Below are 144,179 nucleotides of genomic sequence, written 5' to 3'. Positions count from 1 at the left end.
GCAACCCCCCACCGGAACCCCTGTGAAACCCGCCCTCCCGTGATTCGCGGCACCCAACCCCGCGACCCCCCCTCCCGCAATTCGCGGCACCCCCCGTGATTCGCGGCAGCTCCAGAATTAAATTGCACATGGAAAACACTGACATGGCTATGGTCGACAATAAAAAAGGTTGACATGAGTTTTTGAAGTTTTTTTTTTTCATTTTTTGAATGTTTTCATATTCATTCTCATGTGTCGACATAGACACCAATGAAGTGCCACACTTATGTCAACATTTACATGTGTTGACCTTTCTGTGTTGATTTTTTCTTGTGGCGATTCGCGTCACACCCCCCCACCCCCCCGCAACCCCCACTCCCGCGATTCACGGCACACACACACCCCCCCGCGATTCTCGGCACCCCACCCCGTGACCCCCCCTCCCGTGATTCACAGCACATCCCCCGCGACCCCCCCTACCATGATTCGCCGCAACCCCCGCCCCCCCCCTCCCGCGATTTGCGGCAACCCACCCCGCGACCCCCCTCCCGCGATTCTCTGCAATCCCTCCCCTCCCGCGATTCGCAGCATCCACCCCCCCACAACCCCCCCCCCTCCTGCAATTCGCGGCACCCCCCGCGACCCCCCCTCCTGCAATTCGCGGCACCCTCCGCGACCCCCCCTCCCGCGATTCGCGGACACCTAAGTTGCAATACAGGGCATCTTTCATACAATTCTAACCATATTTCTCATATACAAACGTTCACAAATTAAGGGGGCGCAGCCCCTTACGACGGTGTGAAGAGCGCCCGTAGGGCGCGATGAATCACCTAGTGCTCTTATACACATGATACCACACAGTAATTCCCCTTAAACATTATGCCAGACATAATTCCCATCCCCTCTGCACCCCCTACACAGCACTCACCCAGCCTGGACTCTGCAGATATTGAAGCATTGGCTGGCTGTAGGAAGTTTATCAGTGCAAGCTCATTCTGACAGACTCCGCAAAGGCCCATGGAAGGAGGAGCTGCTGCGGCTGGGCATACACAGCAGGGAAGGTGGCCTTTTTTGTTACTGCCCATCGCTGCCTCCAGTGTCCCTGCTCCCCACACTGGCTCAGTTGTATGAGCTGCATGACCCTAAGCATTCTAAATGCACTAGGCATTTGCCATAGGCAAACTATGTCTAGGGCCGGCTCTGTGTAATTACCTATGACCCATGTCAGCAGTAAGTTGACTCACTGGCACCATGTGGTTATGCCCAAGGGTTAAAGTGTGTGTGTGGGGGACAGGGTAGAACTGCAGTGGTAGGGGGAACTCAGTTCCACCTCCACCACAGCTCTGCACAGTAATTCCAACAGAAATTTCTGTCCCAGCAGTTTCTAGCATTTCGTAAGTGATGTCTTGCCATCACCACCGCCGAAGTGAAGAAGAGAGCAGAGGAATCTGCTAGAGGCACAGAGACAAATATGTGTATAAAGGGCACTTACTGTGGAAATATTGTTGTTTACTACTGCTGTGGGCATTATGTGTATAAGCAAAACTACTGTGGGCATTATGTTTAAGCGACACTACTGTGCGGCATACATGTATAAGGGGCACTACAGTGTAGCCTAACTTGAATCGAGATGCTATTATGTGTCATGATGTGAATAAGGGCCACTACTTCGTGCTGTAATATGAATCAGGGTCACTACATGCCGGGTAATGTGAAAATAATGATTGTGGTACTGTGAGGAATAATTTTAATTGAGAGTACTATGGTGAGACCAATGTCCGTTTATAAAGTATGGGAGATAGGGCAATTTTTTTTTAGTTTGAATGGGGTGCCAAAAACCTTGCAGTTGCCTGGGCTCTTCCATACATATGTCCAGCTACCGCCCAACTGACTCATTGCAAAATCCAATTCATATAAATAGGAAAACTGTCAAGATCCACACAACTAAGACATACAGATGGAGCGCCTCTCAGAGAGAGCTGGGAATCGCCGGCAGAAAGGCGCCCCATCTGACGGGGATGCGCAAGCCTTTCCCACGCACGTGCGTCCCAGTCAACACGGCTTCAGGGAGATCCGTCTGAACGGGGCGCGCAAGCGTCTCATGCACATGCGCCCCCATCCGGCAGATGGCGGCAGGTGATGGTTGACAGCCAGTGCGGGATCTGTGTAGCATGCATGATGAAGCCATGTGCCAGTAAATACTGGGTGTGGCCTCAAGGGTTGGGGCGTAGTCTCATGGGTAGTGGGTGTGACCTCTTGGCCCGAACCCATATTTCATCACAGCGAGGGCCATGGAGATGCCAGCTGCCCCCGGAGACCAGTGTCCATTCCTTACACAGTGACAGGAGTCAGGTGCTGCCTATATTGTTAGAGTACTTCAGCAGGTGACACCTGGGTGCGACCCACCCCACCCTTGTGACGTCACTCTACCAAATCAGCAATGGATAATCTATACTAGGTTGAACTAGATGGACGCATGGTCTTTTTTCAGCCTTACCTACTATGTAACTATGTAACTCTACACATCCCAACACACCAAGCTGCAGTTTTGCTATTAGGAAATGCTAAAACGGTGGCAGGGCATGCTGGGATGTGTAGTTTCACAACAGCTGGATGGCAGCACAAACAATACCCCTGGTATATTAGAAGGGTAAGCAGGAGAACACAAGATAGGATGGGGAGGGAAAACCATTACAATATGTCATAGAGCTGGTACTGGTGTAATTGTTGCCATAGCCCCCATGGCCATCTGCCCCTGTGTATCACCACTGCTACAGAACCCACTGCCATCTGCCCCTGTGTATCACCACTGCTACAGAACCCACTGCCATCTGCCCCCGTGTATCACCAGTGCTACAGAACCCACTGCCATCTGCCCCTGTGTATCACCAGTGCTACAGAACCCACTGCCATCTGCCCCTGTGTATCATCAGCGCTACAGAACCCACTGCCATCTGCCCCCGTGTATCACCACTGCTACAGAACCCACTGCCATCTGCCCCTGTGTATCACCACTGCTACAGAACCCACTGCCATCTGCCCCTGTGTATCACCACTGCTACAGAACCCACTGCCATCTGCCCCTGTGTATCACCACTGCTACAGAACCCACTGTCATCTGCCCCTGTGTGTCATTGCTTTTACAGTGCTCCCGTTACAGCGGCCATGGACACTGTTACTTGTTGGCAGCACATACACAAAATCTAACATAACTTACAAAGAGCTCACCAAGCGCTTGGGATTAAAGGAGGTTCCCCCAAAGCCATATCACTGGCAAATGTTCTCTAATTAACAAGGAGACATTCATCTTCATTTGTCATCAAAAGGAAATTGCTACATCCTTGGTCCTTTTATCTGCTGATAATTGTTCTGTGAAGCCTTCCACACTGCGGAGGACAGTGATAAATGGATGGAACTTAAACTTTTTTCCTTTTTAAGTTTTATTTTATTAACCAGAGACGCTGTATATGGCACATGTCTGTCATTAGAAGTGCAGTACAGTTTCACATTTTATTCTTTACATATCCTATTGTGCTCAAGTCAGTTCTATGTCTGCTACTGGGATTTAATAAATATATCCTATATATCTTATATATTTATCTTAGCATAGAGAATATTTAATATGCCAAAATATACTAGTGTTGTAGTTGGTTAATCTGTAGCCATTGCAAACCCCATTCAAGTACATACATAAAGCCAAACAATATTTTAGCTGGGAGCGATGTCACTATTTTTGGCCCCAAATGAAAATCAGGTCCCCCTCTCGGCCCCTGAAACAGTGGGCAAGCCTTCCTTATGCCCCTGGACTAGAGATGGGTCGTTCGCGAACGAACCGGATCTTTTGAACGGATCACATTCAAGAACGAGTGAGCCGCCGATCCCAAAAAGGTGATCCGCTTCAGTTTCGTTTTCCATTACAATGCATTTTCCTGATCTCAGTGCTGCCACCTGTGGCAGCTGAGATGTACTACCTCTGGAGACAGGGGGCGAAATGTAATAGGGTGCGATTTTTTAGACTAAAAAAAAATCGCACCAAATCGCACCTTTAAAAATCGCGTTTTTTGCCGCGAATTCGCATATGTAATGAGATGCGAATTCGCTGCAAAAAATGCGATTTGCGGCGGTTTTTAGTCATGTTAAAAAGCGCTTTTCAGCGCATGTGCGATTTTTAGTCATGTTAAAAAGCGCTTTTCAGCGCATATGCGCTGTTAGAGTGAGGTTATTGTGTCTGCCTTCATTAAAGTTAGGCAAATTCTAAATCAGACACATGCTTACAGCAACCAACCGGAATGACAGTTATCTACAAAGTGCATGCTGCATTATCTGTCACAGGCTCTGATTGGTAGACATTAGTCCCCTACATTATGCATCACACACCCTGGGCGAAATGTAATAGGGTGCGATTTTTTAGACATGTGCGATTTTTGGTCAAAAACGGCCGAAATCGCACATTTTCCGAAAATCGCACATTTAATAGGTTGAAAATCGCGGTAAAAAATCGCACTTTTTACCGCGAAATCGCACTTTTAGAAGTGCGATTTTTAGTCACATTTCAATTCGCATCCAGATGTTTTCCCATTATAAAGTATACAACTCGCAAATGTAATAGGGTGCGATTTTTGGTCAATGTTACCAAAAATCGCAAAAAAAATAGACCAGGTTCTGACAGGCGAATTTGACAGAACCATGCACAGATCATTGAGATCTGTGCATGGTTCTGTTAATAAAAATGTGTAAAAGTGTTTTTATAAAAAAAAAAACGGCGTGGGGTCCCCCCTCCTAAGCATAACCAGCCCCGGGCTCATTGAGCCGGACCTGGTTCCAAAAATACGGGGGAACAAAAAGCATAGGGGTCCCCCGTATTTCTGAAACCAGCCCCGGACTCTTGGACCGGTCCTGGTTCCAAAAATATGGGGGACAAAAAATCTGGGGGTCCCCCGTATTTTGAAACCAGCACCGGGCTCCAACAGCCCGCGGTGTCATGCCACAGCCGGGGGACACTTTTTATACAAGGTCCCCCGGCCAAAACATGAGCACCGTGGCTGGTCAGCCTTGGACGGGGTACCTGGAGGAGTGGGGACCCCCCCAATAAAGGGGTCCCCCCCCCCAGGCTTCACCCGTCCAGGGCTGAAGCCCGGGGCTGTCACCGGCGTCCGTGGCCAGTGGACGCCGGCCTGATAGGGTTAAATCCATCATACATATCATTACATTGCTTTTTACCGGCGAACTACAAGTGCCAGCAGACCTCCCCCGCATGCTGGGACTTGGAGAACCACAAGTCCCAGCATGCAGGGCATTAATGGGCCCGCTGGGACTTGTAGTCCACCTGTAAAAAGAATGTTTATAAAAAACACACACACAGAGAAGTACAAGTTTATTACACACACACACCTCAATTTTACACCAGCGTTACTTACCATTCCTGGATCCAGCGCTGGTCTGGCTGCTTCACAGCCGGCTCCCCCCGAACTGACAGGCAGCGGGGAGAATCGGCTTTCTCCGTTGCCTGTCACCGGCTTTCTCCGTAGCTTCTGTAGCTCTGTCCCAGTGCTACAGAGGCTGAGAGCGTGATTGGCTGAGCTACAGTATGCGTCTCCATGGAGACGCATAGCTCAGCCAATCAGGACTGAGCTATGCGTCTCCATGGAGACGCATACTGTAGCTCAGCCAATCACGCTCTCAGCCTCTGTAGCACTGGGACAGAGCTACAGAAGCTACGGAGAAAGCCGGTGACAGGCAACGGAGAAAGCCGATTCTCCCCGCTGCCTGTCAGTTCGGGGGGAGCCGGCTGTGAAGCAGCCAGACCAGCGCTGGATCCAGGAATGGTAAGTAACGCTGGTGTAAAATTGAGGTGTGTGTGTGTAATAAACTTGTACTTCTCTGTGTGTGTGTTTTTTATAAACATTCTTTTTACAGGTGGACTACAAGTCCCAGCGGGCCCATTAATGCCCTGCATGCTGGGACTTGTGGTTCTCCAAGTCCCAGCATGCGGGGGAGGTCTGCTGGCACTTGTAGTTCGCCGGTAAAAAGCAATGTAATGATATGTATGATGGATTTAACCCTATCAGGCCGGCGTCCACTGGCCACGGACGCCGGTGACAGCCCCGGGCTTCAGCCCTGGACGGGTGAAGCCTGGGGGGGGGGGACCCCTTTATTGGGGGGGTCCCCACTCCTCCAGGTACCCCGTCCAAGGCTGACCAGCCACGGTGCTCATGTTTTGGCCGGGGGACCTTGTATAAAAAGTGTCCCCCGGCTGTGGCATGACACCGCGGGCTGTTGGAGCCCGGTGCTGGTTTCAAAATACGGGGGACCCCCAGATTTTTTGTCCCCCATATTTTTGGAACCAGGACCGGTCCAAGAGTCCGGGGCTGGTTTCAGAAATACGGGGGACCCCTATGCTTTTTGTTCCCCCGTATTTTTGGAACCAGGTCCGGCTCAATGAGCCCGGGGCTGGTTATGCTTAGGAGGGGGGACCCCACGCCGTTTTTTTTTTTTATAAAAACACTTTTACACATTTTTATTAACAGAACCATGCACAGATCTCAATGATCTGTGCATGGTTCTGTCAAATTCGCCTGTCAGAACCTGGTCTATTTTTTTTGCGATTTTTGGTAACATTGACCAAAAATCGCACCCTATTACATTTGCGAGTTGTATACTTTATAATGGGAAAACATCTGGATGCGAATTTAAATGTGACTAAAAATCGCACTTCTAAAAGTGCGATTTCGCGGTAAAAAGTGCGATTTTTTACCGCGATTTTCAACCTATTAAATGTGCGATTTTCGGAAAATGTGCGATTTCGGCCGTTTTTGACCAAAAATCGCACATGTCTAAAAAATCGCACCCTATTACATTTCGCCCCCTATATAAAGCCCACACCCACCATTTTGTCCTTTGAGAGGGTGTAAGCACATGAGAGTGAGAAGTACAGTGCATAAGGAGAGAATGTCAAGGAGAACACTGCCTGTGCGGAGAGAGGAGGAGGAGGAATTAGATAGTCACACTGACAGTAGTACTGTGGAGGAGGCTGCTGAAATTGTTGAAACTTCGGATCCAGAGCTGGAAGTGCAGGGAGATGGACTGGACTGGACTGACTGGAATGACCCAGTAGCAAAGAAGTACAGGGCACACATTAATTTATGCAGTCCAGGCACCGCATAATTACTACTAGCCAAAGGCTCCAAATCATCCCTCACCTGCTCATATAGGTTCAGGAGGTTTGTGCGAGTCAGCCTAAACATTTGCACAACCTCTTGATCTGAGAGAGAGGCCAGGTAGACCCTTGTACGGTAAGTACGTACAGCACGAAGTGGAATGGGTACCTGGTTCTGGGCATGCTGCCTCCTCCTATGCAGCTCCTAAATCCGCATATAGTCCAACAGCAGTAGCTCAAAACCACACTGCATAATCTCCATTGCTAACTCCCTCACATGTGAAAATGATTAGGGTGTTATTTATAATGGTGGTGTGAGCAATTATAACGTTCACCTGTGTTTGAAAGGTTCAGGTGTATTTTTTTATGGTTTGACACTTTTTTTGCTTAAAACACATTTTGAAACATATGCTGGGAGTGAAATCGCCTGCCTTAAGGTAGTCTATTTTTTTGGCGTTTTTTTGGTAAGGTGACACTTGCGATTTTTAAATTCGCACCCTATTACATATGCGATTTGGGTACTTTCTAATAGGAAAACATCTGGATGCGATTTGAAGTGAGAACAGAAATCGTTCTTTGTAAAAGTGCGAGTTTGCGGTAAAAAGTGCGATTTATACCGCGATTTTCAACCTATTAAATGTGCGATTTACGGAAAATGTGCGATTTCGGCCGTTTTTGACCAAAAATCGCACATGTCTAAAAAATCGCACTCTATTACATTTCGCCCAGTACAGTGCTGTGACTACTAGTGATAGAAAGATTAGCTGCTGCTGCCAGGGATGGCCATCGTTGCAGACGCCATCGATGGTTGCCATCGATGGCGATTCTGCACCCAGCCATCGATCAGTGTTTTGACTCGGTCATGTATATTCCCTGTTTTTTTTTAGAAGTGAGCCGAGGATCTGTCTAAAAGATCCGTATCTTTTCACAGAGACACCCCGGCGGATCCCGACTCAGCTTAATGATCCGTTTTGCCCATCTCTACCCTGGATCCCTCATCCCCTAATTTTAGCCCCTCCTCCTCAATATACACCCACAAATCGCAACATTTCTAAGGATGGGGGCAGGGCTTGATTACATAAGGCTCTGGTCCCGCCCCCAGAACCACTGCTAAAAGTCTCCTCTTCAGGCTTCTTCCGCAGAGGAGAAACAAAGAGTCGGCAAGAATGACCTTTGCTCCTGACATGAAATAGATCAAAGATAAACTGGTGGATTTCAAACACAGGGCCCCGGGGTTCAATATTAGGATAATGCAGATTTCTCCGTACATAGAAAACCACTGCAGTGCCAATCTACCCAAAAGCCATGCCCCATCTGCTCCTGGGAGTCTAGAAATATGCTTTGCTCCTTGACTAAGCCCATGGCGCCCTCTGACCTCGAGGCACAGCCATTACATCCCACGTGACAAAACTAAATTATTTACTCATTTATATATGAATCCGCCACGTCCATCCGAGATGAAAGCCTGGCCTGCCACACAGGACCGAGGTGGATATTGACTAAAGCTTCTAAAAATGAAGAGTTGATTCGTTGACCATAGTAGCCAATCAGATTCAAGCTATAATATCTCAATTGCATTGTAGAAATTGATAGACCGTATCTGATTGGTCACTAGGGGTAACACCTGTAATTGACAGTTCTAGAAGCTTCAGTAAATCATATGGATCAATGGGTCAACCTAATTAGGTAGACCTCATAGGGTTAAAATGGAAATGGTTGACTGGGTCAAAAGGTTGACTGTGTCAAAGGCTGACAGGGTCATTAGATGCACAGGTAAAAGGTAGACATTTAGAAAGGTCGACAGGTGCAAAAGGTTGTGACATAAAAACTCACAAAAAGTTGAGTTGAACCTATGTTTGTCAGCTAGTGTCACGTGAACCCCTAACATGTCGATCAATTGACAGAGTAGACCTTTTGGCCATGTTGCATGTCGACCATATGGGGTGGAACTATTGATTGTTGGCCTAATTAGGGTCGACCTATCACCGAAATATTTTTCCTGTTGACTTTCATGTAATAGAGCAACATTTACCCTTTGAGTGCCAAGTGAATCTGTCAAAATAGGTGCGAAAATTGGCAAGCAAACATTTGTATTCATCATGATGACCTGTCATGTGACCTTATATAGGACATATAACTTTTGTGCACAAAACATTTTGTTATTTGAATTTATATAACAAATGTGAGCGGCGCCGGCACTTCCAGCAGATGTTTTGAACACCACTCACAGATATTTTTGCACCCAAAGGGTTAAGCCGGCTGTGTGTGCCTTCAGTTCATTGGTCTCTCCATAACGTAGGCGGGACATGGGCGCTAGGTCGACAGTATGAAGGTCGACATACATTAGGACGACCACTAAAAGTCAACAGGGCTTAAGTTAAGAGCCATGTGAGGGGACGTGGTCCACTGATACGGTGTCCATGTCGACTTATGTCGACATAGACACACAATTTTTTGAAAAAACCATGTCGACCTTCCCATTGTCCAATTTCATGTGTCGATCCTAAGCCCTGTCAACCTATTGTATGTTGATCTTCATGTTGTTGACCCTATGACACATACCCACGTAGACTGTGCGGGTCTCTCACTCATGTCCCAACATCTCCTCTCCGTCTGTCAGTGGTGGTGGACGTTACGGTGTTATTCTTTGCTTAGCATGTACTGTTTATTAAGAGGCTCGAGGACTAATATTAAACACATGTGGCTGCACTGGATTGTTCTAGTACACAATGGGGGATATTCTGGTTCATTTGCTCGGATGCAAATTCGCATCCTTGCCAGTGACCCAGATCCTACCTTGCGAATGGTGGTACGCCGGCACGCCATTCACAAGGTGCGTACGTTCGCACTGGATGTGAGTGGGTGTTTTACATATACCCGCCCACATCTTTTGATGGTCGGTGACCATTGAAAGATGTGGAACTTGCACGCATAGAGCAACCATCTGAGAAACCTTACATATGCGTGTGCACTCGGGGGGGGGGGGGGAGATGGCAAGCAGCTGACATCCGGGGATGTCAGCTGCCCGCCCCCCGCATGTCCATCATGGTTCCATTACCGGGAGAACGTTCAGCGTTCTCATGGGAGCACCCAAGAAACGCTGGGCGCAGTGGTGTAACTATTAATTATGCGCCCCCCTGCCAAAAATTTTGCCAGCACCCCCCCCAGTAGGGTTAACAACCCACCACAGGGTTAACAACCCCCCCAGTACTGTTTACAACCCCCCCCCATAGGGTTAACACCCCCCCCCCCCCCCCCGCAGACCATTTTTAAGGTTGCTAGAGGAGGCCGCCACCTAAACTAGCATCCTCAAAAACTGTCTTTCGTATGGGGGCAGCCATTTTCCGAATGTCACTTTTTTTATAAGCAGCAGGAGTCGGGAGAGCCGGGACCCACATGTCAGAATCGCCGGGCAGATGGCAGCGGCTAACTGTAGCCCCGCAGCCCACACCTTCTCAGCTCCTCCCTGCCACCGTGGGGGCTGCGTGGCTATAGTTACGCCACTGGCTGGGCGTTCCCATATGCTAATGGGACTGCCTGCCACCCCCCGCCATCCATTCGCAAGCATGGAAGCATGCACCAAGCGCTGAAATGCACATGCGCAACGCAAAAACATCGGCCCCATGCAAATGTACGTGGGCTTGCAAACAAACCAGAATAAGGTCCAATTTCTGGTTCTGAAAACATGATACCAAAACACTGCGCTTAAACAGAACAATCTGCGCCGAGCCTCAGTCAGGAACAGTTCTTGCTACGGCATTTATAGAGTGACCGGGGTCTAGCAGTCCGTGAGCAGCAGGGCTGGGGTGCAGCATATTTCCCATTAATCCTCGGTGTCATACTTTTCTACAGTAACAATATGTCACTTTGAAACCACCTGGAATGTACTCGCTAGGAATGCAAGAACTCCAGCGTTCCCTCTATCATGTTTGATCTCCTTATATGAAACATACTACGGTATGGAGGAGACAGAGACATCCCTCCAGAGGTGACAGGCATATGTACGAGCCACCACTATTTCACCTTTTAATGACAGCAATAGATGCATCTTAATTTTTAGTGCCTGCATTTCAAAGGGAGAACCAATCTTTGAACAGCAACGTGCTATCGGCTGCAAATAACAAGTGTTCAGATCTTCAAGCTTTGCCATTAATCACTGCGAGGCTGGAGCACGATGACAGAATTGATTTAAATATTCTATTTTGGGGCATTCCATATTCTGGGGATGCGATTTGATGTGCAAATGGAAATAATTCACCCCATACAAATCAATGGGTGCAGGATATTGCAAATGCTTTTGATAGAAAGGAGGCCACTGGGACTCATTCAGAGAAATATGCAAATTAAATTTTTGCGCAGTTGAGCAATTATTGCTAGAACGCAAAATCTCCGCAATGGATTTATAGAAAAGTGATTGACAGTCAGGTACCATTTGGGGGAGGTAACGGGGAATCTTACTTCCTGCGGTCATACTGTGTGGCCATAGGGATACTCTGCACTTTGACAGCTGACTGATCTGCTATGGATGCTGTATCTTAGTACACAGTCATTGGGATTTGCAAAGCCACTGGTGGGTGTCTCATTACACATTGAGGTGGCTGCGATATTTGCATATTTAATTACAGCTGCGGCATACACATTCACAGCTGAGAAGCATTTGCATACAGCTCTGAATGAGATTAACATTTCTAAACAGAACCGCTACATCCGTCTGGTATGCCATCAGACCCCACATTCCCCTTGTTTGTCGCTAGATTACCCCACATGACCCTTGTATGCCATCAGACCCCACATTCCCCTTGTTTGTCACTAGATTACCCCACATGCCCCTTGTATGCCATCAGACCCCCACATTCCCCTTGTTTGTCACTAGATTACCCCACATGCCCCTTGTATGCCATCAGACCCCCACATTCCCCTTGTTTGTCACTAGATTACCCCACATGCCCCTTGTATGCCATCAGACCCCAACATTCCTCTTGTTTGTTGCTAGATCACCCCACATGCCCCTTGTATGCCATCAGACCCCCACATTCCCCTTGTTTGTCGCTAGATCACCCCACATGCCCCTTGTATGCCAACAGAGCACCTTAATTAATGGTAGGGCATGAAATACCGCCTGTCAGCACATGTCGGCTAAAACAACGTGAAAAACCCCATGTCGACCTTTTGACTGTTGACCTAATGACCCTGTCGACCTACGCCCATGTTGACCTTTCTGGTGTCGACCAAAGCCCATGTCTACCTTCATTGGTTGACCCAATGTATGTCAACCTTAGGTGTGTCGACCTAACGACTGTATACCGTCCTGCAGCTGCTGCACCCTGGTCACTTCAATGCCTTGCTAAGTATATGTGGTATAATCCAGGATTTGCATAATCATCCAATCGCAGCCTTGGGTCTGGGTGAGAAATCATCGAATGATTTTTCCAGTGCGCACAGATCACAGACACCTCTATGGCAGCTGGCAGCAGATGTGGGAACGCCCATGAATCGCTGGCATAGGCAAACGCAGGGGGGTTTCTGGTTGCCAGGAAACCCCCCTCCTCTTGGCAAGTCTCTTCAATTATGACAACAATAGCACTGGTATATAATATGATCAATATAGCTGCCACCACATCATGCAGTGTAAGGGACAGAGCAGAGCTGCTGCACATGCCCAGTGTACCAGCTTCTTCTACCACATTTACTGTATGTGTGGATCTGAGCCCTCAAACATCACAGTGGACCAGAGAGCAGCTGCCTGGAGGAAGAGACAGGAGCCTTACCATGCAGTGGGAGATTGTGAGCATAAAAAGTGCAGTACTGGTTCTATTATGTTTGTGTATTTATTTATTATATGTTTAACCTTTTCCTGACCATTTATCTTATTTAAATGTTTGAAACAGCCTGTATTATAGACCATCTGTAATGTTAAATATCAATACTGTACTCCATACAGTAACCAGTGTATAAAAAGACCAATTTTCAGGGCTGTTACCGCTCCCCCAAACTCCCGTTCTTGCTCCAATACGCTGCATAGTGGTAGATTTAGGATTACATTTGGAAACCCCCATCTAAAAATCCTGCGTTTGCCACTGGCTGGGCGTTCCCATAGGCTATGCCCCCTGCCGCTGACCCACGCCCCTCACTGGCACTGCCAGGTACAAGCAGGATGGCGAAATGTAGTTCGCCATGCCCGCTCGCACCCTGCATCTAGAATATAACTAGAATAACCCACAATGTGTGCGTATTTCAGAGCATAGTCGCACCCCCAGGAGTTGTATGTATATCTTATAAAATGGTCCTGCTGTAACAACACAGTTCTATGTGGTTTTAAATTTCCCCCATATAGTCAGGTAGTGTATCTCCTGTTTGCTCCCCCTCCCCTCTCTCTATCCCTGTCACTCTCTCTCTCTCTCTCTTTCTCCTCTATTACCCCTTTCACATTGCAAATAAGGGATCGCACCCAGGATTTTGACATGGGTCCATCCCAGGAGTGACCCGGCATTTGCGATGACTATCCCTCAAAATGCCCCGACAATAAACCGGGTCGCTGACATCAGAAAGGGGGCAAGGCGGACAATGGCACATCATCGGGTGGGGGAAGAGGCAGCACTTGGAGCTGATGCTGCCTCCTCCGTATATTGTGAACGGGACCCGGGTTGCTTGACCCAGATTACCTGTTTACACTGCCCAGCAACCTGGGTCCGACCCAGGATTAAACCTTCTTTTAACCTGGGTCAGAATGTCGGGTTGCTGTTCCTGGATTTTTTACAAATGTCCCTTTTACGTAGCACAGTGACCCAGGTCAACCCAGCAACAACCGGGGATGGACCTGAATTATTTTTGCAGTGTAAAAGGGGTATAAGGTGCATTGTAGTGACAAGAAGAGTGGGGTGGGGTGGGGTGTGTGTGTGTGGGGGGGTGGTATGGTTCTAAGGGCCCCATTTATCAAGTAATATTTGTGGGTAAATCCCAGAAAATGGGCCCCATTTATCAAGCATCATATCTCTCTGCACGGTAATTGCAGAGCCTGGATCTTGCACGGTGCATCATTAGAGTGCTAGCTTCCTGGGCCAGCCACAGTCAGGACTCGTCCCATCTATTGCATCAAATGCAGGAGCCACGTCAACATCTAGGAGAACATTAATATGACTGCAGCGAGCTCTCGGCTAATGCAGGTTATGAATAATGCTGCGGACATTGGAATGAAGCTTTAGTAAAGCTGCAGATGCTGCAACAAGTTGCTCTGGTCAAACATTAGAGTCAGATCTGGGCTCCCAGGACAGACTGCCAGACGCCAGGTCCAGGACTGTCTATTGCACTAATTAGCCTCTTACCCCCAGATCCCAGAGTCCTGCAGATAGTCTGAGTGTTTGCAACAACAGAAAATAGAAACTTCATCTAGGGTCGATAATGCAGCATTTATTACAGCAGCAGCTGGGCATCAATGCGATACTATCCTGGCATGTAAAGGGTGCTTCCAGCGCAGAACACACATCCCCATCAGTCCTAACAGTGGCGATCTTGCCCCCTAAAGGTTCCTGCTGGGACAATATTATGTTATTGTGTTACTCTTATTTAAATATAAACAATTAACTTATTTATTTCAACCATTTATTTCACTCACTCTCTCCCTATTCCAGGGAGGATGTGTGCAGCATATATATATATATATATATATATATATATATATATATATATATATATATATATATATATATATATATATATATATATATATATATATATATATATATATATATATCAAACCAAAGCTATGAGTGTTGTGGATACTCCCCCTGGAATGTGAGCGGTGACCACTTGTGATAGAGTTGCCGGCAGCCCTTGGGGTGTGAGGCCAGCACCATATCTCACTTCAAAGCCTCACTGACCCAATCAGCACTTATCGAGATTACAGGCTGGAATAATACGGGCAGACAGGCAGGAAAACTATAGGTTACATTATGGTGTTTGTATGTATATATATATACACACACACATTATACGCGTGGTTATTAGTAACATATAAGGGAAGCCATTAAGCATATAAACGACGCAGAAATACTATTAATAATAGTAACAACAATTCCAATAATAATAATAATAATAATAATAATAATAATAATAATAATAATATATAATAATAATAATAATATATAATAATAATAATGATACAAATATAATGTAACACACACAGCACTAAAGCGCATTTGTTACTATTACATGTTAGATTTGAACGTGTTATTGGCGATTTGTATTTCCCACAGACTCCAATCCAACTCCTAGATCCATAATACCACTGTCTCCCATCTGCTGCCCCTGTGTAACGTGTATTATTCTCGGAATCGATAGAAAGGTAGATTGTGGTGCTTTCTATCAGTTCTATCACTCCCCGTATCTGTCAGTTCCAGGTAATGCTGGCGATAGCGGCTGCCCTGCCCTCGCTTTCCTACTTCTGGAAAATGTGCATCAATACTTCATAGAAATGTAGAATAAATCTGATTGTTTTATTGTGAATTACCTGCAGTTATGTTCGTTCCCCAATCTATATCCCAGCAGTGAGAGCACAAGAACAGTCTATTCCCATTAACTAAACTTCCAGTCTGCACAGTCACAGACTAAAGTACATTGATTGTACAAGAAAGAAATAAGTGTCTATCTCAAATTATTGTTATTGTCAAACATTACTACTATTATTATTACTATTATTATTATTATTATTATTATTATTATTATTATTTTATAACAATAATAATATGAATAATAATAATAATAATAACAACAATAATAATATGAATAATAATAACAATAATACAAATAATAATAATACAAAGTGTACACACACGTCTAGTGCTACATAAAAGTTTTCATACAAATTTAGTATTTTCATCTATAATTCAAAAATAAAGCCACGCGATTGTCCAACAGTAAAAAATGTTTTTTTTTTTTGTTGTTTGTTTTTTTGGAAATCAATTTTAAATGTTTTTGTTTAAAATTTTAAATCAGAAATAAGTTGAAACCAGTAATAAGCTAATAAATAATGCATTTTATTATAAAAAAATATATAAAAAACCCTAGACCTATAGCATACATGTAAAGACAAATAGGCTATCGCGACTTGTATTGGAATAAGGTTGTATTTACTAGAGACTACACGACATATAAATGGCTGCTGAATGTTGATTCTTTTAGTTTTTAGTTTTGTTTTATCGTGATTATCACCGTAATCACTTTCATCGTATTTTATAGATCTTATCTGGGTATAATATAGATGTTATCTAGGTAGAATGGAGTCCTGCATCGGCGTATGCAGCAAATCCCACACCTTAAAATCATGAGGGTAACAATAATTTTTTTCTGTATTTTGTTATAGGTATAAAATTTGATTTAAATACCGTCCTATAATTGGGGTAAGCACTGCGAATTAATGAGGCTATTATAATGAAGTGTAATCACTTACTTCTTACTTGACCTGGTATGACTGCTCACCTTACTGGACCCTACCACACTCCTCCTCCTCCTCCCCCCCCCCCCCCCCCCCCCCACCCAAAACCACGAAACAAAACAAGCAATGAAGACAGAAAGAAAATAAATAATAGAAAACAAACAAGAAGAATAAGAAGACGAAGACCAGCCCATCTCTACTCATTACAGGACTGGGAGCCCAATGTAACCCTAACATCAGCAGATAGGACTGACTGGGATGGGTGGGCTGAGCTGGGGCACTGATCACGTGTAGAGAACCTCTTTATTTTTAGGACTATTGTCGTGCTGGTGAATTTCTCATGTGAATGGACACCTGACAAGATGAGGGCAGACAAGATTAGGGACGCTGAGTTTAACTTCAGCCTGGAAAGAATGTACAGACCTGAGTGATACCACAGCCCATCTGGAGCATGCACAGGAAAGCGCCCAAATACCTACCTCACATATTCTCTCTGCTCTTCAGTCCTCCAAGAGCTAGAGACCAGAGATAGGAGGAAAGTAAAGGCAGAATGTTCTAAAAATGGCAAATAACAAGATTATTGCCCTAGTCTGTTCATAAGGATTCTGTCATTTTATTAATGTATGTATTTGGGGGCAAGCTGTGTGCAAGTTCTAACATCTCATAGCAACACATTGCAGAAGCTATATGATCTATCTATTTATTTATTTATTAACAGTTTCTTATATAGCGCACACATATTCCGCAGCACTTTACAGAGTATAGTTGAACATTCACATCAGTCCCTGCCCCAGTGGAGCTTACAATCTATTTTCCCTACCACATGTACACGCACACAGACATTCTAGGGTTAATTTTGTTGGGAGCCAATTAGCCTATCAGTATATTTTTGAATTGTGTGAGGAAACCGGAGTACCCGGAGGAAACCCACGCAAGTACGGGGAGACTATACAAACTCCACACAGTTAGAGCCATGGTGGGAATCGAACCCATGACCTCAGCGCTGTGAGGCAGTAATGCTAACCATTATCTATCTATCTATCTATCTATCTATCTATCTATCTATCTATCTTTCTATCTCTCAGAAGCTAATTATTCTACAGAAACAGTATGTTTGAAGGTGGAAACCAGAGAACCAGGTATATGTATCTAAATGTATTTAGAATGTAAGCTCTGTTCTACTCTTAGAACATATATATATATATATATATATATATATATATATATATATATATATATATACCCTAGAAGAATTTGTGATTTTCTGTCCATTTGTCAGAGAAAATGAATGATAACTCACAAACTTTTCTTTCACTCATGGTTAGTGGTTGGGTGAAGCCATTTATTGTCAAACAACTGTGTTTACTCTTTTTAAATCATAATGACAACAGAAACGACCCAAATGACCATGAAGTTTACATACCCCAGTTCTTAATACCGTGTATTGCCCCCTTTAACATCAATGACAGCTTGAAGTCTTTTGTGGTAGTTGTGGATGAGGCTCTTTATTTTCTCAGATGGTAAAGCTGCCCATTCTTCTTGGCAAAAAGCCTCCAGTTCCTGTAAATTCTTGGGCTGTCTTGCACGATCTGCACGTTTGAGATCTCCCCAGAGTGGCTCAATGATATTAAGGTCACGAGACTGAGATGGCCACTCCAGAACCTTCACTTTATTCTGCTGTAGCCAATGACAGGTTGACTTGGCCTTGTGTTTTGGATCATTGTCCTTTTGGAACGTCCAAGTACGTCCCATGCGCAGCTTCCGGGCTGATTAGTGCAAAGTTTCCTCCAGTATTTTATATATAGACACACAATTCCGCATGGAAGAATGGCACTCAGCAGACAATTATTAAATGATTAATACTGTATTGGGTAACGTTTCGGGGTATTAGCCCTGTTCTCTGTACCACACTTACAGCAAACCAACACCCACTATACTTATACCTAAGTGGGTGTTGAGGTGTTTGATTGCTGTAGGTGTGGTCCGAGGATAGGGCTAACACCCCGAAACATTACCCAATACAGTATTTATCATTTAATGATGGTCACCTGAGTGCTGTTCTTCTACGTGGAATATCTTTATAGATATAGACTGTAAAGCGCAATGGAATCTGCTGCACTATATAAGAAACTGGAAATAAATCTATTATCTATCTATCTATCCATGGGTTAATACTTAACATTTGCTGGCATCCCCTAAAAACAAGAGATTTCAGGGAAAATGCCACAAATATTTAATGAGAAATAGACCCCAAGTCCTGTAGTAAGAGCCATTACAGAGACACTTCTTAGCCAATGAGGGTGGCCCAGGGTCACTGCACACAATTAGACAGTGGGAGATCACGGAAACAGCCCTCAATTATTCATTGCAGTTGTTCTATACATTATTCTCTGAGTCTCGGGGAAGGGCTCCCAGCACGGGTTTGTTCATCATGCAGAGAATGGTAAAGCTGCAGTGTCCTCTGCTAGAAAGTAAAGGTCCGTTTGTTTAACCTTTGTTAACGGCAGCTTGACCCTGTCAAAAAGCACAAATCACTGGGAAACAATGCACTAGTGAGGAATTAGGGCTGGAGGGTGCAGTCAGTGTGCAGGAGGGGAACGGATCATTTTTATTTGAAAACAGAGTGCAGTAAACTTGCCGTGTGACAGGACACTGACACTGTGTGACAGGCTTTATAACATGCTCCCTTTATTGTCACACAACCTTATATATTGGGGACGGACCACTGAGCTTCACATACCCTCCAACATGACCCATTCCATTAGGTACAAAATGCTCTGTTCCTGGACTTCCCTGCCAGTGGCAGTTACAGAGGTGGGGCTCGAGCACAGTCCAATATTCAAAGATGGGGGGTCACATCAACTGCCAGTGAGTCCAGGACAGTGATGTTTGGGGTGGCAGTAGGTGTGGCTGTGCTGCAGCCTCACCTCTGCAACTGCCACTGGTAAGAAAGTGCAGGAACAGAGCATTTTGTACCTTATGGAATGGGTCATTAACCATCCAATGATTCCTTCCCCCGCTCGCAGCAGAAGTCTAGACTCACTCGGCGCTGCAAAGGCCACAGGGGAGAAGGAGGCCACCGATGACGCCAGTGGCCCTCCCTCGCAATGCCCAGGAACACCGGCAGCACCCCCCAAATGCCCGCACTCATTGCCTTCGGGTACATGGCTCGTGGTTGCGCGGTCGCTCATGCTGCAAATATGCAGGCCAGACAGCAGTTGTGAATCACGCCCATAAACCCAATATTCTAAGCCATTGTTATTGACTAAGTAAAGTACAATATGCAGTCACTGTACATTTGTGTGACTTTGCAATCGTAGACTTTTGAAGCCAAGCTTCAAACAATGCGGTCTCACGAGATCGCCACTTATAAGCATCTACCGGCCACTGTTGTAAAATGTGAAATAATAATGATGACCGAAATGGACATTTGAAATCTGATGCTGGGACGGAGGTGCGACATGTGTACTGCAGAGGGCAAATGGCATCCCAGGCTTCCAAGCCACTAAACATCGAAATATTTATCTTATACCATCTAGGGCAAACTCAATTGTTTAATGAACTGATAATGGGAAAAATCCACGAACTCTAACATTCTAGCAGTCCTTGTGGACTGAGCCGTGAGCTTTGAGCTAGAAGGAAATGTATCGAGAGGTGTAAAGGTTAGAGTAACAGAAAGGGAGAAAATGTGTTTCTCGCTTCGTTACTTTAACCTCTCTATATTTTGGGTGGGTCATATTTCAATTGGATATTTAGATAGTCATTAATACTTCAAAACTTGAGAACTGAATGAAAGGCCTACACAAAGTTTGACTCTGACTATAGCTGACGGTGCAGTCACAGGAGTGAAGGTGTGACGGTTTTCAGCTGAAACAAAAACCGAGTAAGTCAGATTGGGAGAACATTTCAATATACCAATAGTTTCTATTAGCTCTGACTAGTGGCATAGTTTAATTCAGAACTATCATAGCTGCATGGAGTGCGGCTGCTATGGGGCCCAGGGCTGAGAGGGGCCCTCGATCCCTGTTGCAGTTACATGTGTTATATACATTTTTCACCATTGTGTAGTACATAGGGGCCCTTTAAACTTTTGCCGTGATGCCTACAGTTTATCTAGTTAAACCCCTGAACCTGCTCTTTGGAACATGGGGTAACATGAACTGAGGCATTATAATGGTGCATAATATGAACTGAGGCCCTGTAATGTTGCACATTATCCACTGGGGACACTGTATGTCATAATGTGAATCAGGGGGTACTGTGCTGCATAATGTGTACTAGCAACTCTACAAGGAGACATCATTTGAACTGAGCGCCAATAGGATTAATAAAATAAACTACGGCATGACTCAGAGAGGTGTCCCTAGAAGCACTTGGACAGGGGCCCCTTCAAAATGTTGTTATGGGGCCCACAATATGATGGCTACACCCCTGCAGCACTAGCTGTCAGGGCCCGAGTAAAGGCTCCAGGTGCCCAAGGCTTTTACACATGTAGCTGCCCTTGTAATTCTGCTAAATACACGTGTATGGGCGCTCAGGGACTCGCCCGTCATACTGCCCATGTGCGTGTAATGAATGTTATACAACCAGCATGTAGGGTCTAAGGCTTGTGACGCGTGGAGGAAACAGAAACTTTGGCTTTAGGCGGCCCGGCTGGTGCTGTAGAACTATGTACACACAGTAATGGTTCCATCAGTAAGTTACATTTGCACAGCCACCTCGCAGGCACCTTAGCAACTTTAACTCCCCCACCACAGTACATCGGGACGGGAGATAGCTAACAAGCACGGAATAAAATAGGCCTTATGGTGTGTACACACGGTGAGATGTGCCTTGAGATGCGATCCCCGATATGATCAGATCGGATCGCAAGGCACATCCGATTTGCATACAATCTTGATTATATAGTGCAGATCTGCACTATATAGTGAGGGCAGACAAGACTTTCTGCCTTGCGATACCTGAACGCGCATCGGGATCGGATCTGGATCGCAAGGGTTAAAACCATTGCGATCTGCATCCGATTCTGATCTGATGCCGATCCGATGTTGACTATATCGTCAACATCGGAAGGCAAATTGTACCGTGTGTACACACTATTAATTTTATTCCTCGGCTGTCATCTGCATGACCCCCCTCCCCCCAAGTCCTGGCAGACTATTGGTTAATTTAGGCGCTGCGTGCTGTATTTACAGTCCTGGATGTAGCTATTATTACTATTATTATCATGTGTTATCATTTGTGTATGTAGATCCAGCATACTCTGCTGTGCATTACAGCTAGGAACAAAACAGTAATAGAAAAAGACTGAGTAATAACAGACAGATAAAGAGGACGGAGGGCCCTGCTCACAAGCGTACACTATAGGGATATAGGAATTTCAGTAAGTGGGATTTGTTGATGTAACAAAGGTTTGTTGTACAGTTATATGTAGACTGTGTACAGGGGTAATAGGGTAACGTATCTCAGGGAGATGAGTTGGGTTGTTCTGGAATATTATATAAGTCTGGAGCTGTATGAAAGTCTTGCTGTGTGTAGAGATTATTGTCGTGGTGTCACCAGAGATAGAGATATCAGATAGTTAGCTAATATTGGCCAATGGGAATATTATTAATTCTGATTTTGAACGATTGAGGCAGTGGCGTAACTATAAATTTTGCTCCCCCCAGCCAAAAAAGTTTCTGGCGCCCCCCCCCCCCTTAAACATTACATCACACATCATAATGCCCCTTGCACTGTATGCCACATGCTGTCATTAACCTTACACTATACTCCACACACCTAAGTCACTATGGCCGGAATTTAATGCCGCCTGAGTTCAGTGCAGTGCGAGATGTCTGCTGAATTCTGACGTTTTTTAAAGGGGAATTAACTTAACAGGCATGGTTTTGCCTTGTAAGTTAATGCCCCTTTAAAAAACGTCATAATTCAGCAGACATCTTGCACTGCACTGAACTCAGGCGGCATTTAATTCCACCCTATACTGTATGTCACACATCCTTATGCTTCTTACTCTATAATTAAGACTTCTGTGCGACGAAGCCGCACCGCCGCCAGAAAAAGTGTGTGACTGCACTGAGAGGGGGCAAGGATTATTGGGAATAATGCTCCCACAAGCCATGCCTCCCGTTTTAATCACTATGGAGGCATGCTAAGCGCTCTGTGAGCTTCTGGCATGCCCCCAGCCCCTCTGTCTTCCGTGAATAGATGCTCTGTGTAGGCGCAAAATGTCATGGGACAGACAAAAAATCCCTGTCGCATGAAAATCGGTACAGATGGAAAGTACTGTATGCTGACATATGTTAACGCTTGGACACGCAGACGCCGACAAACAGACATATGCTGAAAAATGGACAGATCCTAAAACACTGGCGCTGACAAGCTGATACATGGACGCTGACACAGACACACATGGACACTGACAGATGCCTATACACAGGGATACGCTGACACACGGACTGCACATAGAGACACTGATCCTGACAGACGCGGACATCTAGAGACATAACACAGACACCCAGACACAAATATGCTGACATGTGATGACACAGACACTGACTGTTTTGCATTCCACTGTAGAAAACCAGGGTTTGAAAGGGTTAACCTTATTGTTGTGTTCAGCTCCTGTGCTGAAGCCTGTAGAAGGGGAGGGCTCTGTAACCGGAGTGCAGAGTGCAGGGGAAGAGAAGGCAGCCGCTGGAGCAGGACGCAGGACGGTCAAGAACAGAAAGCAGGGAGAGGGACAATGCTGCAGCTGCCCAGCCTGCGCGGACAGACGGAGGTTGCGAGTGTGCACAGAAACAGTTCTGAACTTCCTACCAGTGTGCTGCTGCTGCTGCTGGGAGGAAGGGGGGGGGGAGAGACAGGACGGACCTCACCTCAGATATGCAGGTTAGACAGAGAGACTTCCTGCGCTCCCGGGACTAGGACTGGGTGGATTGGGACACTGTTTTTTTTGCTCCCTGAGGCTCCCTCCATGCTCAGCTTGAATCTTCCCGGCTCCTCTGCTCTGTTTGCCCTCTCCAGCGTGTGACGTGATGACGTCACACGCATAGGAGAAGCTGAGGCAGGGACCAGCAGTCACTGCTGCTTCCTCTGTCACTGTTCCAGGCCGCGCACCTGCCCGCCCCCCGCCCTCTCATTCGACAGCCGCTGGCACACCCATCCTCCCATTGGACAGCCGCCCGCCCATCAAGTAAGGGCAATGTGACAGTCTGACAGTGAGTCTGTCAGACTGTCATGGCTGCGGCCGTGCAGCGGCCGTCAGCAACACATAGTCGCAAAAGCAGCAGCTCACTTTGGCACTCAGTGTGCCGGGCGGGAGCCAGCGCCCACGCAGCCCCCGCTCCTCCAAGCAGTGGCGGGGGCTGCCTTGCACAAGTTACGCCACTGGATTGAGGACCTTATTCAGGTCTGTACGCAGATTGCCTGCGTTTGCATGGGGTCCGATGTGTGCACTGCGCTCATGATTTCTGCACATGTGCATACGCAGCCAGGACGGGTTCCTGCTTGCATGGCAATCTCACACAGCGTTTCACGGGCCTTCCCAGCATTCTCAGGCTAATGAGGCCGTGATGCAGGTGCGGGGGGGGGGCAGCTGACTATCCATTTCCTCCCCAGCGTGCACGCAGAGCAACCTTACCATCCCCCTGTCCCCCTTTTCCATCCCCCCATTACCCTCTGCCTCCCTGTCACAATAGAGGTCACTTCACTTCACTGACCACACAAGTGGCCGCCATTTAATAGTAACTTACTGGGGTCCCACCACCACCGTCCCCACCAATAACAACTCTCCAGAACCTCAGCTTGAAGTGTGGAGTTGGTGTCTTAGATGTTCCACACCTGATGTTTTCATTAAGTTCCACGGATGCCTCTGTCAGAGTTATCCTTAAATTTGTGATAGACGCAGGTGTGTCCCCCAGATTCTGGAACCCCTAGACAGCTGCCTAATGGTAGAGCTGACCTTGGTGCCTAGACACACAGTTTGGTACCACTGACATAGTGAATGCAAGATTGCCGCAGCTGGAACACAAGGGGCATTGCAATTGCCAACTGTAATGTGATCATTTATGTCTCATCTTTGCTGTTGTGTTTCCTTTATAGATTTTAAAACCAGCTAAATACCTATGAAACATCATAATTACTACAGACTGGATATAAGATAACCGGCTTTTTATTATCACAGAGAAGAGAACGTTAGATGCATAAACACGTTACACTCTATGTTGAAATATTTATACATTTCCTTTGAGATGTCTGAACGAAATGGATGTGTGATGTACATCATCCTCTCCCATCTTCAGTAGTTTCAGGGATCAGTAGAATGGTGGAGGTCGTGCCTTTTTCACAGCTGTAGACGGCAATGAAGAATATGATTTTGATTAACGTTTTCCAAAAAACACATGTGCAGGAGTCGTTTGGTGATTAAGAGAACAAACAAGATGGCAAAGATTGGAGAAAGCAGTGACACAAGGGTGGCAGCCTCACCGGTTACATTCTGCACGTGCTGTACATATCTTCCAGAAAATAAGACAATATGTATTGTGTTAATGCAAAAAAGCTTTTCATCCTTAACATGACTATACTCAGAATGATGTATGACTTACATGCATGCTCCTAAGCCATAGATTTGTCCTCTGACAGCTTAATGTTGTCAGCAAGGAGTTCAGACAGATATATATATATATATATATACACTAGTAAGACCACAAATGCTTCAAAAGCTAGTCTGTTACCTTGTGATTGCCTCTGTGTTTGTGCATGTGTGAGAGAGAAAGAGATGTTTCACTTGCTGCCAACTGATGGCAGTGTTTCGGAGACACACAAATATACACTAGTCATATATATATATATAGATGATATTGCGAATATGCACTCACCCTTCTCATGGCAAGTGCTCTGGTGCCTTCTATACCTGTATTTTGAGGAAACTACCAAGAAACGACAGTGGCACTAACAGACTCACATATAAAGCCCTCTGTCCTTTCACTCCCAACTATGAGTTCTATTAAAGATGGGATGTTGCCCATAGCAACCAGATTCCACTTCTTGTTTATTATTTTTTTATTATATAGCACACACATATTCCGCAGCGCTGAACATTCACATCAGTCCCTGCCCCAGTGGAGCTTACAACTTATATTCCCTACCATATATACATGCACACACAGACATTCTAGGGTTAATTTGTTAGGAGCCAAGTAACCTACCAGTATATTTTGGATTGTGGAAGGAAACCAGAGTAACCGGAGGAAACCCACGCAAGCATGGGGAGAATATACAAACTCCGCACAGTTAGAGCCATGGTGGGAATGGAATCCATGACCTCAGCCCTGTGAGGCAGTAATGCTAACCATTACACCATCCATACTGCCAAAGTACGCATATGTTTACGGATCACTTTCTAGAAGATAATAGAATCTGATTAGTTGCTATGGGAAACACCCCCATCTTTAATAGAACTCCCATTGTAGTAAGTTTACCCTTACATCTCTAATCTCAGTTCTTACTGACTCTCACCATCTCTGGTCCTCCCACTCACTGCCACCTTTCCTCTGCACTGGCCACTTCCTCTCACTATGCATCCAAGATGTCACTTGTGTTGCCCGACTACTCTGTAATGCTGCTTTCCCACTGCCTAAACGTGTAATGACCCGGTATTTGTAAACGGGACTTTAAACGGCTCTGAGCCATAAAGACCCTTTCACACTGCCTGTTGTAAACGGTATATTACTGGCTGATTACTGTTTTTGTACCTTTCACATTGAACCCATTGTGAAAGGTACAAAATAGGTAATCCAGTAATATACCACCCAATACCTGTCCTGCCCCACCCTCCCCTGGTACCTGGCCTGCAAACCCCCGTACCTGGCCTGCACCCCCCTACAAACTACAAACCCCTTACCTGTCTTGCACCCCCCCTCCCCTGGTACTTGCCAGTGCGTCGGATCGTGCTCTGTTCATTGAATTCCGGTAGGTGACAGCTCCTGACTCTTGCAGTGCCGGCGGGTGACAGCTCCTGACTCCGCAGCACACTCTCCTTTGGACGCTGTAGAGGCTCCGGCTGTAGCGCCCCCCGTGCTTGCACCATCGTGTATGCTGGCAGGATCTGATAGTTGGGCGGGGGGGGGGGGGGGCTCCACACAGCAGGTGGTGCCGGGTATTGCGGCGGCTTCGGCCAGCTCTCATCCCCGCTACTGCTATAGCCATGTGCGTGCTGCCCGGTAGCATGTGTGTATGGGATGGATGTACCGCTGTCCTGGGACACACCTGTGCCATATAGATCGGAGTGTGCAGCCAGCACAAGCATCCCTGCGCTCCCGGGTACCTGTGCTCTGAGGCTGCTGTATGCTCAGCGCTTGTAGTAAGGGGACTGCTGCTGGGAGAGTGATGAGCAGTGGGGTTGCTGTTTCTGTGCTGTCAATCCCCATTATGTCCGTGCATTGCCCGGCCAGGAGGTCATACATGGCAGGGGGTCACTGGGGCGGGGGGGGGGGGGGTTGGGGGTTGCCCAGGTGCCCAAGACAGCCCTGACTGCAAGAGGTCAGTCAGGAGCTGTCACCTGCCGGTATTCAATGAACGGACCCGCTGCACGATCCGTCGCGCTCGCAAGTAACAGGGGAAGGGGGGGGCAGGACAGGTACGGGGGTTCTAAGCCAGGTACCAGGGGAGGGGGTTGACTGGTGTGGGGGTCCTAAATACCGTTTCAGACCCGTTCCCGCTGCCAAAAAAAACGGCTCTGAAACGTGTAGGACTCTGCTTTTTAAACGTGTTGAAATACCGGTTAACTTTAACCGGTAAATCAACTCTGGCGCTTTCCCACTGCAGCCTTAAATGGTAAATAGTGGGGAAAAAAATGGCAATTCACTACTTAAGACCTGCAGTGGGAAAGGGGCATAATAGCCCTATTCTACTCTTCCAGTATCCACACCGTCAAACAAGAACATAAGAATCCAGGTTCACTACAACCCTGTCAGCTTTCTCATAAATCATTACCCAGGCCAGCCTTCTGTCCACCTGCTTGCCCATGAGATCCCATGTACTGATGCATAATTATGTTATGTAATCTCTGTACAGTACCATATCAATAGAAGATGATGATGATGATTGATTATTATTATTATAATGTTGGAAAATATCTTTACCACTGGCTGTAAGATCATCAGGAGCAAGCTTATGGTGTGTACACACGGTGAGATTCCCTTGCTATTCTACTTAAGATTCAAGTGCTATGCAATCTTTGCTATCTCTGTACTATTTACATACAATTCATACAATCTGCATTAGATTTGCACTATATAGTCACTGCTGCCCTGTCTATCTGGGTTTCAATTTGTGTTGTACCGGGAGCGCGCATCGGGATCGCAAGGTAAAAAACCTGTGCGATCTGCATGCAATCTGTATGTGATCTAGATGCGATTTTGACTATATAGTCAAAATTTAATGTCAAATCTCACTGTGTGTACACAGCATTAGATGGTGCTACCATTAGGTACACTAGGGTTTTAGCCTAGTGTGCCATTGGTTAAGTTAGGTTAGGGGGCACAAAAAACAATGACACTCAATCCATAGGTGTATCTCTGATAGGTGCAGGGTGTGCAAAATACATGGGTCCCTGGTTCCAACTTAGGGCCCCAATTCACAGCAGCAACTGCATACATTCTAGGTGACACCATGTTCCCAGTGAAGTCTTCAGGAAGGGAAAGAAAATATTGTACAAGAATGTTCTTTATGTTCCCAGACAGAGGCTGTCCTGGAGCTTCTGATCACTGCTCCGCCATTCCTATATGCTGGGAGACTGGGATATGATGTCACAGCCCAGAACACTCCCGGGCAGAGGCTGTCCTGGAGCTTCTGATCACTGCTCCGCCATTCCGATATGCTGGGAGGCTGGGATATGATGTCACAGCCCAGAACACTCCCAGGCAGAGGCTGTCCTGGAGCTTCTGATCACTGCTCCGCCATTCCTATATGCTGGGAGACTGGGATATGATGTCACAGCCCAGAACACTCCCAGGGAGAGGAAGGGTTGCCAGAAAATGTTTACAAAAGTTTCAGCTTCACTGTTTTTTTTTGTGCACTTAACCCTGCTCCACCTGCGCTTACCAGCAGCCTTGGGGGTTGTTCCTGTGGGTGCTTTGTTTACTAAAATAATTGAATATTAATTTTAAGCATAAGTGAATCTTCCTGGACCACTTGCTGGGTAAAGTGCCAAAAATACTATACACACATCTGAGATTATTCTGCAGGGTGTGGAGTTTGCATGTCCTTCCCTTTGTTCCGGAGTTTCCTACAGGGACTCTAGGTTCCTTCCACAATGTAATAATATACTGGTAGGTGAACTGGTAATGACCTAAATAACCCTAGAGCTGTATGTGGGAGGGAATATAGAGTGTAAGCTCTGCAGGATCAGAAACCGATGTGAATGACCATTGTCTGTAAAGTGCTGCAGAATCGGAGTGTGCTATATAAATGATGGATCATAATTACATATTACACTGTTGTAATGGCAGTCTGGGGAAAATAATGGGACTCCGCTTAGAATTTTGTGGTATTTGTAGTTTCGGGATGCGGTTAATTTCCCGGCGGTCGGAATCCCGACACTGGAATCCCGACCGCCGAAATCCCGAAACTTTCTCCCTCCGTGGGTGTCCACGACACCCATAGAGGGAGAATAAAATAGCGTGCCGAGCGTAGCGAGGCACCGGGCTCGCAGGCGACCATATTGCCAGTGATGGGAGTGTGCCCCGGCGATAAATCGCCAGGTGCGCGCTTCCGTTTTCAGCCCCATTCTAAGCTCCTGCGACCAGCTGATTACCTCTGCGGCACCGCCAGCAGAGTTTCCCTTTCATCAGCGACCATCTCTGGTCGCTGATAAAAAGGAGAAACTGAGCAATATATGGCTGAGCAATATATCTCCCCCGTGTGTACGGGGCTTAAGTTCCATTGGGGCAGGGACTGATGTGAATGTTCAACTATTCTCTGTAAAGCGCTGCGGAATATGTGTGCGCTATAAAATAAACTGCTAATAAATAAATAAATTAAGGAATGAATGAATGAAACCAAACCCAATTGAATGGAAAACAAATAAAGGTATGGAAAAATGTAATGGAATAAAAAATCTAATATATTGGATTTATTGTGATTTAAAAAAAATATATATAAATATATGCATGTATGTACTGAATGTATGTATGTATGTATGTATGTATGTATGTGTGTCTGTATGTGTATGTATCTAAGTATAGTATGCAAGTTATGAATATACACATACATATTTGTGTGTGTATGTGTGTATGTATGTACTATATATGTGAATATATATATGTATGTATCTATATATGTGAATATATATATATGTGTATTTGTACTGTAAGTATATATGTGTATATATGTATATATGTGAGTAAATATGTATGCGTGTATGTATGTATTTATGTATGCATGTTTGTGTGTATATGTATGTTTGCACTATATATATATATATATATATATATTTTTTTTTTACAGTTTCTCATGAATGTTTGCACTGTGTGTACTATGTATGTCTGTCTGTCTATCTATCTATCTATACAGTATATATACTGTACATACATAAATACATACATTCAGTGCAACCATATGTATGTATGTATGTATGTATGTATGAGGATGTTTGTGTATGTATGCATTTATGAGTATGTATGTATGTATGTATGTATGTATGTATATATATATATATGTATGAGGATGTTTGTGTATGTATGCATTTATGAGTATGTATGTATGTATGTATGTATGTATGCATGTTTGTGTGTATATGTATGTTTGCACTATATATATTTATTTACAGTTTCTCATGAATGTTTGCACTGTGTGTACTATGTATGTCTGTCTATCTATCTATACAGTATATATACTGTACATACATAAATACATACATACAGTGCAAACATATGTATGTATGTATGTATGTATGTATGAGGATGTTTGTGTATGTATGCATTTATGAGTATGTATGTATGTATGTATGTATGTATGTATGTATGTATGTGTACTGTACTAAAATGACAGTACGTAGATAAAATACGTACGTACTGTATTTCAGTATTATACACCGTGTCTGTCTGTGTTGGTTTATTACAGTTACCTCCATTTGTGTGTTTGTACACCTTGTGGAGTGGGAAGATTTTCTATGAAACCAGGGGGAGCGAACACGCACACCCCAGTAATCTCCCTGTGCTGGTGAATCGAGTTCTTTATCCATGGGGACATTTAAGGACATTACTAGGTAACACAACACTCTATTGTACCAGCCTTACACTACAGCAGCCAAAACATCATTAATAAAAGGGGAGGGCAGCGGGAACTGACTATAGGGGCACCAGCACTTTAATTGGTTATTACTTGTACTCACATAGCGTGTGATAAGTGTTGCCAATTGTATTGCACGTACATCCCAGCATAGGGCTTGGCTAGCAGACAATGCAGTATATCTTGCTGACATTTCAGTACAGATGTTTCCACATCCAATTTCCCTTCTAATTACTTTAGTCCCTGTTTGTATGACGTCACATTACCGTTCTTCTGTGATCTATTTCGCCATAGTATTATTGGCAATCTGCTGTTCTCTAAATGCTAACGAACTACAAGTCCCAGCAAGACGCCCAGACCCCAGCTGCAGAGGAAAACAAGTATTTCACAAGCCTGGTCCCATTCATCAAGTACAAATTGTGTGTATTTATTGATGTATTTATGTGTTTGTTTATTTATTCACTATGTATTAAATAAACGGATTTACTTTATCTTGTTTTTGTTGGTGGCCCTTTGTGTTGCTTGTTTATTTATTGCTGTGTGGAAAACAGCTGCGGGTGAAAATCTACTTGAGCTGTAGCCGATATAAACAATCAAAATAAGCATTGAAATATCAGACAGAACAGACACAATAAAGGATACAAATACTCTCCATTGAAACAAAGTTTAAATGCTTAACATAAACAAGAACAAAGGCAACAGTTACACATTATCAATAGAAAATAGTAAATGTGCCTAATGGTTTACAAGAAGGGAAAGAGAGGTCTATCTATCTATCTATCTATCTATCTATCTATCTATCTATCTATCTATCTATCTATCTATCTATCTATCTATCTATCTATCTATCTATCTATCTATCTATCTACATACATACATACATATATATATATATATATATATATATATTATAATCGATTTCGATACCTCTTGTTACAGGTATTAGGAGTAAATTGATTGCCCGATGTACAGTAAATATTCAGCAGCTTTTACACAACTGTTAAATATTTTCGCATATCGATCCTTGCGGTTTGCATTTATTGGAACATACAGCCTGCCAGACGCAACTGGACAACCGCTAAGCTATTTGCATTTGGAGTTTCATAGTTAAAAGGGATGTTTGCAATTACAGGAACAACCTAAATTATAATCAATATGAACCATTATCAATCTGAGTTAAAAGGTTTTTTTTGTTGTTGTTTCAGAAGGGCGAACGCTTTTTTTTCTATTTATGCAAAATGCCTAAACACTAACACATCTTTTTAAAAAAACAGAATTATTCTATAACAAAAACATGTTTCTATTTTTTATCCCAAAAAGTCTAGCTGCTTTATGTTGTTTAATTTGCTTATTGTTTTTTTTTTTTTTTAACACGGAGTATTATCTCTTAAATCACATTTGTTCAACACAATCTGGAAAGCAATTTTTTCAAATATAAATCGCCTTCTAAAAATTACAAATACATATCTATAAATACACATATATTTAAATAATAAACTACCCTAAAAACATAAAACCCACCCAAAGAATAACGAAACAATACAAAGAAACGAAGGACATATGACATATGTAATACGAATCCGGATACTAATATATAACAAAATATTTTATCTTTTTTTTTGTTTTCGTACAGAATGAAATTAAACAGCGTATATATATATATATATATATATATATATATATATATATATATATATATATATATATATATATATATATATATTTGTTGCAATCGTAAATATTACAGGAATACATTATCTGTTTTGTTCGTGGGATAAATCGCTACATCTTCGGCGATTTACCAAGCGCAACATTATTATATTTTGTGTAAGGATGTGACAGATAAAATAAAAGTAAAATGCTATAAAAAAGACTGCAAATAATAAAACGCGAACCCATATGAATGCAATACATAAAACATAATAAAATAAATTCATACATACGCTTATTTCTCACTATAGAGAATCCGGGAGCTCTCTATTTCCGTCCTAATACTAATGCCAGTTATTCCTTACATACTGAGACTAGACCCTGGCTGGTAATCAGGACTTCAGTATATACCTACTATGGTGGCGTAGACTTTAGGACATTCCTGGTCGGGTTGTTCCCTACTCATCACTAGTCTGGCAATAGCATTATACGTGCATTTTCTTATTGGATCTTGCACGTGAAGCGGATGTAATGTGATTAGAGATCTATGGTTGGGAAGAAACGAGGTAAATTAACTAAAAGCGACATAAAAAGTGTAAGTCTTGGTTTAATGCCTGCTTTGAGGATTGCTGGCCTCCTCAGAGCCTCCTGGCCTCCCCCTTTGTCACGCAATGGCTCTGTCAGGGATGCTTTCCTCTCTGGGTAAGGAGTCTCAGTGTTATTTGCTAGGTCATCTATAAGGTTAAGGTCTATACTTGAGTTATCCAAATCATTTATTTCAAGTAAGCATTTTTTTATTCCATTAAATGTTCATTTTGTGTAAAACAGGTATATTCTATATGTGAATCTCATTTTAAACAGGCATGTAGATTGTAAACTCACAAGCCATTTGTATCCCTGGAGTTATTGATGACCAACATTTCTATTAAAAAAAATAAGAAGTTTAAAAAAAAAAAATGTTTTATACTTATGATTTTATACTTAGGGCAGCACGGATGGTGTAATGGTTAGCATTACTGCCTCACAGCGCTGAGGTCATGGGTTCGATCCCCACCACGGCCCTAACTGTGTGGAGTTTGTATATTCTCCCTGTGCTTGCGTGGGTTTCCTCCGGGTGCTCCGGTTTCCTCCCACATTCCAAAAATATACAGATAGATTAATTGGCTTCCAACAAAATTAACCCTAGAATGTCTGTGTGCGTGTACATGTGGTAGGGAATATAGATTGTAAGCTCCACTGGGGCAGGGACTGATGTGAATGTTCAACTATACTCTGTAAAGCGCTGTGGAATATGTATGCGCTATATAAGAAACTGTTAATAAATAAATAAAATAAATGCTGTGATGTCCTATTTATCCTGCACAACTAAAGTTACAAACATTTATACATTTTACTTATTTGTTAAAATGAATGTATAAAAACAGTAATACAACACAAAACACACATACACACTCGCACAGTATGTAAATAAATAAATATATATATATATATATATATATATATATATTGTTGTCTTATATCTAACATCACCATTTAAAATGTCATACCAACGTAATATGAAGTTGGTACGATACAGCTGTACTGTACTTAATATGAAAGGAACATAACGGCAAGAATCATTCAGTGCAGTACTGTAGGTTACAGACACTAGCAGCTTGCCATGGTCTCTGCATTCTGGAGGTCATTCTGGTTTGATCGCTCCCCTGCGCATTCCCACAGGGGTGCGATGTTTAGAGACTGCGCAGGAACATTAATGCGCATGTGCAGCCACATTGTGGGAGCGGCCATGGTGAATTGATCATTCACTGGCTGCTTGCACACAGCAGTGTAGGTGGGGGGGGGGCATGGGGCCCGTCGTCGAGCCCATGGGAACGCCCATCGTCTCCTGAGCGATCCCATGAAAAGGCTGGGCGCTCCCCGGTAATTCCCCGGGGACAGGGGTGCGGGGAGCGGACAGCTGGCGTCAGCGAATGTCAGCTGCCCAATCCACTTCCCAGAGAGGTGTCTTAGATCTGTGAGCGCTGTAGAAATCGATTGATGGTCGGTGATCATCGAATGGTTTCGCCCCGGCATGCAAGCTGCGATTGGATGTTTATGATAAATATCCATTTGCATGCATGCGGGGTAATCGGCGTGTGGCGGGGGGGGGGCGCAGCACAGGCAGCACATAGATGACAACGAAAGATGCAAATTTTGCAGCTTTGCATGTCAACCAGAATCAGGACCTCTGTATGAATGCCAGCACTGATTCTTGGCACTTTGTGGATCCATGTACATGATCATTGCATCTTTGAATGTTGGACTCAATTACAAACACACATTTTTCATGTAGTTCCTCCAAGGATTAGGGGGACACTATATTGACAATATTTTTATTAAAATTATGTGAAAAAATTGTGTTTTCACACCCTTTTTCACATTATTTTAACATCATCTAAATGCATTAAAGGGCTTTCAGAGCAGTGTGCGTGAAAAACTAATCAAAACTCTAATTAGCATTTTTTAAGTGACCAGATAGGATTCCCAATAGGAAAATGCAATCTCTCCATATGTGCTTAAAAAATAATTGTAAAAAAAGGATAGGCGATTAGCTCTTTTCAAATACATTCACTCGCTTATATGTAAAAGTAATTTACCTGTACTTGCAAACAGGTGATCTGACAAAGAAACACCACGCAGTATCATGGATATGGGAAATCTGTGACAACCTCAACGTAAGACTCAATGATTATCTAACCTCAACAGCTTACAGATCAATTAGAGCAAACCAAAAATAACCCCACAGAGCAGTGTGTCCCAACCTTGGTCTTGGCAAACTTGCAGCTCAGGTTTCAAAGATTACCACACTCGTTTACAGATGACTTAATTAATACCTCATTTTGATTTAAAATCCTGTCCTTACACATGAATATAAGCTAGGACTGTTAGGGGTACAATAATTTAGGGAATACTGAAACTATGGCAAGGCATGCTGGGATGTGTAGTTTCACAACAGCTGGAGGGCCACAGTTTGGACATGCCTGTTCTAGATGATAATGAATAAAAACTGAATTAGTTGCTATGGGAAACATCCCATCTTCAAAAGAACTCCCATCCTCAGTAAATGTACCCCTTAGTGTTTGTTGAGGACCTACTGTAGGTTGGAGAACCCTGCCTAAGAGCTGGTGCAATTCCCAGTTTATCCACCACATTCTGTGACAATTCCGTCATTTGCTTGGAATGGCTTTTTAGTAAACAATTGGGTTGTCGAAGCCCCTCCCATGCGATGTTTTCCATTTTCATTTGCTGGCTGTCTATGTCACTCCACGCATTTCTCTTTTCAGCCTGGGTACGTCTCTGCTGTGGAGGTACTCCTGGATACAATAGAGGCACCCACGGCTGGGCACTAAGCCCTGAATGTAGCACTTCCCCTCCACTTCATTGTCCCAGCACCTGAAGCCCTCAAACAGGGGTAAATGTATGACGCTTGGAGAAGAGGTATCTATCCCCAAAGAACATTATGTGCAAGGTAATAATGCACCAGCCAATCAGCTCCTAACATTCGATTTACATATTGGAGCTGATTGGCTGGAGCATTATCACCTTGCACATAACGTTCTTTATGCTGATAGATCCCACTTCTCCAGGCTTCATACATTTACCCCTCTGGGGTAGATTTATTAAATGTTGATCAGGGGATATGTGCTATCCCCGTGCGTTAAGGCAGGGGATAGCGCTTTTCCTGATTTATGACACCCGCAATGCGGGTACTCTATCTGTGGCATTGCGAGGGAGGCGGCTTAGCGCATGTACTAATTTTAGTACTGTGCGCATCAATCCTACCTAATTTATGAATCTTCTTCAGTGCATTCATTCCTGTCTCTCCCCCTTGTCCATAACACCAGATTTTTCTGGCGCTGCAAGCTTTTCTTCTCTTATTTGTTCTTTTCAATAAACTTTATTGTTGTTGCGCCCGGGCACACTAGATGTTGGAGCTAAGCAAGGGGCAGGCCGCCGAGGAAGCATTGAGCGGATGGAGGAAAAAGGCTAAAATTACATTAAAAACCCGAAATGGTGCCTTCTCCTCACAGGATCAGCTTCCCGCCTCGGCACCTGCTGGTCCTCACCGTCCATTGAATGTATCTGCGCATGCGCTGGGGACACATCGCGAGACAAGGTAACCGGCGCATGCGCAGTACTTGGCAGCCGGAGGAAGCGCATCCCCGTCGGGAATTCCCATAACGAATACTTCAGCAATAATACATTTGGGCGACCTGCGGGGCCGCTTCACCACAAAAAAAGTGGTGAAGCGAAACTAGATTAATAAAGAATGTTAGGGACATGATAATAAATCTACCCCTCTGTTACTAATCTGACAGGGAAGCCAAGCTCTGATCAGGAGCCGGAGGAGAGATTTATTAAGCAGGCAGGATTGTCAGCCAACGCCCATGCTACTGCTGTGGGGCAGGGAATGCTGGGGTTGTCAGTCCATTCTGATGGCAACCTTTCCAGTGGCCATCTGTCCCACCGGTCAGCCTAGGCAGGGATCCTGGGGCAGCGGGGACCCCCAAATGAAGGGGCACCTTCTCCAGAATTTACCTGCCCAGGCTGAAGCCCGGGGCTGTCCCCGGTGCCCCTGGGTATTGGGATCTGGTCTGATTGTGTTGTAAAAAAAAAAAAAAACAAATGTGTATTGTTGTGGAACTACAAGTTACAGCAAGCCTGCATCACTGGACTGTGGAGCAATAGAAATGTGTTCTATGGAGGGATGAATCCCGCGTCTGTGTTCCGAAGTCAGATGGTTAAATTTAGCAGATGCCAGGGAACGATACCTGCATGACTACATTATGCCAACTGTGAAGTCTGATGGAGTCTCAGTAATCACAGTACAGTTTATCCTCCTTTGTAGTCATGTTATAGATTATGCCACCAGTATGGTTCACCTTCAGTGACAGTGATCTGGTATTGGTGCTTGCACGGGTCATCCTCAGTGGCAGTAATCCGGCTGGTATTGGTGCTTGTACCGCTCATTCTCAGTCGCAGTAACCCGGCTGGTATTGGTGCTTGCACGGGTCATCCTCAGTGGCAGTAATCTGGCTGGTATTGGCGCTTGCACAGGTCACCCTCAGTGACAGTAATCCGGCTGGTATTGGTGCTTGCACAGGTCACCCTCAGTGACAGTAATCCGGCTGGTATTGGTGCTTGTACCGCTCATTCTCAGTCGCAGTAACCCGGCTGGTATTGGTACTGGCACAGGTCATTGTCAGTGACAGTAATCCGGCTGGTATTGGTGCTTGCACAGGTCATCCTCAGTGGCAGTAATCTGGCTGGTATTGGCGCTTGCACAGGTCACCCTCAGTGACAGTAATCCGGCTGGTATTGGTGCTTGTACCGCTCATTCTCAGTCGCAGTAACCCGGCTGGTATTGGTACTGGCACAGGTCATTGTCAGTGACAGTAATCCGGCTGGTATTGGTGCTTGCACAGGTCATCCTCAGTGGCAGTAATCTGGCTGGTATTGGCGCTTGCACAGGTCACCCTCAGTGACAGTAATCCGGCTGGTATTGGTGCTTGTACCGCTCATTCTCAGTCGCAGTAACCCGGCTGGTATTGGTACTGGCACAGGTCATTGTCAGTGGCAGTAATCCGGCTGGTATTGGTGCTTGCACGGGTCATCCTCAGTGGCAGTAATCCGGCTGGTATTGGCGCTTGCACAGGTCACCCTCAGTGACAGTAATCCGGCTGGTATTGGTGCTTGCACTGGTCACCCTCAGTGGCAGTAATCCGGCTGGTATTGGTGCTTGCACAGGTCATCCTCAGTGGCAGTAATCCAGCTGGTATTGGTGCTTGCACAGGTCATCCTCAGTGGCAGTAATCCGGCTGGTATTGGTGCTTGCACAGGTCATCCTCAGTGGCAGCAATCCGGCTGGTATTGGTGCTTGCACAGGTCATCCTCAGTGGCAGCAATCCGGCTGGTATTGGTGCTTGTACCGGTCATCCTCAGTGGCAGTAATCCGGCTGGTATTGGTGCTTGCACTGGTCACCCTCAGCAGCAGTAATCTGGCTGGTATTGGTGCTTCTACCAGTCACCCTCAGCAGCAGTAATCCGGCTGGTATTGGTACTTGCACAGGTCACCCTCAGTGACAGTAATCCGGCTGGTATTGGTGCTTGCACAGGTCATCCTCAGTGGCAGCAATCCGGCTGGTATTGGTGCTTGTACCGGTCATCCTCAGTGGCAGTAATCCGGCTGGTATTGGTGCTTGCACTGGTCACCCTCAGCAGCAGTAATCCGGCTGGTATTGGTGCTTCTACCAGTCACCCTCAGCAGTAGTAATCCGGCTGGTATTGGTACTTGCACAGGTCACCCTCAGTGACAGTAATCCGGCTGGTATTGGTGCTTGCACAGGTCATCCTCAGTGGCAGCAATCCAGCTGGTATTGGTGCTTGTACCGGTCATCCTCAGTGGCAGTAATCCGGCTGGTATTGGTGCTTGTACCGGTCACCCTCAGCAGCAGTAATCCGGCTGGTATTGGTGCTTCTACCAGTCACCCTCAGCAGCAGTAATCCGGCTGGTATTGGTACTTGCACAGGTCACCCTCAGTGGCAGTAATCCGGCTGGTATTGGTATTTGCACAGGTCACCCTCAGTGGCAGTAATCCGGCTGGTATTGGTGCTTGCACAGGTCATCCTCAGTGGCAGTAATCTGGCTGGTATTGGTGCTTGCACAGGTCATCCTCATTGGCAGTAATCTGGCTGGTATTGGTGCTTGTACCGGTCATCCTCAGTGGCAGTAATCTGGCTGGTATTGGTGCTTGCACTGGTCACCCTCAGTGGCAGTAATCCGGCTGGTAGTAGTAGTAGTAGTAGTACGTTTATTTATAAGGCGCCGCAAAGTGTCCGCAGCGCCGTACATAGCAAACAAAAAACAAATGACAAGGTAACGTACAGGGTGTGTTGAAAAATACAGTATAAATAGGGGTATAGCTGGTAGAACTAAAATCAGCATCAGTTCAGAGGTAGGTGTCAAAATTGTCGAGGAGACTGAAGATAAAGTAGAGGAAGGGAAGAACAGGACAGGAGCACAGGTGAGGTAATGAGGTAGGGTGAGTACGTGAGGCAGGAGGACCCTACTCATAAGAGTTAGCATACTAAAAATAGGTGGGTGGACGAACGAAATACAATAGGATAAGTAGGAACGGAGGGGAACGGAGGCAGGATAGAAGGATCAAAAGAGGTTAGGAGGAGGGATAGGCTAGTCGAAAAAAGTGGGTTTTGAGGGAGCGCTTGAAGGAGGTAAGGGAATCAGAAAGCCTGATGGGTGGCGGGAGGTTGTTCCAGTGCAGGGGGGCAGCGCGAGAGAAGTCTTGGACACGGGAGTGGGAGGAGGTGATTAGGTGAGAGGTGGTATTGGTACTTGCACTGGTCACCCTCAGTGACAGTAATCCGTCTGGTATTGGTACTTGTACAGGTCACCCTCAGCAGCAGTAATCCGGCTAGTATTGGTACTTGCACAGGTCACCCTCAGCAGCAGTAATCCGGCTGGTATTGGTACTTGTACAGGTCACCCTCAGCAGCAGTAATCCGGCTAGTATTGGTACTTGCACAGGTCACCCTCAGCAGCAGTAATCCGGCTGGTATTGGTACTTGCACAGGTCACCCTCAGCAGCAGTAATCCGGCTGGTATTGGTACTTGCACAGGTCACCCTCAGCAGCAGTAATCCGGCTGGTATTGGTACTTGCACAGGTCATCCTCAGCAGCAGTAATCTGGCTGGTATTGGTGCTTGCACAGATCACCCTCAGCAGCAGTTATCTGGCTGGTATTGGTGCTTGTACCGGTCATCCTCAGTGGCAGTAATCCGACTGGTATTGGTGCTTGTACTGGTCCTCATTGGTTCTTGCAGAGCAGGTACAACCCATTTCTCTATCTGTAAAATAAATTATTTTAATGTATGTAGAAAAACAGTAACAGTATGGTGTAACAGTAACGTACATCAGTACATGAAACCTGCGCTCTTGTGAATGTGTGCAATGTGTTTTGTCTTATCTCCACCACTGGGGGTGCAAGAATGCAGTTTGATCCCCCTGGCCTGCATCCCTGTGTGCATCCTCTGCACTCAGGAATCTCTGCAGGTTCTAATACACTTCAAACATCTCAAACTAGTGTGAAATGTAAAAAATGCTGACACGATTAACTGATCGAAAACAGATGCTTCACAGGGAAAATGTTCTAGATGTGTTTTAAATGTTATTACACACATCTGGATTACCTAAATAATCCCTCAAAGACCCCGTTTCCATAACTAAATAAAGACCACTTAGAATAACTTACAAATAAAATCTATGTATATTTTATAATGTTGTTGACATTATAATGAAGTTGACATGGTGGATGTTGACATTATAATCACAGGTCATTAATGACATTATACTGCCATAGACAGGAATCTTCTATAGTAACTACTAAGGATAAAGTGGACTACACCATTGGATTACTCAGAAGATGTTCAGAAGCACCGCTGCGCGGAATTTTATGTACTCTGTGATGAGGCGCTGCGGATCCCTTGTGGCGCCATATAAATAAAGGATAATAATAATAATATTAAAGGTTGACTAATCAATTTGCTGTCTGTTTGTTTTTTTGAGAATGGAAAAGGGATCAGTTTGCATAGAAGTCACATGACGTATGACATGTGTAAACCATGTGTAGACCCATCCAAAGCCTGCCAGAATCACACAAAAATCCCCCCACAATGCACCACTTCTAGAACGCAACAGGTGCAAACCATTATAATGAAGACAAAACCAATCGGAATGCAAATAAAAGCCCACCAAGTGACCTGCCTCACTCACCTTCCGCTCTCCACCATGGGCCCTTATTCAGATCTCATCGTATGCGTCCGTACTAAGGAAAAACCATTCGATGGTCGCTCACATCCAATGATATTTTCTCTGTTCATAATGAAATGTAAGCCAAGACTTTTCGTTTGAACGCTCTGCTCCGAAATTCAGGACGGGTGCTGATGTCACCATCCCAGGCAGGCATAGACACACCCGTGTCTGGAGGGGTACACCCAGCTTTTATATGGACACACCCATAAAAAAACTGGGCTTCCTCTTCTTCCGCCCCCCTGCCAACCCCCATCTTGCCCCTCCTGGAGCGAATTACTCTCCGCACACTGCATGCATCGGGGATGGGGACGAATGTGGCCGCTACGATCCAGAAAGTGATGTCATATGGCCTGCACCAGCTGACCATTGGTTGGTGCCCGAGGTGCAACTTTTGGAGGCATGAGTTGGTTTGAGCTGCCATGTCTAAAAACACCACTGAGAGACAAAGAAGCAAGTGTAAATGTTTGTTAGTAAAAGTGGGATGTTTGTGCCTAACAATAAGTCTTAAGCCCCATACACACTTGAGGATATTTGAATAGATATCGCTAAGAAAGGTCTTGTGTGTTCAATATCGATAACAATGTACGATCCCATGAAGATCTAGGGCGAGCATGTGCAGTGGCCCATCCTATAAATAGCTGGTTCCTCCACCCTGCATGTCACTGTGACTCTCCTCTGCTACAATGTCACACTCACCATGGGGTCTGGTGGCTCCAGGGCTGGCGCCACCACTAGGCAAGGAAAGCCCCTGGGAGCAGGTGAGAGAGTCTACCCCCGCCCCTGGAGCCCGCATCTCCCTCCAAACCCCCCCCCCCACGTAGTGGCGGCAGCCGCACTGACCTCCTGGAGCCCGGCCGGAGCTGCAGCCATCGCCGGCTCTCCAACCCCCATCCCATGGAGCGCGACGCTGAAGCCGATTTTCCCCACGGAGCGTACTGCTGCATCACACCCCCCCCCCCCCGGAGTGGGTGAGCTAATACCCCTAATACCCCTTTCACACCAGAAAATGCAGGGACTTACCTGGGAATACAGTCCAGGGATCATGCAGGGACATTCCCAGGTTGGCCCCTTTTACACCAGTCTAGTCCCTGCATTTTCTGGTGTGAAAGGGGTATCGTCTGTGGGCAGCTCACACCAGGCAGGCAGTGGTTAAGGGGAAATGGCGAGATGGGGGAGGGGGGAATTAGGCAGCCTCACGTTACATGGTTGGTCTCATCTCATGCACCAGCTGTAGGCATTCCCCCCGAGCTCAGCAGTAGCCAATCAGCGCCTATCCCGGTGCCCGCCCCGCCCCCCTGATGACTGCTGCATATTAATGAAACCAGGGACATTGCGCCGCAGTGGTCTCATCCCCAGGGATTCCAGCTGCTGCCCCACTCTCAGATTGACCTGTGCCATTCAAGTGGACATCCATCTCCCAGGAGACAGAGACAGTCGGCTTCGCCAGAGTGACAGCAAGCCGGAAAGCCTGTATCCCGGGTTGGTCCGGGGTGCAACCCTGCTGGTTAGCAGGGTTGTACCCCGGGTTGGTCCCAGGTGCAATCCTGCTGGCTAGCAGGGTTGTATCCCGGGTTGGTCCTGGGTGCAATCCTGCTGGCTAGCAGGGTTGAAATCCCAGCACATCAGGCCCGGGAGCCTTTCACACCAGAGCTAGTCCCGGGTTGTTCCCTGGGGCCAACCCAGGAATTTAAGCTGGTGTGAAAGGGGTATAAGATGAACACTCTTTTATTAGGTACCTAAGTGACAGGGGAGCTATGTCGTTCATAATCACTGCTACTATCTACAACATAGCACACTGAAAGCAGGGAGCATTATTGGCAGCTGCCTGTGTCATTGACCATACGCCGCAGCAGGAACAGCGCTGTACAGATGACAGCACACATGTGCAAGGCTAAACAGTAACAAAAACAGCAGTTATTTTTTCTACAATCTCCTCGTAAGTTAACTGAAGGGAATCCGGCATTTGGGGGTGGACACCGACCGTTTTCTGGGAGTGTCAGGGAAAACACATTCGTCCCCAAGCATTTTCAGTGAACGTGTGTGACATCAGCTCGGTAGCAATCAGCCTGTCTCTGTCACCGAGTTGTGGAAGGGTCAGGGTTCGGCGCACTTGTACAGACTGGGAAAATAATTTGATGTTGATGGAGTTGTAAATGGATTTGCAAGTGGCGGCCAATTTCGATATCTTCACAAGTCATTTGCAGACTTACACTCGGCGGGTTGGCTGATCGCAGGCCTCTGCAAAACCGCACAGCAGCGGTCAGGTCTGAATAACCTCCTATGTTATAAATACTGAAGGTTTGGAGGCTCACTCAACCCAATGACAAGTTTAAAGCCTCATCCAGGAGAACACTGGAAAGTTGGTACGCTTTTATTTAGTAATTGCATTTATAATATGACAGTTGCATGGTTGTTATATACAAAAGGCCTTTATTTAAAGCTAGGGGGTGATTCACGATGGCTCGCAAAAGAGTCGAATTCGATCCGGGGACCAATGTTGCTGGTCTGCGAATGCGTACCAGTGAAAACACAGTGCCGCCAAGGGGGCTTGAGCATGGGGACGCTCAGCAAGGCATGCCGAAGTCTGCTCGGGGATGGCGGCTTATGACACAGGATGCCAGCTGCCCACTACGTCTTCGTTCAGGCACCTGCAAATAAAAATCAGCCTAGACTGACTTTACTTGTGAAGGGGTAGAACAATCATTCAATGACCATCGAATTATTTTTTCCCCATACACTTGCATGCGAATGGACGTGTGAACATGCAATTGTGGACGTTTAGGGGCGTGAGTTCGCCTGCACGGCGGGCGGCATCTAATCGCTCAGTAAGCAGCAAATGTACGATGCTTCCCGAGTCGACGACGTGAATCACCCCCTTAATGTATGTGCTGATGCATTCAATCAAATAATTCCATACTTTGTATGCAGCAACCAATTACACTGCAACTAATAATGAACAATACACACAAGACATAAGAAACAAATGTCTGGAATACTCTATGTATCCAAACCCAGATAGCATCAATATAAATTGTGAATTTACAAAAGGTAAAAGCACTTAACACAAGCATGCGGAGGGGCGTACATTGATGGGCATTTAAAGCAGCTCAGTGTCTCTTACAGACAGAGAAACCACAGTTCCCACTTGCTTTTTAAATTTCCTGGTGCCGAGCGGTGGCAGACTGTGGATCACATGGGGGGAAGGCTGGAGTCTTGCCTGGAAAAGAAGCAGGGCTCCATAAGTATTCAATAGATAAATGTACATTTTCAAGAATATTATACATAGAATGAAAGCATCAGAACAGACAGTAATCCCTTTAATAACTGCATGGATGTCCAATATCCGATCTGATAAACGTTCCACCCGACCTGAATGGTTTAGAAGTAAAAACCTTAAATTATTACATTAAGAATAATAATGCCAACCTACACAATACTATTTTCCTAAAAACGGCATTTTTCCAAAATGTAAGAAAAAATTGATAAGCCATGAACTATTGGAGGATTGGAATATTTACCCCTTTATCGCAAGTAACCATTTGTATCATAAACATTATGTAATCAGTTTAACCCCTCAAATGCCCACAGTTACATATATTGGATACATGTTGCTTATCAAGATAAAAAAAAAACAATTCTGAAGCAATAGAGCCCCCTTGTGGTCATTTGTAGTTAGTACTACACTACTGAATATTCTCACATGTGCTTGGAAATTGGGGGAAAAAAAACCAAAACAAACCATGAAAATAAATGTCATTTATATTTAAGTCTACTGTCTGGCAGTCTGCCATCTGTTGGTAGCAAGTGAAACTATATCTCTTTCTCTCTTACACATGGTCCGGTGCACCCCCAGACTACCCCTTAGATCACCATCAGCACAGGCCCCGGTGGTTTACTCAATGTCGACGGAATATTTTGTGGGGGGGAATTTCTCCTAACTGGAACCTGGGGCCCGATTCAGAACTTCAGCAAATATTTTATTTATTTATGAACAGTTCCTTATATAGCGCACACATATTCCACAGCGCTTTACAGAACAATAAACCCCGCCCCGCTGAATGCCTCCCTGCCGCCCGAATCCTTGCAATAAGCTGCGAGCGGTTGTGTATGCTTACACATCCACGCGCATGCGCCCGCACATAGGAAAAATCATTCCAGGGTTACTCACCCTGGAATGATTTTTCCGGTACTCTTTACCTAGCACGGCGCCCACGATTTTGATCGCGGGCATCGCGGGCATTGAATGCACCAAAAATCGGGTGCGACGCGACCGACGCGATGCCCGCGATTTTCCATAGGGATCAATGTTAAATTTCTCAATTGACCCGATTTTACTGTTCAATGCCTCAATTGACCCGATTTTTCCATAGGAAACAATGTTAAATGGCCCACAGAGGCCAAATAGCCACCCTGAAGTGTGAAATGGCCCCCACAATTGTTAACGCCACCCCACGATCAACGTGAACCCGAAGCGTGGTGAGCGTAGCGAGCCTGCGAGGGGCGGCGGTACGCGTCCTACGACCTTTTCATTTCCCCACTATCCACGTCGGCGTGGAGTTGAGAATAGAATAGTGTGGCGAGCGCAGCGAGCCACCGAGCCCGAAGCGTGGCGAGGGGACGCGGATACCTTCACAGGTAAACGCGTCCCTTCGCGGGCTTCACAGGTATCCGTGTGCGCTCGCCACGCTTCGGGCTCGGTGGCTCGCTGTGCTCGCCACACTATTCTATTCTCAACTCCACGCCGAAGTTGGTTAGTGGGGGACGCATACCGCCGCCCCGCGCGGGCTCGCTGCGCTCGCCACGCTTCGGGTTCACGTTGATCGTGGGGTGGCGTTAACAATTGTGTGGGCCATTTCACACTTTAGGGTGCCTATTTGGCCTCTGTGGGCCATTTAACATTGTTTCCCATGGAAAAATCGGGTCAATTGAGGCATTGAACAGAAAAATCAGGTCAATTGAGACATTTAACATTGTTCCCTATGGGAAATCGCGGGCATCGCGTCGGTCGCGTCGCACCCAATTTTTTAGTGCATTCAATGCCCGCGATGGGCGCCGTGCTAGGTAAAGAGTACCATTTTTCCTCTGTTCTTTGTGAAAAGTAGCGTTTCCTTGGACGAGCTCACCGGCCACCGTTTTTCTGGGCACGCCCATGATGTGTAGTTTCACAACAGAGCATGTCAAGCACCGCCCTTAACCCCCCCCAATCAAACATAGCCCCCCCCCTCTTAGGACCTTATTCTGGTCTGTTTGCAAGGCCATGTGCATTCAGATAGTGCCAATGTTTTCACTTTGAGCTTTCCTGCGCATGTACATGCTCTGGGTGCATGCAGCCACAGCGAACAAACGGAGGGAGGTCCATTAGCATATGGGAATGTCCAGCGTTTCATGGGCGTTCCCATGAGAATACTGGGTGTTGTGATATTAATGGGCCGATGACACCCATGGGCAGATTACCCCTCTTAGTGCGTAACCACCACACAGCCTAACCCAAGCCCCACAGACTAAATCCACCTTAGTTCCTAAACCTAACGTCCCTGCTCTCTGGCCTAATGCTACAACACTCCTGCATACAGACCATTAGGATGCCGGCTTTCATGATTTTGGTGTCGGAATCTCCACTGATTTTGGGATTCTGGCGCCGGTGTTGTGGCCACTGGTTGGGACCCCGTAGCATCCTGATCATTGACATGGTAACCGCATCCCCTCCTTACTGAAGAAATGCTGAAGACAGTGGTGATCAAAGAGGGGATCCCATCTGAGAACACAGTTGCTGTGGAGCAGTGGGAAGATAGGCAGGTGTGTGTAGGAGCGGATTAGGGCTGGCTGTCCAGATGGTGCTCAGTACTCCTCCTCATAGCTCCTTGTATGGGCAGTGTAGCCTATTGCTGCAGTGCACTGCCCCGCTACAGAGACTCTGTGGGTTCTGTATCTCAGTTCTGATGGGCTGATATACCTACAAGGCCTGTTTTATTTACTGACATGTGGCCCCACATGACAGACAGCCCACTGTACTCATTTCCCTTGAATTGTCCCCATTCTTTCTGTTGTTCTATTATGCTATCCAGTGATGCTGCCATGGCCACATGGAATGTAAATCTTCCGGAGTTGCCCGTGTCTGGCCACTTTTAGTTCCCAATCCTCCCCTGGTCATGACATGACTTCTATTCACATTTGGCAAAAGAAAATGGCAACGAGCCAAGAAAATTATATTCTCTTTACCCAAGATTTGATCGAGCGCCCAACTGTCAACCAGCAGATTTACATCAAACCTAATTAAAAGAAACAAAACATTGAGGGAAGGATCTCTCAGCAGTTCCACATTAGTATTAAACTCCACCCCAACCTCACCAACAATAAACTCTCTGGGCTGCAATTTTCACATTGTCTCATTATTCCATAAGTGCAGCAAGGGAGTATTGCCATAGTAGCTAAATCGCTTGTATTATATATCTGGCCAGAAATGAAAATACATCTTTCATCATGTTCTACTTTGATTACAATAAAGTTGATCTTCTATGAAATAAAAATCACTACCCCTCTAACCTTTCTTAAGTTAAAAGTGGCAGCATTGATTTAGAAATATCACAAGGAGGCACACTTAGTGGAAGATACCACTGTCACATTGGTTTCCTGGAGGAAGATGACACTAGCTGTAGTTTAGATGTCTCTCCCTGCAGTTTGGCAGCTTGTCTGACCAAATCAGAACTCCTGTGAAATCCTCAGTCTGGAGGGAGAGGAGGAATATATGGGGTATTAATGATCAATGGTCGCTATGATTCAATGCCAGATAGTGGCAGGTGACTAGGGCAGGGCCGCCATAACATATTGTGGGGCCCAAGACTGACAAAATAGGCAGGGCAACTCTAGGGGTGGAGCTATGGATAATGTGGGTGGGGCTTTAGCGGGAGAGCACCTGGATGGGTAACACAGGATCCACGCACTCACCGCTTTGCAGCCACATCTTCCATTTCTTGCCGGCTTTCTCCTCTTTAGGTGCCGATTCCTGCTGCCCCAGACTGAGACATTACACTGATGCCTCAGGCAGCAGCAGCTGTCTCAGCACCGATGTCTCAGGCAGCAGCAGCAGCTCCCGGAGAGTAAAGGTGCCCATACACGTTACAATTATTGTATACAATATTGTATACAATATCGCATCTCATCCGATCTCGGTTTTGCGATGACATCAGATGAGATGAGATCTAGTACAAAAAGTATGTGCAGCACGTACTTTTTGTACTAGATCTCATCTTATCTGATGTCATCGCAAAACCGAGATCGGATGAGATGCGATATTGTATACAATATTGTATACAATAATTGTAACGTGTATGGGCACCTTAAGCCCAACCTTACCTACATGCAGCTGGAACAGGAAGGGGAGGAGTGACAATGAAAGAGCCTCTCCTCCGAGTCTTGGTACAGCCAGGCAGGGCTGGCCACAGCATAAACTCCTGCCGCTTCTAGCCACTTCATTGCGGCAGGCATCGGTGCACTGTACCGCCGCTTCTTCTATCAAAGGCTATCAAAGGGCTGCTTTGTGCCTCCATTGCCTTTGGTGTGTGCACTGGCTGGGGGAGACTGCTCCTCTTGTTCTTAGATGGCCCGCAAGCCTGGTGTGCAGAGTGGGAGGGAGATTGGCTGTCTACAGATCTGCTCTACTCCGTCCTTCTCCACTACAGCAGTGACAGCGGGCAGCACTACAAAGGAGCCAGTGCGGGCCCCTTAAGTTTGTCTGGGCCCGGGACTGGAGCCCCCACAGTCCCCCCCTCATGGCGGCCCTGGACTATGATGTAGGTCTCAACACACAAAGATGCTAAAATACAGGAAATTCTGACTGCAAAATTCAAATAGACCGAGACTAACCTCTATCCCAAATGCTAGCAGACACCGCCTGCCGGGACTCACTGAATGAATGTTTGACTGTGCTGCAGCACCACCTCTGTAACTAAAAGGGAAGTCTAAGAGCAGATCATTTTGTACCTAATGGAATGGGTCATGTTGTAGGGTATAATATATTTCCATTTATGTCCAAATACTGTATGTATGTAAATATAAGGGCTGCCTGTTAGCCGCCGCCTTCCTTACCTGCTATTGCTGCTGCTGCCAGGAGGTCAGGGAAGGGCGGTAGGCTTCAGACTCTTGTCCGGACTGCAGGGAGGCCTCGGGGACGTTGCCGGACAGCGCCTTGAGCTTCTGCCCCGTGATTTACAGTGTCCGGGCATCGGGGCATTGCTTGGCAACGTCCCCGAACTTCCACCCGGCAGCCGCCAGCGTAGCGGCTGACGTCATCAGCCGGGGGGGGGGCGCAGTTTTTAATAAATAGCCGGCATCTGCTGGGGACAGATGCCGGTTACAGTTCTGTGCGCCACATTGCAGCCCAGCAGCGTCCAGCACACCTGTCTTGTCCTGTTCCCGTGCCCGCACGTTCTTGCAGCATTACAGCTATTGGTGTGTTTGAGGGTATATTCCCCACCAGTGTTTTTTTAAATGTCTAGTATTCCACAAATTGTGTGTATATTTGTTCGTGTTTACACTTCTGAGGAAATATACAATTTCATACCACAATGGGTTTATTCCTCAAGTGTAGTAGTTGCTTAGCCACAGAGGGTTATAGTGGGTCTTTCAGTAGTGATATGATGTTATTATTTCATATCAAATTGTTCACATTCACTCAAATCTGGCGTACTGCCCAGGATTAATTGTATCCGACTTTTTATCCAGAGTCTAATAGGATAGAGTAGCTGCACCTTCTATTAGCCACTAGGATCGGTGGTATGTCACTATAACTCACAGTGGTCTCAGACTGATTTCGATAGTCCCTGTTAATTTCTACCACTCAATCTGTGGTTTTAAACAAACACCATTAAGGAGATATTGAATACTGGTATAATATTGGTATATGACAGAGAATGCTATATAAGGATATAATTCCCACCAGTTTCCTCAGGTGCTTGACAGATTAGGTTATGTTTTACACTTTATTCAAGAAAAGAAGGGGGGGGATATGAATATACACCTCAATGGGTCTGTTTTCACATGTAATGATTATTTAACCACACAGAATTGCGTTGGTTTTGTGAATGTGAAGAAAAAGTTACTGTTTCATGCTTTATACATTAATTTGTATCCATTCACTTCAGATCTGGCATTTTGCCCAGAGCTGGGGAGATCCAGCTCCTTGTATAAGTATTAGGAGCCTGGAAAGAATGGAGCAACAGCACCATCTACTGGCCACTTATATTAATGGTACATTTAGGTGTATAATATTATACCCCACATTGGTGTTATTGATTAGGCGGTCCCAGGTTCGCCTGAGTGGTCTTAGCCACTATTATAGCCTTCTCTGTGGTCTAATAGAGCAACATTTAAAGAGACATCAACACTGGTATAATAATGTTATATGTGAAAAATCAATTTTTCTATGCTAACACCAAACAGTCATTTTCCCTATCTCTACAATCAACAGGACACGTGTTTCGCTATATGCTTCTTCAAGCTGACCACCAGAGTGTGGTAATGCCGAGATATTTATCAAAAAGCACCCAGCCAATCGCGGGGTCCAAATTGGGCATGTGGTATGATTGCTCCTATCAGCGGGCGCTTCTACTTCCGCCCTCAGCTGATTCTCCGGCCAGGTCTTCATTTGAGTGACGTCATCGCGTCAGTCACGTGACGCGAGCGTCGCGTCACGTGGTTATCGACAGCCAATCACGCGGCTTATGATTGCCGGACCAGGAAGTGAAGTAGAGTGGAGCGCTGCCCTGGAATCTGCATATTACATAATATACAGTAAAAAAGGGTAGCGTTCCCTTGTTTATTTTTCATCTGCAGTTATGCCATTCACTGTATTTAGGCTCCGTTGTATGGAGTTTCGATATTCTTATTCGCTGGGGGTTGTTGTGTTTGCATGTAAATCATATTGCCCCATGATTTATATTATGCATAGTCCCCAATGGGGCCCTGCCATATGTATGCCACATAAGGTTAACTGACCATATTGATGGGGTGTTATAACTAATACTAACTCCTTTGTTATATATCAAAAAGGTTTAAAGATGTAATATTGTTGTTCTAAATTATATACACCACTCTGCTATTATTATCTATGTACAAATTAGTATGTTATTCACATATATATTCTGATTGTTGCAGATATTGGGTATTGTATATTGAATATGAGCAGGAAAAAAGAGAGTGAGAGATATTAGAAGATTTTTATACTCCATGGGTTTGACTGGATCACCCATTAAGATATATGTACTTTGATCTTCTTCTATTGAAAAAATAAAAATAAAAAGTTATTGTGGGAACTGTTTTGTCTATTTTCTTTTATTATAAATAAATTGTACAGTGATGTACATCTATGTTGATTATATGGGTGGAAGGGGTGTGATCAAAATTGTGAGAGAGTGTATAACAAAAGGGTGTAAAAAGTGTGCAAAGAAAAAAATGTGCTCATAATAAATAAATTGGTGAGGGGAGTCATTGGTTGTGTCAGTGGTTGCTGGTCATAAGGATAAGGAGTGTACTTATGGCTATCATAAGTGATTGAATATTGAAGGGCATATTTATGCCAGGGTGAGAGGTATCATGGTGAAAAGCTGTAATAAGGAAAATTGGGGAGGGTGGTGTGTGTACACCGAGCATATTGGGGTGACGAGGTGTGAGGTTCCACATCATACATTGGTGGGATCTGTCATACTCAACAGTGATCTCTGTTGCCATTGGTATTATTCTCCCATGGTCTTTGTTGATATAAAATAGCAGATAGCTATTGGGGGAGCGATTTCCCTATATTTAATGGTTGTTCCGTCGTGGTACAGTTTGTGGCCGCAGGTGTCGATGGTTCCTGATATGGTAAGTATAGTCATGGGGTAAGTATAGGTGATATATGATCTACTAAAGTACTTTTGACTTTTTTACAGGAATGGTAAGTAACTGTTGTATTCGTTGAGACCTTTGGGTTGTAATGAATCCATTAAGAATATCATTTTGGTCTCTATTTTCAAAAGTTCTCTGTCCAGGTCTCCTCCTCTGATCCCCAGTTGGACATGTCTCATTCCAAAAATCTTGAGGTCGGTGGGGTCATTGTTGTGGAATCGCATGAAATGTCTTGCTACTGGGGTGAGTTTTTTGAAATTCGCTGAGTCTTTCCTCGCATTTCTAATGGACCCTATGTGTTCTAACACCCGTACTTTGAGGGGTCGCTTGGTTTTACCAATATAGACCTTACCACAGGGGCATTGTAGTTGGTAAATTACCCCTATGGTTGTACACGTGATGAGTGTTTGGATCTTCCAAGTTTTTTGGAATTTATCCACAAAAGTTTTGGTGGGAATCATGTAGGTGCATGCTTTGCACCGCCCACATTTTTCAGATCCCACTTTTTTGGGGGCATTTTTCAAAGGTTCTGCCAGGTGACTCTGCACTAGTTGATCTTTTAAATTCCTGGCTCTCCGCCAGCTGGTCTGTACCCTTGCCGGGAGAGCCTGGTTTAAATCTTCATCAGTTTGCAGAATATGCCAGTGTCGTTGTAAAATGTTGTTAATATTCCTCCAGTTCTTGTTGAAGGTACCAATGAAGCGTACTGGTTCTTCCTTCTTGGTAGCTCTTATTTTGGGTGATAGCAGAGTCTCTCTTGGAATTTGTTTAACTTCATTACGAGATCTTTTGATTAGGGTCTGACTGTACCCTCTCTCATAGAGTCTTGCAGACAGTTCTTGCTCTCTTTTTTCATATACCTTGGAGTTCGAACAGTTCCGTTTGATCCTAATCATTTCACCCTTGGGTATGGCTCTGATGGTGCTTGGAAGATGTGCACTAGTGGCATGTAGTACGCTATTCGTAGCGGTTTCTTTTCTGAATAGATCAGTGCAGATATTACCATTGTCATCTATGTTGATGGTTAAATCCAGAAAGTGGATCTTTTGTTGACTCGCTTCATATGATAATTTAAGATTTAAATTATTATCATTTAGCACATTAATCATCTCCTCCAATTCACTTTTCTCTCCATCCCACAACATCAGGATGTCATCTATATAACGCAGATACAATGGTATCTTATCTGTGTATCTTGAGTTGGCATCCTGAAAGACTACCTCTCTCTCCCACCACCCCAGGTACAGATTGGCATATGTCGGGGCACAGGCTGTCCCCATAGCTGTGCCCCGCACCTGGAGGTAGTGGGAGCCCTGGCAGACAAAATAGTTTTTAGTTAGAATGAATCTGATTGCTTCAGTGAGGAAGTGGTTGAATTCATAATTGGCGTCCATCTGAAGAAAATATTGGACAGCTTCAATTCCTCTTTCATGGTTTATACTTGTATAAAGACTTTCGACGTCTAATGATACAAGCCATGTATTGGTGTTTACTGACAGATTCTCTAACTTATTTAAAACGTCCATCGTGTCACGGAGGTATGATGGTAATGCAGTAACGTGTTTTCGTAGAAATTGGTCCACGTATATGCTCAACTTCTCTGTTAGACTGCCTTTACCTGACACGATGGGTCTGCCAGGGGGTGTCTTGGAGTTTTTGTGTATCTTTGGGAGGAGGTACAATGTCGGGGTTTTGGGGTTGTCTACCCGTAGGAAGTTAAAATCGCTATTGGAGATGATTTTATTATCATGTGCTTTCTTGATGAAGCTCTGGTATTGTCTTAAAAAATCTGCACTGGGACTGAAGATTAGTTTTGAATAACATTTTTTGTCACAGAGTTGTTTCTGTAACTCCTGGACATAGAGGTCCCGTGGCCAAAGGACCACGTTCCCCCCCTTGTCCGAAGGTTTAACTATTGTGTCATGCCATTCAGATATCTCTTTTAGTGCATTTTTTTCCCCTATGTTGATGTTATGTGGGTTGGAGGATTGGTTGATGAGCAACTGATCCAAATCTCTTGACACCAGCGTTTGATAAACCTGGACTTGTGGGCAGATTTTATTGTCCGGAAAGAATGTTGATTTCTTCTTTATTTTTGATTGATCCAGTGGTTCTGGTGCTGGGATTAGTGTTGTGGTCAGGTTGGTCTGGGAGTTGTCATCGATATTTGTTGACAATTCATATAGCATTTGTATTGCTGCATGGTCTTCATCATCCAGTTCATTATTAGGATCTTGCGAGTCTCTTAGGGGGTCTGGGGGGATTACAGTACATTCTGTGTTTTCTTTGTGTGATTTTGAATGATTCACAAAGAACTTTTTGAGGAGAATTTTGCGTGTAAAGAGGTTGAGATCTTTCTCTATGTCAAATCTATCGGCAGGTGCAGCCGGTGAAAACGAGAGCCCTCGTTTCAAAATAGATTCCTGATCATTTGTTAAATCTCGATCGGTGAGGTTGACAATTTTAAGGTGGGTTGTGGTGGGAGGTATCACGCTGGGGTTCAATTGGTCCAATCCCTGTGTCTCCTCCTCTCCCTGGTATCCCCTCTCCAATCTACAGCCTCTCTCTTTCTCCTTCTTCCCCCCCTGGCCCCGCCTGGTCTTCCTCCAGGGTCTCTGTCTGTTCGGCCTGCCCCTAAAAAATTAAGGTGGGACAGTCTCGTATCGGCCGAATCTGTGTCGGATGAGTCTAATTCTGATGAAGTAAAATTTAAAGAGTTCCTGTCCCCTCTGTTCTGTGTATATTGTGGTCTGGTGGGTCTTGAGTTCCACTTAAAAATTTTATTGTTTTGGAAGTCCATTCTATCTCTTTGGAATTTTCTTTTTTTGCGGTCTATTATTTCCAATTCATAGCTCTCTATCTCTTTTTTGTATTTGTCATACCGGGTCTGGAAAAGTTCTAGTGTCTCATGGTTTTTCAACCTCTCCCCTAGTGTTGTTATCTCCAATGACAGTTGAGTCAATAGTATTTCATCATGTTTAATAAGAATTTTCATTAGCTCCTTGGAGCATTGTAGCAGGGTTTTTTCCCATTCCAGTTTTAATTCATTGTTGGCTAGGTCAAATGCCGGAAAAATTTTTGGTCGTAGACCCCTTGGAACTAGATTGCTCTTGATATAGTTGTCGAAAGTGGTACGGTTCCACACTGTTTTGCTTTGCTTCATAAGAGCCAATTTTAAAGCGTATAAGTCTTCGGACCAGCTGGGTGCGGGACCACTTGATCTATCAGGATTGTCCAGGAATATGGAATCCATATCACTCCTGAGCTTGTCCCTTCTAGTTTCTAGGTCCTTTGCTAGGCTGAAAGTTGCCATAGTAAAAACACCTCTGGGGTTTTTTGAAACTTATATTTATGATGGAAAAATTCCTCGTTATCACTTGAGTGGTGCTAGAGTTCAGAAATCCGCAATTAAGCAGATAGAGTAATAGTACAGGTATAGGGGTTGTTGGGAATTCTGCACACACACATATATTAACACCCTATAATTGTGGGGTGGTATTCCACTGAATGTTTGTGGGCATCAGTGGGGGTGCTATCCCAAATATGTTAGGATCAAGGACAAAAAAGAAGAGAAAGAATTTGTGTTGGATGCACTCCTTGAATTCAATAAAGAAATTTATGGTTTGATTCCTTTTCTTGTGTTTTTATATAAAATGAGTGGGAGCTCCTTTTATCTTTATTATTCCAAAAAAGTGGGATAAGGAGACAGCCACTAGTAGCGAAATTAAGGGGTTAAAATTGACAACAACATAAACACATACATACAGTGAAATTAAAGATAAGAAATTGTGATTTTGACAGTTTTAAAATGTAGGTAGGGGTGACTGTTGGTTATTGGTGTGTTTGAGGGTATATTCCCCACCAGTGTTTTTTTAAATGTCTAGTATTCCACAAATTGTGTGTATATTTGTTCGTGTTTACACTTCTGAGGAAATATACAATTTCATACCACAATGGGTTTATTCCTCAAGTGTAGTAGTTGCTTAGCCACAGAGGGTTATAGTGGGTCTTTCAGTAGTGATATGATGTTATTATTTCATATCAAATTGTTCACATTCACTCAAATCTGGCGTACTGCCCAGGATTAATTGTATCCGACTTTTTATCCAGAGTCTAATAGGATAGAGTAGCTGCACCTTCTATTAGCCACTAGGATCGGTGGTATGTCACTATAACTCACAGTGGTCTCAGACTGATTTCGATAGTCCCTGTTAATTTCTACCACTCAATCTGTGGTTTTAAACAAACACCATTAAGGAGATATTGAATACTGGTATAATATTGGTATATGACAGAGAATGCTTAACTGCCTATATATAAGGATATAATTCCCACCAGTTTCCTCAGGTGCTTGACAGATTAGGTTATGTTTTACACTTTATTCAAGAAAAGAAGGGGGGGGATATGAATATACACCTCAATGGGTCTGTTTTCACATGTAATGATTATTTAACCACACAGAATTGCGTTGGTTTTGTGAATGTGAAGAAAAAGTTACTGTTTCATGCTTTATACATTAATTTGTATCCATTCACTTCAGATCTGGCATTTTGCCCAGAGCTGGGGAGATCCAGCTCCTTGTATAAGTATTAGGAGCCTGGAAAGAATGGAGCAACAGCACCATCTACTGGCCACTTATATTAATGGTACATTTAGGTATATAATATTATACCCCACATTGGTGTTATTGATTAGGCGGTCCCAGGTTCGCCTGAGTGGTCTTAGCCACTATTATAGCCTTCTCTGTGGTCTAATAGAGCAACATTTAAAGAGACATCAACACTGGTATAATAATGTTATATGTGAAAAATCAATTTTTCTATGCTAACACCAAACAGTCATTTTCCCTATCTCTACAATCAACAGGACACGTGTTTCGCTATATGCTTCTTCAAGCTGACCACCAGAGTGTGGTAATGCCGAGATATTTATCAAAAAGCACCCAGCCAATCGCGGGGTCCAAATTGGGCATGTGGTATGATTGCTCCTATCAGCGGGCGCTTCTACTTCCGCCCTCAGCTGATTCTCCGGCCAGGTCTTCATTTGAGTGACGTCATCGCGTCAGTCACGTGACGCGAGCGTCGCGTCACGTGGTTATCGACAGCCAATCACGCGGCTTATGATTGCCGGACCAGGAAGTGAAGTAGAGTGGAGCGCTGCCCTGGAATCTGCATATTACATAATATACAGTAAAAAAGGGTAGCGTTCCCTTGTTTATTTTTCATCTGCAGTTATGCCATTCACTGTATTTAGGCTCCGTTGTATGGAGTTTCGATATTCTTATTCGCTGGGGGTTGTTGTGTTTGCATGTAAATCATATTGCCCCATGATTTATATTATGCATAGTCCCCAATGGGGCCCTGCCATATGTATGCCACATAAGGTTAACTGACCATATTGATGGGGTGTTATAACTAATACTAACTCCTTTGTTATATATCAAAAAGGTTTAAAGATGTAATATTGTTGTTCTAAATTATATACACCACTCTGCTATTATTATCTATGTACAAATTAGTATGTTATTCACATATATATTCTGATTGTTGCAGATATTGGGTATTGTATATTGAATATGAGCAGGAAAAAAGAGAGTGAGAGATATTAGAAGATTTTTATACTCCATGGGTTTGACTGGATCACCCATTAAGATATATGTACTTTGATCTTCTTCTATTGAAAAAATAAAAAATAAAAAGTTATTGTGGGAACTGTTTTGTCTATTTTCTTTTATTATAAATAAATTGTACAGTGATGTACATCTATGTTGATTATATGGGTGGAAGGGGTGTGATCAAAATTGTGAGAGAGTGTATAACAAAAGGGTGTAAAAAGTGTGCAAAGAAAAAAATGTGCTCATAATAAATAAATTGGTGAGGGGAGTCATTGGTTGTGTCAGTGGTTGCTGGTCATAAGGATAAGGAGTGTACTTATGGCTATCATAAGTGATTGAATATTGAAGGGCATATTTATGCCAGGGTGAGAGGTATCATGGTGAAAAGCTGTAATAAGGAAAATTGGGGAGGGTGGTGTGTGTACACCGAGCATATTGGGGTGACGAGGTGTGAGGTTCCACATCATACATTGGTGGGATCTGTCATACTCAACAGTGATCTCTGTTGCCATTGGTATTATTCTCCCATGGTCTTTGTTGATATAAAATAGCAGATAGCTATTGGGGGAGCGATTTCCCTATATTTAATGGTTGTTCCGTCGTGGTACAGTTTGTGGCCGCAGGTGTCGATGGTTCCTGATATGGTAAGTATAGTCATGGGGTAAGTATAGGTGATATATGATCTACTAAAGTACTTTTGACTTTTTTACAGGAATGGTAAGTAACTGTTGTATTCGTTGAGACCTTTGGGTTGTAATGAATCCATTAAGAATATCATTTTGGTCTCTATTTTCAAAAGTTCTCTGTCCAGGTCTCCTCCTCTGATCCCCAGTTGGACATGTCTCATTCCAAAAATCTTGAGGTCGGTGGGGTCATTGTTGTGGAATCGCATGAAATGTCTTGCTACTGGGGTGAGTTTTTTGAAATTCGCTGAGTCTTTCCTCGCATTTCTAATGGACCCTATGTGTTCTAACACCCGTACTTTGAGGGGTCGCTTGGTTTTACCAATATAGACCTTACCACAGGGGCATTGTAGTTGGTAAATTACCCCTATGGTTGTACACGTGATGAGTGTTTGGATCTTCCAAGTTTTTTGGAATTTATCCACAAAAGTTTTGGTGGGAATCATGTAGGTGCATGCTTTGCACCGCCCACATTTTTCAGATCCCACTTTTTTGGGGGCATTTTTCAAAGGTTCTGCCAGGTGACTCTGCACTAGTTGATCTTTTAAATTCCTGGCTCTCCGCCAGCTGGTCTGTACCCTTGCCGGGAGAGCCTGGTTTAAATCTTCATCAGTTTGCAGAATATGCCAGTGTCGTTGTAAAATGTTGTTAATATTCCTCCAGTTCTTGTTGAAGGTACCAATGAAGCGTACTGGTTCTTCCTTCTTGGTAGCTCTTATTTTGGGTGATAGCAGAGTCTCTCTTGGAATTTGTTTAACTTCATTACGAGATCTTTTGATTAGGGTCTGACTGTACCCTCTCTCATAGAGTCTTGCAGACAGTTCTTGCTCTCTTTTTTCATATACCTTGGAGTTCGAACAGTTCCGTTTGATCCTAATCATTTCACCCTTGGGTATGGCTCTGATGGTGCTTGGAAGATGTGCACTAGTGGCATGTAGTACGCTATTCGTAGCGGTTTCTTTTCTGAATAGATCAGTGCAGATATTACCATTGTCATCTATGTTGATGGTTAAATCCAGAAAGTGGATCTTTTGTTGACTCGCTTCATATGATAATTTAAGATTTAAATTATTATCATTTAGCACATTAATCATCTCCTCCAATTCACTTTTCTCTCCATCCCACAACATCAGGATGTCATCTATATAACGCAGATACAATGGTATCTTATCTGTGTATCTTGAGTTGGCATCCTGAAAGACTACCTCTCTCTCCCACCACCCCAGGTACAGATTGGCATATGTCGGGGCACAGGCTGTCCCCATAGCTGTGCCCCGCACCTGGAGGTAGTGGGAGCCCTGGCAGACAAAATAGTTTTTAGTTAGAATGAATCTGATTGCTTCAGTGAGGAAGTGGTTGAATTCATAATTGGCGTCCATCTGAAGAAAATATTGGACAGCTTCAATTCCTCTTTCATGGTTTATACTTGTATAAAGACTTTCGACGTCTAATGATACAAGCCATGTATTGGTGTTTACTGACAGATTCTCTAACTTATTTAAAACGTCCATCGTGTCACGGAGGTATGATGGTAATGCAGTAACGTGTTTTCGTAGAAATTGGTCCACGTATATGCTCAACTTCTCTGTTAGACTGCCTTTACCTGACACGATGGGTCTGCCAGGGGGTGTCTTGGAGTTTTTGTGTATCTTTGGGAGGAGGTACAATGTCGGGGTTTTGGGGTTGTCTACCCGTAGGAAGTTAAAATCGCTATTGGAGATGATTTTATTATCATGTGCTTTCTTGATGAAGCTCTGGTATTGTCTTAAAAAATCTGCACTGGGACTGAAGATTAGTTTTGAATAACATTTTTTGTCACAGAGTTGTTTCTGTAACTCCTGGACATAGAGGTCCCGTGGCCAAAGGACCACGTTCCCCCCCTTGTCCGAAGGTTTAACTATTGTGTCATGCCATTCAGATATCTCTTTTAGTGCATTTTTTTCCCCTATGTTGATGTTATGTGGGTTGGAGGATTGGTTGATGAGCAACTGATCCAAATCTCTTGACACCAGCGTTTGATAAACCTGGACTTGTGGGCAGATTTTATTGTCCGGAAAGAATGTTGATTTCTTCTTTATTTTTGATTGATCCAGTGGTTCTGGTGCTGGGATTAGTGTTGTGGTCAGGTTGGTCTGGGAGTTGTCATCGATATTTGTTGACAATTCATATAGCATTTGTATTGCTGCATGGTCTTCATCATCCAGTTCATTATTAGGATCTTGCGAGTCTCTTAGGGGGTCTGGGGGGATTACAGTACATTCTGTGTTTTCTTTGTGTGATTTTGAATGATTCACAAAGAACTTTTTGAGGAGAATTTTGCGTGTAAAGAGGTTGAGATCTTTCTCTATGTCAAATCTATCGGCAGGTGCAGCCGGTGAAAACGAGAGCCCTCGTTTCAAAATAGATTCCTGATCATTTGTTAAATCTCGATCGGTGAGGTTGACAATTTTAAGGTGGGTTGTGGTGGGAGGTATCACGCTGGGGTTCAATTGGTCCAATATCCTTATGACCAGCAACCACTGACACAACCAATGACTCCCCTCACCAATTTATTTATTATGAGCACATTTTTTTCTTTGCACACTTTTTACACCCTTTTGTTATACACTCTCTCACAATTTTGATCACACCCCTTCCACCCATATAATCAACATAGATGTACATCACTGTACAATTTATTTATAATAAAAGAAAATAGACAAAACAGTTCCCACAATAACTTTTTATTTTTTATTTTTTCAATAGAAGAAGATCAAAGTACATATATCTTAATGGGTGATCCAGTCAAACCCATGGAGTATAAAAATCTTCTAATATCTCTCACTCTCTTTTTTCCTGCTCATATTCAATATACAATACCCAATATCTGCAACAATCAGAATATATATGTGAATAACATACTAATTTGTACATAGATAATAATAGCAGAGTGGTGTATATAATTTAGAACAACAATATTACATCTTTAAACCTTTTTGATATATAACAAAGGAGTTAGTATTAGTTATAACACCCCATCAATATGGTCAGTTAACCTTATGTGGCATACATATGGCAGGGCCCCATTGGGGACTATGCATAATATAAATCATGGGGCAATATGATTTACATGCAAACACAACAACCCCCAGCGAATAAGAATATCGAAACTCCATACAACGGAGCCTAAATACAGTGAATGGCATAACTGCAGATGAAAAATAAACAAGGGAACGCTACCCTTTTTTACTGTATATTATGTAATATGCAGATTCCAGGGCAGCGCTCCACTCTACTTCACTTCCTGGTCCGGCAATCATAAGCCGCGTGATTGGCTGTCGATAACCACGTGACGCGACGCTCGCGTCACGTGACTGACGCGATGACGTCACTCAAATGAAGACCTGGCCGGAGAATCAGCTGAGGGCGGAAGTAGAAGCGCCCGCTGATAGGAGCAATCATACCACATGCCCAATTTGGACCCCGCGATTGGCTGGGTGCTTTTTGATAAATATCTCGGCATTACCACACTCTGGTGGTCAGCTTGAAGAAGCATATAGCGAAACACGTGTCCTGTTGATTGTAGAGATAGGGAAAATGACTGTTTGGTGTTAGCATAGAAAAATTGATTTTTCACATATAACATTATTATACCAGTGTTGATGTCTCTTTAAATGTTGCTCTATTAGACCACAGAGAAGGCTATAATAGTGGCTAAGACCACTCAGGCGAACCTGGGACCGCCTAATCAATAACACCAATGTGGGGTATAATATTATATACCTAAATGTACCATTAATATAAGTGGCCAGTAGATGGTGCTGTTGCTCCATTCTTTCCAGGCTCCTAATACTTATACAAGGAGCTGGATCTCCCCAGCTCTGGGCAAAATGCCAGATCTGAAGTGAATGGATACAAATTAATGTATAAAGCATGAAACAGTAACTTTTTCTTCACATTCACAAAACCAACGCAATTCTGTGTGGTTAAATAATCATTACATGTGAAAACAGACCCATTGAGGTGTATATTCATATCCCCCCCCTTCTTTTCTTGAATAAAGTGTAAAACATAACCTAATCTGTCAAGCACCTGAGGAAACTGGTGGGAATTATATCCTTATATATAGGCAGTTAAGCATTCTCTGTCATATACCAATATTATACCAGTATTCAATATCTCCTTAATGGTGTTTGTTTAAAACCACAGATTGAGTGGTAGAAATTAACAGGGACTATCGAAATCAGTCTGAGACCACTGTGAGTTATAGTGACATACCACCGATCCTAGTGGCTAATAGAAGGTGCAGCTACTCTATCCTATTAGACTCTGGATAAAAAGTCGGATACAATTAATCCTGGGCAGTACGCCAGATTTGAGTGAATGTGAACAATTTGATATGAAATAATAACATCATATCACTACTGAAAGACCCACTATAACCCTCTGTGGCTAAGCAACTACTACACTTGAGGAATAAACCCATTGTGGTATGAAATTGTATATTTCCTCAGAAGTGTAAACACGAACAAATATACACACAATTTGTGGAATACTAGACATTTAAAAAAACACTGGTGGGGAATATACCCTCAAACACACCAATAACCAACAGTCACCCCTACCTACATTTTAAAACTGTCAAAATCACAATTTCTTATCTTTAATTTCACTGTATGTATGTGTTTATGTTGTTGTCAATTTTAACCCCTTAATTTCGCTACTAGTGGCTGTCTCCTTATCCCACTTTTTTGGAATAATAAAGATAAAAGGAGCTCCCACTCATTTTATATAAAAACACAAGAAAAGGAATCAAACCATAAATTTCTTTATTGAATTCAAGGAGTGCATCCAACACAAATTCTTTCTCTTCTTTTTTGTCCTTGATCCTAACATATTTGGGATAGCACCCCCACTGATGCCCACAAACATTCAGTGGAATACCACCCCACAATTATAGGGTGTTAATATATGTGTGTGTGCAGAATTCCCAACAACCCCTATACCAGCATTACAGCTACCCTGACAGTCCGCGCAGAGGAACTCCTGTACTGGTCTCCGATCACCATTTATTGAGATAAGTCAGGAGCTGCTGTCTTTGTTATTCATTATTCTTTGTGGTGTCATCTCTTTTGCATTGTTGCATTTGTTTACTTGGTATCTTCTTCATTCCCGGTTACATCTTGTGTATTGTTACATATATTTATATATTCCGGTTCTACCTTGTGTATTGTTACATATTTAGTGATTCTTTCTGGTGCCATCTTCAAAGCATTGTTGCTTCCATTGGGTCTAGTGGAGCCTGCTCCCATACCCCTGTCAGGCTCTGGGGTATCCCGTTCCTTTCTCTGTCTTAGTTAGTTTTACCTCTTGCCATCTCCCCGTTTCGGTGGACGCAATGTCCCACGTAAGACCTGGCGGCATCGGGGTCGGAGCCGGCGTAAGCAGCACCTTCGAACGCATCCGCCGACCAAGACTAGAGGCAACATAGTTAGGGTTCCGGTTAGGTGATACCTCCCCAGAGTCGTAACACTGTGGATTTACACATTTATGAAGAAAGGAAATGGAACAATTTTTACTATAAATAGAACATGTATCTTATAAGAATTGTTTGCGCTACTTAACTGAGAGTGTGAAATCCTGGAATAAATTCTCATTATAATCCATAAATCAAGTTATGAACCTGGCGCTGTAAAATGACCCTGATATCGTCTTTAAAGGGATTTGTCCGTGTAATAGGTTCAATGTAATTTTGAATATTAAATTTAATTATTTTTACACGTTACTAAAAAAAGTGAATAAATCAAGGACAAGCCCTCATATATATACTAGATGGATGATGGATGTTCCTTATCTTAAATCTCTGGTCTTATTTTATGGTGTATAACAAAATTTCAGAAAGATAAATCGGTAATAAACTCAATAAAGATAATGATACAATCTGTTCTGTGCCTTACGGCAAATTGGTTAATTAGTTTGGGCAATGACATGCATTAATTTTTTCTAAGGTCTGATCCATCCAACACATGTTCAGAAACTCATCGCAGCCACTTCAATTACAAAAGTATATCACCTGTAGGGAGGAAAAATCAATTAAAACAGTGTACGGAATAAAAAGGCTTTTGTGACATTTTTAAAGAAAAGCGTATAATATTTAATTGCAATGAAATCCTATTGTGCTTTTAAAATAGGCAGCCAGAAGAAAGAAAAAGCGGCACGTTTAAGGTCAGGATCAACTGTCGTTCCCTGACAACGGGAGTTTCTCCAGAAATTTTTGGGAATAAAGTTGATCCTGGAAACTAATAGTGGCCCTGGAAAAATTTGTAGAAGTGGCCTCACGTGGGCATCACCAAATGAAGGGGGTTATTCTGTTCCGTTCACAAGAACCGTACGTTCGCACGGAGACCGATGTTTTGCGTATGCATATGAGCAGCCGCATTTCTGTGAATGTGTATCGCCGGGTGCGTGCGGCTACGGCGTACAGACCCAAGGCTGCGGCCGAGGGGCGCGGGGCGGCGGCAGAGAGTCGCGCCCATGGCAATTCCTAGCGTTTCATGGGCGTTCCCATGAAAATGCTGGTCGTTCCCATGGAAACCGGCTGGTGATGTGGGCGCTGGGGGCGGGCAGCTAACATGATGTCAGCTGCCCGCCCACTTCCTTCTCAATGCCCACACACATCTAAGGTTGTGCGTGTGCCTTCCACATCATTCAATGTTCGGCGAACATCGAATGATGTCAGTGTTTATGTTATGTTAAACATCTATTTGCAGCCCATGCATTCCAACACGGCATGCAGGGGGGGGGGGCATGTTTATCGGCATTTGCAGGCAGCCTCTGGTGTACTCACAAGGCTGTGAATTCGCAGCCTGCGAATCAACAAGAATAAGGTCTGAAATGTAGGCGGGACCAACATCAAAATAGGTGGGATTAACCCATCCCTATACTTGCGAATAAGCCATTGGTTTCAATACACTTGGTGACCCCCAGACCTTTAATATGCTGTGAAGAACCACAAACCTCCACATTTTACATAATATCCTTTCATCCCTCCACTGAGACTGACCACAGACCCCAAACCTCCATCATTCAGATAATCAACTTATTACCATAATACTCTGAGTATCACACATATCCCCACCCCTCCCCCAGTGAAGCCCAGAAACACCCAGAAATTGTTACACCCCCAGGCAGCACCCACTCCTGTCACTTTCACAGATGTCAGAATGGATATACCTGTATATGGGCACCAGGCGGGGCCACTACTCTGGGTATAGACAATTAACCTACCAGTATATAGTACAGTGCAATGATAATAGTGAAAACTTTAGCAAATATGATTCAGTAGTTTCATTATATGTAACTTAGGGGCCGATTCAGGATCGTTTGTTGCAATCCAAATTTGTATCGGGGGCATGCAGGTGGGTGGCAGCAGGGGAATGCTTAGCAATGTATGGTGTCCCCATAAAAGTGCTTGGCGTTCGCCTGGCAATGCCTGCTTGGGACGGACAGCTGACGTCAGCGCCCGCCCCGTCTTCACGAACAGCGACAGAAATAAAAGTCAGATGACTTTTATTACTGAAAGGGAGAGAAATCAGTCAATGGCCAGCGGCATGCGAGGGGATGTGTTTGCGTACACATCCCCTCGCATGGTACCGAGGGAATTCAGCGGTGTGGGGGGGTTGGGCGTTCGGCCGGTTGGTGTTTATGGGCGCACTAGACAGCGAATGTATGCTGCCTAGCGAGCCGACCTGAATCAGTCCCTTAGTTCCTTACAATGTTCTGCAACTGGCCCAGGAATACAGGTCGGGTATCCCGTATCCGGGCATCCCATATCCGAATTATTCCAAAAACCGTGTTTTTTTTGGAATAATTAAAAAAAATGTTGTTCCCCCCCCCCCCCTAACCCTCTTTTAATACTTACCAAGTCCTCCGGCGTCCATAGCAGGCCTTCAGCATCCTCTCCGGCGTCTCCAGGAGTGCTTTGCGCGAGTGCGCGCGCCGGTGACGTCACCGGCGCGCCTGGGAACTTGCGCAAAGCACTCCTGGGACCGCTGGAGACGCCGGAGACGGTGCTGGTGGCCTGCCGTGGACGCCGGAGGACTCCATGGACGCCGAGGGACCATCGGGGACCCACCAGGGGCAGGTAAGTACTTTAAATATCCGGTTGTGGACGTAATGTCAATCTGGTGCTAGTCTAGAGCTGAAAGGTAGAAGGTAAAGAGATAAAGTAGAGATAAATAGCTGCACTGTAGCCTAAAGCAGCCGTTCAGACCAGGTGTAGCACCAATTCAATACTATATGAGATGTCTCAAATACACACTGCAAAAATTAGACCCGGTTTTGCAGCGGGATACCAACCGTCTCATCCTGTGACCCTGCAGTGGAAGGCGTTTAATCAATGTGGATGTGAATGATATCATTGGATAACACACAGCTTGATTTCTTAGGGATATATGAATGCAGCCTGATATATTTGCCTCTATCGACTGAAACGTATAATGGGATGCAAATCAAGTAACAGTTACTAACAATGCTGAAGGAGCGAGACTCTCTCCACATTACGGGTCCAGTTCAGGATCGCTTGGAGTGATATGAATTTTGCCCTAGTCTGGGTTTGAGCATGCGCATTTCTGAACACATGCAAACCCTGGCACCAAACAGCTTCGGTGGTTTATCCTACTCCACTTGGGTCAGAGGTGACCAGCCCTCCTCCCCTGTTTGTACCTGCCTACCATGCCACTGATCCCCTTCCCCCGCCAGTTGCTGCCCGCCCATCACTGACTAGCCTGTCCATCACTGACCCCCTGCCCCCCTCCAGTGCCTGTCCTGCTTCCCTGGGTTCAACCTGAGTAAAACCCGGAAAAACAGGGCAGTGGAATCGGGGACCATGGAAGGGATCCACCAAACTCCTCGTTCAAAATCCTTGAATGTTTTTTATTTTTTAATAGTTCAATCTTTATTTATTTTTACATATAAACTAATCATATATAGTGCTCCTCGTCTTACAAATAGAGGGGCACCTCAAACATACATAACACATAACATACATACTCAACAATACAGTAGGCATATGTAACAGATATTACACCGGTATTACCATCTTGCAATATTGAAGACATCACTCGGGGGAAATAAATCATTGTCCCATTGTTGCATTTATAAAAGCATTTTAGTCCAGTAGAGACAGGATCCCATCAGACTTGATCCCCTGTAGTGTACATCTTACGTGTCTACTTTACAACTGAAAATCAGTTTCCGGGAATTTAAAACAAATGAATAACTACGTATGAGAACCGGTTTCCATGAGATTAAAAAAACAAATAACTACACGTTATAATATCAATATCACATACATATTACTATCCTATCATTTAATCTATAAATCACCATTTTATTTATATTCTAAAAAAAAAAAATTTTCAGTGCGCATTAGTGTCAATAGTGCATAATATCAATATCACATACATATTACTATCCTATCATTTAATCTATAAATCACCATTTTATTTATATTCTAAAAAAAAAAATTTTTCAGTGCGCATTAGTGTCTCTATTATTGTTTTGATCAGGGATTCTCCAAATTGTGGAGGGTTTTTAGGGACTTGTACCTCCAAGGCCCGTCTTAGCTGCAGATATCGGAAAAAGTGTGTTCTGGGTAAATTAAATTATTCTTGTAATTGTTGAAAAGATTTCAACCTGTCGAAGCTTTATAGCTGATTAAGGAGGTTATTGTGATCGTAGCGGCCAAACGTGCGTACGTTCCATATTAACGTACGCTATCCGTACGCGGCCGTTGGGGTTAAGTCCACCCACTACTCAGCCGCATACGTACGGCCAGAAACAACGTCAAAGGGGAGTGGCAGACAATTGAGCGTACGCCAACGTACACGGACGGGCCAGCCCTTACACTCCGACAACTGGCGTACAATTGAGCGTACGCCACCGTTTACGGACGTCTCTCGTCCGTCTTCCCACCGACTTCTTGCGGCTATCTGAGCGTACGCCAGCTTGCACGGACGGGTCCCTATGGTTTTCAATAGAAAACTCAGCTTATGTCACCGCTCGTGAGAGTGAGCGTACGTCCGTGTACGCTGACATACCCTTCACATATATGGACCTGCAAATCTTGCCTTTCAACTATAATTATGAAAATTAATTAATTGATTGAATTAATTAATGTGCAAAATAGTGGGCATGGGCTTAAAACATTGCTGAAACATCCTTTGTAGGTGTTAGATGTGGCTTATGTTATTGTATCATAAATACAAAACCTATGTTTGTATTAGAGTGAACACGTTGACACATGTCGACTTGTGTAGATTGAGTGTGCTACTGTGTAAAGTCTATGAAAGCACGTAGTGAATGTGTCTAACTGTTTAACAAATACCTACCTTAGCATATATAAGCAGGTCTTAAAAAGATTCTTACCTTAAATTAAACAAACCTTTAAATGTAGAGAAGTATAGAAAGATAAGCTTCCAATGTGTTTGAGTGCTGTGTGTGGCTTGCAGGTAGTGAAATCATGGTTTTGACTTAATAGACTGCAGCATTGGTTATTACATTCAGGTGTATGTGTTTGAGTAGTAATCAGCGTAAATTAGCAAACCCAGGCGCACGCTGGCATGCGGTATCTGTAGGGGTGGTCTGAGGTGGCGGTTGGCGGCCGCCTGTTTTGTGTCCGAAATGAACGGTGCTTTAGTCGATCGTGCGGTAGTAGCACCGCTCATTTTTGGTGCACACCCCCGTGTACGCCCATGTTTACGCCCATTTTCCCTCATTATTTCGGCCGCTCCCCTCAACACGCCCCTATGCCGCCCCCAATGCCCGTACTCTCGCGTACAGGTTTTTTCGCACGGAGAGACCCGTCCGTAAGCATTGTGGAGTGTTCGCGCCTGCGCATTAGCGAATGTACGCATGCGCAGATCATGAAAAACCCCGGAACGTACGCGTACGGCCCGGCCGCACCAACCAGAATAAGGCCCTAAGAGTGGTCACTAAGTGGGGTTTCCAGACCTCTTTAACCTGCAGTTCTTTTAATTCTCTAAATGTGTATGTATATTCAATGGGATGTTCAACATCGATGAACCCCTTTTCCGTATCTATATTTGCTTCTTGCCAGATTTTCACAGCTTGTACTACCAGAGGTGGATCAGACGAATGAATATGACCTTGTAGAATCCTACCCACTTGATTAATGTCCGGGGTGGTATATGCGACCAAGGCCCTAGCAATATAACTGTCAGTATCCTCGACCAACCAGGGCCATAGTTGAGTTAATTAGGTAAAAATATAATATCTTCTAAGGTTGGGTAGACCAAGGCCTCCTTCCCCTCTTTCTCTCAAGTTGTTCAACTGAATCTTTGGGCGGGTGTTATTCCAAACAAAATAGGATAATATACTATTTATTTTCCTGAATAGAGACTTAGGGATATAGACCAGGGATTGATACACTACATACGGGAACTTTGGAAGGACAATCATCGGTACTTGTGTACTAGCACGATATTTGGTCACACACCATATAATCGCAACTCATCGCATGCCATACACCCGATGTGCTGCGATTTAAAATTGTATAAGCCCTCTATACGATGTTTAATTGTATAAGCACCCTAATGGGGGCTTACAATGTTAAATGCACCCCCACGCCACCCCCAGTATGAACGTGAACCCAAAGCGTGGCGAGCGCAGCGAGCCCATGAGGGGCGGCGGTACGCATCCCTGACCTTTTCATACCCCCACTATCCACTTCGGCGTGGAGTTGATTATATGTAGTGTGGCGAGCGCAGCGAGCCACCGAGCCCGAAGCGTGGCGAGCGCAGCGCGTCACGCAAGGGGACGCGTATTACTTTACATGTATTCCTCGTGCGCTCGCCACGTTTCGGGCTCGGTGGCTCGATGCGCTCGCCACACTATATAAAGTTGTCTCCACGCCGTCGTGGATAGTGGGGGTATGAAAAGGTCGTAGGACGAGTCCTGCCGCCCCTCGCTTCGGGTTCACGTTCATTCTGGGGGTGGCGTGGGGGTGCATTTAACATTGTAAGCCCCCATTAGGGTGCTTATTCAATTTAAAATTGCATCGCATTGTATGGCATTTTATGCCATATACAATGCTATACAATTTTAACATTGTATTACATCGGGGGACATCTCGTCGCATCGCATACCATCGCATGCCTTATGGTCTGCGATGCGATGGGCGCCGTGCTAGTACACAAGTACCCAATCATCTTTACTAGATTAACCCTACCAGACCCAGTTAGTGGTAATCTACGCCATGATTTAATCTTACCTTCCAGCCAGTTAATCAGCGGCTGGTTGTTCAGTTGAATATATTCTTTTGGAACCCTGGAGATACAGATCCCCAAATACTTAAATGTTTCAGCCCACTTTAATAAAGTGGGAGAACATATGGGATAATTAACCATACTAGCAGCTGGAAAAATAAGAGATTTAGATCTATTAATTCTGAAACCAGAATGGTCACCGTATTCTTCAATCAACTTCAGCACTACGGGAAGAGATGTATTATAGTCTGATAGATATATTAACAGATCATCTGCATATAATGACACTATATCACTCCGATCTCCTACCCTAAAACCCTAAATATTTGGATGCTGTCTCAAAATACACACAAGGGGCTCGATCGCCAGGGTGAACAGGACAGGGGACAGAGGACACCCCTGCCTCGTTCCCCTGGTGAGCTTGAATGTAGAGGAAGTCCATCCATTCACAGATACCCGGGCTACTGGGTTATTGTATAATAATTGTACCTATCTTAAAGGTAATTCTACGGCGTCAAAAGCCTTAATCACATCTAGCGATATTACGACTGGATCTTTATCTCTATGCTCGAGCATCTGCAGACGGCTAAACAATCCCCGTAAATGTATAGATGTACAGTAGCCTTACTGGGCATAAAGCCCGACTGGTCTGGATGGATTCTTTTCAAAATGTGTCTATTCAGTCAATATCTTGGCTTCCGAGGAGATAAGGGATTTAGGTCTATCTGAATGTAATTCCTTCGCATCTTCAGCAAAACCACAATTTTAGCCTCTGTCATGGAACTGGGAATAATTTTCTCTGCAAAGCAGTTTTCCAAAGTTTCAAAAAATATCAGGGAAAGAATCTCTGTATAGTCTTTATATACCTCTGATGGTAATCAATCCAGCCCAGGGATCCTTCCCCTGGTAAATCTTTTATTGCCTTTTTAACCTCTTCCTCTAATTCATTGCTATTGTTCTCACTGAGAGTTGGGAGGTCTATTTGTTCTATATATTCCTGTATCTGAGTGGAATTATATTTTAGTCTACTATAGTATATATCAATAAAGTGAAACCTAAATACTTCTCCTATCTGTAGAGTTGAGCTTATTTGATTACCCGCCTCGTTCTTAATAGTGTTTATACAATTAGGAGGGCGCTCGACTTGCACAGATAGGCCAGGTATCTTCCCGATCTATCTGCATTTTCATAGGTTTGTTGTGTTTTATAGGCCATCATTTTAATATTTTCCTCTTTTACCGTATCCAGACAGTCTTTTTGTGCCTCCTGCTGGGATTTAGGAGTGTTATCTAATAGATCCTTAAGCTCAGAATCTATACAATTTGTTCTTTTTTTTATTTAACTCGTCCTCTATTGCCTTTTTTTATTTCTGAAATTAGTTTTTTTAGCGTACCCCCAAATAAATGCCTTAAAGGCATCCCAGGTTACTGCCGCCTTGTCTGATCCCCGGTTAATCTCCCAAAACATATGCCATTGATCAGCCAATTGTACCTCTTGACCGATATATCGTAACCACCCGGCGTTATACCTCCAAAAGCCCCCGCCATTCTCATTAATATCCGAGAACTCTGTATATATAGGGGAGTGGTCGGATATACCTCTAGGTTTATATTCGATCTTTTGTATTTGGAGCATGAGGCCTCTGGAGATCAACATAAGATCAATCCTAGAGAAAGCCTTGTATGATGTTGAAAAACAGGAAAATTATGTAATCTTAGGATTCCGTTTTGTATAAAATTAGCAAATCCCTTGTTATTTCTGACTGGCCCCAAATGGCCCTTCTTCCATCTATCTGCAGGGGGGGGGTTAAGAATATTATTGAAATCCCCCGTACATATAGTATGAGAGTGCGGTGAGGAGGACACAAAGTCCACAGCTTTTAACAAAACTTCAAATGCGAATGGAGGAGGGATGTAAATCGATAGTAGCAATAATCGCATTGAGTTGATAACACAGTCCAGGAAGACATAACTTCCACCTGGGTCTATATCGACCCTGTTACAGACATATGGCAACGATTTTCGAAACACCCCTGGTGGTGGATGTACATGGGGCGAGATAAGCATATCAGACCCATGGTTTCTTCAGAGACATCAATTTCCCTCCCACCAAGTGGGTTTCTGTTAAGCAGATTATATCCGCTCCATATTGTCTAAATTGGTTAATGACTAAGGAGCGTTTTACTTTTTAATTTATGCCTCTAACATTCCATGCTAACACTTTAATCATTGTTATTGAATTCCATTATAGAGAGAACCAACCCCCATTAACATCACCCCTCCAGGTGGTCAGTTATTTTTAACTTCACACTAGGTCCTCCATCTAAACATTTGCATACCCGTAGTTTCTTCAGTACAGAGTAAATGCCTACATAACATACAAACAATTCCATTGCATACCTTCTACAACAATGACAATAAGAAAGAACCCCCCCCCCACACCCCCACCCTGTATACCTCCCATCCCTAGGCATACCTTTCCCCTTAAACCCCAACCCTGCAAAAAAAAAAACTACACCAACTATACTAAAGCCCAGCAATATGGGGGCTAGTTACAACCAAAGCCACTAATATGTGGGGAGCTCCCCATCCGATACCTTATCTTTTTTCCTTCATTAATTTATATAGCCCAGCCAACCGCCAACTGCCGGTCCCCCGGGACCCATTTATCCATTCATTTGGCGGCTTCATTAGGAGTATTGAAAAAGATGGTTTCATTATTTGCAATCACTCGAAGCTTTGAAGGAAACATCATAGAATACTTAAAGTTACTTTCCCTGAGTCTTTTTTTAATTTCCGTATACCTGGCTCTGTCCTTCTGGACTTCTAACGCAAAGTCCGGTAATACTGATACTTTGGCCCCATTATGCTCCAGTGTGCAACCCAGTATAGCGTCTCGATCCTGAAAGTTGAGAATCTTCACTATCAATGTACGTGGAGGAGATCCTGGTGGAGGTGGCCTGAATGGCACTCTATGGGCCCTTCCCACAACAAATTGGTCTGAAAAAGAATATTTCCCAAATTTTGCACATAGCCGTTTTTCTATGAACTTGGATGCCTCTAGGCCCTCCTGCTCAAATTGGAGATTATTCCTTCTCATTCTGCCTTCCACATCCAGCAGTTCAATTTTTATCTCAGACATTTATTGAGACAAGTTGTTAACCTTATTGAACCATTGGTTGTTAACATCCTCCAGTGCGGAAATGCAAGCCTCAGTCTCTTTAATTCTCTCTGTATTTAATCTGGGCTCAGTCTTAATCGTTGAAATTTCGGTTTAAACAGAATTAATTTGCTCCGATAGACGCTCTTCACAGCTGTTTATTGCCTCAAGGACCTGTTGGAGAGTGATTTCTGGTGCCCTGGACGGACTTTTGTTTTTAGAAGGGGTAGACTGGGGTGTTGAAGTAGGGCTTTGAGAGGGATTCCCTCCCTGGGTACGGGCATATGTCTCAAGCCGGGCTGCGGTTTTCCCATTTTGTCCCCATTAACTTAATCACAGTTCAGTTGTAAGGTCCCTTCAGAGCCCTCCGTATAGTTCTAGAGGCTTCAACTGTGTAATATACAGATAGTCGATTTAACTACTGAGAGTTCCAGCTGCCATTACCGCCAGCTCTGATTAACAACCACAGTCCCAGGCAAGAAATGCCAGACTAATAAAGGCACCGTAAAGTATCCACAGATGAATAAGCAATACTCAGTCTATTTAAGGTAGATCAGGACTTTTGATCAATATCACAGGAGAAAGTTTATGAAGATATAAAAGTTTATACTGCACTAGTATACCACGGTTCCTTCAAGTGTGACCCAGTACTTCTGCCTTTTCGTTAACATATACTGCCGCCTTGTGGGGTAGGGGCAGGGCTGCTGCAAACCGTGCGGGGTGCGCTCGAGGTATGGGGGGTGCTCCGGCACTCACCCACTCCACATGGGGGGGGGTTTGCCGATGACTCGGGGGGGGGGGGGGTACGGATGACTCCGGTGGGGGAGGGGGTGGTGCCGGGTGTGTGGCGTTGCCCGTGCAGCAATTACCTCAGCGCCTGGTGAGTCACTCCACGGGGAGAAGGGGAAGTTTTTCACTCACCTCGATGCCATCCAGGGGTACACCTGCTACAAATTCCGCCCTCCAGTGGCCGGCGCCCTAGGCAAATGCCTAAAGCTGCCTAATGGTGGCGGGTAGGGTGGATGCTCACCGTCTCCCAACACTGCACTCCCTGCTCATGTGCCACCCCATGTCTCTCTTGGCTACCGGCCGCCATCAAGGACCTCTCAGAGGTGCTGTCACCGCCTCTCTCCTCTACCTCTGCCGGATGCCGCAGTCCCGTGTTTCCACCCGCTCTGCATACCCAGGCAGGTGCTGCTTTCCGGCTAGCGTCACTCACTCCGCCGCTGCTGGCGCCAAGAATATTCTCAGACGGCTCCCCCTACGGAGATGCACGCCACCAGCGACGCGCACTTGATGGCTGTTGTACCGGCTCTTTAATTATCGGGTCAGCCGGGTTTAGGCAGCAATAGGCGGGCGACCGGCCAACAACGGATGGCCTGTTAGCTACCTGCCGGGGAGCTCACACACTGGCCTCCTCACTCCCTCACAGCCGTGGCCACGCCCCAAAAATCCATGAATGTTTAACACTTTTGTCTTACTGCGGTGATAGCTCTGGGAAAGGGACCAAGGAGCTTATTCTGATCGGTGCGGCCAAACGTGCGTACGTTCCAAAACAACGTACGCTATCCGTACGCGGCCGTTGGGGTTAAGTCCACCCACAACTCAGCCGCATACGTACGGCCAGAAATATCGGCAAAGGGGAGTGGCGTACAATTGAGCGTACGCCAACGTACACGGACGGACCAGCCCTTACACTCCGACAACTGGCGTACAATTGAGCGTACACCACCGTTTACGGACGTCTCTCGGCCGTCTTCCCACCGACTTCTTGCGGCTATCTGAGCGTACGCCAGCTTGCACGGACGGGTTCCTATTGTTTTCAATAGAAAAGTCAGCTTATGTCACCGCTCGTGAGAGTGAGCGTACGTCCGTGTACGCTGACATACCCTTCACATATATGGACCTACAAATCTTCCCTTTCAACTATAATTATGAAAATTAATTAATTGATTGAATTAATTAATGTGCAAAATAGTGGCCATGGGCTTAAAACATTGCTGAAACATCCTTTGTAGGTGTTAGATGTGGTTTATGTTATTGTATCATAAATACAAAACCTATGTTTGTATTAGAGTGAACACGTTGACACATGTCGACTTGTGTCGATTGAGTGTGCTACTGTGTAAAGTCTATGAAAGCACGTAGTGAATGTGTCTAACTGTTTAACAAATACCTACCTTTGCATATATAAGCAGGTCTTACAAAGATTCTTACCTTAAATTAAACAAACCTTTAAATGTAGAGAAGTATAGAAAGATAAGCTTCCAATGTGTTAGAGTGCTGTGTGTGTGGCTTGCAGGTAGTGAAATCATGGTTTGGACTTAATAGACTGCAGCATTGCTTATTACATTCAGGTGTATGTGTTTGGTAGTAATCAGCGTAAATTAGCTAACCCAGGCGCACGCTGGCATGCGGTATCTGTAGGGGTGGTTTGAGATGGCGGTTGGCGGCCGCCTGTTGTGTGTCCGAAATGAACGGTGCTTTAGTCGATCGTGCGGTAGTAGCACCGCTCATTTTTGGTGCACACCCCCGTGTACGCCCATATTTACGCCCATTTTCCCTCATTATTTCGGCCGCTCCCCTCATCACGCCCCTATGCCGCCCCCAATGCCCGTACACTCGCGTACAGGTTTTTTCGCACGTAGAGACCCGTCCGTAAGCGTTGTGGAGTGTTCGCGCCTGCGCATTAGCGAATGTACGCATGCAACCAGAATAAGGCCCCAAGTCCTATTGTACTTAATTGCTTTTACTCCTCGTTTGTTTTATTCATATATATATATATATCATAATGTGCTGTTATGTGGCGCTGTGCAATTATACCATGAATAGATATGAGCATACATTTGCATATAATTCATGCGACAATATTTCATTTTTTGCTGGGAGCTCATAATAAAGTCATTTCATATTGCCTATGCAATCACAGACATCACTCCGAGGCTAAATATGAGACATCTAAATCTTATTTTCAATTTGCTAAATAAATATTGATTTACGCACCGTCTCATCAGAAGGCTCAGACTACTGCCAGGCAACCCTTTCCCATTAAATCACTGAAATAAATCCAAAATATCCACTGGCAGAGAAAAGCAAGCGACTTACTCTACATAAATATCAAGAAGATTTAAGTAAAGAGATGTTTGCACAGGTGAGATGTAAAGATAAATCTGGATTGACCACTAGATGGCAGTAGAATTCCTTGCAATTATTCCAGTAACATAAGGATCAATTTTGTTTCAAAGCATTTCCCATTATTCTGTCATCAGTCTATTGTAGCATTCCCTATTTAAGAATTAATCTCGCCATTCTCCGTTCTCCTTTATTCACTGAGGATAAATAAATATAACAAATAACATGTACAGCGCTGCGTGTCCTCTTAGCTCTTGATGTAGAATTTGCAAAGATGTATTTAAGTAGAGGCACAATACAAACATGTAGTCTGTAGAATGTCTCAGCTAGGTGCTATTACTGGCATGGGATTAGCAACTGCTATTACGAAGTGGGCAGTAATGAAAGTTCTGTGAAAATGACGTAAAGGTGGTGAATAGCTGGTAAAAAAAAAAATACACGTCAGCTTCCTATCCTGTTAAAAGCATATTTTTTCTAATCAATCTAATGAATTCTGACCTGACGTCTTGGTTCAGCTTTCGAAAAATGAATAAAAGCAATAATGACTTTGTAAATCCATTAATGTCTTAATTATGTGGCTGGCAATATGTTCAAAGAGAGTAGAAATCTTTCTTTAATTGTTCAGTTTCACATCATGGTCAGTAAAGGTCAATTACTACTTACAAAAGTTAAAAATGGAAAAATCCCAGTGTATCTGCACTCCTGTGACGTACGGGGGGAAATGTACTAGGGAGAGAGATTCAGAAAGTAAGAGTTTTGGTAAGAAATCTCCAGGTTTTTTTAAAGCGGCGGTCATTTACACAGCAAAATCACACTGGTTTCGCAGTGTAAATGATTGCCGTTTTAAAAAATACTGGAGATTTCTTACCAAATCTCTCACTTTCTGATTCTCTCATCCTATTACATTCAATGTAGTTGTAACTTTACCTAGTGTTACTCAGACAGAGGTAGTCATAACAGTTCATGATTTACAGATCTCTGGGTTGAGGTCCAGGTGAATAAATTCATTATTGACACAATTTAATAGGTCCACAGGTAATCAGAAAAAAACTAACTGCTAGGGGTCCCTGAGGACTGAGTTTATCCACCGTTGCGTAAAGGCTCATACACGCTGGGCGACTTTGAGCTTCTGAGCAATAAGCAATGAGCGCTGAAGCGCGCTACCTCATCAACGCTGCCGGCCACCGCCGCTCATCCGATTGTATTACACACGTAGGTGTGAGGGTGAACTGATCTCCATTGCAAAGCAGTGGAGTAAAAGGCAAATTCACTCTTTAATGGACAAAACCATGTGCACTGCAGGGGGGCAGACGTAACTTGTGAAGAGAGATTTAGATTTGGGTGAGTTATTTTTTTTCTGTGCAGGGAAAATACTGACTGCTTTATTTTTACCCTGAATATAGATCTCACTTTGAAGTAAAACCCCACCCAAATCTAACTCTCTCTGCACATGTTACATCTGCAGTGCACATGGTTTTGTCCTTTTGAAAAGGAACTTGCTTTTGCGAGTGAACCAGAATAAGGGCCTATGGAACTTAATCAAGTCCATTCGAAACTGCCGCTCCTTCTCATGGGGACCGATATTTTTAGATTGCGCATTTCTGCGTATGAACTGATTGTTCGCCGGGCGCACGCAAGGGGGGGTGGAGAGTGACATGGGGCATGACAGACAGGCGGGGGGCTGGCAGCTGACATCACCGGATCTCAGATGCCCGCCTACTTCTCCCCCGAGCAGACATGCATCTGTAAGGTTGCTCTGAGGCAACCTTACATATGCGTGAGCCATTGCCATCATTCGATGGTCTGGGACCATCGAATGATGGGGCGGATCCCGGCAGGCTACGAATGGATGTTACTGTGTAACATCCGTTTGCATTATTATTATTATTATTATAATTTTATTTATAAGGCGCCACAAGTGTTTCGCAGCGCCGTACAAAGGAACAATACAGGGAGACAAAACTTGACATAACATTGAATAAATAACAAAAATACAGTACAAATAAAGAGCGCCACAGTTCAATACACATTACAGCTTAAATGTAAGTAGTGAGGACGAAATCAACATACAAATAGAGGCTTGAGGCCAATGATGGAGATGAGTATGCGGACAAAGATGGCCACTGAGTGTTGGAGTATATGAGAGCTGTGAGTGACATGTGAAGAGAAGTGGGCTTTGACAACAGGAGGGAAGAGGGCCCTACTCGGAGGAGTTTACAATCTAGTAGGAAGGGGAGACAGACAGATTACAAGAGGTGCAAGCGAGGGGGTGGTGGTTAGATAGCAGGATGTAAACAGGCAAGGGGTCGGAGAACCAGCTGGTTTATGCAGTGGAAGGGTACGCTTTGATGAATAGGTGAGTTTTCAGTGCCCGTTTGAAGCTTTGCAAGGTCGGGGAGAGTCTAATGGAGCGAGGGAGTGCGTTCCACTGAAGGGGTGCAGCACGGGCAAAGTCCTGTACTCTAGCATGGGAAGTAGTGATCAGGGTGGAGGAGAGACGACAATGTCCTGCGTGTGAATTTGCCTTGCGAATGAGTGGCGCCCAACCACCATTAGCACAGCAGGGTTTGCGAACGCACAGCCTTGCAAATCAATCTGAATAAGGTAGTTTGTATAGAATTTGACTTTTTGCTGCTTTGTAAAGGTGGATTAGCACCACAAAGTATTTCTTGGTGGTGGTTGGAGAAAAAAAAAGAGTATTCAATTTACTTTGAAATAACATTCTTGCAATTTCAATCAAAATGCTGTTTTTTTTTTTTTGGTCCATTTTAGTTAGATTGTTAGTTAGATTGTCTTCGCCTTGTGAGGAGAGATAAGCGAGCTAATGTTTTGTGCTAGAACGTTTTTTTTTTATTTTTTGAAAATAAAAATAATTATAAAAATGTATTACTTGTGTGGATGACGCATTAACAATTACTGATATTAAAATGTGAACACCACAAAATGTTCTAAAATAGGATCGACAGAGGAGGGGCAAAGGATTGTCAGCCCGCCCCTTCTTGAGAAAGTTATGTTTGGGGTGGTGGTATAGTAATTTAAATCCAAAATAAGTTTTTTTCAACACCACCGTGTTATTGCAAAGAAAATAAGCGCACAATTCTAGGACATCCGAATGTCTTATTATAATATAACTAGCCTGTTAGGTTTCCAATGTAAAACTCCACAGGTGGTTTGTTTTTTCCATTCATTTCAATCATCCCATTCTTTTTAAATGGATTTTCCACATGTAGCACTGGTGACGCTGGCCACGTTCTCTGAGTCATTTGAACACAGCTGATAAATGATGCATGCAGTAATAATGTTGACGTTTGCAATGCCGACATTTACAATACTGACATCACAATGTCAACTGTAATGTCAGTATTGAACCAAACTTGCGGACTCTCCTGAAAGTTGCGGGAGACTGACAATTTTCTGGACAGCCCCCCTCGCCCAAGTAGCCAAATTTCTTGCATGCCACTTGCTTCCTCGTAAAGCGGGCAGGACGAGGAGATTATAGCTAGGAATCCAGCTCTGTATAGAGAAGGTTGGTTTAAATTACATACATTTGCATAATTTAGCCCCACCCTCTAACCATAAACCCACAAATTGCATGGTAGGGGTGGGACTAAGGGCGGGATTCTCTATACTAAAAATTGCGTAAAAACCCCCATATCGGGTTTTTACCGCATTGTGGGATGCTCTAGAGATCCCCCACAGGTTACCGCGATGAGGGGCATCGCCAGCAAAAGCTGACGATGCCCCATAGAAGACTATGGGCTTCTATTTTATTGAGTGACAGGATTGGGTACTTATATTTTAGCCGGGCGCCCGGCTACGCTACGCTGACAACGTAGTTTTGGCTACATTGTCAGTGTAGCCATTGCCGGGCGGCCGGCTAAGCAGCAGGCGGGCAGGTGGTGAGGCAGCGGGCAGGAGGGCGGGCGGTGAGGCGACGGTGACGTGGGAGGGTGGGTGGGTGGCAGTGAAGTGAGGGGGAGGGTGGGCGAGCGTCGGTGATGCGATGCGGCCGCTGGGGGAGCATCACATGTTTTCCCAGCTCCCCCAGTGGCACTAGCCAGCCACCTTTTCCATCGATGGTCCCCCAGCCACCTTTGCCATCAATGGTTGCCATTGATGGCAAAAGTGCAACTGACCATTGATGGTGCATAAGTGCAATGGATGACCATCAATGTTTTTACACATCGATGGTCATCCAGGGATGCCCATCGTTGCCTTTGCCATCAATGGTTACTATCGATGGCAAAAGTGCATCTGACCATCAATGGTGTATAAGTGCAATGGATGACCATCGATGTTTTTACACATCGATGGTCATCCAGGGATGGCCATCATTGCCTTTGCCATCGATGGTTGCCATCAAAGGCAAACGTGCAACTGACCATCGATGGTGTATCAGAATGCAATGGATGACCATCAATGTTTTTACACAACGATGGTCATCCAGGGATGGTGACATAGATGGTGGTAAACATCCGGTTCTCCCCCATAGATGTCAAAACTATTTGACTTTGGCCATAAACCATCAATGTTTTGTAAACATCGATGGTCGATGGCCATCTCTAAGTGCTGGGACTGTCATGGCGGACCCATGGAGAGCATATCCCCACTATCCATGTCATACCCCCACTATCCACGTCATACCCCCACTATCCACGTGGGCGTGGAGTTAATTTTATAAAGTGTGGCGCGCGCAGCGAGCCCCCGCGTGGGGATGCGGATACGTCTGCGAGGGGATACACGTCCCCTCGTGGGGCTCGCTGTGCTCGCCACGCTTCGGGCTCTCGCAGCTCGCCCACGTGGATAGTGGTGGTATGACGTGGATAGTGGGGATATGACGTGGATAGTGGTGGTATGACGTGGATAGTGGGGATATGACGTGGATAGTGGTGGTAACTTACGTAGTTTACGTAACCAGCATAGTGGTGTATTGGTATTCTCAATACACCACTACGCAAACTACGTAACGGGCGCCCAACTAACATATAAGTACCCAGGATAGGCCATTTCTCCTCTCGGACTATAAAAGTAAGTAACTATGCACTATGGATGTAAAGCATCCCCCCAAAAATGGTAAAAGATATGTAAAAACCCATGTAGACATGTGTTGACCATTGCCATGCCAAAATTTTGACAATTTCTACCTACTGCATGTAGACATTTAGTCAATGTTGACCTTTTGTCATTGTCAACATACTGTCAACTTTTTGGTATCGACAGTGACTGTCTATCTAGATATTGGGTGGTTTATTTACTAAGATGGGATAATATGTTGCTATAGGCAACCAATCAGAATCTACTTATTTATTTAGCACCTTCTTCAAGATAATAGATAGTATCTGGTTACCATTAGCAACATCCCATCTGAAACAGAACTTCCATCTTAGTAAATAAGGGACAGATTAATTAAGTCCTGTGAAGTGATAATGTGGCTGGTACTTTATCACCGGCCAATCAGCTCTTAACTGTGAAGTTACAGGCTTGGTTTGAAAAATGACAGGTAGTAGCTGATTGGCTAGTGATAAAGACCAGACACTTTGGCCCTTATTCAGATCTGATCGCAGTACAAATTTGTTCTCAAAATGGGCAAAACCATGTGCACTGCAGGTGGGGCAGATGTAACATGTGCAGAGAGAGAGTTAAATTTGGGTGAGTGATTTTGCTTCTGTACAGGTTAAATACTGGCTGCATTATATTTACACTCCAATTTAGATTTCAGTTTCAACACACCCCACCCAAATTTAACTCTCTCCGCACATGTTACATCTGCCCCACCTGCAGTGCACATGGTATTGACCATTTTTTCCTTACAGCTTTGTTTTTAATAATGAAGAGTATGACATTATTGAGCTGAATAAATGTGAGTGTCAGATCCCCTATGTACGCTGTATTGCACTCTCCCCGTCACAACCAATGTATCAGGAACGGCTGCTGATTACACTAGGAGGAACGTGTTTTCATTAGAATGTATAACGCAGCACTTCAGCTTACATACTAGATTATTATTATAATGGCAGAATGCTATACATCACTCAATGCGCTATTATCCTCGCTGCTGAATAATAGCCACCTCTCCTTCCCGCGCTATACTGGTTTCATTACAGTTGCCATACATTGTCATTTGCTAATTATGAAATTGAAAGAAATTATTTTAAAATGATTCCACCAATGTGGTGATTGATAAGGTTTTCCGCTAACCATGCAGCAGAAGAAAGGAAAATGCAATTATTGAAATGAACCTACATGACTATTTTAATGTATTGTGACAGAATGTATTTATATCTGCAACAATACAAGCAAAGGATGGAATAATGGAATATGTCAATGCGCGTTTGCCTTGGATCGTTCATTTATATGGAACCAGAATCAAACATTCCCCAGGGATAAAAGTGCATTCTATATAATCATCATCATAGAAGTAAACTCTTGGAGGCAGTGGAGTCATCTGCCGCCGGGCTCCTGCTCCCAAGGGGGCACCTCTCCTTCCCTCAGAGTTAATTGAATGACGTCAATATCGCTTCTCCAATAGATTTGACACTCTCTTTATTCTAAATATAATTTTTGCAAGTGTCACACCCTGTATTAGACACATGACCAGTTCCATACATACAAACACACTTGCATACATGTATTTATAAAAGGCGGTGCATGTGGGTGTGGGGTGTGGGGGGGGGGGCGCACCAATATTTATCTTGCCTCGGGGCAACTGGGGCGAACTTACGCCACTGATCAGCATCTAAATAAAATCAGCATCTAAATAATAGGGCAATATGGTGTTTCCAATTAAATAATGTGGGTAAGATATGTGCTGGATGGTTCCGTTAGGGATTGCTGTATGCATGGCACCTACAAATAAGCATAATGCTTCATACATTCAATATATACCCCCCCCCCCCCCCCCGGACTCCCATTGGCTAGTTTATCAGGAGTCTGGTGGTGGGCGTAGGTGTGTGTGCATCACATACCTCCCAACATTTTATCATACCCCAGCGAGACCCCCATGCGAGGCCCCACAGCATGCTCTTGAAAGGAGGCGTGGCCATGAAAGGGGTGTAGCCTCAACTACAGCAGATTAGACATCTAAAGAAAAAACATTTGAATAGCAAACCCGACCATTACTTCAAAAGACTTCAGATGCGTGAATTTGAAAGGTGTGATAAATATGACGGCCAAAAGTAAACATTTGAATACCCCCCTTAGTTTTGTAAACTTGGTCAACATTTTATTCACCTGGGTTTTGGGTGGTGATAAAAGTGCTATTTTTTAAAATGTTTTTAAATAATAATAATAATAATAATAATAATAATAATAATAATTTTATTTATATAGCGCTCTTTCTCCAATAGGACTCAAGGCGCTTAACAGATAGAATGAATGTAATACAGTACAGATACAACGAAGTACAGAAAAGCTTTTCATAAGCAATACTTAAGGGACTGAAGGAAACGCTTGAGTAAATAGGAAAGTCTTGAGTCTGTTTTTGAAGCATTCTAGAGTGGGGGTCTCTCGAACTGTGCGGGGAAGTGAGTTCCATAAAGTCAGCTAAAAGCTTGAATGTTTTAATTAATGAGATTTTCTTTTTTTATAAGCTGTTAAGGATAAGTTTTGGGGCAAAAAATTACAATAGAGTATAAGCACCCCCCATAGAGTATAGGCACATATCCCTCCCTCATAGAGTATAGGCACCCCCCCCCCCCACAGAGTATAGGCACATACCCCCTTCCCCATAGAGTATAGGCCCATATCCCTTCCTCATAGAGTATAGGCACCCCCCCCCCCATAGAGTATAGGCACACACCCCCCCCATAGAGTATAGGCACACCCCCCCCCCTTCAATAGAGTATAGGCACACATCCCCTCGTATGGTTGTGGGGGTATATGGCGGTGCTGGGGGGGTAATTGCTGGGGCGGCGTCGAATAATCGACCTTATGAGTTCGCCTGTGGTTGTTTGTGTGTACATAGGGATGGATTCGGAGATTGTCACTGCTGTACCAAGGATACATTGCATCCCAGGCAGTGAATGGACCACATAAGATGGGAAGTTGACGAGGTACAGCATCTAAAGCTGCATCCAGTAACACGGCCTAGTTTATTGCCAGCTATGCAGTTGAATACAATAGAGGACAAGTACAGGGTACATAACCAGTGGCGGGGGGGGGGGGGGGGGGGTACGGGGGGACGACGACTGCAGGATCGGTGCCATCCAGGGGCGGATCCAGGATAAAATGACAGGGGGGGCACCATGATAAAAGAGGGTTTAGGTGGGGGAGGGCCAGTGTTAGTGGTGCCAGTGTACATGCTAAGAGAGCGGCAGAGAGAGGGTGGCAATGGGATTAAAAATAGGCCCACCATGGCAACAAAAGTGAAGGATGTAGTTGTGCGCGCGCCGAAGGCGCGCTCTGAAAAAGGGGGTGTGGCCACTCAACAGGGGGCATGTCCTTGAGTGTAGTGTACAACACCATATACAACTTATGCTACAAAATACTTTATGCTACAAAATACTAGACTCCATTATACTTGCCCCTTACACATGATGCCAAATGGAATGAGCCAAAATTCAAACAATGCCACATGGATTCTGTCAAAATTCACATAATGCCACACGGATTGAGCCAAAATTTACATAATAACACACGGATTGAGCCAAAATTCACAAAATGCCAAATGGATTGTGTCAAAATTCACATAATGCCATACGGATTGACCCAAATTCATAAGATGCCATATGGATTGAGCCAAAATTCACATAATGCCACACGGATTGAGACAAAATTCACATAATGCCACACGGATTGAGCCAGAATTCACATAATGCCACACAGATTAAGAGAAAATTCACAATACGCTTCATAAACAGGGACATTGTCCACCAAAGGCGCGCATTAAACATTTACACCATAATGTCCATTGCACGTTAAGTTACACGGCATGATGTCCATTATGTATTATGCAAAACACCATAATGCCTATTAAAAATTATGCTACATACAGTAAGTGCTGCTTATCTACATGCTCATTGCCAAGGGTTCCATGCTCATTGCCAGAGGTTCCATGCTCGTTGCCATGTGGGATTACATGCTCATTGCTAATGGGGAATACATGCTCGTGGTAAATGGGAGAGAGCCGCCTCCAGGCAGAAGTGATAGCCACTGACAGTGGCAGAGCCTGGCTGTATTCCGAGCACTGCAGGTCCCAGCTATTTGAAATAATACCCATTTCACACCAGAAAATGCATTCCCAGGTTGGCACCTTTTACACCAGCCTAGTCCCTGCATTTTCTGGTGTGAGGGGGAGAGAAAACCACCCCTCCCCCCCTTTAACCAGTTATCTCATTTAACCGGCTATATCTTCGGAACTAACTGACCCATTTACATGAGACAAGTATCATATTGAAGAACTTTTGAGTGGGCTTTGTAGTAGCGCACGCAGGGGGGTTTCTGAGCACCCAGAAATCCCCCAGGAGTTTATGGAGCCTAGGCTGAAAGCTGAGGGTCCTCTCTTTCCATGAGTACAAGAATTTTAAAAATCGGCCCTTGGGAAGCGGAGATATAATACTTCAAAGCAGTGGTCCCCATCCAAGCCTGTTAACTGCTCTTCCCAGTCAGATATTTCAGGTTCTGTCTGACTTAGAGTTTTTCTGAGGGTATATTCCAAAAGCTGGGACTCTCCCACTTTGATGGACACAAGGAGCTTGTCTTTACTGTTCCAAGAACCAGAGATATCAGCCTTCCAGCAGCTGGTTACTGCTCCAGCTCCACACACCTGGTATGTAGTTTTATATACTCGTTGGCAGATTGCTCTGCCTCCTGAACTCTGATCCCCAGTACCATTTGGTAGGTGGGATTCTCTAGTTTTTAATTCCATTAAATCTAAGAAATCTATTGCCGGGAACTGGAGATATCTGCAGTCAAGCAAGCTGTCCTCCCACCAGAAAATTATGAATAATAAGCCCACTGCACTATACACCCCTCCTCTGCATATTAAACATCCTCTGCCACCCTGGAAGTTATGTATCAGGGCCCATTCATTCAGCCCAATGCCCCCTTATCCCACCCCATCTCCCACCATCTGTGCAGTAAAGGTGTAATTAGTGGAAATGACTGATCCAGGCCCTACATGCTGAGCGGTTGATATAATACCCCCTACCACCCGCGGGACATCAAAGCTTCCACTTATAGCACCCCCCACCCCTACTGCTGGAGGATCGGTAGGGGCCCCAATACATTGTTATGCCCAGGGGTCTACACTGCTGTTGATGCCCCTGTATGTATATATATATATATATATATATATATATATATATTTTTTTTTTTTTTATTATTATTATTATTATTATTTATATACATTTGGTCTATCTATAATACTTTAACTGACCGGCATATACTGGGTCACCTAAGTGTCCATCTCCGTGCTTTGCTCCGCCCCTCTGGAAACCCCCTTCTGAAAATCCTGCGTTTGCCCCTGCTTTGAATGATTTTGGTCCAGTGAAACTGGAACGTTTGGTTCCAGAGTAATCTGCCCTCAAAGAACATGAACAGCCATGAAATTACATTTCAAAAAGAAAAAAATCGATTTACACGCTATATCTCTGGAACCGATTGACCGATATGGACCATCCTGGTACCATATTGAAGGCCCAGCGATTTGGAATTTAATTACATCAACCACAAGCTCCTGTGATGCCAGGGGGGAACTGGCAGCCGTCGGAACCGGGTGGGAGTCGGAATTGACGGGTCCCATATTATCCTATGGGGAAAAAATGTTACAGCTTTGCCAGGCGATATCTCCGGTTCCCAGGGGGCTAGAGACATGGGGCTGGGCTCGTTGGAAAGCTCTGGTCCTCATCTACAAAATGAATGACAGAGGGGGCACGTGCCCGGGTGCCCCCCCCCTGAATCCGCCACTGTTGCCATCAAAGATAGTTTAAGTAAGAGAGGGAAAGGCACATGTGCTAAGAGGGCCCGGCTCGGGAGAGCTTACATTCTAACACTCTGTAATGCTTCACGTGCTATCTCTCACTAGTGTGCTGCCTGGGGATTGCTTGGTTGGGCTGGCTTAGGGGTATCCCATGCCCTGGACCTGAAACCTTTGAATGTTAGGAACCCGATGATGGGATCACCTGGTATATGGTGGGTAAGCTCCTAACTTGGACCCAATTGTGCAAAATACCTTTATTTAATTGCACAATGTATTACAATTCTAATTAGTAAGGTTTTAATAGTGCATATGTATTGTTTCTCTGTGTGTGTGGCACTAAAAGTCTCAGCAGAGCAGCACCTCTCATTATGTGGTTGATGGTCAACATGAGTTTTTCAAAAAAAGTTGGTGCCAAATGTCACCGGTCGACTTGGTTCATACTTTGCTATACAAGTGGCCATAGAGTGAGATTATAATAGAGTGCCTGGCGCAGCAAGTCACCGTGCCCAAAGCATGGCGAGCACAGCCAGCCAAGCGAGGGGACACTGCGCACATATACAGTGTCCACAGGGACCCCTGTGACATTTGGCCCAAAAAACATGAAAAACTCGTGTCTACCATGTGACCGTAGACCATGCTCCCGCTGCTCTAACGCTGGAGTCTAATTTCCGTTACTGTTGATACGGACGCGGTCGACTATCTTTAGGCGTCTAACTACAAGGGTTCGAATAAGGGTGGTCAACTACAACATGGTCAATCTAGACAGCTTTGATCCGCTATACATAACCATGCAGCATGGCCATTTGATAGAAAACCGCCACAGCCACTTCGACTGTGTACGGCACATGTCTGCAACCTGTGGCCCTCCAGATGTTGTAGAACTACATGTCCCAGCATGCCCTGACAATTTTGGCATGCTCTCATAGGAAAAAATGTGGCAATGCATGTTGGAACATGTAGTTTCACAACATCTGGAGGGCCACAGGTTGAAGACCCATGGTGTACGGCATCTCAAGCTTTGTCACGCCCCCAAAATGGTTGAGACATGTCTTTGTTTCCGTGGCCACGCCCAGTTACTGCCCACACAAACATCACAACGCATTCGCAAGGGCAACATAAACATATGCAAAGTGGTTAAAAAAATGGCTCCGCTGCATCAACATGGACATTGCGCCTATCTCTGAATCAGACCCACTTCCTGTCCGCTTATATCTCGTATTCTAACCCATTAGCACCATCACAGGTTTATCACTTAAAACAATGGAATTATTGAATGGTATATTTTGGAAAGTATGTTCACTAAATATTTAATGCATTTTCTGGAAGCCCCGGGCAATAAACTTTTGCTTTAGAAAAACATTCCATTGTGGCCTGTAAGCGTACAGTGATATCAAACATTCTGCCTTCCAGCAAAATGAACACTATTATAATACACATCTTCCACTTCCAACAAAGCATTGTACTGAAACAAGCAGGTGACAATATGGATAGGAAAAACAAATGGTAAATATATCATGAGGTAAATTACATTTATATACATGAATAAACAAAAGGAGTAGCATGTATAGTAGTCCTATCATGTACTAGAACAGCAATTCTCAAAATGGGTTCCGCATCAAAGGGTCTAAGGTTTTTTTTTTAGATAAAATGTACAATAAGGAAAATATGGATTGGTGGTCGTACAATCAAAATTGTGCATCAGCATTCAACACTTTAGGGCAGTGATTCCCAAACATATTTGAATGAGGGTACCCCTGAGTATCAGAAACTTTTTCACGGCACCCCTAACATACCCTCCAACATCTGTAGGGCAGAAATCGGTACACATTCAGAAAGGGGTGTGGTCTCACAAAAAGGGTGTGGTATTACACATTATACCACACATTGTAATGCCCATTACACATAAGGCCACACACCGTAATGCCCATTAAACATTGTGTCACACTTCATGATGCCCATAACATACTATATAACAAACCATAATGCCTATTACATATTTGACAACTAAATGCTGCTTACCTACATGCTCATTGCTACGGGGTTCTTTCTTGATGCCAAGGGGGCTTCATGCTCGTTGCCAAGGTGGGGGGGGGGAATTGCTCGTTGTCATGTGGGAGGGAATTGCTCGTTGCCAAGAGGGAGCCGCCGGACTCACACAATTGAAAGAAATGACAGCCGGGCAGAGAGTGCTGTCTGTGCGCTGAGCGGCTGTATAGTCAAAAGCAGCAGCAGCAGCCTGGTCCATTGCTATTTTCAATTCTCCCGCCGCTGGACGGCCACAAGCCAATAGGAGCTCGTGATCCAGCAGCTGCTCTTGATTGGCTGCCGGACCGCAAGCTCCTATTGGCTCGCGGCCATCAAGACTAGGGAGAATTGATAATAGCGACAGAGCAGGGCATGGCTGCTGCTGCTGATTTGTCTATACTGTAACTGTAGAGACTAGATCCAGCCGGGCAGCGCACAGACAGCGCTCTCTGCCCGACTGTCAATTCTTTAAAGGATGAATTTGCCGGTACAGACCGTTACAAAAACTGTACTGTACCGGCAAATTCGGTACTGTTGGAGGGTATGCCCTAGGCTTCCGTTTCCAATTGATAAAAGAGGGAAAATGTATTAATAAGTCATTTCTGTTCCTATCTCTTCCTAATGCCAGTTATGTGATAATGGACAGGATTCTCTTTTGTTTGTCTACAATTTCTCTATTACATTGGTCATGAATAATTTTGAATTGGTCATGGACCACCAATCCAGGGCACCCCAGGTTGCCACGGCACACAGTTTGGGAATCACTGCTTTAGGGGTTATTCAATTGATGGTGGGAAAAGTAAAAAAAAAAAAGTGGTGCAGGTTTTTCCCACAGCTATGGGGTTTTGATGGACTGAAAATGAGATATTATTTCCACGCACCTCCAGAGCAAGTCAGATTTTTTTCTAGAATCGTTATTTAAATGAAAAAACCTCTGGGACTTGCTCTGGGATCCTGGCGGCACCTCAAATTAGCTTAATTAATCTACAGTATAATTAGTCTGTCTTCTGCATCCAATGCCAGGAGTCGGTCCTGCAGCACTGGTAAGTGCTTGCAAGTGTGTTTGTGTGTGCAGAAGCAGATTGGCCCACCTGGAAACCGGGCCATTTCCCGGTGTGCCGGACCAGATGTCCCTCCGGCTGGGCCGCCTACCTTGGTTCCAGGGCTGCCGGAAGCAAGCGGCCGCAGCCTGGTCACATATGCATATATGTCAAGGGCCTTCAATATTATTCTTTTCTACAGTCAAGCGCCTTCAATATTATTCTTTTCTACAGCTCTAACATAATTTGTTAAGCAAATACAGTCGCAATTACACACATAGGCCCTTTTTCTGGTTCACTCGCAAAGGCAAATTACTTCTCAAATGGACAAAACCATGTGCACTGCAGGTGGGGCAGATGTAACCTGTACAGAGAGAGCAAGATTTGGGTGGGGTTTTTCTTCAAAGTGAGATCTATATTGCAGTGTAAAAATAAAGCAGCCAGTATTTACCCTGCACAGAAGCAAAATAACTCATCAAATCTAACTCTCTGCACATCTGCCCCTGCAATGTACACGGTTTTTCCAGTTGAGAAGGAATTTGCCTTTGCGGGTGAACAAGTATAAAGGACATAATACAGGCATGCTGCATATCATTGTATACGCCTGTATCTGCATAACAAATAATGTTACACAATGTTTAGCTGGAAAACATTGCAACCTAACATTTTTATGCAGATACAGTTGCAATTACATACATAATATGGGCAGGGTGCCTACCCTCCCGGAATGGCCGGGAGGGTCCCAAAAATCGTGTCCCCCTCCCGGCCTCCTGGAAAGGTGGGCAATCCTCCCGGTTTCTGGGGGACTCCCTCTCCCTGTTCTTGGCTATCTCACCCCTGACGCCCCATTTAAATAACTGGATTGGCCGATCTCCGGTGAGGGGGCGGGGCTAAAGTGGCAGAATCGCATCATTTTAGCCCCACCCCTCGGCGGCGATCGGCAAATCGGGTGTGGCTTAATGACGTCACACTTAAATTCATATACATTGCAGTGAATGGCCTAAAAGTACAGATGATAAGGACCTAAGGGGGTTATTCTGGTTGATTAGCAAGGCTGCAAATTTGCGACCTTGCGAGCCCACCAGAGCCCGCCCTGCCAATGCAAGGCTGAGCTCACCCCCTCCCACCTTGCACCTCGGGTTGGCACCCAAGGCATGCGAATGGATTACATAAACATCTTTTCACCTTGCCCGCACGCACCCTGCGTCTACACATGCGCAGAAATGCGTCTGTGCATGTGTGGGCGCGCACCATCGGACAACTTACGAACGTGGTCCAAACGAACTGACCTGAATACGGTCCTAAGTCACATGGATCATGGTTAAAGAAAAACAAGACCCAAATATAGAATGCCAATTTTTATTTTAATTCCACACTAATAAACATATAAGTAGCCTTCACTATAACATACAGAGTATAGAAACGCTTTATTTTCAAAATAAAAAGAGTGTTCCGAACAGTCTACTATTCTGCGGGACTATGTAAAAACCGGACCCAGACTAAACGCCGGACAGGACATCAAAATCTGCAGTCCGGAGCCTGTAGGGTCCGGTCCGGGGGGTGTCCTGTCCGGGGGTGTCTTGTCCGGGGGGGGGGGGGGGGGGTCCCTGTTATAGCTATCACCAGGGAAATGGTGGAGGGGAGATTACAGCCTCCCCGTGTGCTCCGGACCGTCCGGTTTTTGCTACATGCCCAGACCATACAGGGAGGCTTTATTCTACCCCCTCCTTCTCTACTTGGTGACAGGTGTCACAGGCAGACCCCCGGACAGGACACCCCCGAACAGGACACTCCCCGGACCGGAGGCTACAAGCTCCAAAATGCAGAGTTTGTTGTCTGGTCCGGCGGTCCGGGGGTTTTGTCCTGGTCCGGTTTTCACCCATACCCCTATTCTGCTGTTATATCACTGCCGCAGTATTAGCGGAGAGACGTGGTGGGTGAATCAGAAGCGACCAGCAGCCATTATCAACATCAGCTTGCAACTTGCATAGGGTTCGAGCACACGCAAGCCACCCCCTCCGACGCTATGTAGCGTTGACCGAGGTAGAAGACTCACAACAAATTGTGCATATTAATCCGGGTCACTTGGAAAACAATGAGGACAACTTAAAAAAGAATCTGTACAACAAAGAATAAATCAACACAAAATAGTACACGTTGAAGGTCGTCTTTCTGGAGATCTTCCAGCAGAAGAGCATGTGGGGTGCTTTTTTGGGCTGCCTCAGTTGGTTTAACCTTCCAGTTTCATCAGATGGCCTAGCAGGAACAGATGATACCAGCAGCTGCACCCCACCAATTACGGATCAGCGGCATATGTAGAATGTGATAACAGCCCACAAGGGGGTGCTGTTCCTGAATCAAAACAGATGTTTCTAATGCTGCCACAGATGAGCACGGTGTCTGCACAAACACATCTTTTATTTCATGTATTATCTAGATTATGATAAAGGAGATTAGGAATCACAATTTCATAGATTACATGGTCTGTGTTCACAAAAAAAAGCAATCCTATGCATGTATATAAAGTTTTTTTTCTTTTTTGATTTCTATATATTTCTTAATGGAACCTTTTTATTTAAGTTGTGTATTTGAGAAAAAAAATGTGATAATGATGTCTGTACTGTTTTTGGACATGTCTACGGGCCAGATACACTAAACTTGAAAATTGATAAAATGGAGAGTGGTAAACCACCAGCCAATCAGCTCCTACCTGTCATGTCACAGGCTGTTTTTAAAAAATGACAGGTAGGAGATTGGTTGATGGTTTATCACTCTCCAATGTATCACTTTTCAAAGCTTAGTACATCTGTCCCTATGTGAGAAAAGTGGGTGCATAGATGTTACTATGGCCTAATTCAGACCTGATCGTAGAACAAATTTGTTCTCAAAATGGCCATATCCATGCTGCACTGCAGTTGGGGCAGATGTAATGTGTGCAGAGAGAGTTAAGGTGCATACACATGGATAGATTTGGCAAAAGATCTGGGTGTTCCTGACCGATTGAAAAGACCAATCGCTTAAATTGTTCCGTGTGTATGAACGATATCGATGCCGATGCGTGTACCCGCCGGTCATTGATAGAGGTCTATGGCCTTTCCTGCATTATTATAATTTATTATTATAATTTTATTTATAAGGCGCCACAAGTGTTTCGCAGCGCCGTACAAAGGAACAATACAGGAAGACAAAGCTTGGCATAACATTGAATAAATAACAAAAATACAGTACAAATAAAGAGCGCCACAGATCAATACACATTACAGCTTAAATGTAAGTAGTGAGGACTCAATCAACATACAACTAGAGGCCAATGATGGAGATGAGTATGCAGACGAAGATGGTCACTGAGTGTTGGAGTATAGGAGAGCTGTGAGTGACATGTGAAGAGAAGAGGGCTTTGACAACAGGAGGGAAGAGGGCCCTACTCTGAGGAGTTTACAATCTAGTAGGAGGGGGAGACAGACAGATTACAAGAGGTGCAAGCGAGTGGGTGGTGGTTAGATAGCAGGATGTAAACAGGCAAAGGGTCGGAGAACCAGCTGGTTTATGCAGTGGAAGGGTACACTTTGATGAATAGGTGAGTTTTCAGTGCCCGTTTCAAGCTTTGCAAGGTCGGGGAGAGTCTAATGGAGCGAGGGAGTGCGTTCCACTGAAGGGGTGCAGCACGGGCAAAGTCCTGTACTCTAGCATGGGAAGCAGTGATCAGGGTGGAGGAGAGACGACAGTCGTCAGCTGACCGTAGAGGGCGGGAGGGTGTATGAATGGAGATGAGGTTAGAGATATATGGAGCAATGGAATTAGAGATGGCCCTGTATGTGAGTGTGAGGTGTTTGAAGAGGATTCTGTAGGGGAATGGAAGCCAGTGCAGATTTTGTTGAAGGGGAGTAGCAGAGTTAGAGCGGCGGGAGAGGAAGATAAGCCTGGCTGCAGCATTGAGGACAGATTGGAGAGGAGCTAGTTGGGACTGCATGCAGAAAGATCAGAGACCAATCTTTAGCGATGTGTACCAAACGTTTTGTGTATATGCACGATTAACGATTTGGTAAAGCTGATTGACCGGCTCCCACTCCCGTCCACCACCGTTAAAGATCAGTTGTTCATGTGTAATCGTTTGTACAATCATTCACTATTTGACACTAAATCCTTTGTCCAGGAGTTCTGAGGAAATCGTTAAAAGGGATTGGATCGTTTACTACATTTTTCCGTGTGTATGCACCTTTAGATTTGGGTGAGTTATCTTGTTTCGGTGCGCGGTAAATACCGATTGCTTTATTTTTACACTGTAATTTCGATTTCAGTTTTAACGCACCCCACCCAAATCTAAAGGGCCCCTTACACTTGTGAGAATCTCACTTGTGAGATTTTGTGAGATTTGATCCAATTTGAGTCAATTTATCTGACACAATCTGATGTGCCTGTCTGACAAAATCTGATGGGCCTGATGTGTAGGACACAATCCACAATTCCGTGCCATTGGGTATAACCAAGAGATTGGAAGAGATTGAACCTCCTGCACATAGGATAAATCTCGAGTCAATCAGGTTCAATTTGTTGAACAATAAGTTGAACAAGTGTAAGGGGGCTTTAACTCTCTCTGTGTGGCTGGATTGCTCTCAGGTGGCACACTATTACGGGAAACGGTCATCTCTCAGACCAGACTTAGGTCTACAGTCATTAGGTCGACCCCGGAAGGTCGACTGGCCCCAAGGTCGACAGGGTTAACGGTCGACATGGGTCAAGGTCGATATGACTTAAGGTCGACATGTGCCAAGGTCGACATGGGTTTAGGTCGACAGTCATTAGGTCGACATGAGTTTTTCACTGTTTTTTGAGCCGACATGTGCCGACAGGCGGTATTTCATGCCCTACCATCCACTCGGGCGTGGTGGGAGAATAAAATAGTGTGCCCGAAGCATCGCGAGCGAAGCGAGCGTTGCGAGGGGCTGCGGTTCAACTCCAACTGTGTCCATGTCAACTGTCGACATTCGGGTCAAAAAACTGTTAAAAACTCATGTCGACCTAATTACTGTTGACCTAAACCCATGTCGACCTTGGCCCATGTCGACCTTAAGTCATGTCGACCTTGACCCAAGTTGACCTTTAACCCTGTCGACCTTGGGGCCAGTCGACCTTCCTGGGTCGACCTAATGACTGTAGACCTTATGCTGTGTACACACGGTGCAATATGATTGCTAGCAATATATTGCCAGGAATCATATTGCTCAGTGTCTCCTTTTCATCACGATGAAAAGGAGACACTGCTACTGTCAGGAGGCGGGGGGGAGCAGCAGCGTCTGCTTGCTGCTATCACGCGGTGGGGGGGGGGGAGAGACCCGAACGGAGGAGGGAGGGAGCAGCAGCAGCAGACGCTGCTGCTATCACGCGGCGGGGAGGAGAGAGACGCGAAGGGAGGAGGGAGCAGCAGCAGAAGGGAATCATTGGTGCTGACCTCCTGCTCAGCACCGGGGGAAGCCGCTGGTCGCAGGAGCATGCTCCTGCGACCAGCGACCATTAGGGAGTGCACACGGGAGTGCGCAGCTGGCGATTTATCGCCAGCTGCGCTCCAAATCACTGGCAATATGGTCGCTCAGCGACCATATTCCCAGCGATTTCAGACAATATTGCCCCGTGTGTACCCACCTTCAGTCTGGTCTGACAGATGTACCGATTCCCTTTCTTAGCAACTAACCTGTTTAGAACAGGTGATGGCAATCATAAATTAAGATTGAAGTCCAGGAGCAGAGCATTGTGTCCCTCCTGGAGACGGCCATGTTGGGAGGTGTGGGCCATTACATTCTATTTCACACCTTTCTCTTACCAATTTCCTCACTTTCACAATTACAATTCAGTGTGCTGGGGGAAACGATGTATTTTTCTAATATGCATTGCGCTTGTAAGGTAATTAGTAACCTTTTAAATGTGATGCTATTAAAAGTTATATATGTAAACAATGTTTCATCTGAAGCTGCAACATTGGATCATCTGTATCAACATCAGACGTTTGAGGATTGGTAGAGGCACTAAATAAAACGGGATACAGTCACTAGGTTGACAGACATTAGGTCGACAACTGAAGGTCGACGTGCACAAAGGTTGACATGAGGAAAGGTCCATATGCAGGAAGGTCGACATGGGTTAGATTGACAGGGACATTAGGTCTACACAAGCATTAGGTCAACATGATGAAGGTCGACAGTCAAAAGGTTGTCATGGGGTTTTTCATTTTTTTTTTAGCCGACATGTGCCGACAGGAATTTCCACCAGACACATTCAGGATTCACAATCACTTTGTTCTTTTAACAATTTATTACAGGTTTTTCAACAAATATTTTCATATTTCGCAGTTTTAACCGTATGACTAAAAGTTACGTCTTAGAAGACAATACTGAGTGAGTAAGAATACTTTCCTTTTGTTCTATGTATTGTTAGTCAGGCGAGCACCACCCACACTCATTCGCTTTATAGAACCGCTATTAATAAGGTGAATTGTGAGTAATACTCAGAGCTCTAGAATGATATAACCTTGTTATCTGTGCCGACTACTTTTAGTCTTTTTGAATGAACAGCATTTCCCTAGAAAGCTTTAATGAGCTTGTTAGCATAATAATGATATAATATATCGTACAGTTAGATTGTGTGCACACACTGGGCGGTATTCAATGTGAATACCGGCGACGTGCAGCGAATCCTGTTTAGGATTCGCTGCACATTCGCCACTGGTCGCCGCGTTCCGGAGCCTCCCCGGCTCCGGTATTCAACGAGTCAGGGCTCGCTGCCCCTGACCGGCGAATATGAGCTCCTGCAGCGAACGCCGCAGGGAGCCTGAGGACGGTGGCAGACAGGGAGATGGAAGTCTCCCTGCCTGCCCCAGAACGTTTGTGGGGGGGGGGGCTCCCCGGGTGCCAGGCAGCACAGGCTGCCTCCCGGGGGTGCCAGCAGGGGACCGGGTATATTCACTACACCCGATCATGAATATGTAATGATCGGGTGAAGTGAATATATGAATATCTAATGAGCGGCTCGGCTCCGGCCTCCTGCTGGCTGGTCTGTGTAAAAAAAAAATAATAATTTAAAATTAAATATATATTCATGTGCTTACAGCACATGAATAAAAATAGCATGCCCCTCCTCAGAATAAAATTCCAGATTTTTGGACACCAATTGTAAAAAACAAAACACTTTATTTTAAAAGTTCACATTCCAATTCACCATAAAAAGATAGCGATTGCTACTCGGTGAATCATGGTGAAAAAAACCTTGAAATGTATTCACCATCTGGTCATTGAATAGGGTGATTCACCGTTTTAGTCAAAAATTCGCCTTACAGCACAAAATCGCCATAAAAACCTGGCGAATCAGCCTCATTGAATACCACCCACTGTGGAGGTCATTCACACACTGTGGAGGTCATTCTGATCTCCCCGCTCCCCCACCTGTTCTCACGGGGGAACAATGTTTTGTTCTGTTTACAAACTGCCACGGTGACTTGAATAGTTGCCGGCCCATTCGCACGAAGCAGTGGGGGTGGGGGGCAGCGGGCACGGGTCATGCCAATGGGAACTCCCAGTGTTTCATGGGCATTCCCATGCAATTGCTGGTCGTTCCCATGCTCATGGCACTGTGACGCGAGTACTGGGGAAGGGCAGCTGACGTCACCTGTTCACATAGCAGGGCGCTGCAAATCTGAGTCACCAGCGAGTGACTTACATTTGTAAATGTTTGAGAAATCATTCGGTAGTTGGCAACCATAAAATGATTTTGCCGTGCGAGGGCGGGTGGACGTTCGTGCGGGTGGCATTTAGTTGGCTCGGTCTGGACTCAGCCCTTTCTAGCCAGCAGCGCTGTAGACTTTGAGCACTAGGGTCACTGGTGATTTCTGTGGCACTGCCCCGTGAACGGATCTCTGCAACTGCACTTCCCACTGTTATTAGCGCTTCTATGTGCCTCATACTGGGTGCAACAGATTCTGTCTATGTACAGATCACTGCACCTACACTGCCATAACCCAAAAGTCAAGTGACAGACAGGTATCGCTCTATGCAGGCGTGCTGTCCTTTGCGGTTCTAGTCACATATGTTTGCAAATACGTGAAAGGTTGGGATTTTAATTAATAATATCTGACTCCATTATCTCAATTCTACGGATCATACGAGATCATTTATTCATCAAAGACAGAAATAATACATAAGGTTATGGAGGCATGGGGAGCCAGGCTGATGGGGATCGCTCCTCATCATGGATTACTCTGGGAAGACTGGTTGCATCGTCTCAGCTGCAGGTCTTCAGCCCAGCCCCCTTGCCCTTCAAGATATGGCATCTGACCACCTAACCACAAGATGCTGTGGGAAAGAATGGTGGACAGGGCTTCTTCCCTTGACAGTTATATACCTTTTCCCAATAGCTGAATTGGCCACATTCAAAAAGGGATTTTACATAAAAGGAAAGACTGTAGAAGACAGCTTGTCTGGCTGAAAGCAGCATAAACTCACTAGGCTATGGCAGGAATCCTTAGCTTGCACACTGGAGTTGGGCTGGGGGGCTTGGCTTGCTTGATTGGCAGGTGGCTGATTTGCATGTAGATCATTGATAGGCTGGTGTAAAGTCAGAGGCGTGGATTGATAGATAGATGATCCTGCTTCCAGAAAATTCTGCCTCTTTCTTCTGGAATCGTTGGACTGTTGAGTACTATTGAGTACAGAGATTGTTAAAGAAATTGTAAAATTTACTGAGTGATATTATCTGCTTGTTTTCCTTATCTCTATCCCTATTTCTCAGGCTTTTCTTTACTACCTGTCTGTTTTCTGCCTTCTCAATATTCTCTTCATTTCTAATCCTTTTTCACTTCAATTTCAATATGGTGGGGGTAGGCCTAAACGATTAGTGGGGGCCCCCGCCAGATAAGTGGATGGTTGCCACAGGGGGTAAGGGCCAGGGCTAGGCCTCCCAGCAGAGGTGGTGAGAGGGGACTTTCCCCTTCACCAAGACGGCGGATGCTGCTCCTTCCGCGGGTTTGCCTCAGCAAGAACCCGCTTTAGATACCCCTGGCAGGCCTATCCCCGGGCGTCGCGGGGTAAATAGGCCTCAAGCTTTACCTGGGCAGTCCGGAGCTGTAGGGCGGCCTCCGAGTTCAGCGCGGCCTCGCAGAGCTCTGGAGCGTAGTCAGGGGAGCCGGAGCGGGCGGACGGGTCTCCTGTCCCCGCCCGCGTCATGAGTGGGCGCCGCAGGCATCACGCGGCGGCGCCCAGCATTACAATTGATAGTGATCGCGTGCAGGAGGAGGATACCGGGACTTGCTCCAGGGCGCCTCCTGCACGCGCGCCAAAAGAGAGCTGCAGCTAGAGGCGGGCAGCGGGCCAGGAGGTCCCTGGCTGCCCGCCTATATCGGAGCTTGGGGGGTTCAGTGCCAATGAGCACTGGAGGCAATGCTGCGGCGGCTACCATTAGAGGGGGCCGCCGTAGGGGTCCTGGTAGTACAAGGAATGGTGCCACAGGCAATCATTAGCCTGTGGTGCCATCTTGTGATGTTAGAGGTGCTGCAGGCTGTAATTAGCCTGTGTCCCCAGGCTATGGTAAAAGGCGTGCTGCTAGTAAAATCAGTCTGCAGCGCCACCTAGTGGCAGAGGGGACAGCTTGCTTAGAAAGTCAAGAATGATTGACAGCATTAGGAGCAAGTTGTCTCTGGAAGAAAGGGAATTACTGGGCCTTGAGACCATTATGTGGAGTAACCAATCAAGTGGTGACTCCACTGGGGAATCACATACCAGTGATTGTAGTGTATTGGGCGAGAATTCACCCAGTTATGGGTGAAGGACTGAGGTTCAAGTGTCACACATTAGTCAGGTGGGGGGCTCAACACCTGTCTTGCGGGGCACCGAGCGTCAAAGTAGCACACCTGAGTGCATTTCGGCCGTTGATAGTGGCGTTGCGGGGCCTGTCGTGGGTAGCGCAAAAAGCAGGTGCAGGGATATAAGCAGATTGGTTAGAGTCAGGGCCCAGCCAGGCGTTTTCGCTACAACTCAGACCGTGGTTCTGCCTGGTAGATCATACGCAGAAGCGGTAAGGGGTAACGGTAATTTAGTTACCATGGATTCGTCGGCATTGACTTCGGTATGCACGGCGGTGGTGTCTGCTGTGGCCCCCCTAGTAACCGCCGGTCCAGGTGGGCTGGGAGGTTTCAGTGTCATCAACCACTGTAGCTACATTATCCGAAATTATAGCCTGGGTCATTGCGCCAGGTTTTAAATGTGACAGAACCAGGGCATTCTGTTCATTCAAAGGATGCGGCATCACATAGCGATTCCAATGTGCCTGTGCATGTTACTAACCCTTTACCATCAGGTCAGGGATCGTCTCAGAAAACATGGAAAGAGCATCTGGAAGCCGTCAAGGAGGTGAAAGAGCCATTGGGGGCAACACTGGTTCGAGTTCGGGTGAGTTTTCTAACGATCCCTATTGGGCCATCAATAGCGTGGATGGGTCAAATAACGACGGATCAGGGGGTTCTACGTTGTCAGCTTCAGGGAAATGGGCTAAATCCTCCAAATCCAGGAAAAGAAGGAGCAGGCTTAGGGATTACGATTCCTCACTGGCGTCCACTTCATCGGAGGATAGGTCATCTGCCGATGGGGGCGTGCACCATTCAAATGGAAGAGGCGTGGGACTTATCGGTCACATAGCTCGGGCATCTCTAATGTGTTGGTGGAATCCGATAAAGTACATTGCGGAAACATCGTTGTGAAACGGGGTTTTCAGCCTAGGGCTCGGGATAGGATTCGAAAAGGCCGTTATGTGGATATTGTTGCTTTAACAAGCAAGGATAGGTGTGCCCTTCTATCGGCTAGGAAGCAGGGCTCCTTCAATGAGGAGGCCTTTTGTACCTACAATATCTGGATAAGGGGCATGCTCATTTTGCGGCCTGTTATCTGGAGAGCCATCCCAATGAATACATGAATCTGGTGAGATACCAGTTTCTGATTCATAAACTATACACCTCGGACATGGGTTATGGCTGGCGTAACTATGACGATGAGTTTAGAAGGAAGCAACAGGGCCGAGAGGTGTTTGATTTCCGTAAAAAAGATGTAGAATTTACGTCGAAGTTGCTGAATCAAATACACCCTTCAAGGCTTCCGAAGGGAAAGGTTGGTTTCTGACAGTGTGGTAATAAGCCTAATCTCCTATATATTTGGCTACATCTGTCACTCAAAGTGGGTGTCTGTGTCTATAACGCTCTGTTCCTGGACTTTCCTCTTAATGTGTGATTGCCTTCATCTGTGCTGAACACCTTTCTGAGAAATTAACCTGTTTAAAACAGGTGATGGCAATCATACATTAAGGGGAAGTCTAGAAACAGAGCATTGTGTCCCTCCTGGAGAGGGTCATGTTGGGAGGTATGTGACAGAGAACCAGCCCAGTGAGCCCACAGACAGTGCCAGACACCCACTGCCTTCCCATGTTGCCCAGCACTGCTACTCCACAGCCACCAGGTGAGCGCCCCCCTCCAGCGATTTGCGGCAACCCCCCCCCCCCCCCCCCGCGCCCCCCCCCCTCCCGCGATTTGCGGCAAAAATACCCGCTCCCCCGCGACCCCCCCTACCGCGAATCGCAGCAAAAACACCCCCGCGACCCCCCCTCCCGCGATTCGCTGCAAAAAGAACCCCCCCACGACCCCTCCCGCAATTCGCGGCATAACCACCACCCCGCGACCGCCCCCTCCCACGAATCGCGGCAAACCCTCCCCCGTGACACCCCCCCCCCCCCCCCGATTCGCGGAAAAAACGCCCCCCCCGCGACCTCCCTCCCGCGATTCGCGGCAAAAAGGACCCCCCCGCGACCCCCCCTTGCACGATTGGCGGCACCCCCCCTGCGACCCCCCTCCCGCGATTCACGGCACCACCCCCCCCCCCGCAATTCGCAGCAGCCCCAGGATTAAATGGCACATGCAAAACACTGACATGGCTATGGTCGACAATGAAAAAGGATGACATGAGTTTTTGAAGATTTATTTTTAATTTTTTTAATTTTTTCATATTCATTGTCATGTGTCGACATGGACAATTAATGAAGTGGCACACTTATGTCAACATTTACATGTGTTGACCTTTCTGTGTTGATTTTTTCTTGTGGCGATTCGCGTCACACCCCCCGCAACCCCCCCTCCCGCGATTCGCGGCACCCCCCGTGACCCCCCACCTCCCGCAATTCGCGGGAACCCCTGTGAACCCCGCCCTCCCGCGATTCGCGGCACCCACCCCCGCGAATTCCCCTCCCGCAATTCGCGGCACCCCCCCCCCGTGATTCGCGGCAGCTCCAGAATTAAATTGCACATGGAAAACACTGACATGGCTATGGTCGACAATGAAAAAGGTTGAAATGAGTTTTTGAAGTTTTTTTGTCATTTTTTGAATATTTTCATATTCATTCTCATGTGTCGACATGGACACCAATGAAGTGCCACACTTATGTCAACATTTACATGTGTTGACCTCTCTGTGTTGATTTTTTTCTTGTGGCGATTCGCGTCACACCCCCCGCAACCCCCCCTCCGGCGATTCGCGGCACCCCGGCACCCCCCCGTGACCCCCCCCTCCCGCAATTCGCAGCAACCCCCCACCGGAACCCCCATGAACCCCGCTCTCCCGCGATTCGCGGCACCCACCCCCCGCAACCCCCCCTCCCGCAAATCGCGGCATCCCCCGCGATTCGCGGCAGCCCCAGGATTAAATGGCACATGCAAAACACTGGCACGGCTATGGTCGACAATGAAAAAGGTTGACATGAGTTTTTGAAGATTTATTTCATTTTTTGAATGTTTTCATATTCATTGTCATGTGTCAACATGGACACCAATGAAGTGGCACAGTTATGTCAACATTTACATGTGTTGACCTTTCTGTGTTGAGTTTTTCTTGTGGCGATTCGCGTCACACCCTCCCGCAAACCCCCCTCCCGCGATTTGCGGCACCCCCCGTGACCCCCCACCTCCCGCAATTCGCGGCAACCCCCCCACCGGAACCCCTGTGAACCCCCCCCCCTCCCGCGATTCGCGGCACCCAACCCCGCGACCCCCCCCTCCCGCAATTCGCGGCACCCCCCGTGATTCGCGGCAGCTCCAGAATTAAATTGCACATGGAAAACACTGACATGGCTATGGTCGACAATGAAAAAGGTTGACATGAGTTTTTGAAGTTTTTTTTTTCATTTTTTGAATGTTTTCATATTCATTCTCATGTGTCGACATGGACACCAATGAAGTGCCACACTTATGTCAACATTTACATGTGTTGACCTTTCTGTGTTGATTTTTTCTTGTGGCGATTCGCGTCACACCCCCCCACCCCCCCGCAACCCCCACTCCCGCGATTCACGGCACACACCCCCCCCCCCGCGATTCTCGGCACCCCACCCCGTGACCCCCCCTCCCGTGATTCACGGCACATCCCCCGCGACCCCCCCTACCATGATTCGCCGCAACCCCCGCCCCCGTAACCCCCCTCCCGCGATTTGCGGCAACCCACCCCGCGACCCCCTCCCGCGATTCTCTGCAATCCCTCCCCTCCCGCGATTCGCAGCATCCACCCCCCCACAACCCCCCCTCCTGCAATTCGCGGCACCCCCCGCGACCCCCCCTCCTGCAATTCGCGGCACCCTCCGCGACCCCCCCCCTCCCGCGATTCGCGGACACCTAAGTTGCAATACAGGGCATCTTTCATACAATTCTAACCATATTTCTCATATACAAACGTTCACAAATTAAGGGGGCGCAGCCCCTTACGACGGTGTGAAGAGCGCCCGTAGGGCACGATGAATCACCTAGTAATAACAATAATAGGGGAGCTAATAGCAAGCCTGACCACGGAAAATGTTTAGCTTTTAGCAATGGCCAATGTAATCTGGGAAACCGGTGTCGTTTTTGGCACCTTTGTCTCAGATGCGGGGAATCGCATTCAATCAAGGATTGCACGAAACCACCAACTGGGGCGGGGGGGGGGCTCGGTCCACGGCAAAGCAGCGGTCAGCGGCACCTGTCGTTGGATAGAGCCCCAAACCCAATATTGTTGGACAGGGTGTTGCCATGGCTGGTACGTTACCCAGATAGGGAGACAGCAGAATTTCTGCAGTCCGGGTTGTTATTAGGTTTTCAATTCCCCATTGATGGTCCTATTCACACGGGGTCTAGGGGTGATTTACGTTCTGCCATGGAGCATCCTTTTGCAATAAAACAACAGCGGGAGGCCGAAGTTAGGTTGGATAGCATGGCGGGTCCGTTCCCCGCACCGCCAGTGGAGGGACTGATTTAGTCCTCCGTTAGGATGGTACCTAAAAGTTTAGGGGAAGTTTAGGCTGATTCAACAACTCTCATGCCCTAGAGGGACGTCAGTTAAAAATGCCATCGCTGATGAGTTATGCACAGTTCATTACCTATTATTCGAAGACGCTCTGACGATTGTTCGGAGTTTTGGTAATAGTGCCCTCATGTGCAGGTTGGATGTCGAATCAGCTTTTAGACATTTACCATTGAATAAGGCTGCCTTCACATACACGGGCTTTAAATTGGAAGGGGTTGGTTATATAGTTACATGTTTGCCCATGGGTTGCTCTATATCTTGTGCATATTTTGAGCATCTAACATCACTCATTATTTGGATGACTTTCGTTTGGTAGGTCCTTCAAATTTTAACTTATGCTTTCGGTTGTTAGAATCCGCTCTTAAATTGTTTGGGGATTTCGGAGTTCCTGTAGTTCCTACGCGCCTAGTTTACCTAGGGATCAAGATTGATTCCAAGGCCGGAGTATGCAGAATCCCGTTGGATAGGGTTCGTCATCTACATGACGAAATGCTTTATGCAAGGGCGGCGGCCAAGTTAACGCTTAGACAGGCCCAATCTTTGTTGGGCCTGTTTAACTTTGCATGAAGAGTGAAACCCATGGGTTAAAATCTATTGTCGTAAGCTTCAGAGAGCGACTGTGGGCTTACGTTAGCAGCATCATTTCCTTCGCTTGTCTTCAGAAATGAAGAAAGGTTCGAAGGTGTGGGAAATGTTTCTAGACATTTTATCGGTATCTGCATATGGCAAGCACCAGCCGTTGCAAATGCCATGTTAGAATTATACACGGACGCCGCGGGTTTCACGGGTGTTGGAGTATTCTAAGCGGAGCGTTGGCGCGCGGATACCTGGCCGGAACAGTGGGTCCAAGGCGGTTTAATTAAAAACATGCTGTTGTTGGAGATATTTCCAATAGTGGTAGCCTTGGATCTTTGGGCCGGGGAATCGAGTAACAGGGAGGCTGTCTTTTGGTGCGACAACCTAGGAGTGGTGCAAACTGTTGGTCGCCAAAAGTCAACATCCATGCAGTTTTTGCACATTTCAGCCCGGATAGTGATGCTATGCTTGGCAAACAACATTGCGTTGCGAGCCAACCACGCCTGGATGCTTAATAAGGTAGCAGGTGTACTGTTTCTTTTTGAATGGGAGCGTTTTAGGCAACTTGTGCCTTTCGCCCAGAAGCATGGTGAGCAGTAGCCACCTTTTTTATGGCAAGTGCCACTGGAGGGGTAGAAGAGTTGGCCCTGCGGTCCTTAGGGCCGGGGACATTCAGGGCGTATCTGGCCTCATAGGAGCGCTGAAATGAGTTTGTCCTTGAACACAGGGGGGAAGGTAAGAGCACTAAGAAGCTTATTATTGCCTTCGTTTGGAACCCGTACTTGGAGGGAAATCCCGAAGTTTTGTTGGGCGCTCTTCGACGGGTATTTTCATTCTTTTTGCGTCCTGGGGGACGGAGAGACATTCCAAAATCTTTTGTCCTATCCAGGATGCTGAAAGGGTGGGCACGAACTCGTCCAGTTTTGCCAGACAGGAGACGGCCAATTGACGCCGGTCTATTGCGTCGAATCTCAAGATCAATTAGAATGATTTGCTCGTCGGATTACGGGGTTCGTCTTTTTAGGCTGGCGTTCGCCATGGGATTCCATGGGGCGTTTGGAGTGGGAGAACTGGCATCCTCAACCAGGACGGCAGCATCTCCCATGATATTCCGTCACGTCGAAGTGCGCCACGAAGGTATATGGTGCAGGATCCAGTGCTCCAAGACTGACATAACGAAAGCCTGGTGCCTGGTTAATGCACATGGAGGGGTCGCCCCTTACCAAATTTCAGTTTGGTCGGTCTTTGGGCACTGTATTGTGCATCTGGGTCTTTCTCCGGCCGACTTCAGGACACACTCATTCCGTATCGGCGCCGCCTCGGCTGCTGCTGCGGCGGGTTGGTCCCAGGTCGACATACGAGCACTTGGGAGATGGCGGTCTGGTGCGACTAGGCGTTACATCAGGCCGACATCGTCCAGTGAGCCCATTTGAGGAGTAGCCGCTTGCTCAAACGCGCTTTAGCGTTTGGGGGGCCTTGAGGAATTTTTGTGTTATCACCAGTCTTAAATTTGGCTTTTGCCAGCTGGTGAAAGATTTGTGTTTTTGCCTCAAGTCAAATCGGGCGACCCACCCCCCTCTCCCCTCCCAAATTTGTTCATTATAAGTTTAGAATAGAATTTCAATAATTTAATGGGTTCAAAATTAGGTTCAAAATAGGTCACCCGAATCACCTTCCTATTAGTCATCTTCAATTTAATATAGAATGCTAAAATCACCATTAAGGGAATTCCCGGGAAAGTTTCCCCATTTTTATTTATTATACACTTTCACCTGGGGGGCAACGACCTCATGCATAATTCCAGTATTGGTATTCTTTTGGGATTAGGAATTTAATGCTGGATTTAATTAGAGAGTGGCGTTCCGTAGATTCTTTTGGTCAAAGATTATCCCTAGGAGAATCTGGAGAGATGCTTTAGTACAGGGTCCATTGAGCTTGTTCGGAGACAGATTAACTCCGTGGTTGGCAGGGCAATCGTTGCAGAGAGTGGGATGGTCTGGCATGAGGCCATTTTCCTTTAGGGACGAGACCTTGTATCGGTCTGATGGACTGCATCTCTCCTTGATGGGAATGGATTTGTTTCTTCAAGGATATGATGGACGTCCTGAGATCCTGAGAAGTTAGATGGTTAGTGTGAGAGGAGTTTTGAAGTATGGTGGTGGCGGGTCAGTTTGTAGACAAACTGATATGGCGGAAAGAACGGTAGTTTAAATTCTAGCGGTATTTACATTTAGCTGGTGGTTGGTGTCGAGATGTGGGCATCACCGATCCAGGTGGGCCCACATCTGGTCCTTAACAATCATTTACTTCGGATAGGCAAAATTTTTGCGGACAGTTTGTGTGTCAGGGCAGGTGGCCCAATTTTTCTGGCTCGGGCAGAGTGGTGAGCTCTGCCTTAGTGATATATGCGAGGTCAGGGGCAGAGGCAGAAGGTCAACCCTTGGCCTTAAGGGCAGATGGCCCTTTGGGAAAAGTCCGCATATAAAGGTGTCTGTTGCCAAGGACGCTGGCAGTTGGCCGGTCCTAGAAAAAAGGGCAGGAGGCCCTTGGATCCGGAGTTTATTATTTTCATTACTTTTTTATTTTACCAGATGATGTGTTTTATTGCCATACCGTTCTTTGCCCGCCACCTTAGTTAGAGCAGGGACGTAATTTTCAGTTAGTTTCAAATAGGCCGCCCCTGCTCAAAATAAATAAGCCGTCCCCTTTAAGCCCAATTCAGTTGTACGAGTCATTATTTCATAGATAAGTGGTGTAAGTGTGGATGAATGCCTATGACTGTGTGGAGTTTATTACCCTAACTAACCATTTAAAAATACATAGACATATATAGATGATTGACAAGTCTCTTGTAGGTTTTCTCTTCCAGTTCGCTGAGGTAATAGGTTTCCACTGTCGCAGTGCAATGTATACTGGGATATCTTTGGATCGCCATATGACTTCTGACAGGAATAGAAAATGTCCTTGCTGGTTTTTAGAAGAAATGTTTTTACACTGATGCAACAATTAATATAATCGAAATCCATTTTATCATACGCAATTCATATGGATACGATGTCCATGTGATGTGCGTCGAGATGCACCAGCGGGGGTTATTGCGTCCTCCCACTAGGTGCAACAGACACTGCCCATGTACAAATCTCTGTAACACTGCACAGTGTTATCAGCACTTACACCTATCTCATACTAGGTGCAACAGACACTGCCCATGTACAACTCTCTGCAACACCACCCAGTGTTATCAGCACTTACACCTATCTCATTCTAGGTGCAACAGACACTGCCCATGTACAAATCTCTGTAACACTGCCCAGTGTTATCGGCACTTACACCTATCTCATTCTAGGTGCAACAGACACTGCCCATGTACAAATCTCTGTAACACTGCCCAGTGTTATCGGCACTTACACCTATCTCATTCTAGGTGCAACAGACACTGCCCATGTACAACTCTCTGCAACACCACCCAGTGTTATCAGCACTTACACCTATCTCATTCTAGGTGCAACAGACACTGCCCATGTACAAATCTCTGTAACACTGCCCAGTGTTATCGGCACTTACACCTATCTCATACTAGGTGCAACAGACTCTGCTTGTACATGGATCCCTGCAATCGCACCACACACTTTTATCAACACTCACACCTACCTCATACTGCATAAACAGACTCTGCCCATGCATAGTTCTCTAAACTGCAACACCTAGAGCCATCTTTCAGGTAGTGCAGATGTCATCACTATTATAGTCAATTACACCTATCCCATTCTATCTGCAACAGACTCGTCTGAAAAAGGTGTCTCTGAAATACACATGACTCAAAATAGGATGCAGCTCTGGCTGGCTCCATGCACATGACACTACTTCTTCCATGAGAAAGACCAGTTACCTCCCCATAGCTCCCAAGTTTGCAATCACACCTGACGGGACCCTTAGACGTGCCCCAAAATTTGCGGGTGTCGCCTAAAAATCTCACCATTTTCGAGAGACAACGCCCCTGTTTTGCCACTGTGGGGGCATGGCCAGTGGCACTTTGAGCTGACGGCCCTACCCCCAGCCCCTCTGCCTGCAGGGATAGATGTGATAGATAGCAGTGGGTGACTCCCAACTGCCCCCCCCCCAACGTGGGACACTGCCAGCCCCGAGCGGGATGCAGAAACGTTCCAAAAAAACAGGACAGTCCTGCAAAAATCAGGACAGTTGGGAGGTATGCCTCCTAGGTGATACCCACACAGCGCCCTGGGCTGCAGTGCCAGCCACACAGTGCATGCAGGGGGAGAAGCGGTTAGCACATGTAAACATACATGTTTGCTGTAATATATACATACCTCCCAACTTTCGTGCTTAAGAAATAGGGACACTCGTCGAAAAGGGGGCGGGGCATATGCAAATGAAGGTGCAGCTTATGCTAATTAGCCGCAACTTCATTTTCATACGAGAATAGACGCTGTGCGCATGCGCACAGCGTCTATTCCATTAGATTGGGGGTCTCCCAACTGCCACCCCCCGCAGCGGGACAATGCCTGCCGCGGGTGGGACAGCGGGACAGGACCCGAAAATCTGGACTGTCCCGCTGTAATCGTGACAGTTGGGAGGTATGATATATGCGATGGCTGGTTATCCCTGGGATCAGCAGTGACAGGTGTAATATGTTGCTGCTGAACCCCGTATTCTCAGCATTAGACTTCTATTCTCGTTCCACTATAATCCCACCCCCAGACTCCCAATGGCTAGGTTCACAGCAGCCCCCACTGTACCCAGACATGCTGTAAAACTCAGGCCCTATCAGTCTGTAATTCCCATCTATTGTTCCACTAAATGAAAGCCAAGTCAGTACATGATGTGTTCTTGTGAATGGTGTTCTGTTAGTTTGCAGTTGCTTCCTTTTGTCTTTAGGCTATGATAAAATGAACCTGATTTTATTAGAAGGCCCCATCAAATGAGGATCTGTGCAAGCAATATGTACAAACTGAGCATGAAAAATTCAAATTGACAGACATTATCTCCTTGCTTTACAAATGCAAACTCAATCTGAGTGCTCTTGTTCTCGCTCATTAGACATTACTCAAAATGTATTAAGGAAGAAGCTTTGGCTCAATTTTTGCAGAAAATGCAGCTTGATTTAAAAAGATAAATAGGATGTAAAATAGTTTTAAATACAGTTTCCAAATGGCAGAGGTGATACGTGACAATCACAGCACTCTGAATAAGTAACCTGAGCTGACTATTTGTGTAAATTCATTTGAACGGAAATATATCAAATCGGTGTCATATTCACTCACATCTGAAAGTGTTTCAATAACCGCACTGGTTATCACAGCATGAGTAATTATGGTTAATGCAGGGGTGGCCAACCAGACACAGACAAAGAGACAAAAAAATTGTTTAGGGACGCCGAAGAGCCAACATCAGGCATATATATACATTTATACTCCACCACCCTCATACATACAGAGATTTATACACCTCCACCCTCATAAATTCATACAGTACATACACTGCCACCTTCATACATACAGTACATACAATACATACACCACCACTCTCATCCATCCTTCCATACACTGCCTCCTTCATACAAGCATAGGCGTGTGCAAGGGGGGTGCCGGGGGTGCACAGGCACCTCCTAATCATAGCTGAGGGCTGGGGCTTTCCAACGAGCCCAGCCCCGTGTCTCTAGCCCCCTGGGAACCGGAGATACGACCAGGCAAAGCTGGAACGTTTTCCCTATAGGATAACATGGGACCCGCTAATTCCGACCCCCACCCAGTTCAACGGCTGCCAGTTCCCCCTTCGGCATCACTGAAGCTCGAGGTTGATCTCAGTCGAACCCAAATCGCTGGGCCTTCAATCTGATACCAGGCTGGATCCATATGGGTTAATTGGTTCCAGGGATATTGAGGTTAAACCGTTTTTTTTTTTTTTTTGTATGTGTGTGTGTGTGTGTGTGTGTGTGTGTATACTATGTGTGCGGGCGGGCATTTGCCCCTGGGCACTTGGGGTACAAGTGTCCCGTGCCCGCCACAGCCTCCTTCCCTTTTGAGCGGCTGACCAGATGCTGCCTGCCGCTGACAGGTAAAGTAGCTTCAGTGTGCGGCGTGCAGCATCCGGCCAGCGGCTCAAAAGGGAAGGAGGCTGCGGCTCCGGTGGGCATCTTATAAGAAGAGTGCACAGCGCTACCCGGAAGTGCGGATTCACGGGAGCGCTGGTGTGCAATGCACACCCCCAGCAATGAGCATGAAACTCCCCTTGTCAACGAGCATTTAACCACCCCCTTCCCAGGGAGCGTGTGACTCCTGGCAAAGAACATTTCACATCCCCCCCCCATGGCATAATCTGTAATGGCCATCACAGTCTGAGGCGTAACGTGTAATGGGCATCATGGTGTGAGGCGTAACATGTAATGGGAATTACACGTACAACGTGTAATGGGCATTATGGAATGTGGTATACTATGTAATGGCTGTGTGATGTGTAATATGCATGTAAGTATGTGTTAATTTTTGGCGCGCGCCTTCGACGTGCACAGTCCCTATTGTCCCTGTTTTAATAATATTTTTTTAAGCCCTAACATAATGTGTAATGGGCATTACGGTGTGTGGCATGTGTGATGGGCATTATTGTGCGTGACATTATGTCTAGTGAGTTTCATTATGTGTAATAATAGGAGATGATGAACACGCCCAGTAGATAGTGATGGACACGCCCCCTCCAATGGTGCACCCCCTAATAAAACGGGCTGCGCACGCCTATGCATACAAGCATACATATATCCATACATACAGTACACTGTCTCTCTTATATACATCCATCTGCTGCCTCTAACGCTATACATAGACTTAAACTCTACCCCCACCCCTCACGCAGCTCTACTGTGGCTCAATACATGTAATTAAATTCTCACCTCCCCCCTAACACAACCCCAGGCTGCAGCATAAGGCCATCTACCCTGGGTAACAAAGGGAGACTTACTGATAGATGATACTGATAAGGGGGGAGATTCTCTAAGAATCTCCGCCCCCCTTCGCCGCCCATCGCATATTTAATTATCGCATATGTTGTAACATATGCGATAATTATAGCAAAGGACAGCTCTTGCGTTAAGAGCTGTCCTTTGCGGTGAGTGTCGCCGGGTCCCAGCAGGTCCCGGCGGCTCCCCCCTCCCTCACACACCCGGCGCTGCTGCTGCTGCGCCGGGCTCTCCTCCTCCCTGCACCCGGAAGAGGATCAGTGCAGGGAGGAGGTCACAGGTCCGGGCAGCACAGCTCTGTGCTGCCCGGACACAGGTGAGGGGGGAGGGGGCGATGCGGGGCTGCGGAGGGTTGCGGTAGAAGCCCATTGGCTTCTATGGGGCATCCCCAGATTTTTCTGGTGATGCCCCCCGCCGGGGTAACCCGGCGGGGGATGCTTACAGCATCCCAAAATGCGGTAAAAACCCGATAACGGGGTTTTTACCGCATTTTTTGCTTAGAGAATCTCCCCCAAGGCCACAGCTCTTCAACTAAACTGCCATCTCTGTTGCTGCTTGTTCGCTCAGCGGTCGTGCTGCATCGGCTGTAGACCACACTTGCCACAAGGAACACGCAGCACGACCCCCGAGTCGGCACACTGCACAGTGTGCACAGGAAAAATTTAAAGCCGGGCGGGGAGGAGGGTGCCGCTGGCCGCACGCTGTTCAGGGAGGGGGAGGCGACAACCAGATGTCCATCATATATGGGGAGAGTAGGGGAGGGGCGGTGGGTGCCCCCGCGGCCAGCTCGCTATGCACTGCAGCTGCTTACTGTGTGGAGACTCGGGAGGCACGGACGGCCCGATCCCTGCGCGACGGGGGTGATTGAAGAAGCCGCAGCTTATTAAGGAAAGAGCCGTATGCGGCTCGAGAGCCGCGAGTTAGCCACCCCTGGGTTAATGTATGGATGTAAGGTCTCTCCTACATTTGGGGGTAGCTACAAATGTGTTACCCAAGGGTTTTGTGTGGGCACGGTTAAGTTAGGAGCACATAGTCTGGTTCACTCTCAAAGGCAAATTCCTTCTCAAATGGACAAAACCATGTGCACTGCAGGTGGGGCAGATGTAACTTGTGCAGAGAGAATTAGATTTGGGTGGGGGGATTTACTTCAAAGTGATATCTATATTGCAGTGTAAACACAAAGCAGCCACAAAGCAGCCAGTAATGCCTCCCCCCTCATCCCTGCTTGAGGCTGCACTGTATATCCACAACAAATTTCGAGTGTGCGCAAGCACACCTGCCCAATAAAGTTGATTCTATTCTATTCTATTCTATAGTAGGGATATTAAGCATTGTGTATTTTTAGGGCTCCAGAGCCACTTACATAGTTTACGTAGCCAGCATAGTGCTGTATTGGTATTCTGAATACACCACTACGTATGGGTGCCCTGATAATACGTACCATAATAATAATATTAAGTACCAAAAAATATCATAATGAATGCTGACATGGTGCCTTTTGAGAATCTGATCGCTGTGTATTCATCAGCCCCTACTGCAGAGTCCATATAGCGAACACTCCATATAGCCCATCCATATAATTGTCTGCTGGGGTGTATCCTGTTTCGTACATGCATGCACAGCGGGAGCCGCCTGTCTGATAGCCAGGGGCGGGCTGGGCCGGGGGGCAGGGTGCCATGTGCCTCCCGGGCCGCTTTACCAATTACTGCCTGCGGGCCGTGCTGGATCACCATCTGGTGATCCTGCACATTGTCTACCTCCTCCAGCCATCCAGCGCTGGCCGCTGCTGCCAGAACATGGCCGCGGCTATATGAAAATGGCCGCCGGCCCCCGGCACTGAGGACATGACACTGACTATCCACCCCTGCGTCTGACGCGTGGGGTTTAGGGAAGAGTCTGGGCGGGTGCAGGAAAAGGGAGAGAAGCGGGAGCCGGCGAGGAGGAGGTGACTGGGGAGGACTGGAGCAGGAACGAAGCAGCCGGACAGTCACCGCAAAGGGGAGCCATCAGGTCAGCCCCTAACCAGTGCTGGATGTGGAGGAGGCTGATAGCGATTGTTAAGGCTGTGGACAGGAGACCGGGGACCGGTGGAGAGTGGGGACTGGTGCTGGGGAGGTGGGCCCATGAGTGGTTGGGGGGCTGCTGTTGCTGTGAGTCTGGGTGCTGTGTAACACTCCGCAGAGGAAGAGTGTGAGCACAGCAGTGCTGACAGTGTTCATATTATATGTCTGCCATATACATCCTGTGGTGTCCTCCTGTTAATATGCAGGGGGAGCAGCCTGTCGTGTCCTGATGTTATGCAGGAGGAGCAGCCTGTGGTGTCCTGGTATTATGCCAGGGAAGCAGCCTGTGGTGTCCTGGTATTATGCAAGGGGAGCAGCCTGTGGTGTCTTGTTATTATGCAGGAGGAGCATCCTGTGGTGTCCTGGTATTATACAGGGGGAGCACCCTGTGGTGTCCTGTTATTATTATTATACAGGGGGAGGGGGGGGTTTCCCAGCCCTTAGCAGCCCCCACCCTCCTCACGTCTGATGGAGCAAATGTTTGATTTTTTTTTTTTTGGGGGGCTGATCATGCAATGTGATCGTAGCTCCGCCCTCGCCCTCTAATACTCCTTTCACATTGCACTTGTTAAATGGTATATTGCCGTTTTTTTTCACATTTCAAAATGTTTAAGGCTGCAGTGGGAAAGCGCCAGAGTTGATTTACTGGTTAAAGATAACCGGTATTTCAAAAGGTTTAAAAAAGCAGAGTCCTACGTGTTTCAGAGCCGTTTTTTATGCAGTGTGAATGGCTCTGAAACTGTATTTAGTAAAAACAACAGATTACAGACCTGTGATAGGCTGTCCCCTGCATTCTGCCTTGAAACGTGTTCAGGGGATTAAACGGGTTGACTGATGTGAATGGTACTTAAACGGTATTTAAAACGGTAATCTACTGCAATGTGAAGGCTCAGACCCGTTTTAAATACTGTTTCAAAATACCGGTTTTTGAAACGTTTTGGCAGTGTGAAAGCGGTATTACTAAATTATTCTCTGCCCATTTGCGGCAATATTTTATTTTTCCTGGGGGTGGGTTATGGGCCAGTGCTCTGGACTTGCCCCCTGGGCTAAAAGTTGCCAGCCAGCCCCTCGATAGCTCAGACTGCTAGGGAGGAGGAGATGCCAAAATAATGGGAATGAGGTCAGTATGAGGGGTGGGACAGAATGGAAGCAGGTGAATGGGGGACAGTACAGAGCAGAAGAGAGGGGGAGGGTGGGCAGAGTGAAGGGTAGAATTAGCTGGGCAGAGTGGAGGTACAGGGGCAGATTATGGCCTATGCCAGGTCCCTATACTGGTCATTAAATGATCATGTTGATATGTTGATGGGGGCTCTATCGGTGCTGTTAAGGTGTGACTGAACCAGATAGGTCAACAATACACCATCATACCATCTGCTGTGGTCTCAACGTGATTGGTGCCAATTTCAGCATGAAGCGGGACAAAGATCCCAGACATAACTCTGAGCTAAGCAATTATTTGGTGGAGAAACCGTGAGCCTTTGATGCCAGACCTCAACCACCCTGAGCTTTTGTGAGATGAGCTTGACAGTAAGGTCAGAGACAATGCTCTACAAGCTAGTTGAATCTCCAGGTAGAACTGCTGAAGTCAATATCTTCAAAAACTGTCAGCCAGAATGCCAGATGTCTGCAAAGCTGGAATTGCTGTAAAATGGGAAGATTTTTGTATGAATGTAAAGTTTAATGAAAAGAAAAGTTGCACGAAATAAAAATAAATGATGTCGTTGTCAATTGATTCAAAATCATTTTTATTAAGTGGTACTTTGAAAACATAAAGTATATATTAGTTCAAAAGCCAAAAAATGTATTGAGTGGTTCCACCTTTTTTATTTGTTTATTAACAAGTTTAATATATTATGCTGCACTTTGTGAAGTCCCTGATAAGTGGAGCTTACAATCTATGATACTTGTGTATTAGCACGGCGCCCACGATTTCCATCTTATGGGATCTTATACAATTTAAAATTGTATACCATTGTATATGGCGTACAATGGCATACAATGAGATGAGATGAGATGAGATTTTAAATTGTATAAGCACACTAATAGGTGCTTTCAAGGTCAATTGGCCTCCCCTATAAGATTTTTAATTGTATAAGCACCCTAATGGGTGCTTACAATGTTAAATGCACCCCCACGCCACCCCCACTATCAACGGCAACCCGAAGCGTGGCGAGCGCAGCGAGCCTGCACGGGGCGGCGGTACGCGTCCTCCGACCTTTTCATACCCCCACTATCCATGTTGGCGTGGAGTTGATTTTACATAGTGTGGCGAGCGCAGCGAGCCCCGCGAGGGGACGCGTAATACTTTACATGTATTACTCGTGCGCTCGCCACGCTTCGGGCTCGATGGCTCGCTGCACTCGCCACACTATATAAAATCAACTCCACGCCGACATGGATAGTCGGGGTATGAAAAGGTCGGAGGACGCGTACTGCCGCCGCTCGCCACGCTTCGGGTTACCGTTGATAGTGGGGGTGGCGTGGGGGTGCATTTAACATTGTAAGCACCCATTAGGGTGCTTATACAATTAAAAATCTTATAGGGGGGCCAATTGACCTTGAAAGCACCCATTAGTGTGCTTATACAATTTAAAATCTCATCTCATCTCATCTTATGCCATATACAATGGTATACAATTTTAAATTGTATAAGATCGGGTCCCATCGCAGCACATCTCATCTCATTGCATACCATCTTAAGCCTTATGGTATGCAATGAGATGGGATGAGATGGGAGCCATGATAGTACACAAGTACTATCCCACTGTTTTCTCTCAAGTTTCCAACTGCCTCGCTGCCATCTCTACCTGGATGTCTGAGCGATTTCTGAAGCTGAATATGGACAAAACCGAACTTATTATCTTTCCTCCACCCAGAGCTATGCCCCCTACTAATATCTCTATCACTGTTAACAACACCATCATCTCCCCTGTTCCCCAACTCCGCTGCCTGGGTGTCACACTTGACTCCTCCCTCTCCTTTGCACCCCACATCCAAGCCCTGGCCCATTCTTGCCGGTTCCAGTTACGCAACATTGCTCGCATCAGGCCCTTTCTCTCACAGAGTGCAACTAAGCTGATCATCCACTCATTAGTCATCTCACGGCTTGACTACTGTAATGCTCTTCTCACTGGCCTCGCTCAATCCCAACTAGCTCCTCTCCATTCTGTCCTCAATGCTGCAGCCAGGCTTATCTTCCTCTCCCGCCGCTCTAACTCTGCTACTCCCCTTCAACAAAATCTGCACTGGCTTCCATTCCCCTACAGAATCCTCTTCAAACACCTCACACTCACATACAGGGCCATCTCTAATTCCATTGCTCCATATATCTCTAACCTCATCTCCATTCATACACCCTCCCGCCCTCTACGGTCAGCTGACGACTGTCGTCTCTCCTCCACCCTGATCACTGCTTCCCATGCTAGAGTACAGGACTTTGCCCGTGCTGCACCCCTTCAGTGGAACGCACTCCCTCGCTCCATTAGACTCTCCCCGACCTTGCAAAGCTTCAAACGGGCACTGAAATCTCACCTATTCATCAAAGCGTACCCTTCCACTGCATAAACCAGCTGGTTCTCCGACCCCTTGCCTGTTTACATCCTGCTATCTAACCACCACCCCCTCGCTTGCACCTCTTGTAATCTGTCTGTCTCCCCTTCCTACTAGATTGTAAGCTCCTCCGAGTAGGGCCCTCTTCCCTCCTGTTGTCAAAGCCCACTTCTCTTCACATGTCACTCACAGCTCTCCTATACTCCAACACTCAGTGACCATCTTCATACTCATCTCCATAATTGGCCTCAAGCCTCTAGTTGTATGTTGATTGGGTCCTCACTACTTACATTTAAGCTGTAATGTGTATTGAACTGTGGTGATCTTTATTTGTACTGTATTTTTGTTATTTATTCAATGTTATGCCAAGTTTTTGTCTCCCTGTATTGTTCCTTTGTACGGCGCTGCGAAACACTTGTGGCGCCTTATAAATAAAATTATAATAATAATAATAATAATAAGTACCCAATCTATATTACCTAACGTAGTGTTCATTCTAGCACCTGCTATCTTTGAAAGTCCATGCAGTTCCTCTTCCCTGCCTGGGGTGTCGCTGTTTGCTGTGAAGCTTCTGGCACAGGTCTGGTTTGCACATCAGTGCTGATATACCGACCACACTGCTAGAAGCACTACAGCAGACAGCGACACACCAGGCAGGGAAGAGGAACAGCATGGGTTTTAAAAAAAAAATACCGGGTGCTAGAATGAACACTACTAACATGCGGACACAGAGACACATACACAGACACATATACCCTTGGATTCCTCCGTCATATTCCAACTCAGGGAAAGGCATTGCATGGGGCCTGCTAATACAGTAGGTGAGTCTCTGAGCACAGGCTGACTGTTCGGCATAGCAATGTTCCAGTACTGATGGTCCACAGAATCTTGCCGGTCAGCCATTCTCTCTCTGTCTGGGACGAGATTCTGTAAATCCGCCCCCTCTTCCGGCTACCACTTCGATAATAATCGCATATGCTCTAACACAGGGGTGTCAAACTCAAATTCATCGGGGGCCGCATCAGCAGTTTGGTCACCCTCAAAGGGCCGCTGCATAATAATAATACAATGACACCACAGGCTGCTCCCGCTGTATAATAATAATGCAATGACACCACAGGCTGCTCCCGCTGTATAATAATAATGCAATGACACCACAGGCTGCTCCCGCTGTATAATAATAATGCAATGACAGCACAGGCTGCTCCCGCTGTATAATATAACAATAGTAATGCCATGACACAAATTATTATACAGGGGGAGCATCCTGTGGTGTCATTGCATTATTATTATACAGAGGGAGCAGCCTGTGGTGTCATGGCATTACTTTTATATTATACAGGGGGAGCAGCCTGTGGTGTCATGGCATTATTATTAGACAGGGGGAGCAGCCTGTGGTGTCATGGCATAATGCCATGACACCACAGGCTGCTCCCCCTGTACAATAATAATGACACCACAGGCTGCTCCCCCCTGTATAATATAAAAGTAATGCCATGACACCACCATCAGATATATTGTTTTTTTATGTAACTTACTGTATTTTATCCCTCAGGCTCCTTTACTGCTGCTGCTACTGAGGCTCCAGTAATTTCAATTCCACTCTCTGCGCCGCGGCCTGTCCTGCTGCGGCCCCCTGACTCGGCCTGCCTTCCTTCCTCTCTGCAGACGCGTGGGTGGGAGGCGTCATGACGTCCCCACCCAGCGTCTGCCACTGCCTCGATAAGAGGGAACAGGCTGCCGGGCCCTCCTCCACGTAGCCGTGGAGGCTGGCGGCCATGTTCCTGTGGCCACAGACATCTTAAAAGACCACAGGAACATGGCCTCCGGCAGTGCAAAAAAACCCTCTCGAAAAAGATCTAAAAAAAGAGAATAAACGAGGAAGGCTGGAGGCGGCTGCCCGGGCCACATGACGAGGTCTGTCGGGCCGGTTTTGGCCCGCGGGCCTTGTGTTTGACACCCGTGTTCTAACATATGCGATTAGTATCGCAAAGGGGAGCTCTTGCAATAGGGAGGTCCATAGTGAAAATCCACTGGTCTGGCCAGACCAAAAGTAAGAGACCGTGGTTTATTTTTATCTTTTTATTCCTATTTTTTATTTTTATTTATTATAATTTTTTTAATTTTTTTCACTAATCACTACTAATAATGTCTGTTCCTCAAGAAATCAAGTCAAAATATCCTGATCTCTAAAAAAGAGGACTGTTTACAACAATAAGCTGCTAATACAACTAATCAATTTAGTCTATATATTTAATTAATTTTATTTTAAATTGATGTCTATGTATATTATGTTTTGTCGCTTTTTAAACACTGGCCAGTGATTTTCAATTTATGTATAATAAATACTAACTATTCTACAGATTATCTCTAGCGCAGTCTTTATATGTTTTTCGTTTTTGCTTTTTATTATTATTTTTATTTTCCAGTACTGTGCATAATTATTATTATTTTTTGAGCTGTCTAACAACTACTAATAAGGAGAAGTCCATCATTACATCTATCTGTAATGGAAGTTTCATGCAATAACAAAAGAATCATCCATATAATATTAGAGCCTTTGAGTTCTCGCTCCCAGAGACGGCCCTAGGCATAGGCAATTTAGCCAAATGTCTAGGGCATTTTGAATGCCATGGGGCATGCAGCTCAAACAACTAAGCCAGCAGCAGCCAGCCAGTATGAATAAGGAGCAATACAGTGTGTTGCAGTGTGAATAAGGAGCAATACTTTGTGGTGTAACGTGAATAAGGAGCAATGGGTCAGGGGCAGAACTAACGACAGTGCTAGCAGGCACCAACCAAAATCTTGCCTAGGGCATCAAAGTAGCTAGGGCCGGCTCTGCTTGCTCCTGCAGAATGCCTTGAAAAAGAAACCATTGTGGTTTGGAAACCCGTTGGCCATGGAGCAGAGGGTGGACTGAACCGGGAGAGGATTCAGGGACCCCTGGTATTCGCAACATCTGCCTTATTTGTCTGCATGTGCTGTGTAGACATCTATACTCGGTGAGACTCTGCTGTTTTAACACACTCATGTTTGTGTTTTAAACTGTATGTGAATAAAGCGATGTTACACCATACCAGCTTTGTTTTCTTTCATATACTGCGATTGAAATTGGATACCTGGTTGATCTGACGGTGACGTGACCACTCCCCAACAAGCGACTTGGATCTACCTTAAACAGTAGACCAGTTCACATGGTACGAGTCCCCCTCATATACATTGCAAGAATTTATGTTTTAATGGTACTTGTGTAGTTTCATGGCGGCAGCTTGCGTATTTAGCGTAGCATCCTGTCAGAATCGGCGTAGTGTTCCCGCGGCCAGCGTAGTCAGTCAGAAGTAGCGTAGTGTTCCCACGAGCGTCCCTGTCAGAGGTAGCGTAGTGTTCCCACGAGCGTCCCTGTCAGAAGTAGCATAGTGTTCACGTGGCCGCTTAGCGTAATCAGTCAGAAGTAGCGTAGTGTTCCCTCGAGCGTCCCTGTCAGAAGTAGCATAGTGTTCACGTGGCCGCTTAGCGTAATCAGTCAGAAGTAGCGTAGTGTTCCCTCGAGCGTCCCTGTCAGAAGTAGCGTAGTGTTCACGTGGCCGCTTAGCGTAGTCAGTCAGCAGGAAGCAGTTAGCGTAGTCCTAATCCACACGCGCTCGCCACGCTTCGGGCACTATATAAAAACAACTCCATGCTGATGTGGATAGGAAAGGGTCGTAACGCGTCCCCTCATGGGGCTTGCTGCGCTCACCACAATTCGGGCTGCCATGGATAGTGTGGGTTTGAAAAGGAGCCATTTCCCAGTATGTCACCTGGAACACTGGCAAATGCCTCCCATGCTTTAGGCTGCTGTGGATAGTGGGGGTTTCAAATGTAGGCATTTGCCAGTATGTAACATGGAGCACTGGCAAATGCCTTGTTCATTGTATATGAGACACACTTGCCTCCGCACCCCCTCTTTGGACAGGAGACGCACACGCTACAGAACCCCTAACTTTGTCGGCAGGGTTGCTGTACCCTGCCGCAATAGCTACTCAGACGCAGGAGTGTCTCATTGCTGGGGCGTCTGAGACGCTCCTGCGCCTCAAACAGATGGAGCGCATCTCCGCCAGCACCAGCATGATCCCCTCTCCGCCAAAGAGAGGGGATCATGCTGGCGCCGGTGATGTGAGCGAGGCGCTGACTAGGCTTAACAGGGACGCCGTAGCTTCAAATGTAGCGTAAGCTGCCGCCGTGAAACTACACAAGTACCGTTTTAATTATTGTCAAAACGATAATACACTATTGTGGTTTTTTCTATTTCTCTATTTTGGGTACCAATCTAATGAAAATAAGTGAAAAACCTTTGTCAGCGCCAAGGAAACTGTCGGTATTTTTTGTATCTAACTGAAATTCCATACCATCGCTAACACCTATCTAAGAACGCAAATAGAACTGGCTGGTACAAATCAGCAGTAGTTTTGTCGTCTTTTATTTTTGTTTTCTATTTTCCAGTTTGTCTATTGCACCATATTTGTATTTTTATTAATATTTTATTCTATTTCTTATTAAATTAGTTCATCTTTTAGCACAATCTTTGTCGGATTGCATATAAACAAGTCCAAATCTCTAGTGATTTACTATCCACCTCCCAGTCACTGCTCGGGAACGAACCCTTACTTTTCCACACTCTTCTGATACTGTCTGTCTCCATAGTTACAGTGCAGTGATTATCTGCAGACACTGTGCAATGCATCTGTCATAAGAGTCTTTAGGAATTTGTTCTCATGTCCAACTACATGAACATCTGCATTGCATGTGGTTTGCATGCACCTCTAAATCAGGCAGAATGTGAGCTCACCAGTAAGCATAAAAGAGAAGAAACATGTCCACCCTCGGCCTCAACCAAAACTTTTTAGGAGACCCCCCGCATGACAATATCAATGTACTATTCAATAGAAATATAAGAATGTTTGCTGTCAGTGGTTATCCTTGTGAGTTCAAGGCTGAATACATCTAGCACAATAGATATATGAAGTATTGCTTCATATCTTGATCAAACCATTTATTCCCAATCCAACTTCAAGGATCCTCATGTTTTGGAAGACGTGCTGCTGGTTCCAGATCGCATGAAAGCTTTATCTCTTTGTGACAATGGACGGTTCACTTTGTTTCACTGTGTGTTAGGTAAAAATAAATTGGAAGATTAATTGCAAAGAAGCTGTCTGATCAATTCTGTATCGAATGGCTTACAGCTACAACTATAACAGAAATACTGATATAATAGGAGGTAAAAATCAGCCACATAAGAAATAAATTGTCACTCTTTCTCCAAAGGATCATTTTTAATTCTTATAGTGTCGACGTACTGGGGCTAATTCAGTAAGCCCAACAGAAGTGCAAAAATCGCACCAGCAAATCATGCATATGGCAAAGCTCAAAATGTGATTGCATCCCAGTGGGGTGTAATCGCAGTTTGGTCGACAGCGGGGGATTTCTATAGCTTTTAGATCACTTTTTCAGAAAACATGGTAAAAAAAATTACATCTCAAGCTTTTTTTTTCAATCAATATTTCCGAAATTACTGTATCAATCATTAAAATAAAAAAAGCATGATATCGCCAGGAGAACATTTGATCCAGAAGCATTTTAAGAATAAGGGCCCTCATTCTGGTTCACTCGCAAAGGCAAATTCATTCTCAAATGGACAAAACCATGTGCACTGCAGGGGGGGCAGATGTAACATTTGTAGAGAGAATTAGATTTGGGTGAGTTACTTTGTTTCTCATGCATTTGTGCGTGATATGCAAAATATCTGTCCCATCCATCCTCCATACCCCTTCCATCCATATTCTGATGCTAGGTGGCAAGAAGAACAAAATACCTTGTGTAATGTGCAGGGTAAATACTGGCTGCTTTATTTTTACACTGCAATATAGATCTCATTTTGAAGTAAAACCCCACCCAAATCTAACTCTCTGCACAAGTTAAATCTGCCCCCCCCCCTCCCTGCAGTTCACATGGTTTTGTCCATTTGAGAAGGAATTTGCCTCTGCGAGTGAACCAGAATAAGGGCCACAGAGCGTTAATAAGGAGAGGGGTGGGGTTGGATATCTTAGTGATTATAATAGGTGCCATGACTCATAGATTATTTACACCAAATATCTTGGTGATGTAAGTGAAGAGCAGTGGAAAGATTTAATCAAGATAACCCTTTGAGTGCCAACATCTGTGCGTGATATGCAAAATATCTGCTAAAAATGCCAGCGTCGCTCACATTTAATATCTGCTAAAAATGCCATGTTGCCTAATCCACCACAGAAGGTGAGCCCCTGCTGCCGCTGACCGAGCATGCATAAAACCTGCCTTCTATGGACTGCAGCTGCTGCAGCCCAAAGAACCCCGTTTGGGCTGACAGTAAGGCAGGGAGAGGCTTCCTATAGGAAACCAGCTCTCTGCTAATAGAATACAAGACTGTCAGTCCAGTTCTTAAGGGGGGAAAAACTGAATTGGGACTTAGAAACATGCATACAAATATTTTTTTTTACATGTCTGAATGTATTTCTATCAATAATATTGTGCATAAAAAACAATTGCAATTTAGTTTTTAGTCAAATAATTATGTTTCTACTGGAATACAATTATTATGCTATATACCCATATTTTCACCATAAAAAAGCAAGCACGCACCCCCACCGCTGATCAGATTTTTCGGAAGCTCACTGGTGACAAACCTGTCCTTAAAGCATATAGGAAGTCAGTATGGCCTTCTAGCTTAGTTACCCCTGGATCTGCCACTGTCAGAGAACACGAGTAGTGCCTTGAAACCAGGAATGATTTATTAACTGTAAGCAGACTGTCCTTTCAAAGGTAGTGGGCAATTGAGATGGGGGTGCGAGTTGATAGACAGTCATTAGGTCGATACCATTAGGTCGACATGCGTTTAAGTCGACATGAGTTTAGGTCGACATGGGTTAGGTCAACAGGGGAAAGGTCGACAGGATCATTAGGTTGACATGGAAAGGTCAACAGGGTCATTAGATCGACATGGGTAAGGTCAACAGGGTCATTAGGTCGACATTTTTTAAAAATTATTATTATTATTTTTTACCCTTATGTCAACACATTCAACATAAATTCTAAAAGGCACCACTGCGTCCCCTCGCATAGGTTGCTGCGCTTACTATGCTTCGGGCGCGGTGCCTCGCTATGCTTGGCACACTATTTTATTTTCCCACCATGCCTTAGTGGATGATAGGGCATGGAATACCGCCTGTCGGCCTATGTCAGCTCAAAAAAACAGTAAAAAAAACCATGTCGACCTAATGTGCCATGTCGACCAAATGACCATGTCGACCTAACCCATTTGACCTAATGACCCTGTCAACCTAACCCATGTTGACCTAAAGTCTTGTCGACCTTACTGTATGTCGACCTAAAGTCATGTCGACTTAAACTCATGTTGCCCTATCTGATGTCAAACTAATGCTTGTCGACCTACTTGGTGGTGACCCAATGACCGTACCCCTTCACAAATTGAGTATTGTAAGCATTAACAGTAGAAACTTGAAACAGGTAGGGCCAGGTAGAACGTTGGGCTTAAATCTTGAAGGTAGGACGCAATCTATTTCTGTTCTTTTCTGGCAGATGCTTGCGGCTTCTTCTGGTCCCTCAGTGCGCCTTAGGGATATTAACATGCAGCAGAGTTCTCAGAGGAAACAACAGACCTAGCAGTATTGGTGCAAACCAAGGGTGGGACGGATGGGAGCTGTTGCTAGGTGGCAGCCCTATTCCCTAGAACAGTGGTTCCCAACCTTTTTTGTCTCCCGTACCCCTTGATTAGGATTTTCATTTATGAGAACCCCCTTGCGAATTTTTTAGGGGGCGTGGCCTAAAAGGGGTGTGGCCTCAATTGAAGAGAGAGGGGGAGAGAGAGAGAGGGGGAGGGAGGGAAAGAGAGGGAGGGAGAGAGAGGGAGGGAGAGAGAGAGGGAGAGAGAGAGGGAGAGAGGGGGAGAGAGGGGGAGAGAGAGAGGGAGGGAGGGAGAGGGAGAGAGAGGGAGAGAGAGAGAGAGAGAGGGAGGGAGAGGGAGAGAGAGAGGGAGAGAGAGGAAGAGAGAGAGAGAGCGAGAGGGGGAGAGAGAGAGGTTTCCCTGTGTGTATATCTCTCTACCCGCTGCCATCCCCAGTACAAGTGTAACCTACCCAACCCCACCCCCGCTAACCTGTCAGTAGAACAGATACCTTAAAGGCAGCCGGGGACTTGTCTTCTTGTTAGCTGCGGACCCGGCTGACACCGTCCATGGAAGTAAATGAGGTGAGGTGCTCCTGGAACAGCGGGTTCTCCCTCACCCCCAGCCGCCGCTCAAGTGTTACACATCGGGGCAGTCACTTTACGCGCCGGGGCAGACACTTTACAGGAAGTAAAAGCCGAGGAGGGAGGGATGACTACAATATCCAGCATGCACCGGGGGACAGTGGCACGCACTGAGGGGGGAGCGCAGAGAGGCTGCGGCGGGTTGGGGGAGCCTGTAATGGCGCGGCCGCCATTACAGGCCGGGCCACCGCGTACCCCCGAGCGGGTGGACGCGTACCCCCAGGGGTACGCGTACCACAGGTTGGGAACCGCTGCCCTAGAACAAATCCGGTTTGCAGGTCATAGATTCCTGCAAACCAGTTTTTATTATTCAGGAGGCTTTCCACCTAGCAACAGCAGGTGGGCAGACTACCACATACCCGGTGGTTTCTCTGAGAAATGTAATCTGTTGCAGATAGGTTGGTCTCCAATAATGTTTTGTGAAAGTACGGACGAAGGACCATCTTGCCGGAAATTGACTGCAGAGAAATGCCTTTAGCAGCCGCTCTTGTCGCAGCTGCTCCCCATAGGGAATGACTTTTAAATGAGTCTGTATTTATTCCTGCTTCCCTCATAGAGGCTACTATCCATCCACTGATGGTGGAGGATTTAGCGGGGCGATAATATTTTCTCAATCATAAAATTGAAGCCAATTTTTACTGACCAGAATTGGGCAGGCTTGTGTAATTTATTAATTCACATTTGTCACCGGCCCAGGGGAGCTTAGATTTGAATTCCCCCACAACAGACAGACACTTATGGGTAAATTTACTAAAATGTGAGTTCTACTAAAGATGGGGTGTTGCCCATAGGAACCAATCAGATTCTATTAGCTTCTAGAAGGTGCTAAATAAATAAAACATAAAATCTGATTGGTTGCTATTTGCAAGATTCCATTTTCAATGGAACTTTCATCTTTGTAAATTCATCCCTAAGTGCAATTTGAAAGAAAATTATTGAAACTATTGGTTAGTCCTGGATTAATAACAGTGTAGTTGGGGCACCCACACATAGCTACATCACCAGTGCGGGGGCACTATGGCATAGAAGGGAATGGCAGTTCTGTGTGGTATAATGTAAACATGGGCACTACAGTGTATTTTTTTTTTTTTAATTGAGTAATTTTTATTGATTTTGCATAAAAGAGAACAAAAAACATAACAGGCAGAAGTGCTACATATGATGCATGTAGGAGAAATAGGATATCCGTCATTATATGTTACAGGAAAATATACAAATAATCATGCACTTAGATGTAAGGATATATAAGGCAAATATCGATCCCTCCCCCCATCCTAAGGAAAGTACTCGAAAATCCGGAGGCGCCATCCGGAATCCCATGAACAGCAAAGCAGAGGGGGATAAGATTATAAAATCATAGCGCATGCACGTTAAGCACGATCAAATTGCAATGCAGAAGAGTCACCATTTAGAAGCACTACTGCCCAAAATAAATTAACACACCATATAACCTAGAAAAAACTAAAACTATTCAAATTTCTAGATGATGAGCATAAGCCCACTGCTACTAGTAAATAAAACCACCCAGAAAAAAACCCAAAGCAAACCTCCCATATAACCCCCCACCCTGTACAACCCACCCCCAACTAAGGCGTACTTGGATCCCTTTAACCGTACTACCCCCTTACCCTTACTAAACTATGCTAATCTAAATACCCCCCCCCCCCCACAGTTCCAGGATATTGTGAAAAGGATATGTCAGGGGCAATGGACGCAGACCCTAAGCGTAAACAGATCGAAATCCAGCTCTCCCACCATAATACTCAATAACAGTGCGATTATCATACCTAATATATGATACTGGATTACATTTTAGAAATGGAGATATCTATAGCAAAAGTACAAACAGGATATATGTAAATAAAGCAGCAACAATAATGTGCAGATATCGTTAATTAAAAGAAAAGAGGATATGAAGGGTGAAAAGGGACATCTCAAAAATCAGTACAGTGTGTATCGTTAATCCGGCCAGTCCTCAAGTCCATAAAATATGAGAGAAATGGCAACAGGCATCGTACATCGTACATCCAACATCGTAGGAACATTCAGGATAGTGACCAAAACACTTAGGCAAAAGGTCCCATAGTCGTCGGTAGATAGAAATAAAGCAATCTCGGATGAGCTTCACCATTTGCATAGCAATTAGGCAAAATATACCAAGACATCTCAAATTTAAGCATACATCTATTTCCCTCCCAAGGATATAAAGGTGAGCACGCAAGGTGGGGGTCCTCTGTCGATAGTGCAGCCGTTAGAGGTGTAGGACAGGGCGTCACGAAATCCATCACAGAAGATGAAACCGTAGTAGAGATATCAGGGGGAGCCTCCATTTGACAAGGTAGATCCAGCAGGGGTGTCTTTATAGCAGGTACTTGTAGCTCAGGCACAGGATGTGAGAAAGTAGTATTTTTAATCAGCGAAAACAGCAAGGATCCTCCGCGTGGAAGCAAGAACGGCTTCAAGGATTTGGTATAGTGCGTCAGACATCGCTGAAATTTTAAAACTAAAGCACGCTCCAAAGTAGTAGTGGAGGCAAGGTAGTGATGGCTAGCACACCACACACCGCCTCAATATCCGAATGCACTGGCAAGTGACAGTAAATGGAGCAGTATCAGTTAATTTAGAGCCACTGACAGGAGACCTTCAAGTTGCAGACAACACCTGAGAGGCACCACACATCTACAAGTATGTAGTCCAGCAGGTAATTAGTAACTGCGGCACAGATGAACACCTCACCACAAAATAGACCCCACCTCACTGGCTCCAAATAGATCAGGGGCGCATGTGGAACCCAGCATACACTGGAGTAACTCGGCACAGGTACCTCAGCCCAGGAGCCAGGCGAGCAAGATGATGTCGGCGTCTCCGTGCGGCCAAGCAGCGTGCCTCAGCAGAGACAACTCCCGCACTCCACCGCCAATTCTCCGGAGGGTCACCAGGCGCCCTCACCCGCCCAGACACCGAACGAGTGCACCAGCGCAGTCAGGTCACGGGACCGCACTCCAGAATCACCGGAGCCCAGCCAGAGGATCCAATATGGCGCCCGCGCTCGAAGGAGAGGACCACAGCAGGCCCAGACAGTCACCCAGATCTCTGCACGTTGCACAGGAGAATCACAGGTGACGCCGGGGACACAGGAGCAGCTCCGGAGCCAGTGGGGGTAAGTATGCGGTTCTCAGGGGTCCCGGGGCAGGATATACATACAGGATTTAGTCGGAGCTCTCAGTCCCCGCACCCGCTCTCGTTGCTGGCCAGGCCACTCCCCCCACTACAGTGTATTTAACACATTTGCAGTTGTGGGAGTATTTAGCGGACCATTAGCACTGTTTTAAATGAGAAAAGAAATGAAGAATGACTGTTATGTGAGATGAGAGGTCAACAGATGTAATTTCGATTGGGTATAGATGTCCATTCCCAAACATCAACTGTAATGGGGTTAAATTGAAATGCTAGAGGGTGCCTGAAATAACTAAAAGCCTAGGGGCCCGGCCATTGGTTAATATGGCCCTGATTTCAGAGGAGCAACACAAAGCAATGTGTTACTCAGGGGTATAGCGAGGGCGGAGCACAAGCTCCCGGTGCTGAAATATCACAGGGCGCCAGAGCTGTGCACCTCAAGCTCTGCCGCTGGCTCCCCCGCCCTGCTCGCCCGCTCCCCGCCGCTATTTTCAATTAAAGTCACCCGCTGGACCGCTAGCCAATAGGCGCTTGCGGTCCATCAGCCAATCAGAAGCAGCATTGGCTGATGGACTGTGGGCACCTATTGGCTAGCGGTCCAGTGGGAAACTTGAGAATTGAATATAGCTGCGGCGTCGGGTATAGCAGGGAGTGGGAAAGCTGGGCGGGCGGTGAAGCGGGCGGTGGAGCGGGCTACATTTCCCCTTGGCAACGAGCAATTTCAGTCCCCCTTGGTAACGAGCTACAGTATTTCAGTCCCCCTTGGCAACAAACTATCTCAGTCCCCCTGGGCAATGAGCAATATCAGTCCCCCTCAGAGCATATCTATAACATCTCAAAGGGACTGAAAACTCACAGCGTTTCCAACCATTTCTGTGAAAAACATGCAAAAAACCCAGCGGGTCTAAAATGCACTGTTATACAAAAAGTCAACAGAAATTGGCGTGGAGGCGATTTAGTAAATTAACTTAAAAAAATTGAAACAAAATGGATTTTCGACATGAAGACACTTGAACCCTTAGGCCTCAACATTGATATAGAATTGAATGCGTTTTTGTAGAGTGGTACCTTTCTTCTCATTTTGTATCTATTTTTCATGATTTTTTTATCTCTTTCCTTCAAATTAATGAAGCATATCAGCTTTTTCCTGTGAGTAATAGGAAAACATGTGGTTCCCACCACTTTTTAACACTTCCTGGACATCACTTCCGGTTTTATTAATAAAGTTTTGTTCTATAAATAGACAATGCTGGTTACATAACCTTATTCCTTGAAAAAGTGCGCAGGTCGCACGAAACGCGTTGGACAGCCAAGAAGAAGATCCAGCTGAACCCTGATACCTATTCCCCTAAACTCTCTCCGTCTACTCTGACAACCGGCACCGTTTCCCGGTCACTTCCGGCTACTTCCGGTCCGTACGGCACACAACAGGCAGCGCTACCAACATCTGAAGCGCTGGGAGCCTCCTATTCCATCGGGTGACACGGACAGCGCTAGCAGTGTCTGTACAACAAGAAGAACCTAACCACTACAGCATCAGCCGGTCAGCGCCGATTCACGCACGGAGCAGCAGCCGTACCATCATACCTGCACGTGCCTGTAACATCACGGCCACGAGAAGACATAGAGGACAGGGTAAGATAGGACAGATAACAGCTGGCTACTTCCATCCTATATACATTGTCCCCAAAAGGGTGTAAACATTATACTAATCTATTTCTTTACAGGTACCACTCATAGTCTAAATTCCATCTCACTTTTTTCTTTTTTCACTTTTCATTCGCTCAATATCCACTTCTACATGTAACCTTAGCGCTCTTTCAATTATCCCATCAAGGGGGAATACATGGTCACGGTAACTGGGGACAGCCGCTGCTGGGCAGAAGTGACAGCCAGGCAGAGAGCAGGGGGCTGCCCGGCTGTATTCAGAGCACTGCAGGTCCCGGGTATTTGAAATAATACCCCTTTCACACCAGAAAAATGCAGGGACTCATCCAGGAATATGGTCCCAGGATCGTGCATGGACATTCTTCTACAACAGCCTAGTCCCTGCATTTTCTGGTGTTAAGGGGGGAGAAAACCAAGCCCCCCCCCCCTTTAACCGGCTATATCGTTTAACCGGCTATATCTTCGGAACCAACAGAATCATTTACATGATACCAGTATCATATTGAAGAACTTTTAAGTGAGTTTTGAATGATCCCATGAAACTGGGCCATTTGGTTCCAGAGAAATGTGCCCTCAAAGAATATCTCTGGAAGCTATTAACCCATATGAACCAGCCTGGTATCAGATTTAAGGCCCAGCGATTTGGGTTAGAATAGGATCAACCTTGAGCTTCTGTGGTGCAATGGGGGGGTGGGGGGGGGGGGGACCGGCAGGCGTCGGAACTGGGTTGGGGTTGGAATTAGCGGGTCCCATTTTATCCTATGGGGAAAACGTTCCAGATTTGCCCGGCGGTATCTCTGGTTCCCAGGGGGCTAGTGATGCGGGGCTGGGCTCGTTGGAAAGTCCTCATCTACAAAATGGGTCTATTTGGAGAGTGGGCCTGGAGCTGTAGCTCCATCAGGCCCATTATTAATCCGGCCCTGTGTGTCTAGCATAATGTAAGGCCATGCCCCCTTTTCGCCGTGCAAGAGCTCTGCCTACTACAAATTTGGGGGGTGGGGGGGCGTGAAACATACCCTTGCTCTGGGCACCGTGGCATCTAGCTACAACACTGGTGTTAATGCTCGACAAAGAAAGATAAGGGTAAAGACCTTCCACTTATTATAAAATTAAAAATACACTATTGGCAGTAAAGTTATTGTACTGCAGTATTGAAATAACCAAAATCCCTGCTAGATGGCAGATTTCTCAATCTTTTATTTTAAATTGAAATGAAAATTGTAACGTCACTTCAATATTCTTCACAGCAGGAGAGCACCATCCAAAGGAAATTTTAAATGTCATTTGCGATGTAATCATCCCATATATGGCAGTATAATGCAGTATAATGCTGCCCAATGCATGCAGGTTTATGAAACAAATCAACTTGCTCAATCATGGGCTAACAAGAGCAGAGCTGATGGAAGGGGCAGATTGTTCTGAAGGAGATAAAAAAAAAACTCCGCTGCTTTCAACTGTCGAAACAACAAACACTGAGAGTACCGCCATAAACCTATTGATTTATATTATAAGTGGCAGGAATTAAATGTCAAATACAATATACCATTCATAAAGCAGCATGGATGGCAGAGTTGGCACTACTGCCTCCAATGGCCCATCTGTGCAAAACTTTGCCAGGCCAAGGTACTCTTTGGGGATTAAGAGGGGCGGGCCAAAATGAGGGAGGCATGTCTAAGAACCCTTAGAAAAAAGTATATAAAAAAAGTATTTACAGCTAAAGGGACTGGTCACCAAGAGTCCTTCAGCCTGATATGAATCCAGAAGGTAGGGATTGCACACAGGGGCGTTTGCTGGGCTGGGTAGAGAGGATGCTGCTGACAATTATGTGACTGTGGGGGGGGGGGATTGACCTGTCATCCCTCCAACAAGTCTGGGCACAGATAATTAGGAACCTCCTCTCGGTGGCCCTCCATATGTCCTCTTCATGTTTGCATAGGTGGTACTTGTGTAGTTTCACGGCGCCATGCTACTCCCGGGTTCTACGTTCGGCAACCTATCTAAAATAGTAGAAAAAAAAAAGTAACTTAACTCCATGCTGGCGTCGTGAAACTACACAAGTACCGCATAGGTTTCTGCCCCCATATACTATGCGACTTCTCCCCTTGGAAAAGTCACATTCGATGCCCCTTAAGCATGTATGATCTCCGGCTCTGATCCAATGTGCTCGGAACCAGCAGACAGGGTATCCCTGTAATAATTATACAGCAGACAGGGCACCTCTCAGTGGCATAAAGAAAGAGGGTGCAAGGGGTGCACTTGCTATGGGGGCCCAGCAATCAATCCCTCTGCATCTTGTTTTTTTTTTCCACAGTGGCAGGCTCCAGGGGAGGAAAACTAGCCGGAAAAAGTAAGCTGCTGACCCCTACCAGTGTTAGGCATGATAGATTTGCGGGGGGCCTATAATTTAATTAGAATCAAGGGCGATGACGAATGGAAGACTGCTTTTGACACTCACACTGGGCATTACGAATATCTTGTTATGCCATTCGGTTTAGCTAATGCCCCAGCAGTCTTTCAGGAATTTATCAATTATATTTTGAGGGAGTTTTGGGAGTTTTTGTGGTTGTGTATTTGGACAATATCCTCATTTTATCTTCTTCTTTAGAACAACACCGGCAACATGTCTGTGCGGTGTTGCAGAAATTGAGAGAGAACAATTTATATGCCAAACTCGATAAGTTTGAGTTTGAGACTGAGAGCATATCTTTTTTGGGATATGTAATTTCCCCAAAGGGGTTCCAGATGGATCCAGTTAAAGTTCAAGCCATAGTGGATTGGGTTCAGGCGTCCAATCTCAAATCCACCCAAAGGTTTTTGGGGTTTGCAATTTATTACCAGAGATTCATACCATCGTTTTCCGATATAGTGTCCCCTATCGTAGCCTTAACAAAGAAGGGAGCAGATTCCTCTTGTTGGCCCGAGTCTGTGGTTAAGGCTTTCAAAGACCTGAAAACAGCTTTTGTCTCTGCAAAAGTATTACGTCATCCAAATCCAGATCTTCCCTTTATTCTGGAAGTGGATGCCTCAAAAATTGGTATAGGAGCTGTCCTCTCCCAGGTGAACGGTCTTTTTCATCAATGCGCCTTCTTTTCACGGAAGTTCTCCACTGCTGAGTGAAATTATAATGTTGGCAATCGTGAACCATTAAGGCCGCTCTCGAGGAGTGGAGACACTGGATTAAAGGAGCGATGTTTCAAGTTACCATCTTTACGGACCACAAGAATCTTGTGTGATTTGCAGTCAGCGAGAAGGGTCAACACCAGGCAGGCCAGATGGACGTTGTTTTTTGCCCGTTTTAATTTCATTATCACTTACAGGCCAGGCTCCAAGAATACCATCGCCAATGCGCTTTTGAGGAGTTTTTCAGCACTCCAGGATCCTTACTCAGGTCAAGAACTCATCATTCCTTCATCACGTACCTTGGTGGGGTTCACACTGGGTCTTTTAGATCAGGTCAATCTTCAGCGCCTAGCTCCATTCCATTGGAAATGTCGGTCCTGTTGGTAGGCAACGGGCCGAACTTCTGTCATCAGCCGCGTGGCCCGGCATGATCCCTGTGCCATATTCCCCGGTGGGTCCCTGCATTTTCTGGTGTAAAAGGGGTATGAATAATGTGTATACAGTATATGTGCCACAAAAGTTGCCGCATGCCGCATGCAAATATGGCCCTTTATCAATGTAAAGATGCTGCCAAGGAAGCATGAAATAAATATATTTTAAAACTAAATATACAACTCAAACTGCACATTAAAGCAAGTTAATGGAAAATTATTTTAACCTTTTTTTGGTCTGTGCAGAATAATCATATTAAAAATAAAGAAATAAAAAATAACCAAAAACTCCATACATTAATAATAACACTATCTGCAAACCGGCCTATAAACTCAGATTATATTGTCAACAAAGACTTGGAACAAAGGATCTTAGAATTAACTTTTGTTCTTCGTATGAACATTGAATTGAAAAGAAAAAATCAATTCACTGCTTAATACAGAGGTTTTCAACCTTTTTTCTGTCGGGACCCAAATTCCTTTAGGAGCCCTGGGTTAGCACAGGATTAATAACACACATTCTTTTAAGTACTGCACTTCACACAGTTTTTTTTTTTTTTTAACAAAGTATATTATTGCTACGAATTTCTACACCGGAACTTGTACAAAACAATATTAACCCTTTGAGCACCAAGTGAATTTATGATAATCATCATAATGACCTGTAATGGTTACCTTATATAGGAAATACAGTTTGAGAATCCCGTATCCGTGCATCCATTATCCGAATGATTCCAAAAACCGTGGTTTTTGGAATCATTCAAATTTTTTTTTTTTACCCCCCTAACCCTCTTTTCATACTTACCAAGTCCCAGGGCGTCCACAGCAGGCCTCCAGCATCTTCTCCAGGGCCTCCAGCGGTCCCAGGAATGCATTGTGCGAGCGCCGGTGACGTCACCGGTGCGCGCGCACACCCACGCAATGCATTCCTGGGACCGCTGGAGACCCAGAGAAGATGCCGGAGGCCTGCTGTGGACGCCCGGGGACTGTGTGGACGCCGAAGGACCACTGGACACCATCAGGGGACAGGTAAGTATGCCTAAAAAAAATTATTCCAAAAACCGAAAAATTCCCCTATCCGGAATGCTCGTGGTGCCGAGCATTTCGGCTAGGGAATACTCAACCTGTATAATCTTTTTTTTTGCACAACATTTTTATTTGAATTTATATAACAAATGTGATTGACGCTGGCATATTTAGCGGATGTTTTGCACATCTCTCACAGAGGGTTAAAATCGAATAACTATTTTGACCTTTGAATTGTATTAAATAACGTTAATCCTGATACAAATAGTGTGTTGTTTATTTAAGTTTATTTTCCCCTTTTTTTTGTTACATGACATCTATTAGCGAGCGCAGGTGGGATTTTTGCAGCTGACTACAACTTCGGTATTGCTCAGTGTGATGATGTCCCTCAAACATTGGTTAGTCTGGGACTGGCCATCTGGCACTTCTGGCAAACGCTACAGTTTCCAGGGACGCCTGTGGTTACATCTTCCGCAGTCTATGTCTGCATTATTTTTGTAGACAATATCTATCGGTGAGAGTCCACTTTTTATTGTTATTTACTCTTTGGTGCGAATAAAGTTGTTCGTAAAAAATTGATGAGATGTACCTACTGTGAAATCTTCTTTGGAAAAAAAAGGGGAATTTGTACTTTCCCCCACTCATGGTTTTTTGTCTACCATTGATAAAGTAGACATTTAAATAAGGTACGGTTTTAGGCCTACCCCTGAAATATCCAGTAGTTTCTTTATCGGTATCACACTACACCAGCATTTCTTTCATTTTTGGTACCACGTCATATGAGCTCAACAATATTGAAGAATCCGCCTGGCAGAAGCTTTCCCATAGATGCGGTGTCCCTCCTCCTATGAGCGCATACTGTCTCCCGGTGCAGTAGGCATTGGATAAGGGGTACGACTCTGATTAACTATGACTCACCTTTTTTGATGCCGAAATACACTATGAATTGTTTTTGTTTCTTTTTCGGGTACAAACTTTATATTCCTCAACTGCAATAAGATCTGCATAAGGTGGAGCGCCTAGTGACAGTTGGCTCTGTGTACAAATCTATGGCTTATAAAGGCCCAGCACGTGGTCTCTTCTTCTCTTGCTTTGTAATTGTGTGCCATTGCATCAACTTAAAACTGTAAAGATTTGACATACTAATAGAAAAGTATCAAGCCTTGTAGAATGGGGATACATACAGCTGACCGGAGGTCAGAGTACAGACACCGATATCCCAATGGAGGGAATCCCAGCAGAGGCCAGGTAAAAATACTTACCTTATCTCTGCTTTCGCTTCTAGCAGCCTAATCATTCCCCCACCCCCTCACCCTCCCTGCTAGTGCCTAGCCCCAAGCCCTGAACCCCACCGCATAAACCTACCTATCGACCCCTGATTCACAGCCTAACCCTTAATCATCCCTTTATGGTGGCTAATCCTAACCCCCCCCCCCCCCTTCCCACACCCTAAACCTTCCCCTCTCCTCAGCCTAACCTTAAGTCCCTCCTTCCACGGCCATATGCTATCTAGCTACACATAATTATTCATCAGGATGCTGGCTGGTGGTATTCCAGCTTCGGCATCCTAAAGTATTCAGAGTTCTGGTGCCGGTCATCTGAGAGCAATCGGAAAGGGCCAACCAATTAGTTTTTGTTACTTTACAGGTTTTGTTTGAAAAATGACAGAAGCTGATTGGCTGGTATTTTATCTTTCTTCAAGCTTTGATACATCTTTCCTTGAAATGATTTTATTTATATATATATATATATATATATATATATATATATATATATATATATATATATGTAGCTGTGTGATCATGTCTGAATTACCCCCATAGTTAGAATGGGGATTTCTTCCCTGTTCTAACTATACATGAGCTCCGCATTAAGTGACAGCTCAGTGGAGCTTAGCCAATCAGGGGAAGCACTGCATATGTGGCACTCCCTAATTGGCTGTTGGGTCCTCTAAGTGACAGAAGTCACCCAGGGACACGGAGGTCAGGGGCAGTGAAGTGTTTGGATGGACCAGAATTCTTTGCATTTTTTTTTTATCCTTTGGATGCCCACATGGACCAAAGAGGACTGATCTACACTAGAATTGGGTGAGTTTTTTTTTACTTGTACCTAAGGATTCTACTTAACACGTTGACCACAGGGCCACATGTCAAGTTAGGTAAATATGTGTGTGTGTAAGTGTACATGCATGTTTATTAAACTTTTACTTTAACGGTGTGTGTGCATGTGTGTGGTATTTTTAATAATTGTTTGGCTGCAAACTCAGTGCCAGATTAAGCCTTCGGGGGGGGGGGGGGTACTTTAGACAGGGGGGCCCCCTTGCACTTGTCATTACTGGCCGCAAACTGCATGGGAGAATATTACACTGTCAAAACACAGAGTAAAGGCAGTATAAACTTGGTCAATGGGTAACTGCAGGGGATATATAGATAGATAGATAGATAGATAGATAGATAGATAGATAGATAGATAGATAGATAGATACACACACACACATACACAAAAAACATACCACATGAAAAGCCTATGTTTGTCACTCTGCCCCTTACTCTGTAGAAGACCTCACAGTCCCAGTGCTGCCTCTGATTAAAAAATTAAAAACCCTCCCATGACTAGGCTGCTGCTGCTGTTCTCCATGGGCCTGAGAAGCATGTAATGAGCTCCACCAATCAGAGCTCAGCACAAACATCTCAGCCTCTGCCCTTTGGTGCAAAGTGTCATGGGACTTAGTCAACTCCCAGTAATGCACTGCACACTTGTGCAGTCAGTGTGCCTTGGCTCCCGATGCTCAGCACCATTAATCATTGTTACATTTTTAAATACATGCCAACCACAGGGGGCCCCTAGCTAGAGGGGGGCCCAGGGGTACTGACCCATTGTGCCCCCATTATAATCCGGCCCTGTGCGAACTACAAGTGCCAGTGGGCCCTTTAATGTCCCACATGCTAGTACTTCTGGCTCTCCAACTACCAGCATGCAGGAGAGGCTTGCTGGGACTTATAGTTCCACAGCCAAACACAGTATTTATTCTACTTTTTACACAAAAGATATCAACTTAGCACCCACTGCTTAGGGGTACCAGAAACAAACCCCATTGTATTCGGGTACCAGAAACAGCCATGATACCCGAGCCCCAAAGGTCCTGGGCCCCACAATTTCTGATGGCAGTCCTGCCCCACCAAATAATACACGATATAATTCATACAGGTGATGGGTTCGAAACCCGGGTATGGCAGCATCTTGAAATGTAATATAAGACAGTGTGACTGAACTAACAAACAACTCTCAAGTTAAGCTCATGAATGTTGTATTGGTATTAGCAACGGTAGGGGTAATGAGACAGGGCACTCATGAGATTATGGTTCATTCTAGAACCCGCCATCTTTGAAAACCCATGCAGTTCCTCTTCCCTGCCTGGGGTGTCGCTGTCTGCTGTGGTGTTTCTAGCACAGGTCTGGTTTGCAGATCAGTGCTGTTATACTGACCACACTGTGCTAGAAGCACTACAGCAGACAGCGACACCCCAAGGATGGAAGAGGAACTGCATGGGTTTTCAAAGATGGCAGGTGCTAGAATGAACACTTTGAGATGCCAGAACCTAAAAGAGGAGGGAAACTACAAGTGAAAATAATTAAAACGCATAATTGACAAGTGCCGCTACCTGCAGCGCTGTGAACGGTGGCGCACTCTGCACCCCCTCACGGCCCTGTTGGCGGCAATCAGGACACCTGCATGCGCCTGAGCAATACTTAAACCAACTCTGTGAATATTGGCATTGCATGCGGATAGCGTGCAAATCAGAACCGGGCCCCCCAGTGTTTAATCTATTCCGTGCAACTGAGATATCACCGAAGGGTTTCCAATAACTACTTGTTACCATTGCTGAGGAAATAGTGTAGGCACATGGAGGTAACGCTAAAGCGCCACTTGCATTCTAATCCTGCACATATTGTTCTTTGTATCATATTATGTTGATAACACCACAAGGCTGAGTTCTTTTCATGCTGATACAATTAACGAGATTGTACACTTCAAACACTTAGCGGTGATTACAGGGGACTGAAATGTAATCACTTTAGTTTATTGGTTTGTAGATTCGCTTTCTGTTCAGCCTGTTGCTATTCTGTTCAAAACTGGAATTTTAAAGAGATTTTCACAATCCATTCGTCAATGATGGTAATTAAACTATGACTTGTGGATGAGGCGTCTTGGTCCTGAATCAAGGCCGATGTCAGGTGTAGGAGAACATTGTTTTGAACAGATAATGGGCCTAATTCAGACCCAATCGGATGGGGCCTGATTTGGCCACATTACTGAAGGTGGAGGTCTGCACATGCACGAATATGCACATGGGCAGACCCCCTGTGCGAACACCTTTGGCGAGTATCACAGTCGCCGAGGCATTTGCATGGGCAGGGGGCGGGCAGGGGCCAGCAGCCCACCGTTTTATGCATGTCCCTTGAAAATGCTGGGCGTTCCCTGAGAATGCAGGCGGGTCAATGCCTGCTCAGGGCGGGTAGCTGGCATCACATGACGTCAACGCCCACCCCATTTTGAGTTTTATTACAGAAGGGGAGAAAAAGCATTAGACGGTCAGCGACCACCGAATGATTTCTCCCCCCTTCGGCCGCATGCGAGGGGATTGTGTTCCGTAGCTCGACGATGATCTGTTTGCTAGGCTGCGAGTATATGGTCATCCATTGCATAGTATGCCACTATCGATGGCCAGTTGCACTATTACCATCTATGGCAATGGCAACGACAGCCATCCCTAACCCTAGGCTTACTTATTCCACCACCACAAACCAATACCGACTCTCCAGAACCTCAGGTGGAAGGGTGGAGGTGGCATCTTAGAAGTTCAACACTTGACGCCTGCATTACATTCCACAAGGATGCCTCTCCCAGAGTCATCCTTAATTTTATGATAGTCTGGGGCGCCCCGGCGCCCCCCCCCCCCCAGATTCAGGAGGCCCTAGTCGGCTGCCTAATGGTAGAGCCGTCCCTGAGGAGTGTATGCTTTTGCACCCCTCGCAATGCAACATGGTTTGTTCCTGGAGCACACCGTCCCTGTTGTGCGCTTACTTTTCTTTTTTGATAAACTCATAACTGAAAATCTATAGAACACTCGTCTCTCCATACATATGATATAAATTTTATGAAATAAGTAACTTCCCAAGATAGCCCTATAAAAAGCAACATATACTGTAACCCACAAAACACCAGCATTCATTCAAAGATAAGCGCGCACAGAATATTGGCATTCATTGCTTTATTTGCATTGATTGCTTTATGCGCCTATATCTGGCTGCCATTATAGGGAAAACAGTCGGCTGTTATGAATAGATTTCATTTCTCCTCTAAGGCATTATAATAAGTATAATAAGAGAGATGTTATATATACAGTGTGCACTGCTATTCCTCCGATACAGTGCTTTATGTTTATTCAAAGTAAGCATTTCCAGGTTATTGAGAATGCATTGCTATCCGTCACCATATACTGTACACATTGTATGAAATACATACAATAAGTCATCTCTATCTCCTACATTCATTTCATGCTTTCTACTTTCAGTATAAAATGATTTCTGCATAAATACATAACATATCAAATTCATTGGCGTATGTATGAGTGGTGCAAGGTGTACGGTGCAAATGGGCCCCTGGGTCCAGGGGGGCCATGCACCGAACACCCAGCACCCATTTAATTGCTGTATACTCACCTCTACATTGGTCCAGCGCCGGCAGCATGCTGGCAAAAATCACTGGGAACATAGCCGCTACAGGGGATTGGCGCATGCGCAATACGGGTGTCCTCACCATGCGGACACCATGTTCCCAGAGACCTGCACATGTGCATTATACTTTGGTATCTACTGAACCACCGAAGAAGAGGAGGCCCAATCAGAGCCTCCACATGGACCCCATTCCTCTCCTTTAGTGACTTCTGACACTCAGAAAAAGATTTTCTGAATGTATTCTCACATTTCTAATAGTAAATAGCAGACAATGGGGTGATTCAGACGGGCTCGCTGTGGGCTGAATTCACTCTCCTGTCCAATAGTCGGGGTTTGCACATGGGCATGTGCCAATACTCATGTGCCCAAGGAGTGAACGGCTTCAGCTAGTTGCACACTCAATGGGCTCAGTATGCTCAATGGTGGGCGGAAAGGGGGCGGGCAGGTGGGCGGAAGCATCATTTTACCTGCTTGGGGCGGGCGGCTGTCGTCACATGACGCCAGCTCCCACCCCCTTTTCAGCCATCTAAAAGTAAGTATAGACTTACTTCTAGCCACAAACTGAGACAAAAGCGTTTGGTGTGCATTCACCTGCGAAAACACGCAGCCTAGCAAACAGGTCTAAATCAGGCCCTATCTACAATAAACATTTGGGGCTGATTTTGAGTTCGCATACCTACCTACTCTCCTGCAGGTGGCGGGAGACTCCTAGTGAAGTGGGCAGGATGGAGAGACAATACGGGGAATTGCCAGTTCTTACAGGGGGCGGGGCTAAATCGGTGAGAAATGTATCATTGTACTTCCTCAATACTGTTTGTGACGCCACATTATTGGGGAGGGCCTAAAGGCGTTGATTTTCGGCCTCCTGAAGGCGTATGCAGCATCTCCTCTCCAGGCTTCTCCTGGAGCAAAGTAAGAAAGAGCAGGTAACTGTGCACCTTGGTAAAACCATGTTGCAGGGCAGGTGGGACAGATTCAAAAGGTGTGAGATTTAGACTCATGAGGGGTTTGCTATTCATATCGTAAATATAAAGCTCTCCTGCATTTGTGATCTACATGCAAAAGCAGCCAATATTCACCCGGCATGCAAAAACAATAAATGTATTTACGCCCGTTGCATTAAAACATGGCTTGTCCCAAATAATTAATTTTTTTAAGTTTTTTGCTTTGCTCACTACTCATACCCAGACCTTTGTTTTCTGAATGCAGATATAGCTGGGCAGGCAAGGACATAGCGGCAGATTCAATTAGCTGTGGGTCGGGTAAAAATGTTATAATGCAGGGAAAATATTGTGGAGTTAAAAAGTTTAGTCTGTTTTTGATTTCCTGCAAATCTTAGTACATACACAGCAGTCCTTTCGCCGGCGGATCTTTAGAAACTCCATATGACCTGGAGGACAGTGCACGCATCTGTGTAGAACTGTAGCATTTAATAGTGCAAATTGACTGAAAACGGGCATTCACAGCTAGGGTAAGCCACGAGCGGGACTGAATCTGCGCCTATGTGCACTGCAGGTGGTGCAAATGTAACGTGTGCAGAGAGAGTTAGATTTGGATGCAGTTCATCAAATTGCAGTGTAAGAATAAAGCAGTCAGTATTTACCATGCACAGAAACAAAAATCACTCACCCAAATCTAACTCTCTCTGCACAGGTTACATCTGCCCACCTGCAGTGCGGTATGGTTTTGCCCATTTTGAGAACACATTTTGGTACTTGTTTCCTAGCACGGCACCCATCGCATTGTATACCATAAGACAAAAAATGGTATGCGATGCGATGTTGTACAATAAAAAATTGTATGGCATTGTATGCCATACAATGGCATACAATGCGATGGTATACGATTTTTTATTGTACAACCACCCAGATGCAGTGAGAGGGGATGCAGAATACATGTAGAGTAATCTGCATGCGCTCGCCACGCTTCGGGCTCGGTGGCTCGCTGCGCTCGCCACACTATCTAAAATCAGCTCCACGCCGACATGGATAGTGGGGGTATGAAAAGGTCGGAGGACGCGTACCGCCGCCACTAGCAGGCTCGCTGTGCTCACCACGCTTCGGATTCGCGTTGATAGTG

Source organism: Crinia signifera, chromosome 1 (genome assembly GCF_055691185.1).
Source record: "Crinia signifera chromosome 1, ASM5569118v1, whole genome shotgun sequence".
NCBI lineage: Eukaryota > Metazoa > Chordata > Amphibia > Anura > Myobatrachidae > Crinia > Crinia signifera.
The sequence above is the reverse complement of the archived record's forward strand: the minus strand, read 5'-3'. Positions refer to the sequence as shown.